This window comes from Oncorhynchus mykiss, chromosome 13, assembly GCF_013265735.2.
Source record: "Oncorhynchus mykiss isolate Arlee chromosome 13, USDA_OmykA_1.1, whole genome shotgun sequence".
NCBI classification, from domain to species: domain Eukaryota; kingdom Metazoa; phylum Chordata; class Actinopteri; order Salmoniformes; family Salmonidae; genus Oncorhynchus; species Oncorhynchus mykiss.
Window position 1 is genome coordinate 33,748,962 of NC_048577.1, and position 144,179 is coordinate 33,893,140.

The 144,179-nt window shown below is 43.9% G+C and overlaps 3 protein-coding genes across 19 annotated transcripts; 1 reads left to right on the forward strand and 2 right to left on the reverse strand.

The window, feature by feature from the left end:
- Positions 1-7,896: 7,896 nt before the first annotated feature.
- LOC110486162 (coatomer subunit zeta-1) lies at positions 7,897-21,119 on the reverse strand. Of its 15 annotated transcripts, none has more exons than XR_005035522.1 (11): positions 20,965-21,119; positions 19,325-19,393; positions 19,090-19,174; positions 18,221-18,315; positions 13,160-13,215; positions 12,070-12,147; positions 11,754-11,805; positions 11,324-11,448; positions 10,769-10,807; positions 9,869-9,901; positions 7,897-8,747 (listed from the first exon to the last, which is right to left on the reverse strand). XR_005035522.1 is itself a non-coding variant. In XM_036940813.1 (11 exons), coding segments are annotated over exons 1-11 (630 nt in total). In that variant the 5' UTR covers positions 21,025-21,119; the 3' UTR covers positions 7,897-8,746. The 15 variants fall into 15 exon arrangements, 12 of the variants coding, with proteins under 12 accessions (XP_036796708.1, XP_036796709.1, XP_021413240.1 ...); XM_036940813.1 differs by lacking the exon at positions 11,324-11,448 and adding an exon at positions 9,337-9,398; XR_005035523.1 differs by lacking the exon at positions 9,869-9,901 and having other exon boundaries at positions 18,221-18,312.
- Positions 21,120-21,477: 358 nt separating this feature from the next.
- Positions 21,478-34,048, forward strand: LOC110486161 (endoplasmic reticulum membrane sensor NFE2L1). Of its 2 annotated transcripts, XM_021557563.2 has the most exons (7): positions 21,478-21,817; positions 22,461-22,516; positions 23,179-23,946; positions 28,135-28,302; positions 30,672-30,761; positions 30,861-31,016; positions 31,149-34,048. In XM_021557563.2, the coding sequence occupies exons 3-7, from the start codon at positions 23,422-23,424 to the stop codon at positions 32,487-32,489; spliced, it is 2,280 nt and encodes a 759-aa protein (XP_021413238.2). In that variant the 5' UTR covers positions 21,478-21,817; positions 22,461-22,516; positions 23,179-23,421; the 3' UTR covers positions 32,490-34,048. The 2 variants fall into 2 exon arrangements, with proteins under 2 accessions (XP_021413238.2, XP_021413237.2); XM_021557562.2 differs by lacking the exon at positions 22,461-22,516.
- A 5,725-nt stretch (positions 34,049-39,773) lies between these two features.
- On the reverse strand, positions 39,774-60,324 carry LOC110486164 (chromobox protein homolog 1). Of its 2 annotated transcripts, none has more exons than XM_021557575.2 (6): positions 60,095-60,324; positions 57,966-58,118; positions 53,884-54,058; positions 41,659-41,842; positions 41,459-41,553; positions 39,774-41,311 (listed from the first exon to the last, which is right to left on the reverse strand). In XM_021557575.2, the coding sequence occupies exons 2-6, from the start codon at positions 58,066-58,068 to the stop codon at positions 41,167-41,169; spliced, it is 702 nt and encodes a 233-aa protein (XP_021413250.1). In that variant the 5' UTR covers positions 58,069-58,118; positions 60,095-60,324; the 3' UTR covers positions 39,774-41,166. The 2 variants fall into 2 exon arrangements, with proteins under 2 accessions (XP_021413250.1, XP_021413252.1); XM_021557577.2 differs by lacking the exon at positions 60,095-60,324 and adding an exon at positions 59,768-59,996.
- Between the last annotated feature and the right edge of the window lie 83,855 nt (positions 60,325-144,179).

Below are 144,179 nucleotides of genomic sequence, written 5' to 3' on the forward strand. Positions count from 1 at the left end.
CACCCCAGTATCTCTACTTGCACATAATCATCTGCACATCTGTCATTCCAGTGGTAATGCTAAATTGTAATTTTTTCACCTCCATGGCCTATTTATCACCTTACCTCCTTACTGTTCTACATTTGCACACACTGTACACAGATTATTCTATTGTGTTATTGACTATACATTTGTTAATGTGTAACTCGGTGTTGTTGTTTTTGTCGCACTGCTTTGTTTTGTCTCAGTGTCGCAGTTGTAAATGAGAACTTGTTCTCAACTGGCCTACTTGATGAAATATATATATATTTTTAAAGACTGAGGAACGATTTTATTGTGCTTGGCTTTACTAAAGACCATTGTACTCTACTGCCATCTACTTGCCAAAAGGAAGTACCACTTGCATGCCCATCATGTTTATGTAGCATGTCTATACACTGAGTATACAAATATCAGGAACATCTCAATATTGAGTGGCCTGTCATGGAAGATCAGGTGTTCTTAATGTTTGGTATACTCGGTGTATAGGGAAAACAACTCTTGTGTTCTATGAGATACTACAAATAATTTATTGTTCCCCAAAATCAAATAATTATGAATAAGCCTTTAAATATGTAAGTGTAATACATTTTACTAATTGATTAGGGGTTACTTAGTTATAAACAAACAAATGATAGCGTACCAAACACTTATTTCATCGTTGTCAAACATGTGTGTTAGAGTGTATGCATTGAAGGAATAAAAACTCCGTAATTGGCCCTCAATATTTTGCATGAAATGGACCTTGATGTGAACTATTGTAAACATAAACCGTTGGTAGGCAAAACAATTGCAATGTCCAGATTTGGGGAAATATAGGCCTTTTTTAAATTTCAATAGACTATCAAATGTAAACTGATGCCTACATGTTTATTTTCCAGATAGCTTACCATATACATTACATAATTTGAATTAATTTGAAACGGAATTCAAAGTTTAAGTGTAAAGTGTAGCCCTAAAGCAAGGCTATAGGCTATGTTTCATGTTTTATTTAAATATATATATATATATATATATATATATATATATATATATATATATATATATATATATATATAATGAAGCACATCAAATTATGGTGACATAGCCTAAATATAGAGGCCTATTGGACGCTCTGGGCCTTTTAGTGACAGCGTGTGGTGTTTTGGAGACCCGAGTGTCCAGGTCCAATATTGGGAAAATAGCCTACAAACTTCGGCCTAATATGGCATTTGGAATCCCATTTTCAAAACAAGGTAGTCTAGGTTAGCCTACTTCAGCCTTTATTTTCCAACATAAGGCTCGAATTTACTTTCGCTTGATTGACTTCCTGTTAATTATGTTTTTTTTTTGGTGAAACCTCTCAGCCCCGCCGGTCACCTCATATTTTCAGAAACCTGTCGCTTGTTTACCTTTCCAGACGATAAATCGTTTTATTTTTTTCTAATTTGGCTCCATTTTACGAAGACTGTGCGTCCGCGGTCTGAGATTGTGTGCAGGTTTATTTGTTTAAGAATGGGCCATCATTTATATCCCGCGCGCTCTGTTTGGGCAGATGGTGGGCTTTGGTACGCCAAACGGGGCTACGTGTTTATTTGAAATGGAGCATGTGGCACGCTAGGGTGCAAAACGGCCCCAAGGAGCATGTGGTCCTCCGTCGCTGATTGAGAGACGAGAGTTTGGCAGCCTGGCTCGGTTTTTGACAAGATGCAGGAGACAGGACTGGTGTTCTGTTGAAACAGACTCGCCTGTTTCCACGGGGCCGGGCGCCGGGCACAGAGACTGACTGGCCTCGAGTGCGGGCTGTTGGCTGTCCGTATTCTTTATGGCGTCGTTCGCAACCCCGTGTGGATGTGACAATGAATTTTATATGTCCAGCTGGAACTTCATAGAAATATAATTACATTTCAAGATGACATTAAATATGACATTTCACAGGCTTAAAGCGTTGGATAGTGGAAAAAATATTGGAGAGTTTAAAATGTGCTAATTGCAGGACATCTTGTGCTTCCATAGCGCAGGTGAAAATATGAAATTAAACTTTCGTGTTGAACCAATTCAATCTTTGCAAGATAATTCGATTGGGAAGGGGGTTATTGATTGTTCAATAAAAACAAATGCAGTCCTTAAAACATAATAGACACAGGGCGTACTACCAGTCAAATTATAGTTCCAAAATGATGATGGTCTATACTCCACAGCCAGTCATCAATAGACCTACAGGGTAGAAGGGCTCACATTAAAGTTCACAGCACTAAGGCAGAGGCATTTGACAGCTATAGCCGAGAAAATAAAATGGAGTTCATGAAAATGTTACAATCTTATATAAATTGTAAATGGCCAACCGGACTACCTGAGGTTTAAGTTCTCATAGGCCAGTTAATCAGTAAAGCACTTTCCATTTGTATTCTTGATTTATGCTGTTATAGACAACACATAACATGATGTTAGACTGCAAAACACGATACAACCTATAAGTCATCCCACAGTCTTATTTAAAGAGAAACAACAAAAAAAATAGCACGTCTTCCTTTGATCACAGTTGATGATTGACAGTGTACCCCCCTATTCCACCCCACCCTTCCCTGTCTCCATCCAGCTCAGCCCACTTTTACATCATCACTGGAATATCCAATCAGCTGGAGACCAATTTGTCAATGTCAGGTCACACACCAATCGGCGAAAGATATGGTAATACATTCGAGCCAATAAGAATCAGCCTTTGTTCTCCATGGCTATAAATAAATATATATATATATATATATATATTGGACCTGGGCTGCATCTGTCACATAGACAGTTGGGAGCCAGCTGGATCATTGTATGGAACTAAATGAAACTGAGCAGAACAAACCTAAAGGCTGATGTTATAGGCGTATTGATGGAGACCAGGAGTTGATCAAGCTCGATTACTTTTGTATTGGGATGTAGGCCTATCTTTGGGGAACAGAAAGGCCGAAAGAAAGGATATACACACCTATGTGTGTGGGTGTCCTTTCTGAATGAGATTTCCGTCAATACCAACTACTTAAGTATCCTACGTTAAGAACATCAAAAACATGAATAACACATTAGTAACATTACACAACAGCCTGAAAATACATTGATAGAGTGGACAAGGGCAGGATTTACGGAATGACATAACCACATTCTAGGTCTGTCAGTAACACTGTCCAGTGTTGTCTTAGCTAAGTGCACCCTTTCTAATCCTATGACCCCGTTTTTGGGGAGAATCTGACCCAACGGCCCGACCGCAGTCCATGTGTCTCAGCAATCTCAGCCCCAAATACTCATTCTACTCCTGGACACTCCTCCTGATCCCCTCCCATTACCCAGAGCACCATGGCCCCATCATGGCCAATGCAATGCCTCTGCCTGGCTTGTAGAAATCACCCCCTGTCACTCTGTCAGAGCTGTGCAACATAATTCACCCTGTTTGACTTGGCTCTCTCACAAAGGGGGGCTGAATGTGTGTAAGTGTGCGCTTCCCACTTGTGCTCAGAGCCTCGGACCTCTGCGTCACACCTGCTTTGGTGGAGGCCAGACCATGGGGCTGCAGAGCCAGTGTGTGTGTGTGTGTGCGCGTGTGTCTATTGTTCATAGTCCCTCTCTCTCTCTCTCTCTCTCTCTCCTATCACTGCTCTCCTCCCTCGCTCCCTCTCAATTTCCCACCCTGTGTATTTTCTCTCTCATTCCATTTCTCTCTATTTTTCTTTCGAACTCACCTGCTCATATTTGTAGGCTATCCCTGTGTGAAAGCCCCTTGTCAAACTCCCACTCCCACTTAGGCTTTGTCGGTGGGCGTCACAGGCATGGGGGCTAGGGGCTAGGGAGGTTGTTGCCAGAGAGCCCTCCTCATTCATCCTCTCACCAGTCACTGGCAGCTGTTTGAGGGCACATTTTGACTGATGATATGGCCACTTCTCTGAACTCAAGCTGCTAAAAGATCATACAACCTAAATAAGATGTATTTTTTGTAGGTATTTATGGGAAAGGGTGGTGTGAAAGGCACTTTTTAAATTTTCTCTCTCTCTCTCTCTCTCTCTCTCTATATATATATATACGTATATATATTTTCATATTTTACTTTTCTCTGATTAGCTCTGTGGCTGAAACCAATATGAATTCATCATTTTACTTGGTAAGCCTATTTGCTAGGCCAAGGCCTATAGGTCTATCAAGCTATAAAAATAAAAACTGTTTCATATCTGACGTGTGTTAAAGTGTCTGTTTTAATTGAATTATGGGGCATTTGCGTCTCCTCGTGAATTTGAACTACGGCTGACCTTTCAGCATTCTCTTCTGCCTCCGTCCGATATGAGATGATGGAACCACGTGTTTGTGTGCGTTCCATTTTCCCCATACAGTTCAGACAGAGCGCATTTGAGAAAACGTCTGGAAAACAGATGTTCGTAGGCAACAGAAAAAAACATGCTCATAAAAAGGCCAGCTGGGTTGCTTTTGAGTTTGCCGTGACAGATGGAGATGTATCTGATATCTATTAGCACTCATGCCTCGCTTCTAAAAGGCCATAATGGATGTTGCGAGTTTCCTGAGGATGTGGCACACATGCGTCGCTCGCTCACAGTCAACTGGTGCGTTGATGACGATAGCTGGTGCTGAGTGCAGCTAAGGAGAAGAGAGGATGTTGTGACATGACCCTTTCGCTCAGGAAATGTATCATCCCACGTAATTAACCGATTAATGCCATGTAAATGCCACAGACTGGAATATATTCTGGGATTCATCTGATAGCATCGAGGAGTTTACCACACCAGTCACCGGCTCCATTAATAAGTGCATATACGCCGTCATCCCCACAGTGACCTTACGAAAATACCCCAACCAGAAGCTATGGATTACAGGCAACATCCACACTGAGCGAAAGGATAGAGCTGCCGCTTTCAAGGAGAGGGATACTCTTCCAGACGCTTATAAGAAATCCAGCTATGACCTCCTGGGCGAGCCATCAAACAGGCAAAGCATCAAGACAGGACTAAGATCGAATCCCGCTATGCCGACCTCTGACGCTCAACGAATGTGGTAGGGCTTGCAAACTATCACGGATTACAAAGGGAAACGCAGCGGCAAGATTCCCAGCAAGGCTGCAGGGCTAGACAGAATACCAGGACGCATACTCAGAGCATGCGCTGACCAGCTGGCAAAGTGTCTTCATTGACATTTTTGGTACGGCTACTGCAAAGCACCCGACCGCAAGGCTCTGCAAAGACTGGCGAGTACGGCTTAGTACATCACTGTGGCCGAGCTCCCTGCCATCCAGGACCTCTATACCAGGCGGTCAAAGACTCCAGCCATCCAAGCCATAGACTGTTAGCCATAGACTGCTACCGCACAGCAAGCAAAATACCAATGCACCGAGTCTGGAACCAACAGGACCCTGAACAGCTTCTACCTCCAAGACATAAGACTACTAAACAAAATGCTAAATAGCTCATCAAATGGCCAACCGGACTACCTGCATTGTCCCTTTTGTTGCACCAACTCTCTTGGACACATACTTGAACTGACACCCCAACACACACACGGGATTCTACCCACACATACTTGAACTGACACCCCAACACACACACGGGACTCTACCCACACATTCTTAAACTGACACCCCAACACACACACGGGACTCTACCCACACATACTTAAACTGACACCCCAACACACACACGGGATTCTACCCACACATGCTTAAACTGACACCCCAACACACACACGGGATTCTACCCACACATACTTAAACTGACACCCCAACACACACGGGACTCTACCCACACATACTTAAACTGACACCCCAACACACACACGGGACTCTACCCACACATACTTAAACTGACACCCCAACACATACACGGGACTCTACCCACACATACTTAAACTGACACCCCAACACACACACGGGATTCTACCCACACATACTTAAACTGACACCCCAACACACACACAACATACGCACACATGCATACTGACGACACACACACGCTGCTGGTGCTGTCTATTATCTGTCCTGTTGCCGAGTCACTTCACTCCTACCTATATGTACATAGTTACCTCAATTACCTGGTACCCCCACACATCGGTTCTGTACTGGTACTCCCTGTATATAGCCATGTGATTTGGACTCTTTAAAATGATTTGTTACTCACTGTGTATTTATTCCCTGTGTCAATATTTGTGTTTTATTTTCTATTTTCTTATCTTTATCTTAAATTGTTCTGGAAAAGGGACCTGTAGGTAAGCACTTCACTGTTAGTCTACACCTGTTGTTTACGAAGCATGTGACAAATAACATTTGATTTGATTCGAAATAAAAGCTTTGGCTAAGGCACAGAGGGAAAGTGAACTACGCTATAAAAATGAAGTTTCAATCGTTGTAGATAAATACAGATTACAATAAACTTACTATTGGATTATAGAAGGTTCTGAAATAACCTAGGCCTATATGGTTTTTCAATTATTATTAGCCTATGATTATGGAAATTGTAATAAGCCTAATGCTAATGAACAAAACGTGATAGGCTATTTAAGTATAGGCCAACATTACTACAAGGCACTAGTACTAGGCGATCCATGATGAGATTGAGATATTCTGGTAATATTCCCAACTATTTGATTGGGCTGGGTGATGAGATTGAATGTCATGGTAGTTTGTCAATCTCAATATTATGTGAATGATATCCCTATCAGTGACTTTTCGGTGGGGAGAGAGGGAATGACTCCACATGAAATGCTGCAAGGCGGTGATACGCCACTAGATGGCAGCAATGCCAAGGTTGGGGAAACTAATCCTTGGTGGGCAGTGTACGCAGACAGGTTTTATCATCAGGCCGATTATAATTATGAGCTGGCAATTTCGTGCGTTCGATAAAGATTCATTCGTTTTTGGTGTCGTTAAAACTAATGAATGGACCACTGTAGCCTAACACAATTTATAGCTTACAGACCCTGTGAATTGAATATGTTGCATTTGTCTTCACTATTACACATTTATATTCACAGATACATTTTAAAACGCCAGACTGACAAGCGTTTTGAAGCGTATGTAGCCTATAATACAATTTTTATTTATTTATAATGCAATTGTGCATATTATTTTCAAACGAAAATAGGCTAAACACGAATGGCAGTAAAATTGCATATAACATCGTAAACTAAAGATTTAGAGAGTTAATTCGATTTTTAGATGTGTAGGCTAAATAAATATAATGTAATCCGTTTCCTTTTCCTCCATCCTTATATGAAAGTAGCAGGTGCGCCTTGTACATTTGGACCAGTGTTCATTTTAAGAGACCTATATGCCCTCTTGCCATGAAATTCGTTAAACATTATAATTTCAGAATCGAAATAATTCTTAAAACCTATAATAAATGTTTTCCAATTATATAATAGCGAACCAGTTCTACAAATTCTTAAATCTAAAGCATCGCAATGTAATCTAAAATAGGCCTACAAACAACTTTGCTTGCTATTCAATGTCTTTACATGTACTATAATATTCACCACAGACACATCTTCATTGTCTGTACTAAATTTGCCTAATTACAGCCTACATTGAACAATTAAAACGATATTTAGCACAGAATGATATGGAACACAGAAAACTCCACCCTGCACCAGACACATCCAATCACAATTTTATATTTAACATCTGAAACGCTTCATTGGCTCTTGATATGAAGGCGGGGATTTTGACGTCAGACCCTGACGTCCAATCAAAACAGACACATCCCATGTCTCATGAATATTAACAAGTAAGATTTCATTTCAAAAGACACTGGGCTACAGCTTTCACTACTCACAGGAAGCCTTTTCGAGGAAACAAGATTTTTTTGTTTGTTGTCAAATTAGATATAAATATGGAACAAGATACATTTTGACAACACAAAATACAAAAAAATAGTTTAATTAGCTTGACAACAGGCAGACTCAAATTAGAAAACAGACGGCAATATAAATCAACAAAACTAACAATTATTAGCCTATCTTCCTATTTGGCGTTAAAATGAGGAAATATTCAAATAGTTTATTTGTCCATCACAGGCTAGTAACAAAATATATTTTATTATTGTCTTAAAGGTGTTCTCAGTGCTTTAGAAAAAAACATACGCCTACCTACCTATGCCAACTTCGTTTTATTATGAACACACAATCATTCTATAATGAACATGGGGGTAACCTGACTTTCAACCAGAAACTGAACTACTGTAACAACACACAGGCTATTGCCCTTTTTCTGTTAAACTTACAAAGCTTTAAAATGTAGTATATCAAAATGTCATGTTTAAAGTTCTCTGTAACATAACTTCATAATCATTGAAGCCTAAGCAACAGTTCCCCTTGTTGTGTAGGCCTGAGCAAATTAAAACAAAATTCAGTTCTCTTGGTTTGTTTAAAACGTTCTTTACAGAGCATTTTGTGTGGGTTAAGGGAAATTAACAAAATCATATGCTATAATCTAGCATAATTCTTCAGATTTTTATTGCAAATCAAATAAATTAAAACAGATTATTTCCAAAATAATAATTACAAATATCATCTTGCCTTCATAGGAAAACCGCTGTATTTGCCACTAATTACTATAAATATAGCCTATTTAAGCATAAATCGCTAAATACACCCCTTAATATTTACACATAAATTCGTACTGTCCATTACTGTAAAACATTTGACCTTTGGACAGGCAGTGTAGATCATTTGAGTATTGACCACTTTATTTGTTCTTTGGCAGACTGCATTATCTGGAGAGAAAAAAAAAACAGAAAACACCTTTTCAGATTGAGTGTGGAGAAACGACACTATCGCAGATCAATAATAGTAGCCTATTATAGTATACTGTAGTAGTGTTAAATGTATTGTTAATTGTGACACAAGTCAACCAGTAGGTGTCACTATTGTATGCATGTGAATTTGAATGGAACTCCTCAAACGTTCATATTTTACATGAAACATGAGCCCCATAAGCTTCGTAAGTGTAAGAAACTTTGTAAGTGTATTTTGTGTAGTAGACACAAAACAAAGTGAGTCGGCTTCTCTGAGCAGACTTAAAATGAATTTTCATCTAGCTTAAAAACACAATTCAATTCTATTCAATATTGGTAACGACCTGATGCAAGTGTGCCTCTGATATATAATCGTCACTCTCCCTGCTAAAATGAAATTCCACAAGAAAAACAGAGACGCAGAGCGTAAAACTATACACCAGGGGGCGCAAGGAACCCAGGTAAAAGGATAAACTTGTGTCTAGTGTCTACGTCTAGTAGTTTCAGTTCAGTGTTTTGGGTTTATTGTCTAGGTCTAGTTTTAAAAAAATAATAATAATATAGGCACCATGACAATTCCATGTCTCTTAGAGGCTTTTCAAGGTATTGTCGTTTGAAGTTTGGTTCCAACTTGGGAGAGAAAATACCACAAGGCAAATAGTTAATTAATAGCTTTGGATATGAACCCTTCCTTGCAAGCAGGGTCTGATTCAGGAGTACAGGGCAGTCTGAAAGTCACACAGAGATGACCAGTATAGAACAGTCATGTCCATTCTATATACTTCATATCTATCTATCTATCAGGGGCGGCAGGTAGCCGTGGTTAGAGCGTTGGGCCAGTAACTAAAAGGTTGCTAGATCGAATCCCCGAGCTGACAAGGTAAAAATCTGTCATTCTGCCCCTAAACAAGGCAGTTAACCCACTGTTCCTAGGCCGTCATTGTAAATAAGAATTTGTTCTTACCTGACTTGCCTAGTCAAATAAAGGTTACATTTAAAAAATATATATATTATTATATCTGCAACATTCTGGTCTTCTGAACAAGCCCCAGGAGACTCAAAATGTCCCACGTCGGAGGGTGAGGAGTGAGAGGACTTACATTGGAGGTCATAGCCAATTTGTCCGTAATGTGCTGTGAGGGTTAAACCAAAGTGTTAGGAGAAGAAGGAAAGAGGAAGTAACAGGCAAAGCATTGCATGATGGTAAGAGCAGTTAATCAGCCATGCTGATCATGCAATGTGAGCCATTCCATCATTGACTATGCAGGTGTGAGCATGGCATCAAATTCAGATGCAGGTTAGTACATGCTGGAAATTCTCCTAAATGATATCGAAAGCATTGTGTGAATGCAGTGTGTTTGGCGCACATAAAGAATACACGAGTCAAATGGATGAACCTATGACTGAATGCAGTGACTTCAGTCAAATGGATGAACCTATGACTGAATACAGTGACTTCAGTCAAATGGAAATCCTATTGTAGTATTGACAGCATGTCATAACACTGGACCCGATCAATTAAATCAACCAGGTATTATGAGTAGTAATATTTGATCATTTTAAAAATTGAACAACACTGGGAGACAATTATCCATATATTGTGTACTGTGGCTTTATTCTACAGAGAACGTAGTGTACAAATGATGAAAATGGGTAACTGGGAAGATAATAATCAGGGTTGGGCGCAATTCCATTGAAATTCCAGTCAATTCAGAAAGTAAACCAAATTCCATTTCAAAGCATTGAAGATAATTGGAATGACAATGTGTGTACCTCCTGAATTGACTAGAATTCAAAAACGGAACTGACCCCAACCCTGATAAGAATCATGTTATAGTTTATACGCAATTCATATACTGTATATGACAGTAGAACAGAAGGTTATGTCATCAGGTGTGAGCGGAAATTAAATGGCTAAAGTCCTATCAATAGAAAAGATAGTCGTACTATACATGCAGGGTGCCATTGCTTGGCGTGTGGGTGCGTGTGTATGACCTCACCTGAGCCACGCTCTGCTCTGACAGTGGGTTCTCATCCGCCTGGAATAGATACCGTAAAAGAAAGAGGGGACATGACGTCATAGCAAATCAAGCGCACACACCATTAGGGGCTGTGTGCGTAAAGAGTCAAACACATAGGGCAAGCAAGATAACATAATGCCCTAAAAAAAGGAAATTGATGCCTTGCATTGCGAATGTAAATTCACTCCGACATTGGTAAATATGTCAGTGACCACCACAATCTAATTAAAATGGCTGCCTCACACAAGGCATGCATTGTGCAAGGGAGTACAACAAAGGGCCCTGCTGCTCTTAGCGTACCAACACCTGTGGCATTTCCTAGAACCCCATATGGACTCCCTTGAAACACGCCGGGCAACCGGAGGCTAACCACTGACAAACCACAGCAAGACACAGACTTAGAGGACAGTTGTTCCAACGTTGTGAGGTGGTTATCTGGAGGTTATCAGAACCTAAAGTGATATGCTCTCTCACCATGCAGTTACCTGCGCTGGATCTCCCTCACCCGCTTATCCCTCACCCGCTATCCCTCACCCGTCATCTCTGGTGGTAGGGGCAGTCTGTTGCTATGCACACTGGCTTCTGTCCGTCTGTTCATCAATGTTACCAACGATGTAATCAAAGAGGCCTAAGCCGTAGGCTTGCTCTGAACCATCCAGCTGACAATGTGAGGGTGGGGTCAGGGGAGAGAGGACACATGAGAGGAAGATGGACCTGGTGTTGAGGGGGGGGCCTGAAGACTGGCATTTGGTGTCGTGACATCAAATAAGTTAATTAATTTTCCTCAAACATACAGGTTGTCAGATTCAACAACAATCCACGAGACACAATCCCCACGTCTGTTGGTCTGAAAATAAAAATCACCATTTCCTATAGTCATCTGTGTCTTCAAGTATTGTCCCCATATCAGAATCCATGTATTCATCCATACAGTAGACACAGTCAGTGACTGTAGCTGTCTTACCCTGTAATTGACCTTCTGGATGACCTGTTGGGGGTCGCTTTCCAAGATCACCCTGGTAACACAACGGTAAGGTCAGTCATTAAGAGAACACAGGATAGCATACCAGTAACTCCCAACTCCATCCCTTGAATGATACCTCAAATCAAAGTGTATTGGTCGCATACACAGTATAGCAGATGTTATAGCGGGGTGCAGTGTTACTAGCTCCTAACAATGCAGTAATATGTCAAACAAGGACACAAATAAAAATCTGATTTGTTTTGCCAAAACAAGAAATCAAGAACGAATCCAATTATCAACCCAATCTATACGTTACCCCCCGTCAATAATTTCGTCCACTACTAAGAAGACGCCGTCCATGTTGTCCAATAGGCACCTTCTCTCCACATTTTTCCTGTGAGTAAGAAAACTTCATTGACTGACTTGAATTGTGGTTAGTATGTCTGAGCCAATAGGGCTGAAACCTGTGATAGGATCTCATATTATTGCCTTGTGGGCCAGAAATGCAGGGCTCACAACACCTTAGGCTATTCTGTACATTTCAAAACACTGACTTAAATTAACTTCCTGTAGCACCAGTTGTCAAGGTTTGAAATGATACCGAACAGTTGGCATTTGAAAAAAAATATATAGGAGAAAACTGCATGAAAAGGAGTGGAGAGAGGAAACAAATAGATTCATTCACTCCCTCCCTCCCTCTCCCTCCCTGCATTGCTACTGCATTGGTTTCTATGGTAACGGCACCAGCCCCTGTCAAGCTGTTCCCCTTCACTGAGAGGCCAAGGGTGTGTCACTGTCGTCCCATTATATATATATATATATATATATATATATATATATATATATATATATATATATATATATATATATATATATATATATATATATATATATCCCAAAATAAACAATCACTAACTTAGTGCAGCCTTCAACTGACACGGTTCCCCATATTTGGAACGCACGAAGGAAACAATTACACCAGAGCTAGTCAAAATCTGAAATTAACTTTTCTAATTTTGTTGACCTGTCCCTATATTTGGGGCGGGAGGTAGCCTAGTGGCTAGAGCAGTAACCCGAAAGGTTGCTAGATCGAATCCCCGAGCTGACAAGGTAAGAATCTGTCATTCTGCCCCTGAACAAGGCAGTTAACCCACTGTTCCTAGGTCGTCATTGTAAATAAGAATTTGTTCTTAACTGACTTGCCTAGTTAAATAAAGGTTAAATATATATATATATTTAAATATTTACGAGATGTTCTCTAATAATTAACCAAACTATTTTGAATAATCGTTTCATGCATTGCTGTTGACTGTTACATTTTTCTCCTGCAATCGTTAGCCCCCTAAAGGAGACCGACTTCCTCACATTTTAAAAAGGGAGGTTACTTCAACATAGACAACACTTACCTTAGGATTTGACCGAGGGACTCAAACAGACAGTTCAGTACAGCCATGAGCATGAGCTATAGGAAGAGAGAGCAGGGCAGTGGGTGAGGGGAGGATGAAAGGAAAACAAGAGAATTGAGAAGTATAGATGGAAGCCAGGCGAAGTAAACAGAGAAAAGGTTGTGGGAAAGGGACAGAGAGAACGAAAAGTCAGGTGTGGTTTAATCACAATGCCTGTAGAATATAAATGCCAATTTGCCATAAAAGGACTGGTCCTTCGCTAGCAACGTACATAGCAACAAGAAGTGCTGAAGAAAATCTAATTATAAGTCATTTATTCTCATGGGCATTTGCAATATATAGGGTCTCCAATTATGACGTCATGCCAACAAATGACCAGTGGCGTGTATTCATGGATGCAAAAGGAAGCCAGCGCCCCCCCCCCCCATAAAAAATTACATATACACACTGTGTATATGTAAAAAAAATATATACAGTGCCTTGCGAAAGTATTCGGCCCCCTTGAACTTTGCGACCTTTTGCCACATTTCAGGCTTCAAACATAAAGATATAAAACTGTATTTTTTTGTGAAGAATAAACAACAAGTGGGACACAATCATGAAGTGGAACGACATTTATTGGATATTTCAAACTTTTTTAACAAATCAAAAACTGAAAAATTGGGCGTGCAAAATTATTCAGCCCCTTTACTTTCAGTGCAGCAAACTCTCTCCAGAAGTTCAGTGAGGATCTCTGAATGATCCAATGTTGACCTAAATGACTAATGATGATAAATACAATCCACCTGTGTGTAATCAAGTCTCCGTATAAATGCACCTGCACTGTGATAGTCTCAGAGGTCCGTTAAAAGCGCAGAGAGCATCATGAAGAACAAGGAACACACCAGGCAGGTCCGAGATACTGTTGTGAAGAAGTTTAAAGCCGGATTTGGATGCAAAAAGATTTCCCAAGCTTTAAACATCCCAAGGATCACTGTGCAAGCGATAATATTGAAATGGAAGGAGTATCAGACCACTGCAAATCTACCAAGACCTGGCCGTCCCTCTAAACTTTCAGCTTATACAAGGAGAAGACTGATCAGAGATGCAGCCAAGAGGCCCATGATCAGTCTGGATGAACTGCAGAGATCTACAGCTGAGGTGGGAGACTCTGTCCATAGGACAACAATCAGTCGTATATTGCACAAATCTGGCCTTTATGGAAGAGTGGCAAGAAGAAAGCCATTTCTTAAAGATATCCATAAAAAGTGTCGTTTAGAGTTTGCCACAAGCCACCTGGGAGACACACCAAACATGTGGAAGAAGGTGCTCTGGTCAGATGAAACCAAAATTGAACTTTTTGGCAACAATGCAAAACGTTATGTTTGGCGTAAAAGCAACACAGCTCATGACACTGAACACACCATCCCCATTGTCAAACATGGTGGTGGCAGCATCATGGTTAGGGCCTGCTTTTCTTCAGCAGGGACAGGGAAGATGGTTAAAATTGATGGGAAGATGGATGGAGCCAAATACAGGACCATTCTGGAAGAAAACCTGATGGAGTCTGCAAAAGACCTGAGACTGGGACGGAGATTTGTCTTCCAACAAGACAATGATCCAAAACATAAAGCAAAATCTACAATGGAATGGTTCAAAAATAAACATATCCAGGTGTTAGAATGGCCAAGTCAAAGTCCAGACCTGAATCCAATCGAGAATCTGTGGAAATAACTGAAAACTGCTGTTCACAAATGCTCTCCATCCAACCTCACTGAGCTCGAGCTGTTTTGCAAGGAGGAATGGGAAAAAATTTCAGTCTCTCGATGTGCAAAACTGATAGAGACATACCCCAAGCGACTTACAGCTGTAATCGCAGCAAAAGGTGGCGCTACAAAGTATTAACTTAAGGGGGCTGAATAATTTTGCTCGCCCAATTTTTCAGTTTTTGATTTGTTAAAAAAGTTTGAAATATCCAATAAATGTCGTTCCACTTCATGATTGTGTCCCACTTGTTGTTGATTCTTCACAAAAAATACAGTTTTATATCTTTATGTTTGAAGCCTGAAATGTGGCAAAAGGTCACAAAGTTCAAGGGGGCCGAATACTTTCGCAAGGCACTGTATATATTACATGCAATAATAATAATCTTTCATCTCTCTGTGTTTCATCATTTTCCTACATTCAGCCTCTTTTGCAAATTGATCTCACAGGAGAAAGCACCCGAGCGAGCGAAACAGCGCCCCCTCTGTCTCTCTACGTGTAGGCCATCTGTCTGATACTGTCTGGTCCAAACGAGTACGACATTGTTGCCGCCCGTAGCATTGAACGCAAGGGAAGCCAACGAGCATTTGGCATCCCTCGATTAAAAAGAAGTATACAAAATTTGCCAATCAGCGTTGGGCTAAAACTGAGCGAGCTCAACTATGAGTGATCCTGGCGCACCAAAAAAAAGTGTCAAGGTGAAGCCAGTTTGAATTTTTTTTATCACTCCTCTCAAATTGCAATAAAAGCATATGTCATTGACAGAAACATCTCATTGTTTTGTTGTCTTCCGGTGGTGAGCTGGCTAGCTCAAATTTGCACATTCCTAAATTAGCCGTGGATGGAAATAGGGATTTGGACTTGTGGTTGTAATTGATTTTCTGTACTGGCCATGGAGATTCTGATCCAACCATTAATTTATATATGGTTGTGCCCTTAGCCTGAGAGGATGGAAGTTCAAAATACGCTACAGGTCAAAAGTTGTAGAACACCTACTCATTCAAAGTTTTTTCTTTATTTTTTACTATTTTCTACATTGTAGAAAAATAGTGAAGACATCAAAACTATGAAATAACACATGGAATCATGTAGTAACCCAAAATGTTATATTTGAGATTCTTAAAATAGCCCCCCTTTGCCTTGATGACAGCTTTGCACACACTTGGCATTCTCTCAACCAGCTTCATGAGGTTGTCACCTGGAATGCATTTCAATTAACAGGTGTGCCTTCTTAAAACTTAATTTGTGGAATTTATTTCCTTAATGCCTTTGAGCCAATCAGTTTTGTTGTGACAGGGTAGGGGGATATACAGAATATGGTATTTTACCAAATAGGACTAAGTCCATATTATGACAAGAACAGCTCAAATAAGCAAAGAGAAACAGTCCATAATTACTTTAAAACATGAAGGTCAGTCAATAAGGACAATTTCAAGAACTTTGAAAGTTTCTTCAAGTGCAGTTGCAAAAACTATCAAGCGCTATGATGAAACAGGCTCTTATGAGGACCGCCACAGGAATGGAAGACCCAGAGTTACCTCTGCTGCATTCGATAAGTTCATCAGAGCTACCAGCCTCAGAAATTGCATCCCAAATAAATGCTTCACAGAATTCAAGTAACAGACACGTCTCAAAATCAACTGTTCAGAGGAGACTGTGTAAATCTGGCCTTCGTGGTAAAATTTCTGCAAAGAAACCACTACTAAAGGACACCAATAATAAGAAGAGACTTGCTTGGGCCAAGAATCACAAGCAATGGACATTAGAACAGTGGAAATATGTCCTTTGGTCTGGAGTACAAATTGGAGATTTTTGGTTCCAACCGCCCTTTCTTTGTGAGACGCGGTGTGGCTGAACAGATGACCTCAGCATGTGCATTTCCCACCGTAAAGCATGGAGGATGAGGTGTAATGGTGTGGGGGTGCTTTGCTGGTGACACTGTCTGTGATTTATTTAGAATTCAAGGTGCACTTAACCAGCATGGCTACCACAGCATTCTGCAGCAATAAGCCATCCCATCTGGTTTGGTCTTAGTAGGACTATCTGTTTTTCAACAGGACAATGACCCCAAAACACCTCCAGGCTGTGTAAAGGCGATTTTACCAAGAAGGAGAGCGATGGAGTGCTGCATCAGATGACCTGGCCTCCACAATCCCCCGACCTCAACCAAATTGAGATGGTTTGGGATGAGGTGGACCCCGCAGAGTGTAGGAAAAGCAGCCAACAACTGCTTAGAATATGTGGGGACTCCTTCAAGACTGTCGGAAAAGCATTCCAGGTGAAGCTGGTTGAGTGAATGGCAAGAGTGGGCAAAGCTGTCATCAAGGCAAAGGGTGGCTATTTGAAAAATATCAAATATATTTGGATTAGTTTAACACTTTTTTGGTTACTACACGATTCCATATGTGTTGTTTCATAGTTTTGATATCTTCACTATTAAATAGTCAAAATAAAGAAAAACCCTTGAATGAGTAGGTGTTCTAAAAACTTTTGACCGGTAGTGTATATAGATGTACATATAGATGTAGAAAGCTCATGTTACAACTTGCTAACGTTGCCTATGAAAGGAAGTTAGGCTAGCTAGCAATCATTTTAGCCAGGTAGTCTGGGACAACAAAAAATTAAATTGTGTACTGTATGACAGAGCGATTGACCATTTCGTCAACGTGAGAGAGGAGGATGGTGGTGGCGTTTCACTACAAGTAGGGTGAGTCAACATGATTTCCTACTTGCACTAATGCGTGTGCATGCACACACAGAAATCAGAACCATGGACAGGCACATCATATTTAGCTTACGTTGACTGGATGAAATTGTTTTTGGTATCTTTTTAGTTGTCACTATACTAGACTAATCAGAGGAGATTTGATGATGATGAAATGTTGAAGTTGAAATGGTGCTGGACTAGTGAAAGCAGCGCTTTGTGGACTTCACGGGACAGAGGTTGCTCTCCGGTTGTGTGATAAAACAAAAAGGTGTGGTTGAATTTATTCTGCCACTGTGTCTTCTTATATCATGGTCACAAGGCATATTAATTAACAGGTTAAAGACGAAACAATGCAATTTTCACAACACATAGGCTGTAATTCGGGGGGGGGGGCTTGGCTTCCCAGTGATTTCACCCATGCACCGCTACTACAAATTACATGTTGCTTTCTGAGATCCGAATTCTAAATTCATATGTGAGCGCTTAACTCAGACTGTGTGAATTATGCATTGATGCCAATGGAAGATTTGTGCAAAAAGGATCCGGGCCATAATGTATAGTCTTTGAAGCACCAGTCTAGCCTTGTACTCCCTCTGCATCAGATTACCTACCTCATTCTCCTGTGCACTGCCCACCACGTAGAAGAATAGGTCGATGCTGCACTTATACACGATCGTCATCCCCTCCACGAAGGCAATCTCATCTGCTTGGGGGGGGAAGAGAGAGAGAGAGATCAAGCCACCAAGTAAACATTAAAGCACATTCACACTTACCGAGAATACCCAAGTGAGAGGTTTTATGGTTGTCTTCCAATTTAAAATGTGAGTTTTGTCATATAAAATGCTCAACTCCTATGTGTGTGGGGAAGAAGGGATGGAGAGGAAGGAGGGATATAGAGATAGAGATTGGGCATCCTCCTTAGGGGCAGGTGGACCCGGGGTGTCGGATGACTGCTGTGAATTTCATTGGAACAAAAGAGTGCGAGAGCTGTCTGTCGCTGAACTGGTTCCCTCCCCTTTTGTTCGATGTAACGTGAGCTTGGGAGGACTGAAGAACCCAGAGGAACCAATACCGTTTCTCGTGTTTAGATAAACTGACCCATGAGGGTTGAGCCGCAGGCTAATGCTATACAGCTAACACGGTCTCTTGTTTTTCTATGGTGGAGGACACACAAAAGGGTGTGTGAACAACGGGTCCTAAGTAAATCATTATTTACACAGTCGTCTACTAACGTGAAGCCAAAGACGACTGGTACACATATGCATTGATTTACATTATGATCCTGTTGATACTGATTTCCCTGATGGTGCACATCTTCTCAACATCTTCTCAACTCTCTCGCCACATTGTTAGAATGTTTTTTATTTTTTATCTTACAGGTTCATTAAAACTATAACATGGAATAGACTATCAGGACTCAAGCTCAATCATCTACTCCTATAGTCTCCTGGGTCATTTTTTTTTATGGGGCAAAACTTACTGTCAGCTTTGTGTGTCTTGTTGAAAACGTTCTTTTCAAAGTTCTTCTGCTCCTTCATGGAGGGGTAGAGCTCTGTGTCGTAGTACTAAAAACACATCGGAAGTCAGACATTAGCCGCATTAGTTATGATGAATACACCTCATTTGGGGTAGATAGTTGGGGAAGTTCTCACAATGTCTTGACGCCACAACAATAGCCAACGTGGGCCGCCATGGGACAACTGTCATTAGCATACCTTTGATAGAAGTCTATTGCCATCGTTGTCCAGAATGAAGACCGCTTTCACGGTGTACAGCGAGGGTTCCTGAAAGACAGTGTGACCACACGTTGACTAGAATAAAAAGGACAATTTGCATTTCCCATAGGGACCCGAGGCGTTACTGAACACATTCCTAAACGGTTATTGATAGAGCACTGATGATGAAGACAACATTTTGGTGATGATAATAAAATCTAGTCGTGTTCTTCAACAACATGAGGGATATGACAATGTCAGAAAGAGACGTGAGCGTAGATGTCGATGGTCCTTCAGATCCTTCAGTTCTTTTCCATCCCACGGTGGCTTGGTTGAACCCGGGCCAAAGTTCTGTTATGCACTGACTACCACAGACTCAGAGCCTAAGTGTATCACAGAACTTGGGCCAGGAACATCACATTCGGGACTTTAGACCTCGAATTGAGATGAACTGGAGGAAAGTGCAAACCAGTCATCCAGATGTCTGTGTCAAATTAGAAACAGTCCACAGTGGAACTCATTCGTTGAAAAGTTCAATGAGGTGCAGGTGTCAGGTCAACAGTCCCAAGGTCCTTTGTGCAACATTATCTTGTGAATTAAGCACAGTGAATATCAATATCAAGAGTGCATAACTTATGAAGTCCACATCCAGACACTGTACTGTGCAGCCATAATGACTGCCTACTAACAGAAAACACTGGGCAATACATCAGATACAATTATATCAGTAAAAAAAAGTGTATATATAGATATATCTATATATATATATATATATATAGAGAGAGAGAGATATTTTGAGGCCGAGGGTCAAGTACAGCAGGTTGGATAATCAACGAAAAGTAATTGCGGCCTTGTCCAGCGCTGCTTGTTTTATTCTAAATTTAAATTACAGTAGAAAATACTAACACAAAAACAATTTATGCAACGATCATCTGTCTAGAGTTTAGTTCAAAAGTGGAAAATTATTCTATGCATATTTAGTTGAACAACCCACCTGTGGAATCAAGTTTTTGGTAAACGTAAAATGCTGCGAAACGCAGCTCCTCCGGTTGAAACCAAATATCGTAGACGTGGCACACAATATATCCAGTGTTCACCCTTCAATGCTTGGGCAGGCTGATGTCAGTTATAATAAAAGTATAACGGATAGCCGACAACTCATGTCATTCATTTAAGTGTAAATCATAAATTATGTTATAATCTCAGATATGCGACATGGGGTAGCTTTTTAGACAGTATGCCCCTCTCTCTGGGCTAATTTGTCAACTGTTCGAGTTTGTACAACAGCAATTGCCCATTGACGAGGAAAAGTGCAACACATGTTGCTGTTGGTTGTGGAATCTCACTACACTACACTCAAATAGCGCATAGACTACATTCAGATTACAACGATAGTTGTGCAGAATACAGTACCTCCTAATGTCTGCTATCGTACCTGAAAATATTAGATCCAGCCAGTCAGAGACCTAAAAAAAATCACTTCTTAGGCTGGGCATGATGCAAAAATACTGAATACAACATTTTACGCAGCAAAGGGCTATAATGAATGCTATTCAAGCAACTGGCCTAATCATGCATTTGCAAGGTAATACTCGTTTAGAAAATATATAAAAAGCTCCATATCCCTACCGATTGCTTACCAAAGACGCGATCTCCATAGTGGTTCTCTGGTGTTGACGTGGACAGGTTTGAGCTGTCATTCTAGTAGACCTCACAAAATCCTCTGACTCATGGGTGGGCGGATCCTCCGCTGGCCTAGAGGAGGCTCCGCGAAACCAAGCCCCTCATTCGGCCATGTTGGCTCCCTCAAATCCGTGAATGATGTTAGGTCCTTGTTCTCTAGGAACCACAATGGCGTCAGTTTTTTACAGTGGTGTTTTTACGCGTTACTCCAAAATGAACACCGATAAGGTTTTGATGGCCAAGTAGTGAATTATGGGATATTATGCACATACATCCTATCAGTAGTATCTTTAATCTCATGTGTATAGAATATGTCAAAAATCAACTACTCTTGTTACAAGTGATAGCCTACTTTATTTAAAAAAATATATGTGATTCAAACCATGTTGCGAGGCTCGTCTGGATTATCCAGCGTGGATGTCTTTCTGTTCTAGTTCATTCTAGCACGGCAGATGGCAGCAATGCACATAGGGATGGACTGACAGCCAGACAGTAGGATATTCTACTTTGGAGCCTGCGTACGGTGTGGCTGTGTGTGTGTTCAATTGATTTGGCAGGGTTGATATAGATGGGCGGTATAGCCTATAGGGGGGTATGGTTTTTTGACGCCGCGTAGTTATAGAAAAGAGAAATGGTAGGCTTCACGTCATGTAGGGAGGGGACAGCGAGCTGCTCGGTGAACTGAGCAGGGTTTAAAATTCTCCACTCTCTGATTTAGAGTCAGAATACAAAATCTTCCAAAAGGATTGGGCTTGCTGCGTTTCCACTGATGTGCCCATTCGTTTTGACAACTCCTGTCTCCATAGTCCGGTAAGAGAGTCAAACCAGGAAACTAACATTACCTACACTTGTTTGTGTTATTTTACAGTTATGTAGGCCTAATATGGGTGTTATTACTGTACGCAAATGTGTAAACAGGCTGTACACATTGTATACCTTAAATTGAGATGAAGTGGAGTTTACGGGACAGTTAAAAACAGTTCTACATTCAGTTGCTCGACCCATTTCTATTTGCCAATAAAAGTGGAACATTTCTGAATGGGGGTGGACAATTAATATCAACGGTTTTTAGATCCTTGACGTCCATACATAATTCCAGATATTTTCAAATGAACTTCTAATGATTTCGCGGGTTCCTTCAGTGCCATTTGATGAAAAAGCCCACAGGTTAAATTCTCAACGTTCTCCCTGTCAGACAGGTTCAAATTCAGTAATTTAATCCATTTTTGGTTGAACGGGCTCCTCACATGACATGATGTTTCATGCAGGAACAACTGCAATAGACATGCCTATTGAAAACATTACGTAATACAATACAAACAGTAGCCTACAGTTACCGAAGTAATTGCGTTGTCAAGTTATTCATTGACCCATTGATTGGCAGAATATGCTTGTTATTTCCCGGGTAACAGTGTGATTACATAATGTGTAACCTTCACCACTGTCTGTCTAGTACCCGCCCTGACGCTAACTACTGTACCAAACAACTTCTAGAACGAACAGAAGGAAGTAAGTGGAAGTGAAGTCACTGGTATTTGTTGGTAATAAGAACACTCCCCTGTTTGTTATCTTTAGGAATATTTTTTTTACATTCGCTTTGGGTCATACTCTTTAAGTATACAATAATCGTATATAGGGCACACTTAAGCCTTTTGGGGCCCCGAAGCAAGATTTGGTTGGGTGCCTCCCCCACCTCTTGACGGTGGAGAGACATTTATTTGTTTTTAAATTAATCTCCCGCAACTCTACACATTTTGCCATGGGGCATAGAAAAAAAATCTGTTTTATAGCAAATTTCCTGCAATTCTACACATTTTGCCATGTGGTGGAGAGAAATGTCTGCAGTTTTAAAGCACATTCATGCAATTCTACACATTTTGTAACGACAGGCATATTAATATAATATCTGAGTGAGAATGACTAACAAAATCATTGGGGGCCCCATGGAGGTCAGGGCCCACGTGCTCAGTCAGTATTCGGCCATGATTACTACAAGTTTATAGCATGGTGTTGAATTCAGCAGCCTTTTCCTCTGCTGTTTCATCAATTACATTGGATTCACTACTTTTTATTTTATGAATGGTCTTTTCAATGTGATATTCTTTTGAAATAACTAACCAATTAATTGTATTATCTAACTTTATTCTTTCATGTTGTGTTTGTCCGTATAGGATTTAATGATATTTGGAAGAGTGAAGAGGACACTTTTTTTATCTCACCATAGTGTCCATTTTGGTGTATCCAAAATAGCTTTATTTTGCCTCTTTATTACATTGACTTGAAGCTATAGATAACCCATCAACAGACAATAAGTCTTCTGAGGCTTGCACTTGGCATTTTGCCACCCACCACGTCTCCATTCTCTTTCCCTCGTGTCTTGCACTCGCCCTGTAAAACTCTGAAGACAAGACATAATGTGCCTGAAGAAATATTTCACAGAGGGCTTGATCCAAGTCGCCATCCTGCTCAGCCTGGTTGGCGTCAGATTAGATGTGGGCCCTTACTTGCCCGCCTCGCACGAGATGATCCTGGGCCCCACCTCTACCCTCACCCAGACCCAGTTCCACAACCAGCTGGACGGCCAGGACCTCCACCCCAAGAGTGTAGACCTGGACGGCTTCTTCACAGCCCGGAGGCTTCTGGGCTGGGTCCGCTCCCTGGACCGCCTCCGGGTGCCCAGCTCGGAGCTAGAAACCTGGCCGGTGCGGCCCGAACCTGATGCCCTGGTGGTGGGGGCTCCTGGCCAGCCAGCCACCCTGGAGGGAGGTGCAGGTGGGTTGGAGGTTCATGCGGGTGACCAGGTGGGGTCGGTCTCGAGGTCAAGCGTGGTGGCGGGGTCGGATTACGGGCCAATCGGAGAGGACAATCTGGACACCATGGTGGCCCTTCTAAGAAGAAGCCTTGAGGAGGAGGATAAGGATGAGGATCTCTATGAAGAGGTAAACTATGGTGAACTCTTATACACTCTATGTCAGTAATACCAGTGGCAGCATAGAGTGGTGTTCAAGAGAATTGGCTGTGTCAGAGCTTATTCCATGTTCAAATACAATGCAGTGCCTTAAACAAATGAATGCACAATAGTGAACTACATTACTGCAAATCAGTCCAAGACTCTGCCACTGGAGAAGTGGGTTCAAATAGGCAACAATCAAACTGTTGATTTACAGTAGGCAAGTGATACACCGGTCATATATCATTAGGGATCAAGGGCAGGATTTACCGGCGGCTGAGATCACTATAAAAGGAGGCTTAACTGGGAGAGAAGAACACCCTTGTATGAAAACAGCCTTTCAGTAAACACAGTGGGGATTCCCACCCTCCTCGGATTCAAGCAAGCGAAAGCTTCCTGGTTGTATTTGCTGTATCATGCTGTTCATTTCAAACCTGCATAACTAAGAGATTGCGATGCACACAAGGCAAGATATTTACTATTTATAACTCCCTTAATTTACAGTATCTAAGATTGCAAGTCAAGAATGAAGTGTAGGTTACTTTTCAGAATAAGTGACTGATAACTAATCCTCAAGGCTTGCAGACTGTGCGATTTTAGCCGTCTTACGCCACAATTTTGCCGTCTCAGACAAGATGTCCACGTCGTGCGCAAATCCTTAGGTCGTCAACGATTGCCAGACGTCTTGGCTTATTCAGTGTGACTAACATACCTTAGCAGGCGTAAAAGAGATGCCTGAAATTAGATCCCCTACATACTGGTCTTAACGAGAAGGGGGGGGGGGGGGGGGGGGGGGGGGGGGGGTGTTGGGGGAGGTTCCCTTCTGCACTATTATAATCAAATCTTATAATAATCGATTATAACTATGTAATAATCGTAAAAGACTGAATCCGACGTACAGGGTCGGGAGGCCTTAAAATGAAACATTTTTCCTGTTATAACGTTTGTTTTATTATAGTAAAAGGGTTCCCGGGGATTGTATATTTGGCATGGTGTCTGGTGGGCTGGCCTCTTCAGATTTCAATAGCAGAAGTATCATGACCAATATGACGAGGCAAACCACTTAGGTCATTAGTAGTCAATATTTACTCTCTGAGGACTTGCTGAACTTGAAAACACGACATAAATCACATTAAAAGACGAACAATTATCAACAGTCTTGTTTTATCCAGTCTATTTTTTGTTAAGTGTGGATATCCAACTGTTTTGCAACAGTTACATTTGAGTAATGGTAAGAAATTACAATTAACCCATGTCACAACCCCGTCATTATGTTTTAGCATGTGCTCACTTTTGTTCGAGCCTGTGTTTTGGCACCCGAAACACTCATTGAGCAACAGTGTTGGGCATTGAATGACAGAATCACGGGGAGTTAGTGCAGCAGCATGCCAAAAGCTTGGCTGGACATCCCCTTGTTTTTCCAACAGCTGAGGGAGAGCTGCTTGTTGATATGTTCCACTGTGAGGGGCGCGCTGGCCGGGCCCAGGCGACTCTGTGTCAGGGGGAAAGTAGGCCAGAGAGGGGTGTGTGACTGGAAATGTGTCCCACTTTAGCCACTGGCTGTTCAGTCTTGCCCCATACATACAGCTTTCCATACCCATCGAAGCCCAGCAGATGTGGTGTAGGGATAAACTGTCAAAGTACACACATTCCGTGCAGGATAATTGTATTTGTACACCAATCATATTTAGAAGTGAAATCACAATAATCCTTGATTTTACTGAGGAAATAAATATATCTGAAGATACCTGAAATATTACAGTTAAAACATGTATTTATTTATTTACTCTTCACAGAGAGACAGCTTTTACACAGGGGACAGCTTTTACACAGGGGACAGCAGGGGACAGCTTTTAAACAGGGGACAGCATTTACACAGGGGACAGCTTTTACACAGGGGACAGCTTTTACTGCTAAAACCTAGACCTTGAAGGGAAATTCCAAAATCACTTTCATTTAGCACTGAGGTACAATATTAGACACTTTGGGAGTGTAGGGAGTTTTCAGTCACTTTAGGGTGTAAATATATATCTGCTTGGCAACATGCCCGAGTACGCACCCTACACCGGACTTGTTTTGGACTGGGGAAAGTATGGGGGTTGTTTTGTTTTAGTCCTCTGCGTGTCATTGCCATCTCCTGGATTCTGGTCTTTTGGGTTATTTGACTGTGTACCCAGTCTCAACCACGATGACTACCCCCCCCCCCATGGATAGTCCTGTTGACAAATATTTTGTAACATAGTTAAAAATATATATTCTTGAGGCTCTTCCTACCATAGATGGTTATGCTTTCTGGGTCATCCAAGATTCCAGTAAGGGATATTGAACTGAGCATCTGAGACCAAGTTAGGTGCTGCAATCGTGATGCAACGATTCAGACATACTGATACTCTTAGTTCCTTCCAAGGATCCAAGTGTCCCTGATAACGATCTTCACCCAGACGAACTCATCAGTGAGGCAGCAACCGCACCGAGAGAGCTGGGCTGTATTTTTTAACCCCAGCAGGTTCATATTGTGGCAGCAATGTGTGGTACTGTCTGGGTCTGGGGCATGTCACCACATCTCCCCCTCTTATAGGTGTTGCTATTTTTACAGGGCTAGGCTGGACATGTCTAGCGTGCCAGACATCACCAGTCCTACAGTATTAAGTGAGAGGAGAAAAGTCAACAAAGCTTCCTCTGGGATAGTGCTCTGTGAACCCTTTGCCCTCTCCCCTCGCTCTGTACATTCGTACAGAGGGGCCAAGGACCTCTCCTAAGTCCATGTGCGATAATTTGTCTTAACTTCCCAGACTTGTTCTATTACAACTAATCTCTGCTCTATTACCTTGACTTGCTCAATGAAACACAAATGCTGCCTAGTTAATTTGTCTGAGCATCTCAGGGCAGTAATATTGTGACGCGTCAATATTGTGGAAGGTGGCAAACTGACAACATTAGTCTGGACTCGCCAGCTCTGCTGTAAACCACAGATGTTTGTCTTGGAAACTTGGACTCGGAGCTCAGAGAGCTTTGTAGTTATGCTACAATCAGAACATTGCCCCCGTGACCACTGCTCGTTTGTTTTGTAACACGAGGTGGCATCATTCTAGCACACAGTTAAACCTTTGATTTCACAACGCTTGTTTACCAACTTAGGCTAGTAGTATATTACCTCTTCAGAGAGGCACATGTATATGTATAGCCCTATACCACATAGCCCCATGGACCCCATCCACTGCCCAAATCTGTCCAGAGCTGCTGCCTTTGGCCTCACACCCCCCCCTTACCTAACATTTCTCATGTTGTGCTTTATGCTTGAGGAAAACATGCTGTGCAATCCCTTCCAGTCACATTCAGGTACACATTGACCCAAACCCATAAGAGTGATGCCAGAGTAGCAGGACCACGGGCCTCAGGGAATGGTCAGAGGCAGGGATTGGAACCGGTTCAGGGAACAGAACAGAAAACCAGAGGAAAACATTTTGAGGAAGGGAAACAGAACCTGGAACCAAAGTGATCTCTATTCTTCCAGAACAGAACCGTTATTTTCTAACCTTGAGAACCGGTTATAAATGTTATTTTCTGTTACCAAAATATTCCTAATGTGTAGTGTATAATTTCGTTTCCAACCCCTGGTCAGACGTCAAACATGTTGTCAAATACGGTTCAAGGGGTCACAATATCAGAATGTTCCAAACAGTCAAAGTGTCAAAGCCAAGGAGAGGCCAAAGACGGTTAGTTAGTCAGTTTCAACCAGGTCGCTGTACTGTAAGGTAGAATCGGGGCATCACCCCGAACTCCAGTAGTCCCTTTTCAGTGGAGGGCGAGAGGATCAGCTACAAATTTAGAACTGGTTTAGGGACATGACTGGAGCAGTTGGTATCACTAAGCTCCAACTTAAGGAAAAGGTTAAGTCTATTCATAGGCATCTCACTGTTTGTATGCAATGTCTACTAATGTATTGGCCTTCATGGAAAAAATAAACAATAGTAGATAAAACGCAAAGTGGCTCCGATCCCCTCTTTTTGTCCCCGGCATGTGTCCCATCTAAAAATGGTACAGCGATAACTTTAATCAAACATACAAGGGTACATAGGGCATTGTGTGGATGATTGAATGTCATAGTTATGCTTAATATGGAGGTGCAGATAACATTGCTACGCCTAACATTTCAATTATTATTGTGTGTTCACAGGATACAGATACACTTTGGCAGGATCAGTCTGATCGTGGACGCCATCAGTGGCCTGAGGGGGGAGAGGAGGAGCTGCTGGTGGGGGACACCTGGAGAGAAATCTGGAGGGATGGTGGACCCTCTTACGACCGTGCGAATAGAGAACTTGCACAGGATTTATCTGATCAGGTGGGACTCAGGTGGGACTGGTATTACCTGGATTTCTGCATAAATTGGTCATCAAATTTGATCTGATCACAACAATAGACAAACAGTGTACTTAAACGAATAACACACAAATTATTATATTTTTCTTGTCTATATTGAATACATCATTTAAACATTCACAGGTTGGAAAAAGTATGTGAACCCCTAGGCTAATGACTTCTCCAAAAGCTAATTGGAGTCAGGAGTCAGCTAACCTAGTCCAATCAATGAGACAAGATTGGAGAGGTTGGTTAGAGCTGCCTTTCCCTACAAAAAAACTTTAAAAAATTGAGTTTGCTATTCACAAGAAGCATTGCCTGATGTGAACCATGACTCGAACAAAAGAGATCTCAGAAGACCTAAGATTAAGAATTGTTGACCTGCATAAAGCTGGAAAGGGTTACAAAAAGTATCTCTAAAAGCCTTGATGTTCATCAGTCCATGGTAAGACAAATTGTCTATAGATGGAGAAAGTTCAGCACTGTTGCTACTCTCCCTAGGAGTGGCCATCCTGCAAAGATGACAGCAAGAGCACAGCACAGAATGCTCAATGAGGTTAAGAAGAATCCTAGTGTCAGCTAAAGACTTACAGAAATCTCTGGAACATGCTAACATCCCTGTTGACAAGTATACGATACGTAAAACACTAAACCAGAATGGTGTTCATGGGAGGAAACCACGGAAGAAGCCACTGCTGTCCAAAAAAACATTGCTGCACGTCTGAAGTTTGCAAAAGTCCACCTGGATGTTCCACAGCGATACTGGCAAAATATTCTGTGGACAGATGAAACTGCAGTTGAGTTGTTTTGAAGGAACACACAACACTATGTGTGGAGAAAAAAAGGCACAGTACACCAACATCAAAACCTCATCCCAACTGTAAAGTATGGTGGAGGGAGCATCATGGTTAGGGGCTGCTTTGCTGCCTCAGGGCCTGGACAGCTTGCTATCATCGACGGAAAAATGAATTCCCAAGTTCATCAAGATATTTTGCAGGAGAATGTTAGGCTATTTGTCCACCAATTGAAGCTCAGAAGTTTGGTGATGCAACAGGACAACGCCCCAAAACACATAAGTAAATCAACTACAGAATGGCTTCAACAGAAGAAAATACGCCTTCTGGAGTGGCCCAGTCAGAGTTCTGACCTCAACCCGATTGAGATGCTGTGGCATGACCTCAAGAGAGCAGTTCACACCAGACATCCCAAGAATATTGCTGAACTGAAACAATTTTGTAAAGAGGAATGGTCCAAAATTCCTCCTGACCGTTGTGCAGGTCTGATCCGCAACTACAGAAAACATTTGGTTGAGGTTATTGCTGCCAAAGGAGGGTCAACCAGTTAAATCCAAAAGTTCACATACTTTTTTCCACCCTGCACTGTGAATGTTTCCACAGTGTGTTAAATAAAGACATGAAAACCTATAATTGTGTTGTTGTTATTAGTTTAAGCAGACTGTGTTTGTCTATTGTTGTGACCTAGATGAAGATCAGATCCAATTTTATGACCAATTTATGCAGAAAGGTATTTCCAAAGGGTTCACAAACTTTGTCTTGCCACTATAAATGTCCATATGCCATATATACCTGTACACTTGGACATCCTGGTTCAATTATGTTATAAACGCACATGCTGAAATGTTAAGACATGGCAAGACTGGCATTCAAGATGGAATAGGAGCCGCTTTCCCCAAACACTGGAAACTTTCTGCCTCAGCTCACAGACCGATTGAGAGGCCCTGACAGGTGCACTTTGGGAAAGCGTAACACTCCGGTTGCTTGAAACAAAATATGGGTTTTCTATCCTGGCTGTGCGTCATGAAGCAGGATAGGGTGTTTGGGGTAAATGAGGTGTAGATAGGAAACAGTCTTCCCAAGTGTGTAAAATAAGAACATAACCCAGAAACCTTCCCTTTTATAGGGCAGTTTCTAACCCCAATCTCTTGCACTCCTACGGGTTAGAAGAGACCTGAAACCCTTCCTAATCCGCTATACCTAAATATGGGAACCGGGGCAGCCACATATCGGAAATGTCATGCTTATAGGGTTTGCTGTAACGCGACTTTGGAAGCTTTTGCATGCCTCAGTGGTGTATAGCTGGAGCATGAGATTACTGTGTTCCTCCTTAGGTCAAGCAGAGTGAAATGAAATTGACATTCGATACCACACTACAAAATGATTCAGATAAAGCCACACTGTTCTGTTTAGTTTACCCTCTTGCCATAACATGTTCTATAAAAGCCTAAATCATCTCCACCATCTATGTCAGTTCAGCCCGGAAGAAAAGGAACCATTGTCACCATCCAGAACATCCAGGTAGCTCTCTGCTCACTCCCCTTCTCTTCTCCATCAGTTTGCCAGCTTGGAAGCTCAGTCCTCAATGTCCTTCCAGGAATGTCTACGGCTCTTGGAAGACACCTTCCCCTTTGGAGAGGAGACGGAGGTACAGTACAGTTGTTTTATTTGATGGTACTAGGGCAAGAGATGACCATTGATAGGTTTGTTGACCATTGGATGACCATTGGGATGTTTCTGTTTTTAGCCGTCAGACCCAGTTGGCGTAGATCTGAGGGAAGCCAGCGGAGAGGACCCAACCCCTGTCCGAGAGCTTCTTCTGTCCCCCCTGTCGTCCCACGGGGATCCCTCCCTGGACTTGGAGCAGCAGTGGCATGATATTCTTGCCATCATGGAGCCAGAAGTAAGTCCTAAGTGGTTTCTGATTTTATCCCCCTCATAATTTATTTAAAATGTTGAAAAGTGTATAAACTCTGAAATACTCTGGCCCTGAAAGTAAGAACATCTAATCTAACTTCTTGTACTATTTTGGAAGGATATGGACCTTGGCACAGATGTAATGCAATCTGGATCTATTCAGAGTTCCAGCTTGATGGACCCCGTTCACCAGGATGTCAGCCTTCAGCAGGCAATCCTGCCCAGAAGCAGCCAGGATAGTCACCCCTTCAACTCCAGCTTCGGGGGCAGTGTTCCCCTGGAGGCCCCACTCCAGCTAGCCCTGCTCAGTCCGTCCTCCAGCGTACCTGACTTTGACCTTAACTTGACCTTTGGCCCATCTGACCTGACAGATAGCGCCCTTTCTTTGGAACTCAATGGCACAGTTGGCAACCCCATGCCTTCCATTCAGTCAAGTCTCTTTCTGGAGGAACCAGTCCTGCCTAGTCCACTCGGCTCCCTCTTGGATGATGCCTTGCTGGATGAGCTTAGCTTCCAGGACCTGGCTCTGGAGGAAGGCTTCAACCCAACACAGGCCTCCCAACTTGAGGAGGAGCTAGACTCTGACTCTGGACTTTCTCTGACCTTCAGCCACAGCCCTGCATCCCCTAGCGGCTCAGAGGCATCCTATTCCTCTTCTTCGTCCTCTACATCGTCTGACTCTTCTGTGTTTTCTGAAGAAGGGGCTGTGGGCTACAGCTCTGACATGGAGGTTATTGTGGAGCGAGAGGAGGGTGCTGTGGGAGGGTACTCCCCAGAAGTCAGCAAGATGTACAGCACAAGCTACCAGAAGCCTGGGCGTTTCAACAACCTCCCTTGGCTGGAACAAGTGGGCCACGACCATACCTACAACCAGCCTAGGGCCACCTCTCCCAGGCAGGGAAAATCCCTCAAGCTTCCAAAGTCGCGTTACAGCAAACCCTATAAGCATGACATTTCCGATAAGCTTTGGGGCCGTGATGAGCGCCGGGCTCGCACCATGAAGATCCCCTTCTCCAACGATCTCATTGTCAACCTGCCCGTGGAGGAGTTCAACGAACTTCTGACCAAGCATCGCCTCAGTGAGACCCAGCTCAAACTGATCCGAGACATTCGCAGGCGGGGCAAAAACAAGATGGCCGCCCAGAACTGCCGCCGGCGCAAGCTTGATGTCCTGTTTGGGCTCGAAGAGGGGGTAGAAGGATTATGCCGCCACAAGGCCCGCCAGTTGAAGGAAAAGGCAGAGAACCTTCGCTCCGTCCGGGAAATGAAGCAGCGGCTCAGTGGTCTTTACCAGGAGGTTTTTTCCCGTCTGCGGGATGAGCAAGGAAGACCCTTGCCTGCCACTGACTACAGCCTCCAATTTGGCAATGATGGACAGGTCCTGCTTGCTACACGGAACGGTTCAGCCAGTGAGCAAAACTGCAAGCCCCACAAGAAACAGAAGGATGGAAAAAAGTGAAAAAATTATTTGGGTGTGTAGTTTGGAGTCGATTGACAAGGGGATGGCTGTAAAGTTTCAAGAATTTCTCACAATAAGAGGGACCTGAAAAGGCAAGATGCAAGAGGGTGCTCTTCCTAAATCGGTTTAATCTGCACTGATACATTTATTTTCTGGAAAGGACATGTAGCACAAATATGATCATGCAAGAATCTTGTGATGGTCATGGAAAAACAAAGGGAAAACCTGTCTCAGGAGCAGAATAACTGTTGGGAGGACCCTGTCAGCTTTCCAAAGAAATACAGCACATAAAACACTAAAAGGTGACAAGAAGGAAGGGCTAGCCTAAGGCCTTCAGCCAAAAGACAAGACCGGGCCCTTAGACCAATGCGGGCACATTGCTGTTCCGGTTTTCCAGTGCCTATATGTTGAGAGGTTGGGCCTAGGTTCCTTGAAGTCATCACTCACAGGGCAGTTTATTAGGTATACATCTAGTACCGGCTCAGACCCCCCTTTGCCTCCAGAACAACACAAACTCTTCTGGGCATGGATTCTACAAGATGTCGGAAACTTTTGTTGCTCAATTGGTATCAAGGGGACCTAACGTGTGCCATGAAAAACATTCCCCACACCAGTACACCACCTTCACCAGCCTGTACCAGGCAGGATGGGTCCATGGACTCATGCTACTTATGCCAAGATCTGACTCTGACATGAGCATGACACAACAGGAACTGGGATTCAGCAGACAGTGGTGGTGATTGTGATAACATGCCCACTGGAGTCACTTGTTTTTAGCTAATAGGAGTGGAACCCGGTATTGCGTCTGCTGAAAAAGCCCATCCGTGACAAGGATCAACGAGTTGTGCGTTCCGAGATGCCGTTCTGCACACCACTGTTGTACTACGGCGTGATTTGGGTTTGTGGCCCAACTGTTAGCTTGCACGATTCTTGCAATTCTCCTTTGACCTCTCTCATGAACAAGCTGTTTTTGCCCACAGGACTGCCGCTGACTGGATGTTTTTTATTTATTTGTCGCACCCTTCTCGGTAAACCCTAGACACCGTTGTGTGTGAAAAGCTCAGGAGGGTGGACGTTTGAGATACTGGATCCGGCGAGCCTAGCACCGACGGTCATACCGCGCTCAAAGTCACTTAGGGCACTCATTGCCCATTCTAATGTTCAATCAAACAGTAACTGAATGCCTCAATGCTTTATATAGCAAGCTTCGGCCACAAGACTCACTGTCTGTAGGAGTGATCCATTTTAATGAACGGGGTTGTGTACGTAAACAAATTGACCGGTGAGTGTATACCCTATTAAAAAGGGTAAGACAGGGGAGCCTGGTTGAGAACAAAAGGGAACCAAAAAGGTTTGCTCCTGTCTAAAGCCTACCGAACACAAGTTGCCATTAACTAGTAGTGAAGGAGTTGGATAGTGCCTTTAGTAAAGCCTTAGTTACCCACACAGCTATCTGTGGTTCTCAGGGGATGTGACTGCATGATATGGTACAATGATATTCAGGAAATAGACTAGTTTAAAAGTACCTGGAAATAGTATCTACTCAGGCCCAGGGCCAACAATATTGTGTTAATGATATGGTTGTGGACTTTTATTTGTAGCAAGTTGAAATTGGAATATAACTGTTAAAGCTGCATAAAATATCACAGCATTTTTGTAAACGTTAAAAAAAAGTTTGAAATGTATTAAATGCCACTACAAGTACTGTGATTGTGTCCTCACACTACTGTTTAAAAGCTTTGTCAAGCACTTTCCAAGTGTCCAATATCAGCAAAAAGAAAAGTATTGAACAAAAACACTGATTTGGAGGTGCTTTCAAGAACACGATTTTGTTTTAGGAGGTGTTCTCACCCCATTTCTGTTTCATACTTTTGAATACTTGCTGGCAACCAAGGGATGTTACTTTTGGGTGGATAAAACATTTTCAACCTTACATCTCTTTTTGATCCCTTATTCCTTGACGATTTAGTGATATTACAAAGAATTCTAATACGTAGTAAAAAAATTACAAGTTAACTTGCTTCCACAAATTATATGAAACACCATTGTTAACAAAAAAAAAGATTTATTTTCCAAAAACGTTTAAACAAGTGAAAGTAACCACTGCAAAATGGTGACTGATTGGAAAGCAAGAAACATGCAACAAGAGATGTATCTTCAGTAGACACAAGAAAGAGCCAGAGACAAAATAACAAAAAGCTTACATATGAGCCACTTGACTAGGAGATATATATATATATATATATATATATATATATATATATATATATATATATATATATATATATATATATATATATATATATATATATATATATATATATATATATATACATACATACATACATACATACATACATACATACATACACACACACATACATATATATATATATATATATATATATATATATATATATATATATATATAGAAATCTTCCGGTCTGGTATATTAGAAAAGATATGCAGCCTTCTTAGACGTGTCATGTTAAAATGAGCAGTAAAATACCAATGAAAAATCAATCCAAGGCAACAGGCTCTATACCAGGACTGTAAAACCCCTGGTAACGGTGGTTGTCTTCAGTACCTAAACATTTAAATGTTAGTCACCATTAATTAAATCGGTTAAATCGATTAACAATTTTTCATACAAGCTATTGTTAGCCGTGATGAATCAATTCAATTCATTACTTTAACAATGTAGGATTTAAAAGATGCCAGAAGAGGGATATTCAGACGCAATAGAGCAGAGAACAATTCTTCAATTAATTGAGAGGTAGCAAAACCCCACAAACCAAACTTGAATATAACCCAACCCACCTCTGTGAGGGTGTCAGATCTTTAATTGGCAGCTCATTTTAATATAACAGATCCAGACACGCCGAGAATTAACATCAGCGCTCAAAGGTAAAGTCTGAAAGTAGAATTAGCTTGGAGAGGTCGTCTTCATCTGGTCTTGCGATTTCAGTTTGTCAGTTGTGTGAGATGAATACATTGCTAGATTGATCTATATCCCATGGCTGCCAACACCTTGGATAGATTTACTTTACAGACCACCATAAAACCGTTGTATTTACTTTGAATCACAATATAGACTACCTAAGGACCCGTCGTCTGCATTTAAAACAGGGATTTAGTAAAACAGAAGTCCACGTGCATAGACCAGGGCATTCTCCTGTTCCTGGAGAGCTACTGCCATGTACAGTTGAAGTCGGAAGTTTACATACACCTTAGCCAAATACATTTAAACTCTGTTTTTCGCAATTCCTGACATGTAATCCCAGTAAATATTTCCTGTCTTAGTTTGGTTAGGATCACCACCTTATTTTAAGAATGTGAAATGTCATAATAATAGCAGAAATAATTTTTATTTCAGCTTTTATTAATTTCATCGCATTCCCAGTGGGTCAGAAGTTTACATACACTCAATTAGTATTTGGTAGCATTGCCTTTAAATGGTTTAACTTGGGTCAAACATTTCAGGCAGGCTTCCCACAATAAGTTAGCTGAATTTTGCCCCATTCCTCCTGACAGCTGGTGTAACTGAGTCAGGTTTGTAGGCCTCCTTGCTCGCACACACTTTTTCAGTTCTGCCCACAAATTTTCTATAGGATTGAGGTCAGGGCTTTGTGATGGCCACTCCAATACCTTGACTTGTTGTCCTTAAGCCATTTTGCCACAACTTTGGAAATATGCTTGGGGTCATTGTCCATTTGGAAGACCAAGCTTTAACTTCCTGAGATGTTGCTTCAATATATCCACATAATTTTCTTTCCTCATGATGCCATCTATTTTGTGAAGTGCACCAGTCCCTCCTGCAGCAAAGCACCCCCACAACATGATGCTGCCACCACTGTGCTTCACGGTTGGGATGGTGTTCTTTGGCTTGCAAGCCTCCCTCTTATTCCTCCAAACATAACGATGGTCATTATGGCCAAACAGTTCTATTTATGTTTCATCAGACCAGAGGACATTTCTCCAAAAAGTACGATCTTTGTCCCCATGTGCAGTTGCAAACCGTAGTCTGGCTTTTTTATGGCAGTTTTGGAGCAGTGGCTTCTTCCTTGCTGAGCGGCCTTTCATGTTATGTCGAAATAAGACTTGTTTTACTGTGGATATAGATACTTTTGTACCCGTTTCCTCCAGCATCTTCACAAGGTCCTTTGCTGTTGTTTTGGGATTGTTTTTCACGCACCAAAGTATGTTAATCTCTAGGAGACAGAACACATCTCCTTCCTGGTATGACAGCTGCGTGGTCCCATGGTGTTTATACTTGCATACTATTGTTTGTACAGATGAACGTGGTACCTTCAGGCATTTGGAAATTGTTCCCAAGGATGAACCAGACTTGTGGAGGTCTACAATTTTTTTCTGAGGTCTTGGCTGATTTCTTTTGATTTTCCCATGACGTTAAGCAAGGAGTCACTGAGTTTGAAGGTAGGCCTTGAACTACATCCACAGGTACACCTCCAATTGACTCAAATTATGTCAATTAGCCTATCAGAAGCTTCTAAAGTCACTACATAATCTTCTGGAATTGTCCAACCTGTTTAAAGGCACAGTCAATTTAGTATATGTAAACTTCTGACCCACTGGAATTGTGATACAGTGAATTATAAGTGAAATAAATAAACAATTGTTGGAAAAATTACTTGTGTCATGCACAAAGTATGTGTCCTAACCGACTTGCCAAAACTATAGTTTGTTAACAAGAAATTTGTGGAGTGGTTGAAAAAAATTGTTTTAATGACTCCAACATAAGTGTATGTAAACTTCCGACTTCAACTGTAGGTTTTCATCAACCCCCGTTTTAATTGACCTGATTCAACTTATCAACCAGCTAATTATTAGAATCAGGTGCGCTAGATTAGGGTTCGAGCAAAAACCTAAAGGATCGTAGTTCTCCAGGAACAGGGTTGGAGAGCCCAGGCATAGACACTACATTTTCCTCTGTGTATACCTCTTGGGATAGATTTGGTTGCATTGCAATGAAAATAAAAATGCCATTTGTTTTGTCCATCCCTCATCTTCGCAACCACATTAAAACCATGGGTCTTGACTGAGCCGAACCCTTCCCACCACCTTAATCCAAATCCACGTATTTCCAGTGCAGTTTGACAATAATACCAAACCTCATAAAAGCACCAATCACCTCAAGGAAGCCTGTGAATGGTGAGCATGTACTGCACGTGGGAATAGCTCAACAAGAAATAAGGACAGAATATGTGGGTGTTATAGTAAATAAAGCTTTCCACCAAAGATTCATCTGTGTGAAAGCCGATCTTTCGCATCTTCATCTCTAGCTTCTTACTTGGTGCCTCTTTTCTGAGGGTGTGTTATCTGGCAGGAAAGTAGATCACACCAATCAATTATTTTTAACCATGGGTACGAAACCACAAACAACTCAGGTTACATAGGTCATACTGGTGCTCCACAACAAAGTTAGTAGCTCCAAACCAGGGTTTCTGTTAGCCGGTAATAAGACTTTTTTTGTCCGATTAAAAAAAGTGAAAAGCCGATAAATAAAATTGCCGCTAGCCAATTGTCTGTGAGGAAGAAGGAAAAACATCCCATTGCAAAATAATGCTCTTTAGCTCATTCATTGATGCAAATACATTTGACTGGTCAAGCGTATCTGTCTATAGGTTAATTTGCATAATTAAATTGCTGCATGGGTATTTCTGTTAGTCTTTATGCATCTTATTTACCACAAGCACACAGATGCAGAGGCTAATTTGAGTGGGGGAAAAAAATTGGTCAGACAACGGAGGAGCTGCTGGTAAAGCGTCTCAAACCGCCTGTTTGTTGCTGCTGGAGTGAAACGTGCTTTTATAAATAGTTTTTTTGGGGGGTTGTATCATTTACAGAACATGCTTACCACTTCAAAGTTTGCAAAATATTTTTTTGTGAAAAAAACAAGAAATAAGACCAAAAACTGAAAACTTGAGTGTGCATAACTATTCAAAGTCAATACCTTTTGAAGCAATTACAGCTGCAAGTCTCTTGGGGTATTAGCTGGCCACTGAGCTTTTTGCCCATTCTTCAAGGCAAAACTGCTCTAGCTCCTTCAAGTTGGATGGGTTCCACTGGTGTACAGCAAACTTTAAGTCATACCACAGATTCTTAATTGGATTGAGGTCTGGGCTTTGACTAGGCCATTCAGATGTTTCTCCTTAATCCACTTGAGTGTTGCTTTAGCAGTATGCTTAGGGTCATTGTCCTGCTGGAAGGTGAACCTCCGTCCCAGTCTCAAATCTCTGGAAGACAGGTTTCCCTCAAGAATGTCCCTGTATTAAGCGCCATCCATCATTCCTTCAATTCTGAACAGTTTCCGAGTCCCTGCCGTTGAAAATCATCCCCCCAGCATGTTGCTGCCACCACCATGCTTCACTGTGGAGATGGTATTCTCAGGGTGATGGGAGGTGTTGGGTTTGCGCCAGACATAGCATTTTTCCTTGATGGCCAAAAAGCTCAATTTTAGTCTCATCTGACCAGAGTACCTTCTTCCGTATGTTTGGAGACTCTCCCACATGCCTCTTGGCGAACAACAACTGTGTTTGCTTATTTTTCTCTTTAAGCAATGGATTTTTTTCTGGCCACTCTTCCATAAAGCCCAGCTCTGTGGAGTGCACGGCTTAAAGTGGTCCTATGGACAGATACTCCAATCTCCGCTGTGGAGCTTGGCAGCTTTGGTCTCTTTGTTGCCTCGAATTAATGCCCTCCTTGCCTGGTCCGTGAGTTTTGGTAGGTGGCCCTCTCTTGGCAGGTTTGTTGTGGTGCCATATTCTTTCCATTTTTTTAATAATGGATTTAATGGTGCTCTGTGGGATGTGTTTTATAACCGGACCCTGATCTGTACTACTCCACAAATTTGTCCCTGACCTGTTTGGAGAGCTTGCTTGGTGGTGCCCCTTGCTTAGTGGTGTTGCAGACTCTGGGGCCTTTCAGAACAGGTGTATATATACAGACACAGATCATGTGACACTTAAATAAAGTCCACCTGTGTGCAATCTAACTAATTATGTGACTTCTGAAGGTAATTGGTTGCACCAGATCTTATTTAGGGGCTTCATAGCAAAGGGGGTGAATACATATGCACACACAACCTTTCAGCTTTTTGTTGTTTGATTTTTTTTTTTTTAAACATGTCATTTTTTTCATTTCACTTTGCAAATTTGAACTATTTTGTGTATGTCCATTACATGAAATCAAAATAAAAATACATTTTAATTACAGATTGTAATGCAACAAAATAGGGGGAAAAAAAACGACAAGGGGGATTAGTACTTTTGCAAGGCACTGTATGTGAAGAAATAATAGTTTAATCAACATTTTAAGCTAAATGTTCTGATCGGTTGCATCAACTTCATTGCTTGAAGGTTATTCTTATAAAAAAAATTATGTAGCCTAAGCCTACTGGTTGTATGCATTTGGGATCTGTTGTCCCAGAGTCTGTCTGGAGTAGGCCATTTCTTTCTCGCACAGAACGACAAGCTGACCAATAAATAGGTCAAATGTTCTACTATGGGGGAATAGTATATTGACATAGGCTAGGGATTTTTGCTGTTCGTTACTCATCTTGTTGGCTGAGGAAAAGTAAATGTGGACAGTTATTCTAACCTCTTCAAAGTGCGCATCGGAATTCGGTAAGGACGCACACTGTTGCGTCCTCGATTTGCACGTTCTTTTAAAACGAATTACCATCATCTAAAATGTGAGCTGTCATTCTGAGCGCCGTGGCTGTACGCCCTAATCAGGTCACGCACACAATGCATATGGGTCGGGAAAATGTCTCAAATGTCTGGTAAATTAAAATGCTGCCAGTCAAATGTTCAGCACCACGTTTTTCTAATGGAAACCCTGCTCCATACCATTGTTCACAACTCTATACACCCCCTATGCGTAACACTTAGAGAACAGGATCTAGGTTAACTCTAGTCTGAACATCCCAAAAAATCTCAAATAAAATCCTTCTTAGATTGCTCTCATAACCAATTAAAACTAACCAAATATAACCACGACTATTTACACATTATATGATAATGATATGGCAAGGGAAGGCAGGTGCCAACACTTAAAACAGGTTTCTTAAAAAGTAGAAAGACAAACAAAAAGCACTGTGAGTTGCTCAATGAGGGATGTGTAGGTACAAGGTAATGTTCTGACAAGAAATCAACTTCAACATTTCACGCAAGAAAACTGGAAATTAAGATTGGCTATTTCAATTGAATTAGCTGAGAACTTTAGCTGGGTCGTGTTTTGGAATCTGACCATTCCATTTTGTAAACTCAGCTGCTGTAGTGATACCTCGCTAACTCAAAAGTGTATCTTGACAAAAGCTTTTCAGAGGTGAAACTACAGTATGAGGAGCTGGTGATTTTGAAGCAATTCAGTGCTCAAGGACTGAAAACTACTTATCCCATGATTCTAGCTGATGAGACCAAAAGTGAGGCCTGATAAAGTGATCTTGAGACTTAGGGGTTGTATTTACCCATGCCACCCCCCAACCCACCTCCTTGCCAAGTCTTATCATCCCTACCCATCTGTCAACCTCTGTTTTAGTTGTAACAGTCCGGGTTTGCAGAAAGGTTTTGAAATAAATCAGCTTCTCTATCCCACACCCTCCACTCTAAACCCCACCCTCTGTACCCCCTTCCCGTTCATCCTGGACCTGTGGCTAGTTCTTATCATCCTTCTTCTCTTCCTCCTCGGTGGGGTAGGAGTGCCATGTCAGACGCTCCTCATAGAAGGAGATGACCACCTGTGGACATTTAATGTTGGCCTCCTTGGCCGGCACCAGGTCAGCCTCATCACTGTTCTTCCTGTGGAGACAGAATTTAAGGGTGAAGCCACTTCAATCAGTTATGTCCCACTTCTTTGGAGGGGACAACTAGTATTTGACCAATCTTCCACTCTCGCAGTACCGTATAGCGAAAAGTGTCAAAATCCCAATGCAGCCCAGAACTCACCATTTCATGAGGAACATCAGCTCTCCACTGGAGTCCGTGGCTCCAATGATCCGTTCGGGGTCAAGACCACGAGCAAAGCCTCTGGGCTTCTCTACCTGAAAGAGTGATGGATAAGGAGAGAAGGTTCAGTACAGGGCCACATTCACGGTCTACAGTATCAGGCATGTTCTTTAATATTGACACCAAGTACAGGCTCTCACCTCATCTTTCCTCTTCTTGGGCCTGCCTTCTTCACCCCCTGCCTCTGTGTCGGACTCACCAGCTTTCCTCTTGCCACCAGACTCTTTCTTGCAACTTTCTTTTTTGTTATGATGATTCTGCATGTACTCCGCAATCAGGTCAGGGCAATCCAGGTTGTCCTGCGGTTCCCATGTATTGTCCTCACTGTGGTAAACAAATACAGGTTAAAAAGGCTACAACAGCTTGAATTTCCAAACTAAGACACTACCTGTAAAAGGACCATTTATACCTGGGCTCCAACCATCAGATGATTCGGTTCCAAACCCCCCAGAACCAACTGATCGAAGGTTCCCCAGCCCAGGGACCACCTAACAATTGAGATCATTCCAACGTGGTCGTAATAGCACATGGGGGGGGGGGGGGGGGGGGGGGGAGGTGCAGGGCCCGATGTGGCAGGACTACCACCGCAACACTGGAAGATGAAGTAGCAAAACAGACAGATGCCAAATATACAGCAGCCGAAGACCAAGCAAGTCCCATCTCTGTGTCACCATGGACCAGAAAAAGATGGAAATGTTTACAATGGCTACTGACTCTTTGTAGAAAGATGAGAGCAACCAATGAGAGCAACAACATACAAACAAAGGAAAGAATAAGAAGAAAGAACTTAAAAACTAATTCAGCAAGCTTTGACACACTGACAGTCTTTATTTTTATTTAACTAGGCAAGTCAGTTAAGAATGAATTATTATTTGACGGCCTAACCGGACAACGCTGGGACAATTGTGCGCAGCCCTATGGGACTCCCAATCACGGCTGGTTGTGATACCACCTGGAATCGAACCAGGGTCTGTAGTGATGCCTTTAGCACTGAGATGCAGTGTCTTAGACCACTGCGCCACTCGGGAGACCACGGATGCAGTGCCAAGCCCAAAGAGTAGGGCCCTATAAAATCTGCGATATGGAGAACCCGGACAGAATCCAGACATTAAAATGGAATATTCAAACATGTATTGAACTTAGGACATCAACTAAATGTAATCTATCATTTAGAAAATGTATTTTCCCAAGGTTATAATAAGACATAAACTAAAAGCATAAGGGATTCATATTTTCCTTTAACTTTGAAGGAGCCCCTATGTGTGCACGAGTTTGTCTGCCACATAGCCACTAGCGATGATGATAACTACAAGGCTTTCCCAAAAACCTTCTCAATTAAATGTTTACTACAAAGTAGTCTATGTCTACCTGGCAGAATTATTATTTGCATCAATCCAGTGGTGATTTGTTTAACTAATCTAAAATCATGTGTGCTACAGGTCTCTTGCTGGTGCCAGGCTGCACACTTGAATATAAAAAAGGGTATCTACACCCAAAAATGTATATTTTTCCCAGACCTCAAGAGGTCTGCTGGTGTGGTTTAAGCACTGCTGTGGACTTACAACATCCAATTTTGTTCTATAATAAAAATGGGGGGGGGGGGGGGGGGGGGGGAACAAACGGAATTAGGCAACAAAAAAAATATGATTTTATAGGGCCCAAAAGGAGCATACGCAAACTTGTGTAGGGAGCTGGAATTGGGTGATGTACCCCAGTTCCATAATCTTTCCTGGTTGTATCTTAAGCAATTCCGTACACTAGTGGAGTTGGTGGTCCCTCTAAATCAGGAACCAAGACACCAATTTCAAGGACAGCATTTCTGCGATTCCTGACAACTGGTGAGCAATAGCTAACCTAATTTTTCAATGTTTGATGTTGGTATTAGATGGTCATCATGACAATGAGACAACCATGAAGACAAGTAAGGGGAGACCCCCATGAAATGGACAAAAATGAATGGCAGCTTACTGGCATTGGGCGAACAATATACACAATCGCAAATACCACAAATAAACGGCAGATCATCAAAAACATTGCAAGCGGAACATGCCAAGTGTGATACTCCAAAACTCCCAAAGGTGGCGAGTGAGCGCTACTGTAGATTTTCCATATGAGAAATGGTCACAAAGTCAGATCTCAAAGGTGACATTTTCAAAATCACAAAATAAATTCACACTTTTAAAACATCATATATTATACATATGTAGTAACTTTCTGGATATACATTTGTCTTATTTTATTGGGTTGTTCCATAAGGCCCATGTTTTGTCCATTTGCCATATATGATCATAGGAAGTCGGATTCCGAACCCAAAAGTAAGTGAACCATGTCCAAATGACATAAGAAATGTCCAAATGGCATACATACTGAACAAATTATAGATCACTATGTTAAGCCCTGAATCAACCTAGAAGATCTATTTGTCATGTTTGATCATAGGAAGTAAGAATTTCTCGTTGATGTTAATTCAGCATGTCCATTTCAAAACGGGAAGTCCTTATGGATACGCAATGGACACTGTCAACTTGCAGAAGAGCATGTTCACACTGACAATATAGCATATGTGTAATGGACACTGTCCAATCGCTCGTTGGTGTTGATTTCAGCTGTCCATTTGGTGATATTAAATCCCTTATTTGTACATTTCCAATTGTACCATCACGAATTGGACATGCTGCAGAAATGCCCAATTGACTGGCTTGTTGAATTAGGCATGGCCGAGCAGTGATAGTGGTTCCTCTCCATCGCTCGTTGGTGTTGATTTCTGCCTCTTCATTTGGTGATGGTAAACCCCTCAGTAAATCCCTCATTAAGATGGCTTAGCAGTCGGAAGTGTGTTTTGTCTTGTACCATCATATCCCGTTGTAAATATAGTTTTCCTTGTATTATTTCATTTATATTTTAATCTCACTTTCCATCAACAGACTGAGTATACTCTCCTGCAACCCACCTCACCCAATGTAGTATGGATCTGCTATTTTTATACTTTAGAACCAGAACCCCCATCAGAGGCTAGCCAGCTAACTAGCTACAAGCTACTGGTCAGTTAGCCACAGCTAGCGGTCTTCACCTTCAACGTCTCTGTCCCGAAGAAAGCATGTTAGCCTTGAGCTAGCCTCTAGCTAGGCCCAGCTTGCCTCTAGCTAGGCCCATGGGGCGGGAAGTAGCCTAGTGGTTAGAGCGCTGGACTAGTAACCGAAAGGTTGCAAGATCGAATCCCCAGGCTGACAAGGTAAAAATCTGTCGTTCTGCCCCTGAACAAGGCAGTTAACCCCTAGGCAGTTAACCCCTAGGCCGTCATTGAAAATAAGATTTTTTTTTTTTGCATTTTTTACCCCTTTTTCTCCCCAATTTCGTAGTATCCAATTGTTGTAGTAGCTACTATCTTGTCTCATCGCTACAACTCCCGTACGGGCTCGGGAGAGACGAAGGTTGAAAGTCATGCGTCCTCCGATACACAACCAACCAAGCCGCTGCTTCTTTAACACAGCGCACATCCAACCCGGAAGCCAGCCGCACCAATGCGCCGGAGGAAACACCGTGCACCTGGCCACCTTGGCTAGCGTACACTGCGCCCAGCCCGCCACAGGAGTCGCTGGTGCGCGATGAGACAAGGACACCCCTACCGACCAAGCCCTCCCTAACCCGGGCGACGCTAGGCCAATTGTGCGTCGCCCCACGGACCTCCCGGTCGCAGCCGGTTACGACAGAGCCTGGGCGCGAACCCAGGACTCTGATGGCACAGCTGGCGCTGCAGTACAGCGCCCTTAACCACTGCGCCACCCGGGAGGCCCGAAAATAAGAATTTGTTTTTAATTTAAAAAAGAAAAATCTCCCTGCTTGCCGAAGAGGTCCACCAGCTAATTCATAGACTACAATACCTCTTTTGCCAATTGGCCTGGACCCTTTACTGCCGACACGGAGCTCCGCCGACCCATCACGACTGGTCTGCTGACGTAATCGTCCGAGGTGGTTTCAACAGGCTCTACCGTTGTGACATTGCCAAAGGCCCATCTGCTAGCCTCGGCCCGCTAGCTGTCTGAATCGCCGTGTCTCAGGCTCGCCTAGCGTAGTAGCGACTAATTGAATCACCTATTGCTTCTCATTGGACCCTATGATCACTCTGTGACACATGCCTTGCCCTAATGTCAATATGTCTTGTCTATTCCTGTTTTGGTTAGTGATTGTCTTATTTTACTGTAGAGCCCCCAGCCCTGCCCAATGCCTTAGATAGCCTTTTTGTCCCACCCCCCACACATGCAGTGACCTCACCTGGCTTATCTGGTGCCTAGGTTTACTCAATGCCTAGGTTTAACTCCACTGTACTTACATCCTACCATACCCTTGTCTGTACATTAAATCTATTATTCCGCACCCAGAAATCTGCTCATTTTACTCCCTGTTCCGAACGCACTAAACGACCAGTTCATATAGCCTTTAGCCGTACCCTTATCCTACTCCTCCTCTGGTAGTAGAGGTAGAGGTTAACCCAGGCCCTGCAGCCCCCAGCACCAGTCCCATTCCCCAGGTGCTCTCATTTGTTGACTTCTGTAATCGCAAAAGCCTTGGTTTCATGCATGTTAACATCAGAAGCATCCTCCCTATGTTTGTTTTATTCACTGCTTTAGCACACTCCACCAACTCGGATGTCCTAGCTGTGTCTGAATCCTGGCTTAGGAAGGCCATAAAAAATCCAGAAATTTCCACCCCCAACTACAATTTTTTCCAACAAGATAGAACTGCCAAAGGGGGCGGAGTTGCAATCTACTGCAGAGATAGCCTGCAGAGTTCTGTCATACTATCCAGGTCTGTGCCCAAAGAATTCAAGCTTCTACTTTTAAAAATCCACCATTCCAGAAAGTAGTCTCCCACCGTTGCCGCTTGTTATAGACTCCCCTCAGCCCCAAGCTGTGCCCTGGACAGCATATGTGAATTGATTGCCCCCCATCTATCTTCAGAGTTTGTACCGTTAGATGACCTAAACTGGGATATGCTTAACACCCCGGCCGTCCAAAACCTAAGCTAGATGCCCTCAATCTCACACAAATGATCACGGAACCTACCAGGTACAACCCTAAATCCGTAACCATGGGCACCCACATAGATATCATCCTGCCCAACTTGCCCTCTAAATACATCTCTGCCGTCTTCAAGCAGGATCTCAGCAATCACTGCCTGCATCCGTAATGGGTCTGCAGTCAAACGACCAACCCTCAGCACTGTCAAACACTCCCTAAATCACTTCAGCGAGAAGGCATTTCCAAATCGACCTGGCCTGGGTATCCTGGAAGGATATTGACCTCATCCCATCAGTAGAGGATGCCTGGTTGCTCTTCAAAAGTGCTTAAATAAGCATGTAGAACAAAGAACAGATATAGCCCTTGGTTTACCCGACTTGACAGCACGTGACCAGTACAGAAACATCCTGTTGCATTCTGCATTAGCATCGAATAGCCCCCGCGGTATGCAACTTTTCAGGGAAGTCACAAACCAATATACACAGTCAGTTAGGAACGCTAAGGCTAGCCTTTTCAAACAGCAATTTGCATCCTGTTGCACTAATTCCAGAAAGTTTTGGAACACTGAAGTCCATGGAGAATAAGAGCGCCTCCTCCCAGCTGCCCACTGCACTGAGGACAGGAGACACTGTCACCACCGATAAAGCTACGATAATCGATCATTTCAATAAGCATTTTTCTGGGGCTGGCCATGCATTCAGCCTGGCTACCCATATCCCGGGCAACAGCTCTAAACCCCCCTGCAGCAACTTGTCCAAGCACCCCCTCCCCCCCCCCCCCCCCCCCCCCCCCCCCCCCCCCCCCCCCCCCCCCCCCTCTCCACCTAAATCCAGATAGCTGATGTTCTGAAAGAGCTGCAGAATCTGGATTCATACAAATCAGCTGGGCTAGACAATCTGGTCCTCTCTTTCTAAAATAATGTGCCGAAATTTTTGCAACCCCTATTACTAGCCTATTCAACCTCTTTCGTATCGTCTGAGATCCCCATAGATTAGAAATCTGCTGCGGTCATCCCCCTCTTCAAAGGGCGAGACACTAGACGCAAACTGTTATATACCTATATCCATCCTGCTCTGCCTTTCTAAAATCTTCGAAAGCCAAGTTAACAAAACTTCCCACTGTACCTTCTCCACTATGCAATCTGGCTTCCGAGCTGGTCATGGGTGCACCTCAGACACGCTCAAGGTCCTAAACGATATCATAACCACCATCAATAAAAGACAGTACTGTACAGCCGTCTTCATCGACCTGGCCAAGGCTTTCGACTCTGTCAATCACTGCATTCTTATCGACAAACTCAATTGCCTTAGCTTCTAAAATGACTGCCTCGCCTGGTTCACCAACTACTTCTCAGATAGAGTTCAGTGTGTCAAATCGGAGGGCCTGTTGTCCAGACTTCTGGCAGTCTCTATGGGGGTGGCACAAGGTTAAATTCTCGGGCCGAATCTGTTCTCTGTATAGATCAATGACGTCTCTTGCTGCGGGCGATTCTCTGATCCACCTCTACGCAGACGACACCATTCTGTATACATCTGGCCCTTCTTTGGACACTGTGCAAACAAACCTCCAAACAAGTTTCAATGCCATACAACACTCCTTCCGTGGCCTCCAACTGTTTTTAAATGCTAGTAAAACTAAATGCATATACATACTACACACCACTGAGACCTGTATGCTCTCGTTGGCTGGCCCTCACTACATATTTGTCGCCAAACCCACTCCAGGCTCCAGGTCACCTATTAGTCTCTGCTAGGTAAAGCCTCGCCTTATCTCAGCTCATGGGTCACCATAGCAACACCCACCCGTAACACACGCTCCAGCAGGTATATTTCACTGGTCATCCAAAGCCAACACTTGCTATTGCCGCCTTTCCTTCCAGTTCTCTGCTGCCAATGACTGGAACGAATTGCAAAAATATCTCCCTCTAACTTTAAGCATCAGCTGTCAGAGCAGCTTACTGTACAGCGATCACTGTACCTGTACACAGCCAATCTGTAAATAGCACACCAAACTACCTCATCCCCATAATGTTATTTATCTTCTTGCTCTTTTGCACCCCAGTATCTCTGCTTGCACATCATCATCATCATCATCTGCACATATATCACTCCAGTGTTAATGCTAAATTGTAATTATTTCACCTCTATGGCCTATTTGCCTTACCTTCCTAATCTTCTACATTTCAACACACTGTACATAGATTTTTCTATTGTGTTAATGACTGTATGCTTGTTTGTGTAACTCTGTAGTTTTTTTGTTGCACTGCTTTGCTTTATATTGGCCGGGTTGCAGTTGTAAATGAGAACTTGTTCTCAACTGACCTACCTGGTTAAAAAAAAAAAAAATGGAAATGTACACTGTCCATTTGCAATATAAAATGTACAATATATTATACTGCCATCAGGTCAGCCATCAGTCAATAAGATATCATACCGACACCAAACTCACTTTGTCCAACTCTTTTAAAAGCCAACTATCACATATTTCAGAGTCGGCCCACAATTCACAGCGCCTCCTGTTAAAATATATTTTTTAAACGTCAAAAACAGTTACATTCAAGCTGCAGGTGCAGTTCTGACATTATGTGCCTAGGCCTAGCTGAGGCGACCCCGAATCCCGGGTTTCGGCTCGATAGGTCATTCGGAGACTGAGCAGCGACCTTAATTAGTTCTGAAAATTCACTTTTTTCCCGAGCATTGCTACGGGGTCCCTGAGAACTATCGGACAGAAACTTTAGGGTCCGTCTCTATGGGCCGAGGCAGTTTCAATGCGCCTAGTCTTGTGATTCTGGGACTTTTCTAAATGTCGTCACTTTCGCAACGTTAAAAATGAATTGAAGTTAAGTTATTGCAAATGGAGGAGGCTGTTTCTCGGCTTGAGAACCTTCTAGAGCCACATAACTCACTGTGCTGGATTTTCTTGGCACACAGCCAAGACAACGCAAGCATAGCTTCGGGGCAAGTCTCTGAATGTCCTTGAGTGGCCCAGCAAGAACTTGGACTTGAACTCAATTGAACATGAAAATGGTGCATGAGGAGATGGCTCTCTCCTAAGGAATGGTGCTATTGTGTGTTCTCACATTATTTGTAACTGATTTTGTACGTAATGTTTCTGCAACTCTCTCTTATGACCAGAAAGAGCTTCTGGATATCAGGACAGCGATTACTCACCTCGTACTGGAAGAAGATTTTCTCTTTAACGAGTCGACACAAAGGACTTACTTCACACACCCGACAAGGCCCTCATCCTAATCATTCGCAGGAGAAAGACTGAGATATCAGTGAAGTAGGTCGGGGTGCCTTGTAAGGATCCGACGGTGAGTGGGTAATCTGCCTTTACCATCAGTCCTATTAGCCAACATTCAGTCATTGGATAATAAAATAGATGAACTACGATCACGTATACCCTACGAAGGAGACATTAAAAACTGCAACGTCCTAAGTTTTACCGAGTCGTGGCTGAACGACGACATAACTTACAGCTGGCGGGTTTTACGCTGCATCAGCAAGATAGAACAGCCGCCTCTGGTAAGGCAAGGGGTGGCAGTCTATGTATATTTTAAACAACAGCTGGTGCACGAAATCTAATAGTAAGGAAGTCCCGAGGTTTTGCTCGCCTGAGGTAGAGTATCTCATGAAAAGCTGTAGACCACACTATCTACCAAGAGAGTTCTCATCTATATTCTTTGTAGTTGTCTATTCACCACCACAAAGCAATGCTGTGACTAAGACCACACAATGAGCTGTATAAGGCCATAAGCAAACAGGAAAACTCTCACCGAGAAGGCGGCGCTCCTATTGGCCGGGGACTTTAACGCAGGGAAACTTAAATCTGATTTACCTAATTTCTACCAGCATGTAAAATGTGCAACCAGAGGGAAACACATCTAGACCACCTTTACTCTAAACACAGACGCATATAAAGCTCTCACTCGCCCTCCATTTGTCAAATCTGACCACCATTCTACCCTCCTGATTCCTGCTTTCAAAAACGAAAGCAGGTAGCTCCAGTCACTCAGTAAATTAAAAAAAACAGGTCAGATCAAGCAGATGCTAAGCTACAGGACCGTTTTGCTTGCACAGACTGGAATATGTTTCCCGGGATTCTTCCTATGCCATTAAGGACATCAGTCGCCACATCAGTCACTGGCTTCATCAATAAGCCCATCGATGACGTCGTCCCCACAGTGACTGTACGTACATACCCCAACCAGAAGCCATGGATTACAGGCAACTGTTGTGGCAGAATCAGAATTCTTTAGGTAACATTGATAAATAAGATGTTTTATCAATGTTCATATGTATGCTTATGTGGAAAAAGTTACTTTTGGCCCAGAGAGGGGAGAGGTCAGGTTTGTCTTATATGTGAATGTGTCTAACTATTCCTAAACCATGTGAAGGGATGGTGTGATTAATGGGGAACCAGTTAGTTGGCTCCACAATGTCTGTGTGCCAGTCACTCCTCTCATTAGATTTTGTCCAAGAGGGGTTGTATTTTTGATGGGAGTATCTAGATTTGACAATTGATATATGCCATTGGATGAGGTAATGTTTTGGTCCTAAGTGGTACCAAGAACAAGATAAGAACTTCGTTTAGGAGACCAAACTGAACAATAATTTATAGCTAATGCTATCTAGCTATGGGATCGTCCTTTTTCAAGTAAAAGGTTATTTGTGTAATGTTCCTAATATCTGTTATTTGTCATGTGAGTTGAGATGGGTGTGTCTTGGCTATAAATGATACTAAGAACTGTTTTGTAAGCACTCTCAGTGAATTCATTTATAGACACTGAATTGATCTGAGTCAAACAGGGCTATGGTGAAGCTCAAATAATTAAATATGGACTTTATAATATACTTGTGTGGTTTGCTCTCTCATGATTTGGTAATACAGGAAATTTCCACAACACAACATCCACACTAAGCTAAAGGGTAGAGCTGCCGCTTTCAAGGAGTGGGACTCGAACCTGGAAGCTTATAAGAAATCCCGCTATGCCCTCCTACAAAACCATAAAACAGGCAAAAGCATCAATACAGAACTAAGATTGAATGGTACCACACCGGCTCCGACATTTTCCGGATGTGGCAGGGCACGCAAACTATTACAGACTAAAAAAGGGAAGTACAGCCGCAAGCTGCTCAGTGACACCAGCCGAGCTAAATTACTTCTATGCTCGCTTCGAGGCAAGCAACACTGAAACATGCATGAGAGCATCAGCTGTTCTGGACAACTGTGTGATAACGCTCTCTGTAGCCGATGTGAGTAAGACCTATAAACAGGTCAACATTCACAAGGCCGCAGGGCCAGACGGGTTACGGATATGTGTACGCCGAGCATGCACTGACCAACTTGCAAGTGTCTTCACTGACATTTTCAACCTGTCCCTGACCAAGTCTGTAAGATCAACATGTTTCAAAACATGTTCCACCATAACACCTGTGCCCAATAACACTAAGGGAACCTGCCTATATTACTACCGACCCGTAGCACTCACGTCTGTAGCCACGGTGTGCTTGAAAGGCTGGTCATGGCTCACAACACCATTATCCCAGAAACCCTAGACCCACCCCAATTTGCATACCGCCACAACAGATCCACAGATGATGCAATCTCTATTGCTCTCCATACTGCCCTTACGCACCTGGACAAAAGGCATTCAACACCATAGTGCCCTCAAAGCTCATCACAAAGCTAAGGACCCTGGGACTAAACACCTCTCTCTGCAACTGGATCCTGGACTTCCTGACAGGCTGCCTCCAGGTGGTAAGGGTAGGTAACAACACAACTGCCACGCTGATCCTCAACACAGGGGCCCCTCAGTGGTGCGTGCTTAGTCACCTCCTGTACTCCCTCTTCACTCATGACTGCACGGCCAGGCACGAATCCAACACCATCATTAAGTTTTCCGATGACACAACAGCTAACGATGAGACAGCCTATAGGGAAGTCAGGGACCTGGCCATGTGGTGCCAGGACAACATCCTCTCCCTCAATGTGATCAAGACAAAGGAGATGATTGTGTACTACTGGAAAAAGGAGGACCGAGAATGTCCCCATTCTTATCGACGGGGCTGAAGTGGAGCAGGTTGAGAGCTTCAAGTTCCTTGGTGTCAAACACACCAAGACAGTCATGAAGAGGGTACAACAAAGCCTATTCCCACTCAGGAGACTGAAGAGACTTCAAAAGGTTATACAGCTTCACCATCGAGAATGGTATGACAACTTCTCAGCCTCGACCGCAAGGCACTACAGAGGGTAGTGCAAACGGCCCAGTATACAAGCGGGGCCAATATTCCTGCCATCCAGAACCTCTATACCAGGCGATGTCAGAGGAAGACCCTACAAATTGTCAAAGACTCCAGCCACCCTAGTCATAGACTTCTCTCTGCTACCACACAGCAAGCGGTACCGGAGCACCAAGTCTAGGTCCAAAAGGCTTAACAGCTTCTACCCCCCAAGCCATAAGACTCCTGAACAGCTAATCAAATGGCTTCCCAGACTATTTGCATTGCCACCCGCCTCATCTTTTACACTGCTGCTACTCTGTTAATTATCTATTCATAGTCATTTTAACTCTACCTACATGTACATACTACCTTAATTACCTCGACTAACCGGTACCCCCTATATATAGCCTCGACACTGTTATTTTACCGCTGCTCTTTGATTATTTGTTATTTTTTACTTAACACTTATTTTTCTGAAAACTGCATTGTTGGTTAAGGGCTTGTATGTAAGCATTTCACTGCGTTGTATTCGGCGCATTTGACAAATAAATATTTGGTTTGAAATAGCTGTGCAGCAACGCTCCCCATCTAACCTGACAGAGCTTGAGAGGATCTGCAGAGAGGAGTTTTTTTTATCAAATGTGCAAAATAAAAAAGCTATTTGTCATTATGAGGTATTATGTGCAGATTGATGTGGGACATTTTTTATTTATATCCATTTTAGAGTAAGGCTGAAACGTAACAAAATGTGGAAAAAGTCAAAGGGTCTGAATACTTTCCAAATGCACTGTACTTGCCAACCACTGGCAAGTGTTCCACACCACCACTTGTCACAAGCCAGAGACATTGGAGACCATTGTAGACCTTGCACAACATGCTCTGTGAGGAAAATGGCGACCAATACGTCCGACCTGTTGCAGATCAGGAGGGCCCAGGTTTTTTTTTTTACAACTCCTGTTGCATGGCAACAAGACCCCCAGCTTCCCCAAGCGGCACTACCCCATAGGTACCAATAAAGAGATGCAAAATTATTATAAAAAAATGTATACAGGATTGTATGTAATGTATGATCATTTCATTTCTGTGACTGTAGCATTACAAGCATCAAGTCTCAACTCACTCGGAGAAGCCTTTCCATTTGAGCAGAAACTCCACGCGTCCCTTTACCACCCGTCGGTCCAGCACCTTCTCCACCACATATTCCTCCTCCTCTTCCTCTACCACCTCCTCCACCTTCTTCTTGGTCTGTTTCTTCCCTGTTGTTGCTGCCAACTTGACCTCTTCCTTCGGGGGCTCTGGTGAAGGGAAGGAGTGCAGAACAGTTTGGTTAGACTCCAAAGACTTTGTTCACAGCTATAAAGCCCCAATGATTATGGGCACACTTCACTATGATCAGATTTCACAGAAGTGATTCGTGACAAAACATTGGATTCAAGTCCAAATCGAGTCTGTTGGACTTGATTTGCCAATCAAAATGCAAAATTGTGGTCTTTTTCACAATTAAGCAGCAGTGGCAGAATGGCAACCTTTGTACCTTTTTATCATCAACCCTGTTTGCCAACCCTTTTTTCATTACAGTTCATGGAATTGTAGAGGACTATGTTGAGACGGGCTCTCTGATGTAGGCTTCAGTGTGCCTCAAGATTTCTGGCTCTGAATAACTAGCATCTGGTTGATCCACTTTCAAATTGGGTTTTTGTAAGTCTGTAAGTATAACCAAACCATGGCAATGGGTTTCTGTATTCAAATAGAGATCCTCATGGATTTGTTTTTAGAGGGAGTTAGATGAGCTTGGTATGCTCCTGGGGTAGTTTTAAGGTGTCCGGTATGGGGAATGGACACAAGGATTTAACATTTCAAGGACATACACTACCGTTCAAAAGTTTGAGGTCACTTAGAGATGTTCTTATTTTCCATGAAAACATACATGAAATGAGTTGCAAAATGAATAGGAAATATAGTCAAGACGTTGACAAGGTAATAAATAATGATTTTTAATTGAAACAGTGTCCTTCAAACTTTGCGTTCGTCAAAGAATCCTCAATTTGCAGCAATTACAGCCTTGCAGACCTTTGGCATTCTAGTTGTCAATTAGTTGAGGTAATCTGAAGAGAATTCACCCCATGCTTCCTGAAGCACCTTCCACAAGTTGGATCGGCTTGATGGGCACTTCTTACGTACCATACGGTCAAGCTGCTCCCACAACAGCTCAACAGGGTTGAGATCCGGTGACTATGCTGGCCACTCCATTATAGACAGAATACCAGCTGACTGCATCTTCCCTAAATAGTTTTTGCATAGTTTGGAGCTGTGCTTTGGGTCATTGTCCAGTTGTAGGAGGAAATTGGCTCCAATTAAGCGCCGTCCACAGGGTATGGAATGGCAAAATGCAGTGATAGCCCTCCTTCTTCAAGATCCCTTTAACCCTGAACAATTCTCCCACTTTACAACCACCAAAGCAGCCCCAGACCATCACATTTACTCCAACATGCTTGACAGATAGCATCAAGCAGTCCTCCAGCCTCTTTTCATTTTTTCCACGTCTCACAAATGTTCTTCTTTGTGATCCGAACACCTCAAACTTAGATTTGTCTCTCCACAACACTTTTTTCCAATCTTCCTCTGTCGAGTGTCTGTGTTCTTTTGCCCATCTTAAACTTTTATTTTTATTGGCAAGTCTGAGATATAGCTTTTTCTTTGCAACTATGCCTAGAAGGCCATTATCCCGGAGTCGCCTCTTCACTGTTGACATTGAGACTGGTGTTTTGCGGGTACTATTTAATGAAGCTGCCAGTTGAGGACCTGTGAAGCGTCTGTTTTTCAAACTAGACACTAATGTACTTATCCTCTAGCTCAGTTGTGCACCGGGGCCTCCCATTCCTCTTTCTATTCTGGTTAGAATTTGCGCTGTTCTGTGAAGGGAGTCGTAAACAACGTTGTACGAGATCTTCCGTGTCTTGGAAATTTCTCGCACGGAATAGCCTAGACTGACGAGTTTCAGAATAAAACTATTTGTTTCTGATGTGATGGTTGCTGATAATGGGCCTCTGTACGCCTATGTAGATATTCCATTAATTTAAAAAAGCTGTTTCCAGCTACAATAGTCATTTACAACATTAACCATGTCTACAATGTATTTCTGATCAATTTGATGTTATTTTAAAATGGACAAAATGTCTTGCTTTTCTTTCAAAAACAAGGAAATTTCTAAGTGACCCCATACTTTTGAACGGTAGTGTACATACACTGTCATGGAGAAGGATGCACTATCATTGCTGATTTGAAGCCCAAATAGACATACAGGTTGGGCAAAGGATAAGTGGTGCCACATACAGCCAACGAAAGGTTTCGGTCACACTTTATTTGGATATTATCTATAGAGCATCTACAGACGAACTATCAACAAACTATCTGTTGATAAGCAACTGCTTGGTGAGGTTAAGGTTGAGAATAAGGGTTAGGGTAAAGGTTAGGGCTACGTTTAGAGTTAGGATAAAGGTTGGGCAGATAATTAGTTGAAATGTTACTGATAGTCTGTAGAGCATCTATAGTTCGACTAGCCAACAAAAAAAAGTGTTACCAATTGTTTTTGAAACTATGGTCCACCTCTAGCGTGGACCATAACATCAAAGGGAGGGTCTGCAGCCTTGAACAAGTCAAGGTCACGACCTATAAGATTCTTGGATATCTGAAAGAGGTTGGACAAGATGGTGTTAAGGATGACGATCAAATCAAACAGTCACATGAGTGCATAGTTGACGAATGCGTGTGTGTGTGTGTGTGTGTGTGTAGAGGGTGGACACAGTGCATTACATATTAGGCTTGGGCACTATACCGTATACCGGGGTATTTGGAAAAAACCCATGGGATGGTTTTTCCAATACCGTCAATACTGTTTAAACTATTTATTTGAAATTTTGTAATAAATTGGAATATTTGTAGCTACTTAAGTAAATACCTGTAATATGTTAGATTTCAGCTGTCACATTATTATGAAGCTTACGTTAGCCCACAGTCAGGTGATTTGTTTACAAGCACAAAGACGAAAGAGCGGAGCCTTGAGTCACTCACTGTTGTGCAGCATGCGCCAGGTAATCTAATTACAGCATGGAATTCACAGTTAAATGTTTGCCAGCTAGATATCTTATTACTATTAAGTTAACTGTTTAAATGTGCTAAATGCTCTGCAGTTGTGCATATAGTTTGCTAATTTAGAAGCTAGTTAGCTAAGTGGTTAGTTTCTTCCAAAATCAAGCATTTGCTTGGTAACAGCAGAGAACCCCCTCCGGGATCAAGAGCCTTGCTGGCTAATATTTGTTATTCGAGTGAAGCAAACTGAGTATCATTTTTGAGTTACAAAATGTTTGCAATGGGCTTGTTAGCATTTAGTTAGCATTCTCTATGGAATTTTAGATGTACTTTTTACATTGCTAACCTTCAGATTACTGAGTATCAGTGGTGTTTGAAACCATGGCCCCTTGTGTTCAGTGCCAGTATTATCTCCCGGTATGGCACAAGGTCTGTATGAAGGTATGACAATCTGGATACCGCCCAAGCCTAGTACATATCCCCCTAATCTTGTCAAGGTGGGCAGCCAAGTAAGAGAGAATCCTTTGGAGGCCCCATAAAAAAATATTTGGCGGTAAATCCTCTTTCAGAGCAGAAAAGCTTGCTTAGGTTCCACCTCTGAAGAATGATGCAAGCAACATTACATATTCACGAATTGTAAGTGAGAAGGAACGTAGAGGGAATGATCTCAATTGCAGAACCCTCACGTCCTCATCTTCTCAAAACCCATTGGATGAGAAAGCCAGAGGTCCTTCCCCTCTGACCTTGTCCTCCAATGGGTTTTGAGAAGGAGACGAGAGAGGACGCGAGGATTGTGCAATTTTGAGATCTTCCAGAGGTGATTTCCACGTGGAGTGGAAAAACTTGAGACTGAAAAGTATTAGCACGTAATCACATAGGGGAAACACATTGACACGGAAAATATCTGAAGTTATCACTTCAAGCCCAAATATATCATACTTTGACTAAAGTAACTGACTTAAATCCTTGTGCAACATCATGGGTAAGCTACACGGCATTGTCTTTTACCCCCCAAAAAAACGAATTTCCGCTTGCGGGCGTTTAAGTTCTGCCGAAGCTGGCCAGTCCACCACCCACCCCCATTGCATTCACAAGACAGAAACAATGGATTACCGTTTGCATTAGTAGAAGGTTGATCTACACCTTCAGTGGTAACACCAGTAGTAACAATGGGGGTCACATCGCTAGGGGGTTCTGTAGCAGTAGGCTCACTCATTTTCAGGCTGGGAGAAGGCAGTGGAACCAGCGGGTTCCTTGTCAACAGAGCTAAACAGGGTGAGAGGGGAGGGGTGTTACTTAGGCATAGTTGATGGGAGAACCGGGAGGGGGGGGGTCATGGATCAGAGGCATCAGGGAGATATCACAGAAGGCAGGAGAGAATGACAACGGTAAGATAACCACATGGTATCATCTCTCACAGTCAAATAAATTACTAACGTGTAATGCATGCATACCACGACAGCTCAGATGGAACATCTGTCTCATTATTCTATCGGCTGTGTACATGTGAAGTATCCAGTTTGGCATTTCCGCTCACCACCAAATATGGTGACCAGAGGAAGACCAGTGGTTGGCAGTGGGAGAAGATGGAGCGAGATGGATTTTGGCCGACATTCTGCTTATTTTCTCATCTATAAAACATTTGATCTCAATACAGTTCTGTGACCAAAACTCCATTCTGTTACAAACAGAAAAAGTCATATGCGCCTCTTGGAAACGTCTATCTTGGGTTAGTTCTAAAATAATCTTTGGTCAGTACTACATGGTCAGTACTAAAACGCATGGAGCGGCGATATATTATGTTTCTATTAAAAAAACTGCCATGCATTGTACTGCAAGTCTGCAACTAATACAAACAAATACACAGAAAAGCAAATATTTGACTAGAAGCCCTCTTAGGTTTGTCATCACTACTTCCAGAAATATTTATGACTAGAGATTCTAAGGGATGGTACACTGTTGGCGTGATTCCCAGAGGAGAGCCCTAGGGGTTGGTACCCATCTTGAATACATGATCTCGGCAGGGGGTAGGGACTATAGGAGTTCTTGAACATTCCATTGGGCTGTAGCCTTGATGTGGTGCAGACCAACGCACACCTACTAATATGTTTGGAAAGTTTAAAATGTCAGAAGCACAATCATATCAATCAGACCAGCAATCACGCAGTCAAGCACATCAAATGACATGAGATTCAGCATGAAGGGGTCAAGCTTCAAATGAACTTAGGCACACAATCACTACAAACCACTGGTAGAAAACAAACATGGTGAGAACAAGGGAATGTCTGGGGGGCACACAGACACCCTGATTCTTACCCTATGGAACACACGACACCAAGAAAACGCTTACCCCCACCCCTTCCTAACTCAACATTGGGGTAAGCATCACTATCATACAAACACAAATGTATTCAAAGCATAATTAAATAAGACAACGTTTTTCAGTATCATCAAAATGTTGTGTAGGCTAAACAACGCATTTGAGTGCCAGCTTTGACGTGCAATTCAACAGTTCGTTTCAAAATGTAAGTCATTTCAACAAGGTGATGATTTCTGATTCCATTGCCCTATTGGGGTAGCATTGATTTTAGGTGAACGCTGCAGTTCGCTGGTGGCTACACTGTTCGTATTAACGGGCAATGTCAATCAATGATGTGAATTTAGCCACTTGTAAATCGATGCAAATATATTTGTCTAATAAGCAGTCCTTTCTTTGCTACAGCACGTTTCCTCTCTTTTAGGAGTAACCAATTCGACGAGCCACATTCCTGCCCGAACGGGGGTAATGAAATGTTGCAACCTAAATCGTTTTCCTACTTCAATAATAACGGGCAATCGCGCAGTGCAACCAAGTAAAAGGGTCGAATACAGGGGAAATGTAAAGGGCTACACACAATTCCAATGTATTAACCAACCCGTTCACTATGCCATCAGCCGATCCCGTTTCATATGATGGTGCTAGGGGGTTTCTTCCCCCCCCCCAGAGCTGTCGAGATGGAATGACTAGTCGTCCATGTTGACCTGAATCATAGCACGAGAGCAATCTACACGAACTCGCGCGAAAACAATACCATTGAACACTCAAAACAGAATCCGCATGCAACAATGTAGCAAGATGCACATTGCCGTGTCAATATATTGGCCTATCGAGATATGTTTATCACCCACTGTGCATAATACAAGGTTAACGCTGGGGGGACCACTAAAGAGCAAAGGCGATGGTGAAGTAACTAGCCACTTACCTTTACAGAGATTTGACTCTAATGAATGAATTGTCGTAAATTTAGTTATTTTTATCAAATGAAAACCAGTATTACACCAACGGTTTGTCTAAAAAATATATATAGATGTTGTGCTTATCTTATGTAAAGATCAGCTTGTAATATATTTTAAAAGGACACTTCTCGTTTTTGCGTAAAGCTACAGACAATAGCCATCCAGTGCCTCCCTCGTACCCGCCAACTCCGGCGAAGCGTGGCTACGCAACGTGTTATTGTATGGCACCATGGGAGATGAAGTCTTTAAACATGTTATTGTTCTTTCTTTCTTTTCTCTATTATAAACAAATTATTCAGAGATGTTTGATGATCTTTATTTTCAATGTTTAGTTATTGGTCAAGCTTGCCAATGGGTAGAGCAATAACTTTACTTAATGTCTTGTACTTAGTTCTATACTCTAGAGTCTCAGGATTGATTCATGAATTTTACCATTAAAAAATATATAATATTAGAAAGACAGCAGTAATTCAAAAACCTATGATCAGTTGTGGAAGCCTGAACTCCCCCCACCTTGCTCTCCATGTTTCTCTCGCTATCCCCTTTTGGCTGGTTAGCCTTCACTGACTTCAGCCAGTGAAAAGCAAATGACAGTCTTTCCCTTCTTCTTCTCCACTGCCAGATGTATTTTTTAACTGACTGCACTGACACTTACATCATGCATATTCTGAAGGTATAGCATCTTTGATGTCCCGACTGACAAACTGCTGTATGTGAAAACCCTCAGAACACTGATGAAGATGTCACCCATGAGAGGTGCCATCTTCACCCTCTCTGTGTCCTCTGGGATATCATTAGAAGCCACCCTGTTCATTTTCTTTATATTAATCATAATCGTTTACAGTCAATATGTGCAATCACTATGTTGTCATGTAAATCGAAAGGAACACACACACAAAAAAACACAAAAGTAATGTGTTAAGGATTTAGAGCATGGCAGTGATGTGTACTAACAAAATACCAGTAAAAAGCTTGCATTACCTGCACATGCACCAGTCACAGTTTTGTTAAAAACAAGACTAGGCTGCTGCGGAGCTTGGCCTTGCGGCTGACACTGTATCCAACATGTTTGTGTGTGTGTGTATGTGCTTGTGATGATGAGTGTGTGTGATATTATGATTTGTATCTGGAATGCACGAACCAAAGCCATTAAACAGGATCTTCCGCTCTCCCACATCTACAGTATGTAATCTTGTCAAAGCACATAGGGCCATATCCTCTTTGTTCCTTTGACACTAAAAACAAAGAGGTGTCCAACCCTACCTGTACTTTTGGAATGGAAATGCCTCTCCATTTCCCATCAAAACCACAAATCCAATCAATTGGATTCGATTGAATTAGAGAAGGAATGAACTCATAGGTCTATAAGGGCAGGTGGACAGTATAATGTATATTTGTTTATGTAGATCCCTAATTGATTTGACTGTGTGGCGAAGCGTTAAGGGTTAGGCAGGATGACAAGTGGTGTGATCGTGTCCCCTGTCTCCTGAGGCTGGGTAACATATGTGTTGTTCAAATACATGAATACACACAACACGCACATGCATGCAAACACACCTATTCCCCCTCCAAACACACATCTGCACCCCTACCCCCTTTTGTATGTACACAAACACATGCACACATGTGGTGTCTGCATTAGAAGTATGAGTAAGTGGGAAGAGGAAGGAGATGCAGAGGGGGAGAGGAGGGAGATGGGTAGGGGGAGGAGGACAGGGCAAACAACACGTTCAGCTTCATTAGCCAATAGCAACCCCTTTTAACAGGAAGCCCATTATTCACCCAGGATCCCAAGTCAATTACAAGTAGGAAGGAGGTGACTTTCGTGGGAACTTTCAACAAACCCTAACTCTCATGGTATATGAAGAAAAATGATATAGTGGCCAAAGAACTTCTCCAATTGTCTGGTCCATATCCTTAATTTAGTATTGCCAATTTTATATTCAAATGTAAGTTGCAGACACAAATCAGCATGTTGCTGCCACTTGCCACAATGTTCTGTTGAAAATCAGAAAAGAAAGAACATTCTCTATCTATCTTCAACCAGCAATCTCAGTTCCCAATAGAGGAAAGAGGTGAGCAAAAATTGAAACAGGTTGTGAACGAACTGGGAGGAAACGGGGACAAGGAAAAGTTTGAGATCTTACTGAAAGAGGGGAGGATAACCGAGGTTGAGAGGGGTGAAGTCTACCCCAGTAGGATGAAAGAGGGTATAGAGAGAGAAGGGGTGAAGGGAGAGGTGGGGAAGGAGGGAGGGGGATAAGGGGTGAGAGGGTCTCTCTCAGGTAATGTTGAGGAAAGAAACCTGATTGGGTTTTAGCGGAGAACAAAAGAGGAGAGCACACAGAATTCATCTTGTGTCTCTGCAGCATGATTGGTCTAATTACCCCATTACTCACTAGGACCAGGGGCCCTGTGGTATGAGAGAGAGAGAGGGGGGGAGACAGAGACAAAGAAGGGTAGATATAGAGAAACAGAGTAATAGGAAAAGAGAGGGTCAGATGAAGAGAGAAAAATAAAGACAGAAAGTGATGTGTTGTAGAAAAGTGTCTACAATCTACATACAGTGATGAGCCTGAGATCAACCTTCCAAGAGATGTGCTACCATTGTAATGACTATTATAATTAAGCAATAAGGACTGAGGGGGTGTGGTATATGGCCAATATACCACAGCTAAATTCTTATGCGAGAAGTGGAGTGCCTGTATACAGCCCTTTGTCGTAAATAGAACAGTAAACAAGTATTTTTGAATAGCGGTGGATTATTGTCCGATATACACACGGCTGAAATGCTGTTTCAGCCAATCAGCATCAAGGACCCATCTGGCACATGCTTCATAAACAATAGGCGTAGACTAATAGTGAAATGCATACTTTCCAACAATGCATAGTTAAAGATATATTTATATAGAAATAGTAACATGAGGAATAAATACACAGTGAATAATGATTAACAATAACAAGTAAAAATAGCATGGCTAATACAGGGAGTACCGAGTCGATGTACAGGGGTATACGTTAATTGAGGTAGCTACACTATACAGTGGGGAGAACAAGTATTTGATAACCTGCAAAATCATCAGTGTTTCCTACTTACAAAGCATGTAGAGGTCTGTAATTTTTATCAGAGATACACTTCAACTGTGAGAGACGGAATCTAAAACAAAAATCCAGAAAATCACATTGTATGATTTTTAAGTAATTCATTTGAATTTTTTGCATGACATAAGTATTTGATACATCAGAAAAGCAGAACTTAATATTTGGTACAGAAACCTGTGTTTGCAATTACAGAGATCATATGTTTTCTGTAGTTCTTGACCAGGTTTGCACACACTGCAGCAGGGATTTTGGCCCACGCCTCCATACAGACCTTCTCCAGATCCTTCAGGTTTCAGGGCTGTCGCTGGGCAATACGGACTTTCAGCTCCCTCCAAAGATTTTGTATTGGGTTCAGGTCTGGAGACTGGCTAGGCCACTCCAGGACTTTGAGATGCTTCTTACGGAGCCACTCCTTAGTTGCCCTGGCTGTGTGTTTCGGGTCGTTGTCATGCTGGAAGACCCAGCCACAACCCATCTTCAATGCTCTTACTCAGGGAAGGAGGTTGTTGGCCAAGATCTTGCGATACATGGCCCCATCCATCCTCCCCTCAATACGGTGCAGTCGTCCTGTCCCCTTTGCAGAAAAGCATCCCCAAAGAATGTTTCCACCTCCATGCTTCACGGTTGGGATGGTGTTCTTCCATCCTTCTTCTTCCTCCAAACACAGCGAGTGGAGTTTAGACCAAAAAGCTCTATTTTTGTCTCATCAGACCACATGACCTTCTCCCATTCCTCCTCTGGTCATTGGCAAACTTCAGACGGGACATGCGCTGGCTTGAGCAGGGGGACCTTGCGTGCGCTGCAGAATTTTAATCCATGTGTGTTACCAATGGTTTTCTTTGAGACTGTGGTCCAAGCTCTCTTCAGGTCATTGACCAGGTCCTGCCGTGTAGTTCTGGGCTGATCCCTCACCTTCCTCATGATCATTGATGCCCCAATGATTAAGCTGCTTGCCTATTGTCCCGTAGCCCATCCCAGCCTTGTGCAGGTCTACAATTTTACCCCTGATGTCCTTACACAGCTCTCTGGTCTTGGCCATTGTGGAGAGGTCGGCGTCTGTTTGATTGAGTGTGTGGACAGGTGTCTTTTATACAGGTAATGAGTTCAAACAGGTGCAGTTAATACAGGTAATGAGTGGAGAACAGGGGGGCTTCTTAAAGAAAAACAAACAGGTCTGTGAGAGCCGGAAGTCTTACTGGTTGGTAGGTGATCAAATACTTATGTCATGCAATAAAATGCAAATTAATTACTTAAAAATCATACAATGTGATTTTCTGGATTTTTGTTTTAGATTCCATCTCTCACAGTTGAAGTGTACTTATGATAAAAATACATGATACAGACCTCTACATGCATTGTAAGTAGGTATACCTGCAAAATCAGCAGTGTATCAAATACTTGTTCCCCCCACTGTATATACAAAAGTATGTGGACACCCCTTCAAATGAGTGGATTTGGCTATTTCAGCCACATCCGTTGCTGAAAAGTGTATAAAATCAAGCACACAGAAATGCAATCTCCATAGACAAAAATTGGCAGTAGCATGGCCATACTGAAGAGCTCTGTGACTTTCAACTTGGCATCGTCATAGGATGCCACCTTTCCAACAAATCAGTTTGTAAAATTTCTGCCCTGCTAGAGCTTCCCCGGGTCAACTGTAAGTGCTGTTATTGTGAATTGAAAACATCTAGGAGCAACCATGGCTCAGCCATGAAGTGGTAGGCCACACAAGCTCACAGAAAGAAACTTCCAAGAGATGAAACCAGTAGTGCGTAAAAATCGTCTGTCCTCGGTTGCAACATTCACTACCGAGTTCCAAACTGCCTCTGGAAGTAACGTCAGCACGAGCTGTTTGTCGGGAGTTTCATGAAATGGGTTTCCATGGCCGAGCAGCTGCACACAAGCCTAAGATCAACATGCGGAATGCCAAGCGTTGGCTGGAGTGGTGTAAAGCTCACCGCCATTGGACTCTGGGGCAGTGGAAAAGCGTTTTCTGGAGTGATGAATCATGCTTCACCATCTGGCAGTCTGACGGGCGACTGGGTTTGGCGAATGCCAGGTGAACGCTACCTGCCCCAATGCATAGTGCCAACTGTAAAGTTTGGTGGATGAGGAATAATGGTTTGGGGCTGTCATGTTTCGGGCTAGGCTCCTTAGTTCAAGTGAATGGAAATCTTAAGGCCATTCTAGACAATTCTGTGCTTCCAACTTTGTGGCAACAGTTTGGGGCCCTTTCCTGTTTCAGCATTACAACACTCCTGTGCACAAAGCGAGGTCCATATGGAAATGGCTTGTCGAGATCAGTGTGGAAGAACTTGCCTGGCATGCACAGTGCCCTGACCTCAACTTCATTGAACACTGTTTGGATGAATTGGAACGTCGACTGGGAGCCAGGCATAATCGCCCAACCTCACTTATGCTCGTGGCTGAATGGAAGCAAGTCCCTGCAGCAATGTTCCAGCATCGAGTGGAAAGCCTTCCCAGAAGAGTGGATGCTGTTAATGCAGCAAAGGGGGGGACCAACTCCATTTTAATGCCCATGATTTTGGATTGAGAGAGTAGTTGGTCATGTGGTGCATGTATTGTGCCAAATTCAATTCAAAAGTCGAATGGGGTGGGATGGTGCTCACACGAAAGATGAAACATCATTGGGCTACTGAGTGGCACAGCGGTCAGTAGCAACTAAGTGCTAGAGGCATCACTACAGACACCATGGTTCGAATCCAGGCTGTTTCACAACCGGCCGTGATTGGGAGTCCCATAGTGCGGTGCACAATTGTCTCAGCGTCGTCCGGGTTTGATAGGTGTAGGCCGTAATTGTAAATAAGAATTTGTTCTTAACTGACTTGCCTAGTTAAATAAATACAATTGCGCGAACCAACACTTGAGTTGCGAGAATAGAAATGTTGTCGAGCGAGCAGGGGACGGGTCTGGCGAACGCAGGCCAGCGTGGTGCGCAAATTAAACTAGAGTTTGGGAGTACCACTGCATTTATGCATGCAGAAAATTAATAACAGGGCAGATCTTTTTTGTTCGCCTGAAGAAATCCCTACATGTCCTATACGGATGTCTTTTCTCCCTCTCACACCAATTTTCCAGTTTTCTTTCGCTACTGCTTAATATAATTTTATAACAGGTGAAAATTCTAGCCAATGAACAGGGTGGGTATAAATTGTGGAACATTCCAACAGGAATCCAACAAACAACGCATTCAAAGTTGTATCGCGGGCGAATAAAATACCGAGTAGGGAGTGGACTATTTACATGAAGTATTTCACTCACCACGTTTATTCCGAAAAATGTCTGTCCTCACTCTGGTAGCCTATGGCCAAACATTCAGAATAAACTACGTGGTGAGTTGATGCCTATTCTGCAGCTAGTTAGCTAGGTTAATTGATCGTGCTACTTTGTATGCGTTGTTTGTTGGAAATCTTGTACTTTACGAAGTTTTTGGAACAGATTCCTGTTGGAACGTTCCACAAATTATACCCACCAAATGAACACAGCCGGTGCTGTAGCAGTCTGCTGAAATCCACTTGGTCAGATTGTTGGACCAATCACGGATTGACTGTTCTCTAACCAGATTTTTAACCATAGAGGTCAAAGGGGCACATTGAAAGATGAACGATGGCTGACAAGAATAAAGAGGCAAGTTCAATAGTTTTTCAATAGAGGTACTAGCTAATCAACTATGATTTCAATATTGACATTGAAGTGGTTATTTGGTCTTCTGTTATTAAAGCAGGTAACGTTAGCTAACTGTTAGCTAGCGTTTAACCATGTGGTTTAGTTTAATATACCGTCTCTGGTTTAACTAAGAGCACTGTACCTAAATTGAGTATGGGTTTAGTAAAGGAGGACTTGGAAGACCAGCATGACGGGGTGGCAGAAGAGGGGTGAGAACCGACAGGGGAAGAGGTCAGTGATTGAGGATGGGTAGCCAAGAGAGATCAGGCTCTTAATCAAATAATAGCCATTGTTGTAAACTGCTAACTGCATAATTTGAGATATACAATCTGATTGAAATAAAGATTTGTAAATGTCACTTTTTTTGTGCAGTTACAATAAATGAGATTGACCTTAAACTCTTTCTTTCTCTCCATCCCTCTTTCCATGTAGGTCCACTATCACCAACATGTAGGGGTGAAGTTGTTCTCAGCTCAGCTGACAAGAGACGGGAGGTACAGGAGCCCATTCTGTTCCAAGTAGGTTACCTTGGCCCTCCTGTATGCACAGCACTCTGGAGACTTCCTGCAGGGAACCATGACATCCACCAATCACCCATTTTAACCTAATCATTAGTGGTACTGAAAGTTCCTCCAATTCCTTTGATGCTGTATGAAGGCATTGTGCATAGGACATTTGTCACGTAGAGAGGATGATGACCAGCTGCTGTCTATTGGTTAGAAAGATGGTTCTATACTGAATGTGTGTGATAGTCATTGCTAAACAATAGCTCTCCACGAGGTGGGTTGGGCATGAAATGACAGCAGGCTGTTCAGTACTGTACAGGACAATTCCACAGTTTCAGAGTATTTATATTTATTATGGATCCCCATTAGCTGCTACCAACGCAGCAACTCTTCCCGGGGCCCAGCAAAAGTAAGACAGTTTATACATTTAAAAAAAAAAACATTATGATACATTCACAGATTTCACAACACACTGTTGTGCTCTCAGGCCCCTACTCCACCACTACCGCATTTTATATTATATATATTTTTTATTTAACCTTTCATTTAACTAGGCCAGTCAGTTTACAATGACGGCCTACCGGGGAACAGTGGGTTAACTGCCTTGTTCAGGGGCAGAACGGCAGGTTTTGACCACATATCTACAGTACAAAATCCATGTGTATGTGTGTGCATAATGTTATCGTGTGTGTGTGTTGCTTCACAGTCCCCGCTGTACCATAAAGTGCATTTTTATCAGTTTTTTTAAAAATCGAATTTTACTGCTTGCATAAGTTACTAGATGTGGAATAGAGTTCCATGTAGTCATGGCTCTATGTCGTACTGTGCTCCTCCCATACTCTGTTCTGGACTTGGGGACTGTGAAGAGATCTCTTGTGGCATGTCTTGTGAGGTGTACATGGCTGTGCGCCATTAGTTCAAACTGACAGCTCGGTGCATTCAACATGTCAATACCTCTCATAAATACAAATAGTGACAAAGTCAATCTCTCCTCCACTTTGAGCCAGGAGAGATTGACATGTACTTCCAAGGGCCAGCTGTGCTGCCCTGTTCTGAGCCAATTGCAATTTTCTTAAATCCCTTTTTGTGGAACCTGACCACACGAGTGAACAGTAGCTCAGGTGCGACAAAACTAGGGCCTGTAGGACCTGCCTCGTTGATAGTGTTGTTAAGAAGGTAGAGTAGCACTTTATTATGAACATACTTCACCCCATCTTAGTTACCGTTGTATCAATATGTTTTTACCATGACAGTTCATAATCCGGGGTTAATTCAAGCAGTTTAGTCACGTTAAACTAGCTCAATTTCCACATTATTTCTTCCAATATTTAGTTGAGGTTTAGTGAATGATTTGTCCCAAATACAATGCTTTTAGTTTTAGAAATGTTTAGGACTAACTTATTCCTTGCCACCCACTCTGAAACTAACTGCAGCTCTTTGTTAAGTGTTGCAGTGATTTCACTCACTGTAGTAGCTGACATGTATTGTGTTGACTCAAAGTCACCAACCATCCACCTGGTTCACGATTAACCTCTCATCTGTGGACTTTGCACTATTCGTCCACAGACTATGCACCTTGGACTATTATCCCAGAACTGCACGTTGCTCTTTGCACTCTCCTCACATCTTGTACATGTGTAGCACATGGGGATGTGGGAAACGTAATCCTCAGCCTTAAGTGTCCCGTTTGTGTCTCCCTATTACAGGGATGACACTAGTCACCTTTTGGCCAAATTTGCCGTTTTGAATCCAAAATAGGTGACCTATGTGATCCGTGTAGATCCGATGGGCTTTGGATGACTACTGGCTGTAAGCGAACGAGTTATGCGCGTTTGGAGCAATACTGGCTGCAGGAAGTGCAACCCCAAAAAAAGAGTCACCTTTTTGGGCCCATTCCTCCTGTTATTAGCTAGCTTTTGAGGTGGTGCGATTGGCTAAGACGCTTGAGAGATGTGTGTTTGTGAGGCAAAGGTCCTGAGTTTCAGCCAGGTATGGGCTGACTCTAGAGGAAGTGGCACTCGCTAAGCAAGCAGCGTGACATCCTTTACACATGCATCATTTATAATGTAGCTTATTGTGCTCATAGTGTACATACTGTATGTGGATTTGCATCTATGTGTATTGTGTTTGTGGTAGCACCATTTCACATAGTCAAATTCCTGTACATGCTAATTTATTTGGTGAATTAAAGCTGATTGACATGTTTTAACTTGAGTAGCTGGTTTATCATGTCAGTTTACATTGTATTATTGTTGGACTGGTTATGTACTGTATGAACTGCAGCAGGTAGCAGCTTCTCCCCTTTGTGTCTTCCCCTATGTGTCTTCATGTATGTTGCAGGGTCTACAGACAATCACGGATTACAAAGGGAAAACCAGCCACGTCGTGGACACCGACGTTTTGCTCCCGGACAAGCTAAACACCTTCTTCGCCCGATTTGAGGATAACACAGTGCCACTGACGCGGCCCGCTCCCAAGGACTGTGGGCTCTCGTTCTCCGTGGCCGACGCGAGGAAGACATTTAAGCTGCTGGCCCAGACGTCATCCCTAGCCGCATCCTCAGAGCATGCGCAGACCAACTGGCTGGAGTGTTTACGGACATATTCAATCTCTCCCTATCCCAGTCTGCTGTCCCCACTTGCTTCAAGATGTCCACCATTGTTCCTCTACCCAAGAAAGCAAAGGTAACTGAACTAAATGGCTATCGGCCTGTAGCACTCCTGCCATCAAAAAGTGCTTTGAGAGGGTAGTTAAGGATCATATCACCTCTACATTACCTGGCACCCTAGACCCACTTCAATTTGCATACTGCCCCAATAGATCCACAGACGATGCAATCGACATCGCACTGCACACTTCCCTATCCCATCTGGACAAGAGGAATACCTATGTAAGAATGCTGTTTATTGACTACAGCTCAGCATTTAACACCATAGTACTCTCCAAGCTCATCATTAAGTTTGGGGCCCTGGGTCAGAACCCCACCCTGTGCCACTTGATCCTGGACTTCCTGATGGGCCGCCACCAGATGTTGAAGGTAGGGAACAACAACTCAACTTTGCTGATCCTCAACACAGGGGTCCCATAAGGGTTCGTGCTCAGCCCCCTCCTGTACTCCCTGTTCACCCATTACTTTGTGGCCACACACGCCTCCAACTCAATCATCAAGTTTCCAGACGACTCAACAGTGGTAGGCCTGATTACCAACAATGACGAGACCGCCTACAGGGAGGAGGTGAGGGCCCTGGCAGAGTGGTGCCAGGAAAATAACTCCCTCAACGAAACGAAGGAGCTGATCGTGGACTTCAGGAAACAGCAGAGGGAGCATGCCCATAACCACATCAACAGGACCACAGTGGAGAAGGTGGAAAGCTTCAAGTTCCTAGGCATACACATCACTGACGATCTGAAATGGTCCACCCGCACACAGTGTGGTGAAGAAAGAGCAACAGCCCCTAAGACCCTCACAAACCTTTACAGATGCACAATTGAGAGAATTCTGCCAGGCTGTTTCACCGCTTGGTATGGCAACTGCACCGCCCGCAACCGCAGGGCTCTCCAGAGGGTGGTGCAATCTGCCCAACGCATCACCGGTGGCACACTGCCTGCCCTCCAGGACACCTACAGCACCTGATGTCACAGGAAGGCCAAAAAGATTGTCAAGGACATCAACCACCCGAGCCACGGCCTGTTCACCCTGCTATCATCCAGAAGGCGAGGTTGGTACAGTTAACCGGGATTCATCCATAAAGAGCTCACAATGAGCATTTCCCCATTGAAGTCGGTTACGACGCCAAACTGCAGTCAGGTCAAGACCCTGGTGAGGGCGACAAGCATGAAGATGAGCTTCCCTGAGACGGTTTCTGACAGTTTGTGCAGAATATTCTTTGGTTGTGCAAACCTACAGTTTCAACAGCTGTGCGGATGGATGGCTGGTCTCAGACGATCCAACAGGTGAAGAATCCGGACGTGGAGGTCCTGGGCTGGCGTGGTACACGTGGTCTGCAGTTGAGGCCGGTTGGACGTACTGCCAAATTCTCTAAAATGGTTTTGGAGACAGCTTATGGTAGATTAACATTAAATTACCTGGCAACAGCTCGGATGGACATTCCTGCAGTCAGCATGCCAATTGCATGCTCCCTCAACTTGAGACATCTGTGCCATTGTGTTGTGTGACAAAACTGCACATTTTAGTGGCCTTTTATTGTACCCAGCACAAGGTGCACCTGTGTAATGATCATGCTGTTTAACCAGCTTCTTGACATGCCACACCTGTCAGGTGGATGGATTATATTGGCAAATTATAAATGCTCACTAACAGGGATGTAAATACATTTGTGCACAACATTTGAGAGAAATAATATTTTTGTGCATATCGAACATTTCTGGGATCTTCTATTTCAGTTAGGTGTAAAGTGAACTAGGCAAAAGGATAGATAGTAGACTGAGCTGTAGCAGAAGTGTTTGTGCTTGACGTCCGTATGCATGTGTGCACGTTTTGTGTGGGTGTCTGTTGCGGTGTCAGCATGAGTATGTGGGTAGAGACCCGTGTGTGTGCACAGAGTTTGTGCAAGAGATTTTTGTAGTTTTTTTTTTTTAAAGGGTCGATGCAGGTGGCTGGGGTAGCCATTTGATTTGCTATTTAGCAGCCTTGTTTAGCAGTCTCATGGCTTGGGGTAGAAGCTGTTCAGGGTCCTATTGGTTCCAGACATGGTGCACTGGTACCCCTTGCTGTGCGGTAGCAGAGAGAACCGCATTTACCCCACTACTTTTCCATCTGGTGTGGTGACAGAGCAGCAGCACCTACCAGGCCAGTTCTCAGTGCATTTTTGCGTTCCAGTTTAACATTTACCTGCTCTGTCGCAGTCCTACCATTTGAGACTACATGCAGAAAAGTCGTGCTATTTGTAATTTAGCAATATGTTTGGCCGTTCATTCAAGCACCACGAAACTCCCACGAGTCACTCACAACTTCTCGAGCAGTACAGAAGTTGATAGCTACGCGCAGAAGCACCCGTCAATCTAGTCGCTGAGTTTATTTATTTGAGGGAATGTAATTTACAAAAGTAAACCTTACAAACGTCTTGGGGCTAGGCCCCTTTTTTTTTTCTCAATTTTTGCCTGAATGACATACCCAAAGTAAACTGCCTGTTGCTCAGGCCCTGAAGCCAGGATTTGCATATAATTGGTACCATTGGAAGGAAAACACTTTGAAGTTTGTAGAATTGTTAAAATAATGTAGGAGAATATAACACAATAGATATGGTAGGAGAAAATCCAAAGAAAAACCAAACAGAATTCATTTTGAGACCATTCTTACAATGGCAAGTATAAAGGAAATGTTCAATTCTAACTCCCAGGATGCAATTCCTATAGCTTCCACAGGGTGTTGGCAGTCTGTTAAAGGTTTCAGGCTTGTAACTTCCAAAACGAATAAGAAGTTTAGTACAGGGACACGGTCTTGGAATTCGTGTTTGCGTGCGCCATTAAGAAAGGACGCACCTGCTTAAATCAGTTTCCTATTGAACATTCTTCATTCTGTAAGAAATATTATATTTTGATTACATTTTAGGGTATCTGAGGAGTAAATAGTAACATTTTGACTTGTTGAAACAAAGTTCAGGGGTATATTTTCAGATTACTTTCTATGCATGTTGAACAAGTAGATTACTCAAATCGATGGTGCCATCTAAACAGACTTTTTGGGCTATAAAGAAGGATTTTTTTACATGTTATAGCTGGGACAAATCAGAGGAAGATTTTCAAAAAGTAAGTGAATATTTAATATCTCTTTTGGAACGCAGATCTCTTAAACGAGTAGGGTGCTATTTTGAGATGTAAAAAAATATATATATATTCTCAAAATGACATACTTTAACAAAAATTCATGCAATTTAAAACAATGCAATTCTAAAGAATATAGTAATGACTTCCATTGCTAAAGTATCTTAAACAGCTTTTTAATTCATATCACAATAACCAAATATAGCCTTTTAATGGCTGCTTATAGAGAGAGAACATGCCAACCTACAGGCCTGCATGAGCCCAATGCATTTAAAAACTACACCATGTCTGGGCCAGTAGAAATTCTGTTCGGGCCAGTAAGAAAAAACATTAGTGTTGGATCCTGTCATAGCCTACAAATAGGACCCAGAGTTTTACCTGACCAGGTCATGAGATCAGGAAACTCCAGGCCCTAGAAAAGACACGTACTAATTTTGCCAAACCCCTTTTGATTGTGGTGCCACCTCTGCCAAGTGGTGATGCAGCCAGTCAATATGCTCTCAATGGCGCAGCTGTAGAACTTGTTTATTTTCCGAGGACCCATCCCAAATCTTTACAGCCTCCTGAGGGGGAAGAGGCACTGTCATGCCCTTTTCACAACTGTGTGTGAGGAACTTGAAGATCTCGACCCACTCCACTACAGCCCCCTCGATGTGGATGGGGGAGTGCCCATCCATTTGTTTCCTGTAGTCCACGATCAGCTCCTTTGTCTTGCTGATGTAGTGGGAGAGGTTGTTGTCCTGGCACCACACTGCCAGGTCTCTGACCTCCTCCCTATAGGCTGTCTCATTTGTCATCAGTGATCAGTCCTACCACTACCGTGTCATCAGCAAACTTGATAATGGTGTTGGCGTCATGCACGGCCACGCAGTCGTGGGTGAACAGGAAGTACGGTAGAGGACTATGCACACACCCGTGAGGGGCCCTGGTGTTGATGGTCAGCGTGGCGTATGTGTAGTTGCCTACCCTCACCGCCTGGGGGCGGCCCATCAGGAAGTCCAGGATCCAGTTACAGAGGGAGGGAGGTATTCAATCCCAGGGTCCTGAGCTTGGTGACGATCTTGGAGGGCACTATGGCATTTAATGCTGAGCTGTAGTCAATGAACAGCATTCTTACAAAGGTATTCCCTTTTTCCAGGTGGGTGAGGGCAGTGTGGAGATTGTCATCTGTGGATCTGTTGAGGGTGCAAATTGAAGAGGGTTCAGGGGGTCTGGGATCATGGTATTGATGTGAGCCATGACCAGCCTTTCAAAGCATTTCATGGCTATACGTGTGAGTGCTACGGGGTGATAGTAATTTAGGAAGGTTACCTTGAAGTTCTTAGGCACGGGGACTATGGTGGTCTGCTTGAAACAAGTTGGTATTACAGACCGGGTCAGGGATAGGTTGAAAATGTTAGTGAAGACACTTGCCAGCTGGTCAGCGCTTGCTCTGAGTACACGTCTTGGTATTTCGTCTGGCCCCGCGACATTGCAAATGTTAACCTGTTTAAAGGTCTTACTCACATTGGCTACGGAGAGCGAGCTCACACAGATGTCCAGAACAGCTGGTGCTCTCATGCATGGTTCAGTGTTGCTTGCCTCGAAGCAAGTATAGAAGGTATTTAGCTAATCTAGTAGGCTGGTGTGGGCAGTTCATGACTGGGTCCCCCTTTTTAATCCGTTATGGTTTGCAAGCCCTGAAACATCCGTTGAGCATCAGAGCCAGCTTAGTAGGACTTGTTCTTAGCCCTGTATTGACGCTTTGTCTGTTTGATGGCTCATTGGCGGTCATAGCAGGATTTTGTATAACCGTCCAGATAAGCAGTGGCATGTATTTGGAGATGCCAACGAACGCTAGGCTTCCCCCCCCCAAAAAATCAAAGAAAAATATTGCATTATTTTGTATGTTTTGTCTTTCTTCTGTGTTTCATAAATCTCCTTACATTCGCAAGAAGCTGACTGTATCTCACTGGAGAAAGCATCAAATTGAACGAAATGGCATGTGTCGTGTGTGTAGCCCATCTATCTGATGCCATCTGGTCAAAAAGATTATGACATTGTTGCCACCGTAGCATTGAATGCAAGGAAAGCCAGCGAGCATTTGGCCTCCCTTGATAAAAAATAAAAGCCGCCAAGCATTGAGCTAAACTGAATATGCTCAGCTGTGAATGGTCCTGGATCACCCCAAAAGGGAAGCCAGTTGGGATTTGGCTTCGCACCAATCACATCACAACAGAAGCCAAATGTCATTGACAGAAAAAACACTTGAATTGTTGTCGTTATCCCCCGGTGGCTAGCTAGCTAAAATTGTCCCTTTCCTAAATTAGCATAGATAGGGATTTGGACTTGTGGTTTTACTTAATTCTCCATACTGGCAAATGATTATAATGGCGATTCTAATCCAACCATAAATTCATACTGTGCCCCTGGCGAATAGTGGAGGCAGCATATGTTTTCTTTGCGACTTGCAGTAACTCTCCGTGGTTCTAAATCAATAGTTGTTTAGTAGTCCAAAAATGTCTGAAACATTAACATGTTTGAACATGCTGTAGGTCATGTAACTGTTTGTTACATGCATTATGTTTTGTGGACTTTACTGGACAGATGTTGCTCTCCTCCGGTTTTGTGATGAAACAAAGGTGTGGTTGAATTTATTCTGCCACTGTGTCTTCTTATTGTCTCGGCCTTAGGCCTATATATCACAGTGTCAAGTCATAGGAACAAATGGGTTATACAGCAAACAACGCAATTATCACAACACGTAGGTGTAAACTGGCTTTCCTTTCTGACTTGGCTTCTCCAGTGAATTTTTATTTTATTTTTTACCCACGCTCCACTACTGCGGATTAGTGTCCCACTCCATGAAAGCAGCAGCTTTAGCCTTTAGCCTCAGTGCAGATGTTGCCTGTAATCCATGGTTTCTGGTTGGGATATGTACAGTCACTGTGGGGACGATGTCGTCGATGCGCTTTTTAATGAGGCCGGTGACTGATGTCGTAAACTCTTCAACATCCTAGTTGCACAGGTAAAAAGGAGGTAAAATGGCCAAGAGAAACCTTTCAATGTGCATTTTCTTGTTTGATCGCCAATGTTACCGACTGGCCTGCCTCTTTTTCGCCGCCGCTTCCTCTTTCGAGTCCTGGGGATTAGGGCCTGTTCCGGAGTAAACGGAACGTCCGGAGCAGCCGACTCGTTGAAGTAGGCATTTAAAAATAAAAAGGTTAGGATCAGGGTACAAAAAAACACACAAAATAGCAGAATTGGACAGGGGCCGTAAGAAGGCTGCTATCCACTGCAGCGCCATCTAGCACCCAAACTACGCAGTTTATAATACTGTTTAATATACATTTCTACAAATAAAATGTATCTGAATATCATCATTCTGAATGTTAGTGCTAGTAAATGAAAGGCACAAAACAGTTGTTACTGTAAAAAGAACAATTCTGTTTTATTCAGTATATATGTTTTAGTTAAATATAGAGCTCTCGTGGAGTGTGGTTGTGGGACAGTGAGCAAAGGTCTCCATAGTGCTGGTCAGTGGGAAGTATTGCCCTGTCACTGAAGCAGTGGAGGCTGAGAGAGAGGCTCATCTCCCTAAGGCCTTTTACAGGCCTGCTGAAAGCCAGGGGCGAGGGCCTTTTGATGGCACGCTCAACCTGGTCAAACACTGAGGTCATTGGCTCCTTTGGCCAATCAGTGGTGTTGACAGGATGGAGGTCCCAGACCGATGAGTTGTCTACTGAAGGCTCCTCCAGGGCCAAGCTCCACCACATTTCACACAGGGACTTCTCAAAGGCAGAGAGAGGACCCCAAAGCTGATAGGATGTATATGAACCCATCCTTTGACACTCAGCGGCACACCCAACATTACCTGTCCGCTATGGTAGTTTAGAGACTGGAGCTAGAGTTATGGATTAATGGCAAACCTGTTGAAGCTCTAATTTATGATAAAAATAGACTTACTTATCCACAAAATTGCAGTGAATGTTTTCTCTTTGGTAGCAATGTAGAGCTGTTGGATTTGGTGTAGAATGTCGTTTTTGGTCCACTCTTAGAATGTAGAGTGTTTAGTGTTGCCATGTGCGGTTGGGATACGTTGTATGTGTTATAACGTTCTAGGATGATTTCAGTTCGAATTCAAATGCTATGTTTTTTCTTTTGATTACTGCATGTTGTCGCGATGTTGAGACCTTTATGGCATCACCCACTTCTATCTCTGTTTTGTGCTCGAAAACCCTACTTTGTACGCATCATGGGGCAAGAGGCACTGCAGGAGATGAGGAAAGTAAACACATGACTTAGTATTGGAATACAGTGCGCATCTTCTGAACATGCCGTTGCATTGTCCACACCGGTTAATGTGGAAGGATACGTTCCTAAGGTTATTCAATGCTGCCACCTTGTGGATAAAAGTGTGGTGCTCCCTTTTAGCAAATACTGAGAGTGGTCACTGACGCAATAAAATGTAGAACAATTGCAATTAAAATTGTGAAGATTATTTTTTTTTTTCAGCCCAAAGGAAGCCGTGGCACCTTTGTCACAGGCAAAGCAGACTATAGAGTGTTCTGTCATTGGTATACTCGGTGTACACTACTATGCAAAACATTAGGACCACTTTCCTAATATTGTGTTTAACCCTACCCCAGGAATGCTGGCTCATGTCAACTCCAATGCTTCCCACAGTTGTGCCAAGTTGGCTGGATGTCCTTTGGTTGGTGGGCCATTCTTGATACACACAGGAAACTGTTAGCGTGAACCCCAGCAGCGTTGCAGTTCTAGACACAAACCAGCGCCCCTGGCAGCTACTACCGTACCCCATTCAAAGGCAATTAAATATTTTGCCTTCGCCCTCTGAATGTCACACATACACAATCATGTCTCAATTGTCTCAAGGCTTAAAAGTCCTTCTTTAACCCTGTCTCCTCCCCTTCATCTACACTGATTTTGAAGTGGATTTAACAAGTGACATCAATAAGGGATCAGCTTTAACCTGTGTTCATCTGGGCCAGCCTGTCATGGAAAGAGCAGGTGTCATTAATGTTTTGGAAACTCAGTGCGTGTAATCATGTATATCAATTGATACAAAGGGGTATTTTAATTGAATGTCATGACTGCTTGTGGGAACTGTTATGCTGTGTTTAACAAGGAAGCTTGATGAGATTGGGTTGATGTAAAATGTTGCTGTAGCAATAGGTAGTACTGGGGGATTCACGTGTCTTTAGTGGCAGTTTAAAGTACAAGTTGAATCCGATATAAACCGTCCTTTGTGTGAGATGTTAAAACGAGGCCCTGACTCTCTCAGTACAGATCCCTCGGAGAGGAAATTGTCGCATATAACCCGACCCCTCTGAATCAGGCAGTGGTCACTAAGAGCAGTAATGGTGAATGAGAATGTGTCCAAACACAATCCATCTACTGAATGTTTCTGCCCTCTTTTTGGGTGTAGTTACAGCAATATTACATAAGCATTTCCCAAACATAACGATATTTACAAGCAGAGCACTACCAGAGCAGAGTGCATACTCAGCCTATGTGCCCTTGGGAGTGTATATCACTTTGGACCTCACTCCACCCTATCCTGTAGTATACTATCTAGTCTAGTGTGTAGAGGGCTTGCACTGTCACTACAGTGAACAAGAGAAATCAATACATTATTATCTCCGTTGGCTTGTCTAAGCCATAAACCGAGCCACTACTAATAGCAGGCTTTGATACGAATATCCCACCCCAGGCGTTAACGGGATCGTAATATACCTCCTCTGTCCGATACTGAATGCTTTACAGCTATATGCTTTTCTGCTTTTGGCCACGAGGTGGTGCTTCAGAGCAAGGTTTATTTAAAGCTGTATTGATACTGTAAGGAAGGGATTGTCAACTATATGTAGATTCAGCCGAGGGACGATTTTGTCTTGAGCATATGCTCGGCGGCAGAACATAATTACAAATAATTTTATAGACTGGAAATTGACCGCAAGAAGCCCCCCCAATTTCAATCCATGCTTACGTTTGTATACTATTCTGCGTGTGAATACTTGGAACAGATTGACAAAAATGTCACTTGGAGGTGATAACATTTTGGAGGTGATTTACTGGTGTTTTTTTTACAGTATTTTATGTACAACAATTAAAAACGAATTTCTCATAACTTAGGGGGGCCAAATAAAATAACCGAACTTGCAGACAAACAGTAGAAGATCTAATTAAAATATGCTTCCTCGCTGTGTTTTACGAGTGGCGACCATTCTGGTGGAGGGAGGGAGACAAGAGAAGACACCCTCTGTCTAATGTTACCATGGTCACAGAGTTTGTTTGTTTTTTGTCAGCTGCTAGGAGCCATGTCATCTACCCTTGAACCATTTCAGACAGTGCTGATCATTACAGTGTTTTGCGATTGCTTACACACTTGTTGCGGAATTTGCCTCGCTGTGTCAAAACGCTACACACAAGCCAACTAAGACACAACACTTGGAGATAGAAGTGAGATGTTTATGTCAAAATGAAACTCTGCAATCAAAATCTAATAATCCTTTTTCAAAATGGCATTTTTGCTACAAAATGATACACACATGCACCATTTGATTGATTATGTCAATGCAGCAACACACTGATGTACTTTATACAAAACACTGCTATCTTTAGTACTTTGTATACCTTTTTAATTTGTCTCATACAGGCTTCTGTGAAAGATTGTTCCAGTACAGTACATCTACTCACATTTCAATCAACACAAAAAATAGAAAGACATCAGGAAAAAAAATATATATATACAGCTGATTCTTTTGCCATCGCAGGTTTTTACAACAAACAAAAAAACACAAAAGTAGAATTACAGTACAGTAATCAATACAAGATGTTACTGTAAACTCAAACTAAAATAATTACAGTAAAATTACAGTGCAATAGTCAACAAAAAGTATTGTAAGGGACTGTAAGGGATGGGGTTGATGGTTTATTGATCCCTGCCTTCTGTCAGGGTCTGGCCACATCACCTCATCCACATGAAGCAATGTCACCCCTGGCTAGGTATCCGACCCTGGACTGACCCCACCTCAATGTCTTCGCATGCCTCTTCCATTACTTGCAGAAGAGGCAGGCGGTCATGTGGTTGGCGGTCCTACACTTTCCAACGCCAAGCCGAAAGTAATTCCTCAATCGGATTGAGAAATGGGGAGTAACGGGAGCAAGTATACAACTGAAGTTATTGTGGTTGGTGAGCCAGTCCCTGACCAGAGCAGCCCGGTGGAAACTAACAGTATCCCAGATGACAACAAACCTGGGCTGCTCTGGTCCGTCCTGTACAACTGTATTATGTAGTGCCTCCAGAAATATGATTGTGTTGCAGTATTGTAGGGACCGAGGGTGGCATGGTGATGGAGTACTCCTTGCAGACTAATGGCGGTGATATTTCCCCCTGCGCTGCCCAGGGACATTCACAACGGCTCTTTGTCCTGTAACAGTTCGGCCCCAACGGCAGTTTTTTTTAGCTAGATTGAATCCAGCTTCATCAATGGAAATGAACTCGAGGTTGTGCAGCTGCATCAACGTCCAGGACTCTCTGTAACAGAAAATGCAAACACACTGTACTGTGAATATGGTGTAACTCAAAACACAGGACTACAACGTCTACATTCTCACACAAGGATGGGTTGGGGCGGGGTTGGGTTGGGTTGGGTTGGGTCAGACACATTCAGTCAAAATTACAAGCTGCAGGTGCCCCCACAGACAACTGCCTAGGTGACATACATTCAGACAAAGCAGTATCTATGCAGTGCCAATAGGACACAATCTACTGCCATTACTGTATTACAGTATAGTACAGTGAAACTTACTTGCACATCGTCATAGCGAAGGTCTTTGACTCCAACGCTGTTCCTCTCAAATGGAACCCTGGACAGCGGCTTCATCGTACGTTGGTGTTGACGCAAGATGCGGCAGAGGGTCGACATTCTGACACGGTTGATATTATGGAATGTGGTGTGATCTGCGAGGATTTGCTCTCGTAGTTGATGTAGGTGGATGGTGTTGTTTGCCAACACTCGATTGACAACGGTCAGTTCCTGTTCATGGGTGAACAGACTTTGCCGTCCACCCTCAGGAGGTCGTCTGGCAGTTCTGTGGAAAATTCAAGAATATGATGTCATTGGTTAGGTCATTTTTTACATACTGTACTGTCATACTGTACACAGTAACATCAACTATGTCAAAAAAAAAATTGTTAATTGAGGAGCATAGACCTAATACTGTAGGACTACATTGTATTGTACTATGATGCAGAATGATGTGCAACAATTACATAGGTACAGTCTAGTGTAGAACGTTGAAAACATACCTGTTCTCCAGTCTAAATGTCGGTATTATAGATGCTACCGTGTAGCGACTCAGGTTGGGCTGGACTCTCTGCCTCCCTCATCGTCAGGCCATGGTTTATGACATGGGTCCACCAAAGTAGCCCTTAATGTCGTCCGAAATATGTCTCTTGTCTATTGCCTGGTCCCCTTCTTTGTTCTTGTCCTCCCTCTCGATCTCCTCTCTCTCTCTCCCTGTCTGTTTTGCATTTTTAATAGAACTGTTTTCCCAATTATTGCAAGAGATTTCATTCTTGAACAAATGGTCCAATATTGTTTTGCAAGTGTGTTGCAGAATTGCAAACAAAGTGCAAAGGAGAACATGTGTTTGTACTTTTGAGGCATGGTTACACAAGTTAAGGTTTTGATGCTTTTGTCAAAGCATTCACTTTCAGTGTGTAAGCATTCTGCAAAAACTGTAAGGTGTGTGTGTGTGTGTGTGTGTGTGTGTGTAGCTAGAGCACATAGTCACAAAAATAGAACGTCTTCCCCCCATGACACTGATCTAAGGTCATTTTTGGACTTCACCACCCGTATGGGATAAAGTTTAAGACTTAGAGAAAAGGGAAATTCTATTTCTGCACACATAAATGTCTTCTATTTCTGCACACGTAGCTACAAACCCCAGCACCCCAATGCAGCAAACAGAAACACAGACTTTGGCTGTAATGACAGAGACACACACCAGAGAACGCCCCAACTCTCACATCCCAAACCATTGATCCTGCCCTTCTCTTCTGATGGAGGGAACGAGGAGAAGAGAGAGCAGGAGGATGGCTAATTAAACAAGTGTAGCCAAGAGAGGGACTGGTAGAGCAGAAAAGATGAGACACACACACACGGTCTTGTATAACACACACACTCGCATTCAAAATCCTGTTTTCCCTAACCCATAACCCTAAACTTTAACACTAACCTTAACCCTAAACCTAGCCCTAACATTAATTCTAACCTTAGCCCTGAACCCCCTAGAAATAGCATTTGACCTTGTGGGGACCAACATAATGTTTTTTCTCTTCCCACAAGTAAAGTTACACACACGCAGTCCCTTTTTTTCCCCCTAATCCATTCCTTCCATTCCCTTCTTTCCTGCTCACAACTTTTATTTTACTCCTTCTCAAATCCCCCCTCCTCCTCTGCTCTCTCACTCCCTCTCTCCTCTCTCTACACCAAGAGAAAAGGTCTTTCTGATGATCAACACTGCCTTTTTTTAATATGCTTCTACATCACCAGATGCACCGAGCCAACGCACCCAGGCACTGGTGTATATGCCCTTTCTCTATCCCTCTCGCCTCTCTCTCCTTTTCTCGCTCCCTCTTGTTCCCATTCTCCCTTTCACCCTCTCCTGCCTTTTTTCACTGAGACTGAGCGAGTTCACGCAGGGTACATACATTGACAACGTTAGTTTGGGTGCATACGGTTTGCACTTTGTGACTACTAGTCATCCCCTCCCAACCCCCACACCCACTCTCTCCCCTGCTGCACTTAAAACTACTCCATCTAGCCCCTATGGTCCCTCACATCCTCTTCTCTTCACTCCCCTCTTTCCCTATCCACCATGTTAACCCCCCCCCCCCAACTGTGTGCTAGCCCAAGCCAGCCTATCCCATTCCAGGGGAAGGACCTTGGCGCCATGCCTCATCCTAACCCATTACCCATCATCCCCGCTCAATTGAACTTATTTTGACTCTGCCGCTATGCTCAATACTTCTGATCGGCGTGACGCTTAAACTACCATCTATAAGCCACTCTGTGACGGGCCTGACGATGGAAAACAGGTTGATTTGGTTAAGGGGGCAACGGGGGGGGGGGTTATAGGAATGTCAAGGGAGAGGTGGGGATGGTGTTAGGAAACATTACACAAGAGGAGAAGGCAATTGACGTGTAGAGAAGGATATACACTACCGTTCAAAAGTTTGGGGTCACTTAGAGATGTCCTTGTTTTGGAAAGAAAAGCTATTTTTTTTTTCCATTAAAATAACATCAAATTGATCAGAAATACAGTGTAGACACAAGTCTCAATGTCAACAGTGAAGAGGCGACTACGGGATGCTGACCTTCTAGGCAGAGTTCCTCTGTCCACTGTCTGTGTTCTTTTGCCAATCTTAATCTGTTATTTTTATTGGCCAGTCTGAGATATGGCTTTTTCTCTGCAACTCTGCCTAGAAGGCCAGCATCCCAGAGTCACCTCTTCACTGTTGACGTTGAGACTGATGTTTTGTGGGTACTATTTAATGAAGCTGCCAGTTGAGGACTTGTGAGGTGTCTGTTTCTCAAACTAGACACTCTAATGTACTTGTCCTCTTGCTCAGTTGTGCACCGGGGCCTCCCACTCCGCTTTCTATTCTGGTTAGAGCCAGTTTGCGCTGTTCTGTGAAGGGAGTAGTACACAGCGTTGTCAACGAGATCTTCAGTTTCTTGGCAATTTCTCACATGGAATAGACTTCATTTCTCAGAAAAATAATAGACTGATGAGTTTCAGAAGAAAGTTTGGAGCCTGTAATCGAAACCACAAATGCTGATGCTCCAGATACTCAACTAGTCTAAAGAAGGCCAGTTTTTTATTGCTTCTTTAAACAGCACAGCAGTTTTCAAAAGGGTTTTCTAATGATCAATTAGCCTTTTAAAATGATAAACTTGGATTAGCTAACACAACGTGCCATTGGAACACTGGAGCGATGGTTGCTGATAATGAGCCTCTGTACGCCTGTGTAGATATTCCATTAAACACCTGCCGTTTCCAGCTACAATAGTCATTTACAACACGAACAACGTCTACACTATATTCCTGATCAATTTGATGTTATTTTAATGGACCAAAAAAATGTGCTTTTCTTTCAAAAACAAGGACATTTCTAAGTCAGCCCACACTTTTGAACGGTAGTGTGTGTCGTATGTTAGAGGGGTAATCGTAGGGTTAATGTTCTGTGGTGATGAATACTGCTGCAGTTCGATGCTGGGAGCAGTCAGAGGGAGTGAACCACTGTAAATGAATGTAAATGGATGCATCATCTGAAGAGCGAGAAAACGTACACCTCCCTTAGAAATCCGTAGCTTCTCTTCCCTTAAAGGGCAATAGGCGAGGTGAAGCCAAAGTCCGTTTTTGGAGACACTTTTGGATTCATCTTCTTCCTTCAAGCTTTGTGTTGATGATGTAGCTGAATTCTGACCTTGAACTCTTGACCTATGTATGAGGGATCAGTGAGGCTTTGGGCTGAATGGGATTCTGGCTTTACGTACGTTTCCACTCTCTCTGGTGTTTCTCAAACTGAGCCGTACGGCTTAGCGCAGCGTAGCATGACTTGGAGAGAGTCGAGTGGTTTTCAACTCAAACAGACTGACACACCCTTGAGAACTCTCAAATGCAATTGCAGTGCCTTTCCGAAAAGTATTCAGACCTCTTCAGTTTTTCCAGCCTTATTTACATTTACAGCCTTGTTCTAAAATTGATTAAATAAAACATTTTCCTCAGAAATCTACACACAATACCCCATCATGACAAAGCGAAAACAGGTTTTTAGATTTTTTTTTCAAATGTGTTACAAATGAAAAAACATACCTTATGTACATAACTATTCAGAACCTTTGCTATGAGACTTGAAATTGAGCTCAGGTGCATCCTGTTTCCATTGATCATCCTTGAGATGTTTCAACAACTTGACTGGAATCCACCTGTGGTAAAATCAATTGATTGGACATTATTTGGAAAGGCACACACCTGTCTATATAAGATCCCACAGTGCATGTCAGAGCAAAACCAAGCCATTAGGTTGAAGGAATTGTCTGTAGAGCTCCGAGACAGGATTGTGTCAAGGCACAGATCTGGTAAAGGGTACCAAAAACATTTATGCAGCACTGACAGTCCTCAAGAACACAGTGGGCTTCATCATTCTTAAATTTGGAAGTTTGGAACCACCAAGACTCTTCTAAGAGCAATTGAGGGAGAAGAACTCGATGGTCACTCTGACAGAGCTCTAGAGTTCCTCTGTGGAAATGGGAGAACCTTCCAGAAGGACAACCATCTCTGCAGCACTCCACCAATCAGGCCTTTATGATGGAAGCAACTCCTCAGTAAAACATGAAGCAACTCTCCCCGTCCAATCTGCTTTAGAGGATCTGCAGAGGGGAATGAGAGAAACTCCCCAAATACAGGTGTGCCAAGCTTGTAGCATCATACCCAAGAAGACTCGAGTCTGTAATCTCTGCCAAAGGTGCGTCAACAAAGTACTGAGTAAAGGGTCTGAATACTTATCTAAATGTGATATTTCAGTTTTTTATTGTTTATATATTTGCAATAATGTCTAAACCTATTTTTGCTTTATCATTATGGGGTATTGTGTGTAGATAAGGGGAAAAATCATTTCAATCCATTTTAGAATAACGTAACGTAACAAAATGTGGAAAAAGTCAAGGGGTCTGAATACTTTCCGAATGCACTGTATGTACAGTGTACAATATATACGCACATCATCATTACATACAAACAAACACACCCTTTATTACACACAGTCACACAATGTACTCATAAGCAACCAAATTCAAATCAATCTTAACATTCACTCTGCTCTTCTACTGAAGAAGCCCAGACTACAAAGGTCTTATTTCTGATGTGATCGAGACAGATCCATCTCTTCCACCAGCCCTCACATCTCCCAGCACCATACATCAAGGTGATACCCCCTGGCATGGCATGTCAGACCGTGGTAAATCACCTCTCTCTCAGTGTAAATCAGGGTAAATATGTGGGAATCACAAGATTTAACTCTTTGGCCTGAATGCCAAGCGTCACGTCTGGAGGAAACCTATCCCCCCCCCCCCCCCCCCCCCCCGCCGCTATGGCAGAACACTCTCTCTTAGAACAGTGAGGGGCTCTTCATCTCCCAGACACCACGGGAACCAACCCGCATCACTAGCGTGACTCCATTTTGGGGTGGATGGAGGGAGACAGGGAGGGTAAGGAGGATGAGGAATGTGGAAGGGGGAAGAATGTACAGAGGAGATAAGAGGAGAATGAGAACAAATGGAGTGAGGGGAGAGAGAGCGAGGGAGGGAGGGAGGGCTTTCGTTTCATCGGCGGAGGGAGCAGAGAGCAGTGCAGCGCAGCACCACAAGGGAGCCTAATTCTTTCTGCCGACCTCGCAGCGACCCCACCGCTGATGGGGTGAAAGGCAGGTGGAAAGAGAGAGAGAGACATGGAATGGGATGTAGAAAGAGGGAGGGATCCATACATGTATTGAAGAAATCAAGGGATGGGTGTGGGGGCAGAGGGAGGGGAGAGGGTTAGGGTGCTGGTCGCCTAGACAACGCCTATAATGGGGGACCCGTGATGTCATGTATTTACCGCCGAGGGGGTGCGCTGGCACTGGAAGTGTAACGGCGTGGGTGAGGGTAGGGAGGTGGATGATGGTGAGGGATGATGTCACTTATCACAGGGCGACTTGTCATCCTCCATCATTTCTCTCTAATGTCACCCATCTCTCTCCTCTTTCTTTCTTCTGCCCTCATTCGCTCTCATTTCCTTTCCTCTTTGGTCCTCTTCTCTTGCCATTCGCTACATTCAGCCTCTGCCCTCTCTCCTGTCCTCCATCTTGTTCTCTCTCGATCATTCCGGCTGTTGTACAATATGGGGCTCGTTTGGTACCTCTGAATACTTAAAAACACAGACACACACACACATGGAGCAGTTGGTTGCTAACAGTAGCGCTACTCTGCTTTGCGTTGCCTGCCCCCAGGGCTGGGTTGTGATGGAGAATGGGAAGTCTGTCATTGCCCTGCCGTTGAACCCACAGCCTGCATCTCTCCCTCCTCCTTCTCTCTCTCTCTCTCTCTCCCCCCTTTTCACTCTCTTTCTCTCACACACACACACACACACACACACACCCACTAGCTTGCTACCGGCCCTTATTTGCACAACATAATGAAATTCATCCCTTTTTCATGCAAACTCAGGAAGACCTCTAAACATGATCCACGGCCACAATATCATAACATCTAGGTTTTACAGTGTCTGTTTCCTTGGCTAACAGGGACATTGTGTGCTGTCCATGTGATGCTTTGACAACATTTGACAACACACGTCAAATAGCTTTCTGGAGGGCTAATTTGATTTGGCACCCTCGACATTGGTAAGCACACCAACTTTAATTATAAAGGTAAATAAATTCCCAAGAAAACGATGGAGGCCATTTTGAAGCCTCTGTGCGACCGTCTGGTGACCTCCTCCGACCCCCCCCCCCCCCCGACCCCCGATGCCCCCTGAATGGAGGGGAAGGGTGAAGGCCGGGTCACGGCGCCTTGCCCAGTTCTCTGAGGTGATAGCGCCCTCCTCTGGAGGAGCTTGACCATAATGAGGAACACTCAGGTCAACAGGTTAGACTGAGACTGAGCCTAAAGGCGATCATGAATACAATGACAAAACATCACGGGAGAGGACACAGTAACGCCTCAACAAAGGACTCCCTTTCCCAGTCTCATTCTTCCTCCTCCCTCTGGACACACCCTCCCTCTCTCCTGCTTACTGAGCAGACATTACGGATGGCCCCTTAGCCATAATGGCCGTTTAAAGTGGACGTGAGTGCGCTGCAGAGTGTCTGTAATGATGGCTGTTTACGCTGCTCCCCCCTCCATTTGTAATGATTAGGCCGTGGATGGATGGGACCGCATGCCTTCGGGACTGACCAACGCTCCAGGAGGGGGGGGGGGGGGGGGGGGTTCGGACAGTGACACGCTGTAGTTGACCTGCAGGTGACCCCGGGCTGACCCAGCCGGTAGAGGAGCTGGCTGTTAGATGATCGTTGTCCCCACGATGACAGCGCGACCCCAGACTCAACCCCGTCGCCATGGCCGATGGTTGACCCCTCAAAGTGTACGTTTGGAGTTGTGGTCGTCTACTAGGGGACACAAAGGCCACAGGGTGGGTCTCCACTGGACACAGAGATGGAGTAAGAGAAAGGCACAGAAAGAGAGAGTGAAGTTTGAGAGAAAGGAGTCAAGCCTGAGGCGAAAGGTCAGGGCATGGTTTTTTGCTCTGTCCATTTGAGTCAGTGTGAGGGAGGGAGAGATGGCCTGACCTCCTGCTGGGCCATAAGTTGGGGTTGACCTCTGACCACAGGACTTCCCCTGACCGAGGGCGTCTCATTGGACCACATTGGCACAATATGGTACACTCTTTCCTGTCAAGGCTATGGTATAAGGGTCTGTGTTTCGGAGGGCTTTTTGGAAGAGTGGGCACAAAGACTGAGACCAGGAGTTTGAACCTCCTGAACCTAATCATGACACTGAAACAAATGTGTGTGTGTGTGTGTGTGTCACACTTGGTGTCACGGTATGCTGATTTATGCCAATGTAATGCACACCATAACAATATCACCGTGGAGAGAAGCCCCATATACAATCAGCATACCATTACAGTGAAATGGTCAGCGAGCAGCGCTGCATGCTAAGTACACTGAGAGCCCCGCGTCACATACCACTGCTGCTGAAACAGAACCGGCGTGATGCGCCATCGGGGAACGCGTGGCCACTGACGAACGGTCACTGGCTGACATAGGCTACAGCGGTGTTGTGTGATGACAGGAACAAAGACCAGCTACATAGCAACAAGGACATACCAGAGTGAAAGAGACACAAGTCAAGGTGAGGTCACAAGGGGTCAGACTGAGTAGACTTACCAGAGAAAATAATGACTGGCGAACCCGAAGCAGTCACAGTACAGATGAACCCACTTCTGTCTTCCAATGGACCTACAGTATAAGTAGCAATGGAAGGCAGTGCCTGGGTTTGGCCCCTAGGTGTCAGCAGTGACCGTTAGAGACCGTGGCGTTGGAGTGTTGTTCCAAACGGTCCCCTTTCTCAGTACCACATAATATGACTCGCATAAAAAGCCCACTTTCATTCACTCTCATTCTGATTTAGTCCAACAATGATCCTCTCATGCGCTTCCACAGGAACCCTTCTCATTCTGAGTCACAGGCCAAACAAGAGTCACACACTCTACGTTGCAAGTTTAGCCTCTTTTGCCATTCGTAGTCATTTCTCTACATTAATAAGAATGCACCTCCATTTTGACTACACCCTGCTGCAACCAACCAATGAGGAGTGGCCGGGGTCTTGGGCTCTGCCTGTGGCAACGTTACCTGGGCAACCTGTCGCTGAGCGACCCAAGGGGCAGTTGGCCAGCCATCTAATGAGCGGAGCAACGTCCTGCCAGGAGAGCGCCAGAGAGATTTACTGCCTGTTACACACCAGCTAGCACACAGCTAATATCTGCTGTTACACTCCCTGCTCACGTGTGGCAGCCATTTTTTTTAAAAATCTGAATGTACACCACACATCAGATGTCGTGACTGAACAAGGCACTTCAATGTGAGGAGGACAACAGAAAAGTCTAACCTTTCTTCTTGAATAACGTCACGTGTGTCTATTCTGAAGATCACACTGACGATAGGCGGGGATCTTCAGAGGGTGTGTAATGCTGTAGTATGCTGGTCTAGCCTCAGCCAGTACTCCAGCCAATAAACACAGCTAAAAGACGGGGGTCTTCCCTACGGTAAATGCAGAGCAGCGTGAAATACACTGTGAATGATGTGTGCATGTGGGGAATTCCAGTAACTGAGTTAAAGCCTGAGGGATCCAACATGGCAGCTTTATCTGGATCGATGGGCCTGATGGATCGACTCACAGGACAGCCACTGAAGGGACACCGAATTCTGCTGGATGAGAGGGAGAAGAGAGAGGGCAAAGAGGGGGGAGATAGGAAGACAAGGGGGAGAAGAGTTTTTAATAGCAACACAGCTTCTGCCATGTCCCTTGAATGCGTATTTATCTGAAACTGGCGTATTCATCCAGCGTTGGGAGCTTTCAAAATGGTGGTGGGGAGGGAGGGTGGGTAGAGAGAATAGAGGGGGCAATCAGGGAGCTGTTTCAGGGGGAAAGAAAGACAGTCTTATGGGGACCTCTGTAAAATCTGCACCTGGGAAGGCCAAGATCCCTCCGCTCGTAAATCTGGCCCGTGGGAACACTGGAATGCAGACTGTCGGTTGGCCTGCCCCCTCTGAGGAGGAACCTTTCAGTCCCACATGCATAAATTGGAACCCTGACACCTCGGAGGGGCCTATGGCGTGGCAGGGTGAACTTGTGTATGAAAGAAGAGTTCTTCAGCTCCGCCTTCTTCATAGAGGTGACCTGCCAAATCAAATGTGGAGCTACTGTAGATGCTGATTGGTGGAAAGAGAGGCTTGGCTTTTCTCACAGAACTCTGATTAGCTGGTGTGTTGTAGATCTGTGTCTCTGGTGAATGTAATGCACTTTTAAAAGTTGTTACATTTGAATCGCATTGAGAACCGACAACCTTTTTTGTCAAATGTAACTTGAATTTGTGACAGGGAGTCTACGCACGTAAGACAACTTTCCCCTTCTCTCCCATGGAGCAAGAGGAGATGAGAAGCTTGTCTACTTCACCACCTGAGAACTCGCTCCTTACTTCTAATTAGAAATGGAAATCATAAAATCCCTCCTCCCCCTGCCCCTCTCTCCAAATGTCAGAGGGAGGGCGAGGCAGGGGTGGCAGGGTTGCGGGGCGGGCGTAAAGATGCCAGATGGATGGTGGCATTAGACACTATTTCTTGTTTCACTGTGCTGGGTGCCGGAGGAGAGGGGGAAGAGGGTGGTGGGTGTGTGTGGTAGCGTGTGTGTGAGAGAGAGAGAAAGAGAGAGCATTGTGTGTGTGTGTGTGTGTGTGTGTGTGCTGTAGCAGCGGAGTCTGCACGCAGCGTGAGATTAATTCAGCCAAATTAATTGGGCCGAGATTGAAAATGAGAACGAGTCGCAGCTGAGCCCCAGCATCCCTGCCTTCATCCCTCCTTCCCCTCGTTTTTACACTTATTTCTTCTGTTATTTATTTAGCTGTAAGGGAAAAACTCATATGCCCCCAAAAAACAATTATAGACATACAAAACATACTTCGCGCATGCTTATGTACAGAGGAATGCACCCACCCCACCACAACTCACTGCTGGAGCTGAATTATTTTATAAATGTGGTTCTGGAGGATTCTGTGCTGTTGCTGAGAGGGGAAGAGAACATACCATCTGGAGAGGGGGAGAGGAAGTGAGAGGGGGAGAGGAAGTGAGAGGGGGAGAGGAAGAGGAAGAGAGAGGGGGAGAGGAAGAGAGGGAGACGGGGAGAGAGAGAGGGAGAGAGAGGGAGGTGGGAAGAAGAAGAAAGAAAGAAAGAACGCGACAGAAGTGGGGAGAGAGGGCAGAAAGAGATGGAGAGGAACAGGAAATAGGAGGTAGGAGTCGGGGACAGTCACTCCCAAACACATCTCTGTGAGACCTGACATGACAGGTCTTCAGCCACCTGCCAGCGGTGTGGCGACACAACTTTACCGTTGACACTGTCAGTGACCCAGCCGTCAGACAGTGTTTCAGTGGGAACACAATACTTTCACGACACCACAGTAATGCTTAGTGACAGGACACTATTTCAGGGGCAGGTGGTAGGGTAGTATGCCTACTTATGTCAGGGCAGTATTTCAGTGATACAGGAGTGGCTTAGACCTACTAAATGTCTGGGGAGGAATGAGGGGGGGGGGGTAGTAATGGCAGTAAAGTATGTTGACAAGCACTCGGTTTGAGTGACGGTTCAGTGTTTACAGTGATTGAGCAGGTCATGTGTTAGTGAGAAGACAGTGTGTGTGTGCCATGTTTTAGTGAAAAGACAGAGCTTTAGAACCAAGACAGAGAGAGAGTGACAGGGTGAGGTTACAGAGCCATTCCTGGACAATGGATATGTGACAGTAAATAATGTTAACAGTATATTACCCGAAACAATATCTGGGACAGAATTTGACTCGTGTTTGAGTGACATGGTTAAGGTCTGCAGTAAAGTGACCAGACAAAGTTTTGACTATGCTCGGTCACAAGGTCACTTCAGAGGAATGAGTAGGCAAATTGCAGAATTGTGCACTTCACAATATCTGTGTGTGTGTGTGCGTGTGTGTGAGTGAGAGAGGGAGAGAGAGAGAGAAGGGGTGTGTGTGTGTGTGTGTGTGTGTGTGTGTGTGTGTGTGTGTGTGTGTGTGTGTGTTCATTGGAGGGTGCTTTCTGAGAGAGGGGGACGGGGGAGATGAGTGGAGTTACGAGCTCTCTTTCTTTCATTCTGTGGTTCTGTACCTTTAGTACAAAGCGACACAGAGTCTCGGTCTCGCCCGAGTGAGCAACTCAATTATCTCCTTTAATACAGCCTTAGCCTCGTACACCGATACCATTATGCCACATCACATCCCCGCCGGTGACCACACCGCGCCGTCTCTTAGCGACAAGCCACCAGACTCTCTCTCTCTCTCTTTTTCTTGTGTAGTTTCTCTTCAGAAGCACCGGGCGCATTCTGCTCACTTTAATGTGGAAAACGAACGGGCCTCACAGGCGTGCTGTACATGTACATACCATCTCAACAGGGGGAGAAAAATGCTACATTCCATTTTCCCTTTGTTGGATGGAAAATCTCTGGTCGGTGGTTTCCCAGATTAGATCTACGATTTTTTTAAGTGCATAAATTAAAACAATAACACTTCAGATACATGTTCAATGACCAAGCCAACGTCAAAACAAAGGATATACATTGCAGTGATAATGCACTCCAAGCCGGTGTTTGGAGGATATGTTGGCACTGGTGCTGCTTCGAGGGCATTATCACATTATACAACAGGTTACCAACATATTCAAATAATGATTTACATGTTTTCTTTAAAAACGTTATTTTGATGAATGTGTTATACTATTTCATCCTTCCACAAGATATAGTCCTGACGCAAATCTAGGGTTGCTACCCAAGCCGGCTGGTCGTCTGTTCTATCGGTTCGGTTGCTAGAGACGCGACCCAGTCGTTCAGTCTTTTTGTTCTGTATCTATTGGCGCGACCCAGTTGTTCGTTCTAAATGTTCCATTGCCGTACTGGCTGGCAACGTTCTGATCCCTTCTTTGCTAGCTAGCCAACTACGGCTAATTTACAGTCACGTCAAAAAGTGCAGCCAGAATAACAGAATAGCTCCATTTGCATTTGTTTAAGCTGTTTTCTAGTGACATTTATTTGGATACATCCATAACAATAAGCAAATGAGGCGTGATTTCGCCTGGCATAGAAAATGTGCTCTCTCGTCAGGACACTGTTGTTCAGAGGAGCTAGCCAACAACACAGCTAACACAATCACTTCAAACTGAAGCTGGAAAGACTGCAAACTAGCTGCACTTTGTTTCATTGTACCTTTTTTCAATTGACATTTCTTTGTATAAATCCATGAAAACTATGCCAGTTGATTCATGATTTCGGCTGACCTGAGAAATGCTGCCTGCCTGTCTGTCTCGTCTCAACTCCCGACACGTTCATTACTATGGGACAGCTGGAGATCAAATTTGAATATTGAAACAATGTCGCAAATGTCGGAGAGACAGACGGCAAGGTTTATACAACTATCCTCTGTTGAAAACTCAATTTTAGTCTAAAAAAAATGTGCGATTAATGTGTTTTTATAACGGAGATCAAGTTTATAAATTGCCTGGCTGGGCTAATGAACCAATCAGCAGTCAGGATTAGACCCACCCATTGTATAATTTTGTATTATTTCATTAATATTATTATTTCTTAGGGTCAACAATGACTTCTACCATAGTACCAATTACAGTGTCTTATGAAATGGGGGGGTGGTGGGGTGAGGTAAACGCATATGTCATTTGTTGTGAGCTAAATACATTTGAAAAATATTGAAGGTTTAAAAGCTTTTTAGGTTTAATGAAAAACAGAGTTTTTCTTTTCTATAACACAAATCAAAAAACTAACACATGGTGGTAGTCTACCTCTACCTTGTGGGTGTGCAGTTTGAGATGCTGGGATGTGTGGAACAGCCTGCATAGGTTGATCAGCTTCTGAGAGCCAACTGGTAAATCACTACAGGTTCACAGTCTCACCCTTACCAGCCAATATACACAGTGTGAAGAACATTTGGAGATTTCCTTCTGATATTTTTCCATGGCTGCAGCAGACGTTTGCAGCCCCCCCCCCCCCCCCCCCCCCTTCTCTCCCTTTCTCTCTTTCTGCTTATCAGAGGGCATATCACAATTTTTTTCTACCTGTGCCTGGTTGTCAGAGGACAGTTATCTCTCTCTCGTAACCCCCCTACCTCTCTTTCGGTCAAGCATCCATCACTCACTCACTCTATTTATCTGTTTATCAAAGTACATACCACTCCCCCTTTCAGGGCACTCATCTTTCACTCAATCTCCTTCAGTCCTTCTCTCTCTCTCTCTATCGCGCTCTCTCCATCGACCTCGCTTTCACTTTCCATCATGTTTTGCCTCCACCTCACCTCATATCTCTGTCTCTCTCACCCCCGTTCTCTTTGTCTTTCTCTACCTCCTCTCTACCTCTTTTACCTCTCTCTCTCTCTGTGTACCGGTACACGGCACTGTCACACAGAAAACAAATCAAATGTAAAGTCTGTCAGTGTGGACAGATTGATGTGTCTCTCATCCCTGAGCCGACTGCACATAGCTCATCATTACTGTCTGCACTGCAGCTGAAGAGGAGAGGAGATATGGAGAGGAAGGGAGAGCCAATAAGCTGGGATGAAGGTGTGAGAGCAGGATAGGTGGTGAGAGCAGCGGGAAGAAGGAGAGGGAAAAGAAGACGGGAGAGGGAGGAGGAAAGGAAATACGGAGAAAACAAGGAAAGGGGGAAAAGGGAGCATATGGGGAGAGACAGTCGAAAAGAGGAAGGGTCTGTGCTCTTCAACCAAACCATAAGGAGCGGTATCCCAGCATGACTTCTCATGCATGTGTTTGCTTGAATAACTGCCATGTGTGCAAATGCCAGCCTACCAGCGGAGTGCGCATAAATCAAATTAGGCTGAACATGTGTGCATATCTCTGTGACTGTGTGTGTGCGTACGTGTGTTTCTGGGTACGCACATGTGAGCTGATGTGTGTCTATTCAAGAGTCCTTGCTTCATACTTTATAAGGGCCCCACCGTTTGCCATGTGCCCGACAACATCGACATGGTTTTATCTTATTGGAGGGCCAGACTGCCAGCTTCATCTGATAGGCTGTCCAATCATGTCAAATGGCAACCTCTGCTTGTATAAAACCTGCCCTCTCAAAACGAAATGAAAACTAGACAATAACATTTCCGTAACGTTAATATTTCATGTTAGCAAGGTAGCTAGTTTCCAACTAGTGTGTGTGTGTGTGTGTCTGTCTGTGTGGGGGACGCTCCAAATTGGCCAATTCTCATCATGTCATGAAGAGGTTTTTATTTGATTTCATTTTCATTGGCAGGTGGGTGAGCCAAACTCTGCGGTCCGAGAAACAAATGACAATTACAGGAGCAGGACAGGAGAGTCTCCGGGTTGATTTATGCAGACAATAACTGCAAATGAAAGCGGTAGAATAGAGGAGAAATGAGAAATGTAGAGGGGGAGGAAAAGAGAGTATAAAAGATGATAGAGGATGCATACTGAGCTGGTTATCCTCTAAGGTTGTGTGCTTGATGGATAGGGCAGCGTACTGTGTTGGTTATTTATGAAAGTGCATAACCGTTGGTTGATCTTTGGATGTCAGACTTTTGTGGTTAAGTTTGCCATGTAGGTTACATTTGCACAAGTCAATTCGATGCCTACTCCGAACTCTATGGCACAAAGTCTATCCCGCTTTCTCTCTCATTCACTTACCGGTGGCTCGCTCCAGTTGCTCAGTCTGTCTGTCTGCGCCAGTGGCAAACGATGCGACTGGGCCCCATGCCAGACAGTGTCGGAGCCAGAGCTGGGAGCCACAGTTCCCCGGTACCTCGCCATCTTCCATCCCTGCACTTCAGTAAATGAGCCCACAGCTAGACAGGAAACGACATGCTGAGCAATCGGCATTGATCCCTCTGCCTCTACTACAGCCAATCAAGGGAAGGGTTAAGGAGACAGTGGTGGAGATGACGTAGGTGGTGTGTTGGTTTGTATGTGTGTGTGTGGAAGGGAGGGGTGGGTGGGGGTGGCTAGCCTACATTGAGGAGGCATGCTTCCTAAGTGGCTTGGAGTCAGCCTGTCTTAGTAAAGAAAGAAGGAGTCTGTAAGGCCAGTGTACCATTGTGTTTTTCTATACCACCAACCGCCCAACATATCAGACTGATAAGTCTGCAGACAGCTGGGATTTCAGTGAACTGGCATTATTGACCTTTCTGGTATAACGAAGCAGTAATGTATCAGGACTTTTAAAAAAGTTCACGAGTTTCAAAATCTGTCTCCTGTTGGGGTCATGTTCTGGGGTCGTTCCTTTAAGACTTGAAGTAGAAATACTTTGTAGCGCCACCTTTTGCTGCGATTACAGCTGTAAGTCACTTGGGGTATGTCTCTGTCAGTTTCGCACATCGAGAGACTGACATTTTTTCCCATTCCTCCTTGCAAAACAGCTCGAGCTCAGTGAGGTTGGATGGAGAGCATTTGTGAACAGCAGTTTTCAGTTCTTTCCACAGATTCTCAATTGGATTCAGGTCTGGACTTTGACTTGGCCATTCTAACACCTGGATATGTTTATTTTTGAACCATTCCATTGTAGATTTTGCTTTATGTTTTGGATCATTGTCTTGTTGGAAGACAAATCTCCGTCCCAGTCTCAGGTCTTTTGCAGACTCCATCAGGTTTTCTTCCAGAATGGTCCTGTATTTGGCTCCATCCATCTTCCCATCAATTTTAACCATCTTCCCTGTCCCTGCTGAAGAAAAGCAGGCCCAAACCATGATGCTGCCACCACCATGTTTGACAGTGGGGATGGTGTGTTCAGCTGTGTTGCTTTTACGCCAAACATAACGTTTTGCATTGTTGCCAAAAAGTTCAATTTTTGTTTCATCTGACCAGAGCACCTTCTTCCACATGTTTGGTGTGTCTCCCAGGTGGCTTGTGGCAAACTTTAAACGACACTTTTTTTATGGATATCTTTAAGAAATGGCTTTCTTCTTGCCACTCTTCCATAAAGGCCAGATTTGTGCAATATACGACTGAATGTTGTCCTATGGACAGAGTCTCCCACCTCAGCTGTAGATCTCTGCAGTTCATCCAGAGTGATCATGGGCCTCTTGGCTGCATCTCTGATCAGTCTTATCCTTGTATGAGCTGAAAGTTTAGAGGGACGGCCAGGTCTTGGTAGATTTGCAGTGGTCTGATACTCCTTCCATTTCAATATTATCGCTTGCACAGTGCTCCTTGGGATGTTTAAAGCTTGGGAAATCTTTTTGTATCCAAATCTGGCTTTAAACTTCTTCACAACAGTGTCTCGGACCTGCCTGGTGTGTTCCTTGTTTTTCATGATGCTCTCTGCGCTTTTAACGGACCTCTGAGACTATCACAGTGCAGGTGCATTTATACGGAGACTTGATTACACACAGGTGGATTGTATTTATCATCATTAGTCATTTAGGTCAACATTGGATCATTCAGAGATCCTCACTGAACTTCTGGAGAGAGTTTGCTGCACTGAAAGTAAAGGGGCTGAATAATTTTGCACGCCCAATTTTTCAGTTTGTGATTTGTTAAAAAAGTTTGAAATATCCAATAAATGTCGTTCCACTTCATGATTGTGTCCCACTTGTTGTTGATTCTTCACAAAAAAATACAGTTTTATATCTTTATGTTTGAAGCCTGAAATGTGGCAAAAGGTCGCAAAGTTCAAGGGGGCCGAATACTTTCGCAAGGCACTGTAATAAAGACCCCATGGATAATTCAATACATCTGATTTAAATATATGAATAAAGAGTTGCTAAGGTACTCTGACATGCACGTCTGTGCAACCTCTGTGACTTCTAGGAAGATTTGACTGACTTAACCCCAAAATGTGTCCCAGGTTTTCAACGTCATTGTAAAGCCCTCGTTGTATTGTTGCTCTGACAGTCATTTCTGAAGATGATTATTTATTGTGTGTGATTAGTGATGCATTATCGTCTGTCTCTCGTTTCATGTGAACTGAAACTATTCCTGTTCATCTTTTTTCTTTCAAAAAAGAAACATCTAAAGGTCAAATCATGGTGTAAAAGCAGGTGAGTTGGTTCTACTCTTTTTTTTTTTTGTCATTTTCTGATGTTTTGTGGTGTAAAACTGAAATCAACAAATCAATCCTGTTACCCATAGATAGACAGGCTAGAGCTGTTTTTAATATTATATCATTTTGGTGAAACTTCAATTGTCCCCCCCTGTTACACACAACAAGCTTCCATTCCCGCTGTCCCAGGGGATTCATGGCTGATTTAAGATTAAATCGTCAAACCTATTACGGTGAACACTGTTACTTTATTTGGCACTTGCTATAGTCATTAAAATATATTTTTTTTTACCTTGAGATGGGAACATGTGCTCTTTATGACAGAATGTTAAAATGGGTGATCATCATTATTATTATTATTATTATTATTATTATTATATTTTTTTTTTTGACCAAGTTATACTTCTCAAAAGGCAACGAAATGCTGCTGTCTGAAATGTTCCCCAACTTGGGCTAAATACTACACACACTCTCCTAGATGTCAGTGAACATTTTGGTTACAGGCACGTAGCCCATAGCCCCTAGCTCAGAGTCTATGGATGTGTCCCAAATGGCACCCTATTTCCTATAGTCCACTACTTTAAAAGAAATGCATACAGGGTGCATTCCTGGGCAGAGTGTGGCCAAGCTGGGCCCTTTGTCAGGACAGGCAGGAGCTCTACTTGGGGCTCTGGCCAGGGGGCCTGCAGGGAGTGGCCTGACTGGGCATTGTGCCAGTGTGGCACTGTGAAGAGACAGTAGGGTAATGGGGTGTGGTACCAAGCCCTGCAGGCCCAAAAAAGGGGGAGAGAAGGGGTAGAGGGAGAAAGAGGGAGAGAAATGGAAAGAGAGAAAGTTAAAGGAAGAGATAATGAGGAAGAAAGAGAGAGTGGGAGAGGGGTGCGGGGGGAGTGAAGAAGAAGGAAAGTTGTATCCCCAGTGAGACAGAGGGGCAGAGAATAGAGGAATGAAGAATGGTGAACAATGTATTGGTTTTAAAAGAGAGGGAGAATAAAAAAGAGAGAAGGCAGGGATAGATGGCTGAACTGTAGCGTACAGGGAAGCCCAGGATAGAACTTACATCATTGTCACATCAAACCAGCAACATTCCTGCTGTGTCCTTCAGCTCTCTGTCTGGTGTTGTGTTGGGTTTAAAATAAAGGAGACACACCCACTCTGAGAGAGAGGATGCTTGGGTCTGCTGCCTAAATGGGAGGCTCACACGCTACGGATGGGAGGCGGGGGGAACGAGGGGGGCAAAGGGAGGCGATCTGTTCAGAAAAAAACTACATCCGCAGAGTAATGCTCCTCTCCTGGGTAGAATTATTATCCAGGAAGCGAACCCCTCTGACGTGGCAAGGCAACCCCGCCATTGACCCCAGTGCTCCTCTCATCCAATAAAAGCAGGAGGTGCTTGTAAGGAAGGTCACCGGGAGACTTCCCCTTGGCCTGGGCCCGACTGTCCATCTGCCAGGCTCTCCCTGAGAGCCCATTACCACTACGGGGAGCAGGAACGGAGCGGAAGAGAAGGGATACGCCAGGGCATTCCAGACATTCCTCCCAGTCCCTCCGACTCCTCCAGCGTCTCCGTGAACACTGGGAACGTCTCTGCGCACACAAATAATAATACCTGAAGATTCAGGGGGGGGGGGTCCAAACGAGAGGAGGAGAGGAGCTGGTCCAGAACGGCTCTCCCCTAAATTACCCTCATTAATTGTCATCAGCTCCTCAGGATGTTGGAGTGGATTATCTTAATAGCAGCAACTAGAGCTTCTTCTTTAAGAACGGAAAGAATAACAAAAAGTCATTAAAGGACAGAGGCTTTGGTTTTGTGGGGAAACTTTACATGATTCCATCAGTCCGGTCTAACTGAGTTTTATGTCACTATTTAAAAGTTGTGGGGGTAAACAACGAGGAAACAAAATACAGGACAGTGTTGATGTAGCACATTCTGCTAAGATGTTTTTCCACAGGTGGGTGATTCTCATGAAACCAGATTTAAACATGTCAGTAGCAAATTGAGTTGCAAAACCATGATGCATCTGCAAAAATCAACTATCTGAAATACTCCAGATTCTCATTACTGAAATGTGTCTGGATTAAATTCTCTGGGAATTTTATGGAATTTTACTTGAGTAAAACCAAATTTATTTCAATAAAACACAAAATATTTAGCTGTAGTTTGTCCATAAATCATAATTGTACACTAGTTAAAGTTTTACATGAATTTATAGTATTTATTATGGAAATGTGTCTTGTGTCTCATTGCCACAAAACATTTTCTAGTTCCTGTAAAAACTCCAGACAGTTTTTAAATAAGGTTTTATTCACCCGTGATGTATCATCTGGAAGAGTTAAATTCATTTATTCACTTATGCCTTCAGAATTAGATTCTCAAACATCCCCTTTATCTCAATTGGCCTTCTCATTACTGAAAAGGCTATAAAGCTCAAATTGGGAAAAAGTCAGAGACCCACTATCTTCCCAACACAGAGACATGAATGGGCTTTAGAGATAGGGTCAATTGTTTGCTGACTCATAATGTCTCCTATTATTTGCATAGTGAGCTAAGGTCATCTCATTACGAAACACAAATGTCTCATTACTATGTCATTTTTAGGTCCGTTTCGGTAATGAGAACCATAATGATAATAAGATAATTCTAATGGCTGTGCTCTGCTGTTAACTTTATTTATTTACTATGACCTATTGTATAGATGAGTTTTTTTTTTTTTTAAATGTATTTTATTTCACCTTTATTTAACCAGGTAGGCCAGTTGAGAACAAGGCCAAGATAGAGCAAAGCAGTGCGGCAAAAACAACACAGAGTTACACATAAACAAACGTACAGTCAATAACACAATAGAAAAATATATCTACAGTGTCCAAATGTAGAAGAGTAGGGAGGTAAGGCAATAAATAGGCCATAGAGGCGAAATAATTACAATTTAGCATTAACACTGGAGTGATATATGTGCAGAGGATGATGTGCAAGCAGAGATACTGGGGTGCAAAAGAGCAAGAGGGTAAGTAATAATATGGGGATGAGGAAGTTGGGTGTGCTATTTACAGATTGGCTGTGTACAGGTAAAGTGATCGGAGCTGCTCTGACAGCTGATGCTTAAAGTTAGAGAGGGAATTTTTTTGGCAATTTGTTCCAGTCATTGGCAGCAGAGAACTGGAAGTGTTGGCTTTGGGGATGACCAGTGAAAAATACCTGCTGGAGAGCGTGCTACGGGTGGGTGTTGCTGTGGTGACCAGTGAGCTGAGATAAGGCGGGGCTTTACCTAGCAGAGACTTATAGATGACCTGGAGCCAGTGGGTCTGTCAACTAATATGTAGTGAGGGCCAGCCAATGCGTTGTACAGGTCGCAGTGTATGAGGCTTTGGTGACAAAACGGATGGCACTGTGATAGACTACATGTTGGAGGCATGTTGGAGGTAAATGACATCGCTGATGTCGAGGATCAAATCAAATCAAATTTTATTTGTCACATACACATGGTTAGCAGATGTTAATGCGAGTGTAGCGAAATGCTTGTGCTTCTAGTTCCGACAATGCAGTAATAACCAACAAGTAATCTAGCTAACAATTCCAAAACTACTACCTTATAGACACAAGTGTAAGGGGATAAAGAATATGTACATAAAGATATATGAATGAGTGATGGTACAGAGCGGCATAGGCAAGATACAGTAGATGGTATTGAGTGCAGTATATACATGAGATGAGTATGTAAACAAAGTGGCACAGTTAAAGTGGCTAGTGATACATGTATTACATAAAGATGCAGTAGATTATATAGAGTACAGTATATACGTATACATATGAGATGAATAATGTAGGGTATGTAAACATTATATTAGGTAGCATTGTTTAAAGTGGCTAGTGATATATTTTACATTTCCCATCAATTCCTATTATTAAAGTGGCTGGAGTTGAGTCAGTGTGTTGGCAGCAGCCACTCAATGTTAGTGGTGGCTGTTTAACAGTCTGATGGCCTTGAGATAGAAGCTGTTTTTCAGTCTCTCGGTCCCAGCTTTGATGCACCTGTACTGACCTCGCCTTCTGGATGATAGCGGGGTGAACAGGCAGTGGCTCGGGTGGTTGTTGTCCTTGATGATCTTTATGGCCTTCCTGTGACATCGGGTGGTGTAGGTGTCCTGGAGGGCAGGTAGTTTGCCCCCGGTGATGCGTTGTGCAGACCTCACTACCCTCTGGAGAGCCTTACGGTTGTGGGCGGAGCAGTTGCCGTACCAGGTGGTGATACAGCCCGACAGGATGCTCTCAATTGTGCATCTGCAGAAGTTTGTGAGTGCTTTTGGTGACAAGCTGAATTTCTTCAGCCTCCTGAGGCCTTCTTCACGATGCTGTCTGTGTGGGTGGACCAATTCAGTTTGTCTGTGATGTGTACGCCGAGGAACTTAAAACTTACTACCCTCTCCACTACTGTTCCATCGATGTGGATAGGGGGGTGTTCCCTCTGCTGTTTCCTGAAGTCCACAATCATCTCCTTAGTTTTGTTGACGTTGAGTGTGAGGTTATTTTCCTGACACCACACTCCGAGGGCCCTCACCTCCTCCCTGTAGGCCGTCTCGTCGTTGTTCGAAATCAAGCCTACCACTGTTGTGTCGTCCGCAAACTTGATGATTGCGTTGGAGGCGTGTGTGGCCACGCAGTCGTGGGTGAACAGGGAGTACAGGAGAGGGCTCAGAACGCACCCTTGTGGGGTCCCAGTGTTGAGGATCAGCGGGGTGGAGATGTTGTTGCCTACCCTCACCACCTGGGGGCGGCCCGTCAGGAAGTCCAGTACCCAGTTGCACAGGGCGGGGTCGAGACCCAGGGTCTCGAGCTTGATGACGAGCTTGGAGGGCACTATGGTGTTAAATGCCGAGCTGTAGTCGATGAACAGCATTCTCACATAGGTATTCCTCTTGTCCAGATGGGTTAGGGCAGTGTGGTTGAGATTGCATCGTCTGTGGACCTATTTGGGCGGTAAGCAAATTGGAGTGGGTCTAGGGTGTCAGGTAGGGTGGAGGTGATATGGTCCTTGACTAGTCTCTCAAAGCACTTCATGATGACGGAAGTGAGTGTTACGGGGCGGTAGTCGTTTAGCTCAGTTACCTTAGCTTTCTTGGGAACAGGAACAATGGTGGCCCTCTTGAAGCATGTGGGAACAACAGACTGGGATAGGGATTGATTGAATATGTTCGTAAACACACCAGCCAGCTGGTCTGCGCATGCTCTGAGGGCGCGGCTGGGGATGCCGTCTGGGCCTGCAGCCTTGCGACGGTTGACACGTTTAAATGTTTTCCTCACGTCGGCTGCAGTGAAGGAGAGTCAGCATGTTTTGGTTGCGGGCCATGTCAGTGGCACTGTATTGTCCTCAAAGCGGGCAAAAAAGTTATTTAGTCTGCCTGGGAGCAAGACATCCCGGTCCGTGACGGGGCTGGTTTTCTTTTTGTAATCCCTGATTGACTGTAGACCCTGCCACATACCTCTTGTGTCTGAGCCGTTGAATTGAGATTCTACTTTGTCTCTATACTGACGCTTAGCTTGTTTGATTGCCTTGCGGAGGGAATAGTTACACTGTTTGTATTCGGTCATGTTTCCGGGTACCTTGCCCTGATTAAAAGCAGTGGTTTGCGCTTTCAGTTTCACGCGAATGCTGCCATCAATCCACGGTTTCTGGTTTGGGAATGTTTTAATCATTGCTATGGGAACGACATCTTCAACGCACGTTCTAATGAACTCGCTCACCGAATCAGCGTATTCGTCAATGTTGTTGTCTGACGCAATACGAAACATATCCCAGTCCACGTGATGGAAGCAGTCTTGGAGTGTGGAATCAGATTGGTCGGACCAGCGTTGAACAGACCTCACGGCAGGAGCTTCTTGTTTTAGTTTCTGTCTGTAGGCAGGGATCAACAAAATGGAGTCATGGTCAGCTTTTCCGAAAGGAGAGCGGGGCAGGGCCTTATATGCGTTGCGGAAGTTAGAATAGCAATGATCCAAGGTTTTTCCAGCCCTGGTTGCGCAATCGATATGCTGATACAATTTAGGGAGTCTTGTTTTCAGATTAGCCTTGTTAAAATCCCCAGCTACAATGAATGCAGCCTCCGGATATATGGATTCCAGTTTGCAAAGAGTCAAATAAAGTTTGTTCAGAGCCATCGATGTGTCTGCTTGGGGGGGAATATATACGGCTGTGATTCCCTTGGTAGAAGAGAATTCCCTTGGTAGATAATGCGGTCAACATTTGAGTGTGAGGAATTCTAAATCAGGTGAACAGAAGGACTTGAGTTCCTGTATGTTGTTGTGGCCACACCACGTCTCGTTAACCATTAAGCATACGCCCCCGCCCCTCTTCTTACCAGAAAGATGTTTGTTTCTGTCGGCGCGATGCGTGGAGAAACCAGCTGGCTGCACCGACTCCGATAGCGTCTCTCCAGTGAGCCATGTTTCCGTGAAGCAAAGAACGTTAGTCTCTGATGTCCCTCTGGAATGCTACCCTTGCTCGGATTTCATCAACCTTGTTGTCAAGAGACTGGACATTGGCGAGAAGAATGCTAGGGAGTGGTGCACGATGTGCCCGTCTCCGGAGTCTGACCAGAAAACCGCTTCATTTCCCCCTTTTACAAAGTCGTTTTTTTGGGTCACCGGCTGGGATCCATTCCGTTGTCCTGGGTGAAAGGCAGAACACAGGATCCGCTTCGCGAAAGTCATATTCCTGGTCGTACTGATGGTGAGTTGACGCTGCTCTTATATTCAGTAGTTCTTCTCGACTGTATGTAATGAAACCTAAGATGACCTGGGGTACCAATGTAAGAAATAACACGTAAAAAAAACAAAAAACTGCATAGTTTCCTAGGAACACGAAGCGAGGCGGCCATCTCTGTCGGCGCCGGACCCGGATGGGTAGGATAGTCAGTTTTACGAGGGTATGTTTGGCAGCATGAGTGAAGGAGGCCTTGTTGTGAAATAGGAAGCCGATTCTAGATTTCATTTTGGATTGGAGATGCTTGATTTGAGTCTGGAAGGAGAGTTTACAGTCTAGCCAGACACCTAGGTATTTGTAGTTGTCCACATATTCTAGGTCAGAACCGTCCAGAGTCGTGATGCTAGTCGGGCGGGAGGGTGCGGGCAGCAATCGGTTGAAGAGCATGCACTTAGTTTTACTTGCATTTAAAAGCAGTTGGAGGCCACGGAAGGAGTGTTGTGTGGTGTGGAAGCTTGTTTGTAGGTTTGTTAGCACAGTGTCCAATGAATGGCCAGATGTCTACAGAATGGTGTCGTCTGCGTAGAGGTGGATCAGTTCTATCTTGTCGGAAAATGTTTTAGTTAGGGATGGAAATTTCAGAATTTTTGGTGGCCTTCCTAAGCCAGGATTCAGACACGGCTAGGACATCTAGGTTGGCGGAGTGTGCTAATGCAGTGAACAAAACAAATTTAGGGAGGAGGCTTCTAAAAGTTACAGAAGTCAACAAATGAGAGCGCCTGGGGAATGGGAGTGATGCTGGGGGCCTGGGTTAACCTCTACATCACCAGAGGAACAGAGGATGAGTAGGATAAGGGTACAGCTAAAAGCTATAAGAACTGATCTTCTAGTGCGTTCAGAACAGAGAGTAAAAGGAGCAGATTTCTCGGAGGAATAGGAGGAAGAATAGATTCAAGGCATAATGTACAGACAAGGTATGGTAGGATGTGAGTACAGTGGAGGTAAACCTAGGCATTGAGTGACGATGAGAGAGAGGTTTTGTCTCTAGAGGCACCATTTAAGCCAGGTGAAGTCACCTTATGAGTGGGGGGTGGAACAAAAGGCCTAGCTAAGGCATATTGAGCAGGGGTGGAGGCTCTACAGTGAAATAACACAATCTCTAACCAAAACAGCAATAGACGAGGCATATTGACATTAGGGAGAGGCATGTGTTGCCGAGTGATCATAGGGTCCATTGAGTAGCTCGGCGAGCTGGAGACACGGCGAGTCAGACAGCTAGCAGGCCGGGGATAGCAGCAGGCTAGCAGATGGGCCTCAGGGTGAAGTCGTAATGGGAGAGCCTGTTTAAACCCCCTCGAACAGCTATGTCGGCAGACCAATGGTGATGGATCGGCAGGGCTCCGTGTCGGCAGCAAGGGTCCAGGCCAATTGGCAAAAGAGGTATTGAAGCCCAGGAATTGTCTGATGGATCTCTTCGGCTAGCCGGGAGATGGGCCTAGCTCCAGGCTAACTGGTGCTTACTGCGGGACAGAGACGTATCCACCACTTAAAGGAGGATAACCCCCATTTGGACATGTGTACCTGTTTTCACACTTACCTATTCTCTTGTTTGATATCCAAACCCAGTTTTTTGTCCATAGCTCACGTATTTTGATACTTTATTAGGCATATTGTGTTATACCGTTTTCCCAATCAATCCAGAAATGCATCTAAAATACCTTACAACCACAAATATCCACACCCTAATACACCAATATTACCTGTAAAGACCTGCAAAGACAAAAAAGCCAATTTGTTATGTTTATGTCCACTTTGACTTTTCAAAATACTTACTTATAATGAAATAAGGTGTAACGTTCGTCCTCTTCTTCTGACGAGGAGTAAGAGTAGCAAGGATCGGACCAATACGCAGCATGGTAAGTGTTCATCTTTGTTTTTAATAAGAATAATGAACACTGAACAAAACAATAAATGACAACGTGAAAAAAACCAAAACCGAAACAGTTCCTTGTGGAACAAAACACTGACACAGAAAATAATCACCCACAACTCAAAAGGGAAACCAGGCTACCTGCCTCTGATTGAGAACCATACCAGGCCAAACACAGAAATCTCAAATCCTAGAAAAAGGAACATAGACAACTCACCCAACTCACGCCCTGACCATGCTAAACAAAGACAGACATAACAAAAGAACTAAGGTCAGAACGTGACATAAGGGGTGTTTTGGTAGAGTCCGTCAATTAAGATCAGCGATTTTAGTATTATGCAAGTCATTTGTGATTAACAAATGACACACTTTGATGATTTGTTGGGTTCTTGAATCTTTGATAAAGATCAGTACAGTTTGTCAATGGCAAACTATGCAACACTCATTACCGAAATATGCAGTTTTATCTCCAAAACCTGCTCATCATTACTTTTATGCACCAATATTTAGGAAACATTACGAAAAATCTAACAAATACTTTAGCAATTTTGGATTAATCTGATAGTGTAAACTTTGCACTTTATCCACATCTGTGTACATAAATAAAATACATAAACAAGTGATTATGACAGAAAAAATATTGAAAAGGGGTTATTTGTTACTGTAATTAGATAAATTACTAAATATATTTTAATAATATATATATATATTTTTTTTTTCAGTGTTTGGTCTTTTCATCAGGGGAGCAATGTAAAAAAAAATGATAACTTGCTTGGATTTTGCTGATAACTTTTTGGGACTTTGAAAACTGTTGTGGTAATGACAAGTACAGATCCTGATCTCACAAAATGTTGTGTAAAATGACAGAATGTTTTGGCAAATGTCCGTTTTGTAAGAATTACCTAAGTAGGGTTGCAAAATTATTTCCCAAAATTCCCATGTTTTCCAGAAATCCTGATTTGGAGGATTCCGGGTTCCCCTGCTTATTCCCTTCTGATTCTGAGAATCTTCCAACCAGGATTTCCAGAAAAAACTGGAAAGTTTGGGGAAAATGTTTCAACCCTATCCACAGGTAAGCAGTGTAAAGAGAAGAGGGATGATGATGAAAAGCACCAGTCAAAAGTTCTACACCCAATTTAGCGTTAGCTAGACTCTCCATTCAATCATTCAACACAGCTCCAGTAGGTCTCACAGCACGTGCTTGTAGTACAGTACATAAATGTCAACAACAGTTCAAACAGTACAATAAGCACTGAGACTTTGGTTAAATCATGAGTGATGGGATGTCAGTCTGTCCAAAGGTGGTGGTGGAAGGGACTAAGACCCCTGCCTGCCTGTCTGTCGCTAGCATTGGTTTACGGGCTTAGGGAATTCAGGCAATTTGCTGTATCGATCGCTAGCTAATTGGCCTCAGATTAAGAGGCGCAAACGAATTTGTGCCAAACAAACATGAGTGGCGAGCTCTATAGCATTGATTTCCTGTAATGTCCTAATGATCGGCTCAGTCAGCAGGGCCATTACTTCCCACGCACGACCCAGGGACACGTGGCGCTAGCGTAAATCTAAGGTGTGTCAATTCAGCTAAGAGCTTGAGCTTTACTCACTCTCTGAGTCATTTGGGGTTGTTCAAAGAAACATTGTGCCCCACCAAATAGTCTGCCTTGGTTTGTGGCCATTTTAAGTCATCACTCAAGGTTTTCATCAGCTGTTTGTTGATGCTATTGAGTGCTCTATGGGACTGATAGGCTAAGGGTCTCAGGCAGATACTCAGGGTCTCAGGCAGATACTCTGACAGCAGAGCCTTTCGATGACCCCAGAGCTGACACAGATACCACACTGCCTGTTCCCACCATCCATCTAGAAGAACATCATCGCAATCCAATACTCTCCATAATGCACCCTTTCATACTACTTCCTGGAATGGACGATATAATAATACAAAATAAAAAACAGAACCGCAGCTGTGGCACTTCTTCCTCTACCTCCATCTTTCTCCTCCTTTTCTCCCTCTCCCTTTCTTTCTCCCCCTTTCGTCTTCTCCCTCTCTCTTCCTCCCTCTCTCTACCACTACCTTTCCCTCCCGTAAAGTTTCAATGTCACCATAAAAGGCGCCAGCGTCTTTTAATGGAGATTCATCACACTGTCACCCCTGTTTTCTCCCCGTAGCGAGAGCAAAGTGTTTGCATGAGCGTGTGAGCGGCCGTTTGTTTCGGCTCCTCGTTTAGCCCAGCGCAGGATGAGAAGCCCCGTCATTATCTCAGGAGATGGACCAGAGAGAGGTAGCACCGTCTCTCTCTCTCTCTACCTCTCTCTGTCCCTCTACCACGCTCTCCCTCTCTCGCTCTCCATCTTCCGGAGGTACGGTGCCAGGTAGTCTCATTGGGGTGCCATAGATCTGCCGTATATTGGTTTTGGAAACCTTCCAACTCTGTTAGGAAGTGTAGAGGTGTAGGCTTTTCCAAAATCACTGATGGGGAATACCATAGATAGTTGCAGTGTAGTAGGTTATATCATGGCAGTAACTGGATGGTTGGTGGGGCCAGATGTCAGACAAAGCAGAAGATAAAATCATCATGCACAATATTTTGAAAGGCCCACTACAGTCACTACATTCTTTGGGGAATGGGAACGTTGCTCAATTGGTACCAAGGGACCTAATGTGTGCCAGGAAAACATTCCCCACACCATTACACCACTGCCAACAGCCTATACCGTTGAAACCAGACAGGATGGGGCCATGGACTCATGCTGTTTACACCAAATCCTGACTCTGCCATCAGCATGACGCAACAACAACCGGGATTCGTCGGAGCAGGCAATGTTTTTCCACTCCTCAATTGTCCAGTGTTGGTGATCGCGCGTCCACTGGAGCTGCTTCTTCTTGATTTTAGCTGACAGTTGCGGTCGTCTGCTGCAATAGCCCATCCGTGACAAGGACCGACGAGTTGTGCGTTCTGAGATGCCGATCTGCACACTACCGTTGTGCTGTGCCATTATTTGGGGCCCGCCTGTTAACTTGCACAATTCTTGCCATTCTCCTTCAACCTCTCATCAACGAACTGTTTTCGCCCACAGGACAACCGCCGAAGGGATGTTTTTTGTTTGTCGCACCATTCTCTGTAAATCCTAGACAATGTCGTACGTGAAAAGCCCAGGAGGCCGGCCATTTGAGGTATTAGAATTGGCGTACCTGGCACCGACGATCATACCAAGCTCAATGTTGCTTAGGTCACATGTTTTGCCCATTCTAACATTCAATCAAACAGTAGCTGAATGTTTCAATGCCTGTCTGCCTACTTTATATAGCAAGCCACGGCCACGTGGCGTACCTAATATAGCAAGCCACGGCCACGTGGTGTACCTAATAAACTTGTACACTGTGTGTACAAAACCATTAAGGACACCTGCTCTTTCCATGACATATACTGACCAGGTGAATCCAGGTGAAAGCTATGATCCCTTATTGATGTCACTTATTAAATCAGTGTAGGTGAAGGGGAGGAGACAAGTTAAAGAAGGACTTTTAAGCCTCGAGAAAATTGAGACATGGATTGTGTATGTATGCCATTCAGAGGCAGATTGGGCAAGACAAAAGATTTAAGTGCCTTAGATCGGGTTATGGTAGTAGGTGCCAGGTGCACCGGTTTGTGTTAAGAACTGCAACACTGCTTTGTTTTTCACGATCAAGAGTTTCCCCTGTGTATCAAGAATGGTCCACCACCCAAAGGACATCCAGCCAACTTCACAAAACAGTGGGAAGCATTGGAGTCAACAAGGGCCAGCATCCCTGTGGAACGCTTTCGACACCTTCTAGAGTCCATGCCCCGATGAGGCTGTTCTGAGGACAAAAGGGGGGGATCACCAGGCAGTAAATGAGTTAATAGACCAATAAGAAAGAGTTCCAAACCTCTCTGCCAATATAACTTCAGTTTCCCCCTACGCACTCAGACAACTCCCTGAAGGGTCGGTTCCAGGCATAAGCGACATAAGCGGTCGCTTAGGGCCGCAACCACAAAAATAAATAAATAAAACTTGAAAAAATAAATAATTGGGTACTCAGTCGGGGTCTCAGCTTACTATTCAGAGTAAGAATAGTAGAATACACCAAGTGCCGTTTCTAAATGTGGTTTTGCATCAGCAGTTTTTCTCTTGTTATGTCAGTCACTGATAGTCACTCAATTAGTTAGTCTAGCCAGCTAACTAAACTTAGTAATCGTGGCCGAATTCTGACCGGGCACAAGGACCCTGACCTTCAGGGGGCCCCCATTGATTTTGTTAGTCATTTCCACTATCGTATTAGCATGGCATAATCATTACAAAATGTGTAGAATTGCAGAAAACCTGCTTTAAAGGTCCAATGTGGCATTTGTTTTTTCTTAGCAAAGAGCAATTTCTCAAGCAATCATTTTGCTAAGACTGTCTTGGAGTGGTCTGAGTGGGGAGGGGAAAACGGACAATTTGCCGTTATTGGCAGAGGTTTGGAACTGTCTTTCTTATTGGTTTATTAGCTAATTTACCGCATGGTGAAGTCACCATGGAAGAGCAAAACTCCCTCCCACCAAAACAGGCTGAAATTTCTGCCAACATTTTCTTCAAACGAAAATGTTCTCTCCACCGTCAAGAGGGAGCTACAATGTTTTTCTGCGAGGTGGGTGAGGGGGCAACCAAATCTTGCTTAGAGCCCCCAAAAGGCTAGAGCCCTAACTCCCAGACAGCCCTAGCTACAGATGGATTTGTGCAGTAAGGAACCAACACTGGTGTCCTAATGTGAGCCTGTTGCTGGGGTCATGAACCCATTTCTATAATTCGCTGTGTGTGGCTAGGTGTTGAACAAAACAATGTTCTACTTCACTTGGTGCGGAGCGGAGTGAACATCGCAATTGAAAATACATTTCAATGCCCTGAAACAAATGTTGTGACAACAGGACGTTCATAAGTTGACCACATGTGCAAGATGACGTCTCATCATGAGATAAACAGAGCATGACGTTTTACACGGAGCAGACACTGTCTCAGATATTCTCTATCCCCAACCCTAGATCCTCAGCAAAGTACAATCTAAGTAAGCTCAGTAGGACCCCATGTGTTACCCACGGTGCTATGCAAACAAACAGATAAATGAACGTGTGACTCAGGGCGACAGGGTGACAAGCGTAGTGTGACAGCGGTATTAGAGTTATATCATGACAAGATGGGTGGGACCCAGACAACAAGCCAGGACGGCAGACCTCAGGGATAGGAGAATGGGGGAAGTAGCGGCGGTGGTGAGGATGTGGAGAGCTGTGGGGTGTACAGGTTGATTGTTTCAATGAAGCAGTTTGATTCAATTTTCCACTCAATAAAATTACCCATCAGTGCTGCCGCCGTTTGGCTGTCCAGACTCGCTCATTTTCAGATCCCCCTCTTAATTGAACGAGTTTATGTACTTGTCTCACTGAAATTGGAAAAATTTATCACCTGGAAAATGTTACATATTTCTCCCTCCAGGCTGTGCATGCCATGTTTTTCCCCCTGCTAACTTCATCAGAATGATGAGCCCCTATGAAATTCATTTGTTTGCATTTGCGTACGGGAGGAAATGTCCTTATTTGCACAGGCAGGTGGGAAGGAGAGAGGGCTGGAGTGGGTAGGTGAAGGAAATACAAATGATTTTAATTTGAGAGGAAGTTTTCTGTCTCTGTCCTCAATAAAGTAAGTCCTCTGGCTTCCTGAGGAGTTATAATAATAGAGATGAGCTGAATACCAGAATGTGTTTTTTCTTAATCGTACTCTGAATGGACTCAAAACTGCTACCAGAAAAAAAAAAAAAAACATTTGAATCCCAAATGCATTTTGTGCAAAACATATGAGGTTTACTATATTACAAACCAACTGCATGTAAGCTCCTTTTCTCTCTCTGAGTAACTCTGAATATACAGTAGAGTCGGCTGAACGCTCGGTTAAACTCCATAGCGTTGCCGTTCTGGGTAGTGCGGTGTAGCTCAATGGAGCAGGGATGGGCATGCTGGAAGCTCATTAATCTACCCATCTCACCACGCACCATATGCTCAACCCACAGAAGGCCCAGCTGAGCTATGGTCTTTTCTGCTGTTTGGAAAATCCACTGAATTGACTCGGGTTCACTATAAGACCCCATTGAATTTCACTCCATCAAATGTAAAGAGAAATACTGTTGAGTAAGTGTGGAGTATCTGTATGGCATGTCAATCTGAGAGAGCGGCACAAGAGGGACAGAGAGCGAGAGAAAACGGGACACCTAACGACATGCCGGCTGCACTTGCTAGTTCTAATAAGGCAAATGGCTATTGATCAATCCTCCAATATAGGCATTGACATGACTGAGTGGATTTGAATGAGTGAGTGACTGTGTGAGAGAGAGAGATAGATGATTGAGAAAATGGCCTCTGATTTGCCATCTGTGGTCAGGGTCTTTTTCCTGTGCCCCATTTGGCACAATGTGGAGCGCTAGCCAATCAGGCTGCGACACTCCTCTACCTCTTGACAAGAGGGACTGTAAACCCATAATGTTCCGCATAGTGTCCTCACATTGCGAATACATAACACTACTGTTATCACTGTGACATCATTTCTGAGCAAGACCATTAGGCCAGTCATACACAAATTCATACCAATGATATACTGTGGAACTCAACAAACATTGTGTGTGTGTTTTGTGACACCTGTCAGTGATGTATTGAGAGGGATGGGAAAGGTGCTGCTGGAGTTGAGTTGGACAGATCCCACTGTTTGTCCTGTCCAATGCCACCGTGACAAGCTGTAGAACAGGACAGGGAGGGTAACAGACAGGCACCTCCAGGGCTGCCAAAATAAAATGAGCAGCAATCACCGGGGGTGACGGTGCCCATGCTACATTAAGCCGGCCAATTGAGCAATAATCCCAATGAATATGGCTGTCACTGTCGGAGAACATAGGTTCAACTTGAAGAAACAACTCAAATGGCTACCTGAGCATGATGCAGCCTATCGGCACGAAAAGGATGACTCCTTAAAAGTGTATCTATTCCCGTGGTATCTAACTATAAAACGGAGCTGAGTAAAATATTCATTTACGTGTCTGATTCTTTTCAAATATGTGTTCACTTCTTGAGGCATCTGATAAACATGTCTAAAAATCAGTCTTACAGGTCTGAAATCTAGACAAAGCGAATAGCATTTAGATCATGTGACTGAGCCATTCGGTCATCTAAATCTATTTAACTATGACTCATCTCAGTCTACTATGGCCATGCCGATCGGATGCAGAATGAGAGGCTTTTATACCATGCTTTCTGATTTCGCCCCCCCCCCCCCCCCCCCCCCCCCCCCCACGTCTGCATGGTACTGGGACAACATGGCGTCGATGGAGCGTGGCATTGATTGTGGGAGACTGGAGTGCAGAGACAAAAAGGTATCGGGTCACCAGCCACACCGCCACCACTGTTACAGCTGGATCGATAGAGTCGAGGAAAGAAAGAGGGAGAGTGACGTTTCCCTATGCATTTCCAGTAAGGGATGGGGGAGGGATGGAGGGATGGTGTGGGTGGCTAAACAGGGGGAATTTATATAACAATGGATTGCATTAACATGGACCTCACATCGGATATACCGTAGCTATAGTATTAGCTACACATTGTGTTAGGTAGCATGCCCTTTGGCAGCGTAGGCAAAACACTCACCTTGGTGATGATCAATATCAGATCAAACAATTGCTCTAATTTGGAACAGTTACAACGAGTAGTCTACATTGATATAGAATGTCTAAAGAACTACAATGACAACTCTAAACTAGAAGCTATTTTACCTCAACAGAAAGGACAGCTTTGAAATAGCCCATTAGAATCAAGTGACTCTGTTAACCACTTGTTTGACGACCCTCACAGCTACCATTATCTCTACATCTATGATCTCCAAATATCTCTGATCCTGCTCCTGTAGCGTAATAGGAGAAAATGATAGCAATTACCAGAACATTATAGGAACACCTTTAATCCGCAGGTTTAAGAACAATAGGCATATTGGGTCACCAAATTACCCTGATTAAGTGAAGACACCTCGAGCAATCTAACCCTGTATGCTGAAAATAAAGGAGCCTGTTGGGCTTAATTTAGGGCTAATGACTGGTCTGATTGTGTCATTATCGTAATTTGAGAGATGGCTAATGTGCCATCGCCACGACAACACCAATTGCGGGATAAGCGATGGGCTCCCGCCGTGCCAGTCCGTAACCCGATGCCAGCCTCGAAGGGGCATCAACAAACATCATCAATACCCATGGTGCACTGTGATCCCTGTCAAACCCCAATCCCTTGGGTTGATGTGAGTCCAAGCCACACCACCAGACGTTTACCGTTTGCAAAAATAGGTTGGTGAATACAGGGTCCCAATGGCGTCTGAAAGAATTAGAACGATTCATAGGATTCATAGGAAATACTATTGTATTGTACATTATGTAAACGTGTTAACAGCTTTATTATGGGTGCTCTGTAAAATTTGCAAAGAAAGGATACAAAATGGCAATAAGCATAGTCCAATTGTTGATCGGTTGGAAAATATTTGCTGTGCAGGTTGTGTGTACATGCAAAATATCTGAGCCCTTTGTTGGTTCTGTCAGTTCTGTTCGACAACTCTAGGACGAGGGTTTGCGAACGTCAAACAAAGGTCATTGAAACCATTCATTGCCAACTGTCATCTCCGAAGAAGGAAGTGGTTCTTAAACAGTAAGGTAAGGCCAGCCTTTAAAGCATGTCCACCAAAGTGATAATGTGTTCGAATATATCCTTCAATACTACCCTATTGTAGCTTTGTAATGACTCATGGTTTAGCTGGACCTTTATCTATTTGACTTTGAAGCCTGTTGGCGGCAGGCCTTTCCACTACATTCCCCACGTAATACTGTCAGATACTACAATGGTCATGTTTAATCAGGTTGCAGTTCACACTGGTGTCCAACTCAGATTACCACTGAGCAAACACACACTCTCTAACCGGAAAAGCCTCTGTTGTGTTGGACATGATGACCTCAATGGGCAGCCATTGCCACAATTGATAGGCATTTGTTGACGAAACAAGAATTTTCTTGTGTCATGTGTAAACAAAACACCAGTTCCAAGAGGAGAATGGGAGATTTTGGCAAAAGGAAGGACTGTAAAATGAGAAAAAATGAGTTCCAACTAGACAACGCTACATTCATTTGAGTCTAATGATTCGGACATCCTCGTTGGACACTTTTCAACTATCTCACCTTAGACCTTCAGGAATTCAAAGCAGTCTGAGCAGACGATCAAGAACACTGCGCAAGCCTGGCAGCTTCTACTAGGAAGTGCAGGACGACCTAATGGTTAATTATTAATGGGCGTGTTTTTCCTCTTAGGCAATATAGAATGGTCTCACGCAATGAATAATAGACCAGTTTGGGCTTGATTCAGCAGTGGCGGGGGGTCAACCGCCACATATCCTTTTGGTAAGCCATTAACGTTTTAGCGCTGGAGGAAGCTAGGAAGTTAGCCGCTTGTAAAGCCATTAGCCATTTGACGGAAGGGGGAAGGAGCCAGTGGACCGGACAGTCACTCGAGGGGCTTTGCTAGCTTTGTAGGCTAACTCTAACACCACAGGGGGCACACATGCGTGGCTGGACTGGAACAGCAAGGTTAGCGCAAGTCCTTGGATTTGCTAATAGTTAATGGCTAAAGTTACATGACAAGGCGTGAGGTCTCTCTGTTGAGATTCAAGCTTTTGTCCTGAAGGGCTGAAGGGTCTACTGGGCCTCAGCGAATTTGAGTGGTCGGTCATTTACAGTCGGGATGAAAGACCTCACTTCACTTGGTTTCCCCTTACCTTGATGAAATGTTGATTGCAAGGTTGCCACGCAGCAGTAGGCCCTGTAGACACCCAGGATGAGGTCTGTGGAAACATAAATCATACATGTAAATGTGCGCTTGTTCACACACAGATGTTGGATCTGAATTTGATCACCCTGTTGCAGGAGAACTGTTCTGCAATGCTAGAAAGGTCAAACGTGTAGTGTATGAGGTTTAAAAAGTCTTCTGAAGTTTGTAATTTCCACTTTGAAATATCAAATAAGATCGTCCCTTACGGAAAATGTATCAACCCCTACAAAAATGTTCATTATTTTAATTCACATAATAATTCACATTTCCTGTTGTTGCAAGATTATTTTTACTGCTGTAGCAAACTGGCTCAGATTAAGATTCTACATCTGTACACACACGCACACACACACACATGCACGCACGTGCACACACACACACGCGCGCGCGCGCGCAGAAACACAGACAGATCATCTGGGATTTCACAGGGAGTTTCACACCTGACTGCGTCTACTCCTCATCTCAATGTTTGCGTGTCACTTTATCTTCTATGAGAGCCCATCACTCAGTCAGAGAGCACGCAGACTCACCATGTGGCTTAGATGGGTCAGTAAAACAACGCAATACCTTAGCACAGACCTCCTAGCAGAAAGATAAATGTTAGAGTGTGTATGCATTGGAAAGAGAAAGAGAGCGGGAGAGAGAGAGGGGGGGGAGAGAAAGATTGTGTGTGAGTGTGACGTGTGAGCCGCGCAGCTTTGCATTTGCATGAGAGAGGGTATGTACGCATGTGTGACTGTGTATGCATGGTATCTGCATGTTCCACACTGGCACCGATCTGACTTAACCTATATCTGTGTGTATAAGTGTAGTCATACCCACCCACACATGTATGCAAGCACACGTTCACATTGTACACATTTTTCAGAAATCACACGGATCGGAAAACCATGTCCACCACAAACCTTGTCCCTTTCCCTTTCTTCCCTGCATAATACATTAGGAGCCTGCTGTTGGAGAACACCTGAATGTTCCACATGGAGTTTTATTTAGATGCTGCAGTGTTCTGCGGGCCCCGCTGGGGCCACTGGAGCAATTGGGACCACGTGCCTTCATCAGTATGCATGCTGGAGTGGAATTAGCCCGCAGGGGGGACGGGTGGGCGAAGGCGACACACATCGCTACCCCGCTTTAATTTCTTTCCATTTGAGAACATTAGTTGAGCTGGGGAGGGGCTGCGGGGAAGCCGTATCCCTGAGCAAACTGAGAAGGAGGGAGGGAAGAGAATGAGGTGGTGGAAAGGAGATGAGAGAGAAGAGAATCAGAGGGATAGAAAGAGAGAGTAGGGAGAGAGGCATAGAGAGGGATGAAATGGGGTTTAAGAGTGAGAGAGAGAGAAAGAGAGAGCGAGAGAGATGTAAGTTAGGAGAGAAAGCAATCATCTCACCATACTATATGGCAGGTTGACGTTTATTGTCATGAGTCTCGTGTAGGAAGCAGAACTGAGCAATTTCCCCTCAGATAGGCCAGCTGAAAAGTGCTTTTTGGTCTTAATATAAGGTTAGGGTCAGGCATTAGGGTTAGCAGTTGTGGTTAAGGTTAGGTTTAAAATCTGATTTTATTACCTTGTGGCTGTACCAGCTCGTGACCACTCTGCGGAGCTGCCTCCAGAACAAAAGTCACGATGAAAAAACACTAACCTGCTACTGTATGTATGCAAATCACTATAAAATGTAACACAAACTTGCCAAACACCTTCAACATATCCCATGTATCCCATATCTCAATGTGTGCATATGTAGCTCGATTCACATACAATCGCATCTGTAAAAAGCAACAATAAAACAGACCCACCAATGACAATGTCCAACATTTTTGTTTGGATCTTGTCCAGAGATGAACCTCCCCAGGGTTAGGGGGGGTGGGGGGGGGTAGAACCTCTCCATGGCTATTTTTTGAAGGCACGGGCATTTAAGTATTTTAAGTAAGAGCTCATTGCCAATGACGTGCTGACACAAACGACAACGAGTGGACCCCCGTTGAATAGAAATCTTTCCTCAGACAACACAGGGTCTGGTAATGGAGGTCAAAGTCATACTGGAAGACAGCCACTCATCCGGCACCATCAAACACATGGAAACAAGCATTGCAACTCAAGCCCAACCCAAGACAGACATCCTTCCTCCTCCACCTATAGACACACAGGCAGGCAAACAAAACAGGTGTTAACCTGTATGTCACCCGAGCGGACCGGTGACACAGCCTCCCTTACGGTCTGGAGAATGCTCTAGAAATGAAGGCCACCCTAATGGGGGGATATGGGGATGGTTTGAGACAGGTTTGTTTTGGGGAAGGAACCATCCTCCACTCCTCACCCTGCTGTCTGGGACTTTGTGTTTTACGGGGACTGTGTGTCAACACCTGTTGTCCAGGGGAAGCATTGAGTGCTCTGTGAGGTAGGTAGGGTCTCCAGTGGCCTGTTGGAAGAGGCAAGGCACAGAGTCGGTGGCTGAGATGTCATTGAGCTGCAGCTCAAGCATAGCCAGGTGGTGTTTGCTAAGCCTCAGGAATCTGTCTCTCACAGAATGGTATTTTCTTTGTCATCCCTTTTAACGTTATTTAGCAGACACTGTTATACAGAGCAACTAGGGTTAAGTGCCTTGTTCAAGAGCACATCAGCAGATTTCTCACCAAGTTGCCTAGGATATTTGAACCAGCAACCTTTCAATTACTGGGCCAACGCTCTTAACCGCTAGGCTACCTGCCACCTCTTGTCTCATATGTCTCTTTTCTGTTATACAGTATCTCCTGTCCCCTTCGTTCTCTCACTTTTCTCCTCCAACACACATCTGAATGTCCTCATTTCAACTACCACAATACTATGACTTCTTCATCAATGATTTGCTTTTCCCTTGTTGTCAGGCTTGGGGTCCATTCTATCTAAATTCCAGTCCATTCAGAAAGGTCAATTCATATTGAGAAATTCCATGTCCAATGAAACTGACAGGTAGGTAAGTAGATATTTCTGGAAGATGACAGTGGGGCGGTCTTCGCGTAAAGATACAGTACTGTAGATGCTGAGTCATGATGACATCATCAAGTGGGACCCTTGGGGTTTGTGGGGAAATAGTTATTTAAAAAAAAAAAAAGAAGTTAATATACAAATATTAAGCAGAGAGCTAATGAGGTCAAATGACCTTGGTTATGTCATTGTCCCTACCTCAAAATGCATGGGCACACACACGCGCAAGCACGCACGCACAAGCACGCAAACTGTTGATGCTATCATTACCAGGCCCTAGGCCAGGGGTAGTCAACTCTTACCCTACCAAGTCCAGAGCCAGCTGTTTTTTTGTTCTACCTGATAATTAATCCCACCCACCCGGTGTCCCACATATAAATCAGTCCCTTAGTTAGAGGGGAACAATGAAAAAAAATCGGTGGAACTGGCTTCGAGGTCCAGAGCTGAGTTTGAGTGCCCTAGGCTCTACCTGACCATCGAATTCCCCTCTCCCCACTGGACATGACTTCTGCCCTCTGCTCTCTCATCTTTTCTCTGATCTCAGCTCTGCCCTTTGACCTCCAGCTAAAAGCCCCTAGGGCCGACACAAACTCCATCGTCACTACCACTGATAATACTTTGTAGTAAACCAGTGGCTAGAGTCACAGTGATCTAGGTAAACTTCACCTCACTTCACTTTAGCCCAACTCACCTCATGGCACGGTGAATAATGTTAGCCCTGAATTAGTGCTTCGGTTCAAAGGTTTGATTGAATCCGAGCCAAGGTTGAGGAGCAGGTGCACTAAAGAACCTTTAACAAAAATAAACAAGTGGTAAGATAGCATTGAATTAATGACGTAGAGGGATCTATTAGTTTAAATACTGAGTAAATATAGCTTAAGGACAGGTGCATAGGCTAACGGGGTAAAACTTAAAAGGCGAGGTGGATGAAAAGATAAATATCCTTGGTAAATAGGGGTACTGGGTCAGCAGGTAAATCATTCAGTGCAAGGGCATGTGAAGTGCTTAGACACTTTAGATGGAGAAAAAGGGTGAAGGGAGATAAATTGTGTGCAAGTGGGGATGGTCTAGCCACATGTAGATGGATGTTTGTGAATGAGGTAAGGAGAGTTCAAGGTACCACCACACATTGACTTTACAGTTGAGTGACACGTGTAAACCTCAACTATACTTTGTCCTACCTAGCTAACCCTCACGCACGCATGCATGCACACACACACATGCACGCACTCAATCACACATACCACTCCCCCATACCACTCCTACAGTCCTCATTTCTCATCGGGGCTACAGTCTTTGAGGTTGGGGAAACCAGGTGGGCCCCTTCACTGGGGAGACGAGTGCGGATGTACCCCAATCCACTAACACTTCGAACCTCGTCACACACACTCCCCTTCTCGCCCCTCACTCTCAGATCACAGAGAGAGCGGCATGCAAATGTCTCCCTCTACAAAGGCTTCCATTACCGTGCTGACAGCACCGCTGACAAAGAGAGACACCTCTGTACTCCTGGCCATGCACCCAATCGCTCCTGGGGGCAGCCAGGGCCGGCTCCAGGCTCCTGATCCGCATAAGGCATAAACGACATAAGCGGTCGCTTAGGGCCCCAGGCTGCTAGGGGGCCCCCATCCCGACTGAGTTTATTAGGAACTCAATTTACTGTTGAGAGTTACAAAAGTAGAATACACAAGGTGGAAGTTCGAAACCAAATCTTGCTTAGGACCCCAAAAGTGTAGAGCCAGCCCTGGGGGCAATGGAGGCAATGGAGTAGGAGGGAGATGGAGAGTGACCGTAAATACAGAGATAAGGGGAGGAGGTGTCGGGGCCGAAGGGCTGGCAGTCACCTTTGTCCAGGTGATAAGCTGGCTACACAGTGCTTCACATGTTACCGTACAAAGATACATTCGAAATAACACTTTGTAACTTAGCAGATGACGATTTCCAACGAATGGCTTAAAACTTCACTATTTGAGGAGATAGTCTACAAAGTCTTAGGCTCTTAGATCAAGTTAAAGATACTGAAAAGTGCTGGACTATATAGGACCAATGGAAAATTCCTCCACACACATGCCTTCAGCTGTAGCTAGCGGAGTGCGGTCACATACTCCGAGACCCTGTCCAGGATTAATGAGAGGGGTTGTGAGGTGTGCGTAGGGGTGCTATGGAGACTGATGAATGTATGAAAGGGGGAAGTGGGAGGGAACGAGAGGGGGGGAGCTGTGTCAGCTCACGGGCAGGCCCTGGTTTACTTGAACTCCATCTAGAGGTCAAGCAAAGGTTAAAGTTCAAGGTTTAATGTGGCAGATTACATATGCTTGGAGGGAAGGCATGAAAGGCAGGTGAGAGAGGGCGAGAACAGGATCAGAGTGAAATAAACACTGCAGATAGCTAGGTAGATAAAAGAGAGAACTCTAGAGGAAAGTTTTTTTGGTGGGAAACACAGTTAACAAATCACTTTCTGTGAAGAATTAATACATTTTTCCACACACAAGAGCTCTAAGGGGGTTAAAAATCTAATTTCGTCCATGCCAAGAGAACATTTTAATTGTTTCGCTCATCTTGAGATCATTAAACAAATCAATAGAAATTACTTGCACAGAGTCTCATTCTTTGGTCAGACATTTCCTACCTATATTTGTTCACTCAACCAAGAAAATAGATGGCTCAACAAGATAAGTGATTGGCTGGACATTCAAGGTATTTTAGTGTCATTGTCAGGTCTGTATAATTGGCCTGGGTTAAAATGTTGAACTTGCAATTCTCTCCCGACTCAAATGCTTGCAGAGGCCAAATCTAAACTACAAATCATGACAGAATTCCACCCCCACACAGTGGGTTAAACTTATCATTCCAAGCATATAATTCAAATCTATTCCAATTACACTGTATATCTCATACATTGGCAGCATTGAATTTGTTTTGCCACCATGCCATATTGACCACCAATAAAATAATATGAATTCCTCCATCATGGCTATTATAACGTACCTTTCGGATCAGGAGTCAAGAAGGAGAGGAGACCTGGGCAAGGAGCTAACTATGACTATCGTGACAGCAGAACATATCAAATGTCATTTGTCACACGCTTCGTAAAACAACAGGTGTTGACTGACGGTGAAGTGCTGCCTTATGGATCCTTTTCCAACAATGCAGAGTTAAAGATACAATTATAATAACTGTGACACGAGGAATAAATACTCAGTGAATGGCGGATAACGATAACGAGTAAAAAAAATAAAAACAGGGCTAATACAGGGAGTACCGGTACCGAGCCGATGTGCAGCTTACGGGCCCCTACAGTGTCTTATCGATGAGCTTTGCTCCTCTTCCTCATCTACAGTATCTCTGGATTTCTCCCAGTTCTCTGCCTGCTGGCACAATGCATCCTGGCAGCATGAAATTGATGCTCACTCACACAGCCTTTCACAGCCCTGCTGCGTATCCATTATGGCTCCTATTGAGTTTGTTGAAACTATGTGATGAAAAGACGTGACTGTAAGTCTGTAAAGCCCTGTGGATATTGTCACCAAGCAGAAATGATACGACGTCACGATGGACCTGACAGATGCGGGAGATTAGTTTATTTTCCCATACCGTGGATACAACCTTGATATGGCAAATGTAAATATATTGCATTATGTATGAGCAAAAAATGTATTGCATGTACCGTATATACTGTATGTTTACTCTGCCACAGAAGGCTGCCTTCTGCGTTGTGTAGCGGGTTGACATCCTTCATAACTCGAGTTGTATGGTCACAGCAGCATTTAAGCGTTTATGTGTGTACTTATTTTTAACTAGAGCTAGGTTTCCATCCAATTGGCGACAGATTCCCATCTGATTATTCAAAAATACACATGAAGAAAATATGCACATTTCCCCCACCGGTGTTGTGTATCCAACAAATGGGCTCAGTTCATGATGACGCACTGCACACATTTACTTTTTTGGTAAAATGTTTCAATATACCAAATAAAAATCTAAAGTTCAATGTGTTTCCATCGCATTTTCAACTCTACGGATGGTTTTGCCACAAAAACTGTTAAATAGCAAATGTGCCTATTCTGCTCTTGCGCTGTAGCCAACAGCTCGCAGATACAGGTAGTCTACAAAATGAGATTGTTATGGATAAGAGCGATCATTTTCACATTTGTCAAACGGCAATCAAGGATCGACCATCTTGTCACCAGAATAAGACCCTCAATATTTATTGGAAAAGGAGCATCAAGATCACCTTGCACTTTCACCACCCTGAAGCTCATCACAAGTCATTTCATCTGGAGCCTGCGTGGTTTCCCGAGCCGTAGTGGGAGGACCCCACAACATATCAACACGTGACTCCAAGTTTACTTCAATACCATGGTTATTATATCGATATTTGCTCATGAAGGTGTTTCCGCCGCCATTTTTCACATAATTACATTTACAGATACAAAAAGATCCCACCATGTCAAAGGAAGGAATTATCTGTCTGCATTTATAGAATTGTACCGATCCTTTCCATTACAGCTGTCAGGATTTGTTTTATATGGTATGACTTTACTCGCATAAAAACTGTGGATAGAAACGTGGTTACTGTCTCCATTTGCTCTCTTTCCACTCAAATCAATTTTTATGGCGTCTGAGTTTTATGGCACTCATCAGGTCATTTGGAGGGAGACATAGCCGGTTTGATGCTGGGGGAAAGAGCTCTGAAATGAGAGATATAAATATGAATGTTTTCCTGTAGCCTCCAGGTTGCTACATCTGCCATGCCAGGATGCCTGATGCCTGTGTGTGTGTGTGTGTGTGTGTGTGTGTGTGTGTGTGTGTGTGAGGAAGAAAGAGACAGAAGGAGATGGATGGTTTTAAGAAGCATATACAGGGGTCCTGATACTTACACTGACACCATGGCCTCACCACAACCACAATCGCACCCAACCTCTAGCAGGTCATCCCTGGCCATGACAAAATGGGATGGGGAATCCGCCACCCCAGATCCACTCCCTACAGACACTTCCCCTCTCCACCAGCACTCATGATTGCATTTTTAAAACCTTTACCCACTAGGTCTCAACGTGCTTTCGATTGTAATGGGGAAACTCATACAAGCCCGATGCCACATCACTCGTCACTGCCACGTCACTGCGCTTCCCAATTCCAACTTCCATCGTCCTTATTTCTCTTCAGTGATGCCAACACTGCCATAATCTGTTCAGTAACATTATGGTAGTGGACAAGAACCATCTCTCTGAAAGCACTGGGCCCCTACATTATCCTTATCCCCCTCGACATAGACAGACCATAAAGCAAGGTCCTCTCTTAGCAGCAGCAATAAGAGTGGCCTAAAGTTAAGCCTGATGAATGGTTGGATTTGTCCACTGTAAACACTTGATCTCACCATCAAAGCTTTCGTGTGAGTGGACCACAAAGAGCTTTCTCTGAGGGCCACGGGCGGCCTGTTTGAGGTGGAGGGTTGAAGGAGTTCCCGTTTGTAAATATTAACACCTGGGCGAACCCAAAAATGGGTTCATTTGGAGGGCATGTCTCACTTCAGGGTTAACCTTAGTGGTTTGTGCTACTGTGATCAGGCTGTGGACCAAAAGAACAATCCAAAGAATTTGGGATTGTCTTGGTAATCTATCGAGATAGATTTGCGATTCATTCTGAGTGCACCTGTGACCTCATCTTGAAGGCAGATCAGGGCACAAAATATGCTTTTTATTTCACTATCAATTAGTTTCACAAATCAGATCGTCTGGGACAGATGTGATTCTTATGAGAGAACTGCACTATTACACCCAGACTGAGCATATCTATTCTCAGGCGGCCTGGGGCAGAAGGTTCAGGTAAAGAAGGGGTTAATGACTGTCCAGCTGCCCTAACATCTGTTAACCTCACCTCAACTCTGCCGGCCTCCAGGTAAACATATGTTAGGACCATCGCAGGGATTCACCTTTCAAAGGCAGGACAGAGGATATATATCAGTATGATAAATAGACAAGACAACTCTCCCTCCCTCTGTCACCTTCCCTCCTCTTGTTGAAGCTCCATGACTCATGTCTATTTAGGTGTGTTGGTAGATGTGAGCATATATTATGCACCTACTTAATCATTATACTGGACAGGAAGGGAGGGGAACCACAGATAGCATGGCATTGTCTCATCTTTGAGATCATCTTTTCCAAGATGGCTACTTGCTTCACATAATCAAATATCTTGAAGGGTAATAAAGCAAAATGTAGTGTCTCACTGTGTATATCTGTTCATAATCTAATGTCGGTTGATAACAAACCTCCACACACACTCAAACTATATAATATTCTTATCCACTGACTTACTGCAGAGGTGTAGTATCAGATGAAGAGACTGGACTAAACGGTGCCCTCCGCCGACCCAAAATGTCATAGCATCCCCTGCTGTTCACTGGCGAAACTACAACATGCGTCACATCTGCATACTCATTCCACTTGTCTGCTAGCAGTTTAGGTTACCATGGAGATACTTTCACAGCTCATGATTTCCTTCTGTCCCTGTCTTTACTTCAATCATTTGATACACTACTGTCCATGTTAAAATACTGGACAGACATACTATTCTGTGAGATTGTCATCTCTTGAGAAAGGTACAGCAGGAGTCTCACAGGATTACATCACAGGAAGTTGGTGGCACCTTAATTGGGGTGGAAGGGCTCGCGGTAACGGCCGGAGTGGAATGAGTCAAATAGAATAAAATACGTCAAACACATGGTTTCCATTTGGTGCCGTTCCATCTTCTCCGATCCGTTCTCAGCAGCCTCCTGTGGATTACATGCATCACTTGCATTTCAATTCAAGCAGCTCTTACTACTAAGTCAATTAGACTCTGACCGGCAAACAAGCCAGGAAACCCCGATTCAAACAGAAACATCAAACACAGAGGGGCCTGACTCAGTTTCAGTGAGAAATGTGAGGGACCTGTCTGCATCTCCAAAAAAGGAGTTGAAAAGATAACCTGGGGGAGCCAACTTTGCAATTACACACGGGCTGCGATTCACATAAATTGAAGAGGAGACAGCAGCTGGAAAAGCCAATCTCAAGCTACCGACATAATGATGATTGATAGAGCCATTAATTACCAGAGAGTTTTGTCCCAAAACCTTACTCATCTTTTTTTGTAATAATAGATAATTACAATGTATGGATATCCTCAAAGACGGCTTGGACATAAAATCTACCAGGCGGAAATTGAAAGTGCAAAGTGAAGACTCCTCATGCTAGGCTACATGATTCTCATTGTGTAGAGTGGTACACAAGGAGAATGTATAATGTAAATGATATAAATATTGAAAATATGACTTATATTCTCAAATCAGTTGTTTTCTAACCTGCTATTGAATTGTTGAATTGTGTTGAAGGCTACAAAGGGAATGGCATCGAAATGTACCAGCGTAACAGAAGAAAACCTCTTGTGAGATTTCAAAGGAAAATAGTTGCTGGGCCTTCAGACAAAACTATAGATACCAGTGTGAAAGGATGATGTGTCAAATTCTTGGCAGCACGTACATTAGGGACCTTTTCAGCCAAAATCTTTGTTTAAAAAAAGAAACCACTACTGCAGTTTTAGATCTTCCACCGGGTGGCAGTGTAACCTCACATTTCGCTCTCAAACTCAAGCTCCTCTCTTCTTCCGTCTACCTCTCCCCCCACTCCCTCCTGTCTTCTTCTTCCTCAAAGCCCATCCCCCCCTACCTCCCTCCTCCTCATCCCTCAATATGCATATTCAGGTTTTGGCCACACCCTCACTGAGCACTATGCCAATTTCCTCCCTGCAGGTAATCATTTCCCAGTCAGCCACAGGGTCGTCATGGAGATCACACTGATGATCAGTTGTGCTGCCTTTCATAACCCCACTGAAAGGGGGCTGCAAAAATACCGTGATAACTGATGGTGGTTTATGCTCATCCAGCAGAGTTCATAGGTGCAGGACGTCTAAGATGAAATGGGGGGGGATGTTCCCCCTCTAGGATGTGTCCCTGATGTATTTACTTGGTAGTTACCACACAGTCTGTAAAAGCTACATTTAAAACAACTGTTCAATTAGGATGGGTTGGCAGGCTTAGGCTACAGCAAATGTGTGTATTTTTATATTATTTACATGAAATACGATCATTGGGACAGCTGTCAATCAAAAGCTAGTTGTCTGGTCCATGGTTCATCAGAGGCAGTATGGTGTTGGTTCCACGAGGGAGACCATCTCCCAGATGAAGTGCTGACAATGGGAGAACGCAGTAAGAACGTTTGGGTGACATTGAGCTTATGGTGCAGTATCTACCAGCAGGCTCTCGCACCATAAATCAATTCATCAATCAATCGGTTTGTCCGTCTGTCTAGCCGTCTGTTCGTTTGTCTCTCTGACTTCAGCAATGCTCAATTCCAGACTTTGCACCACACTTATCTCCCTATAACAACAGCAATTATGGTCAATCAAAATGACAAAACGCCTGCAAAAGCAATCAAGTCAATCAATGAACCAATCCCAACCAATCAATTAATCTATACTTTTCATTGCATTTCATGAAACATGTGCATCCCTCAATGTAGGAACAGCAGCAATATCCAGGGTAATACATTCATTTCAGTAATAATTATTTTACAGTACGACACCTCGAGTCACCATTTTCCTACGGGAAAGTTCAGCCAAACCCTAAAACAGCCAACGGTAGTTTTCCGTACCATTGCAACAGTTCAGCCTCAGTACAAGAGACAGGGAGACTGACTGACTACTGGACGTAGATATTCTATCTATACCCCCATCAACATGCTGCATATGTCGGCGGACACGATCTGAAGTTCTGGCCTCTACGTCGATCCATCAGGCTGTCCCTACACCGTGAGAAGGGCTGCTATTATTTACAGTGTGCACGATACAGCACCTTAACAGAGGATTGCTTTCCCATTAGCTCGTCAACAGGCCCTAAACTTAATTTGGGGTGATTTGTGCTTGAGAGCATCGCTCAGCCATTGATTACCGTGTCAGTAAGGGGAAAAGGGATATGTGCTAACACCACAATGGTATCCTGACTGTGTGTGTGTGAGTTGGAAGGCTGCTGTTCAGAGATAATGTCGGCTCCTCTCCCGGCAGACCTTCAAATGTCACGCAACCTCCTTTTTTGGGGGTGTGAAATATCTCATGGCAACTGTCCACTCATTCTCCAAAATGGCGGCCGTGTCCTTTGAGTTTCCATAGTGAGCTCACGGAGCCGTGTTAGGGCAGATATCGGCAAGGACTTCGGTTTCCAGTTACTGCTACAAAAATCCTAATCAGTGTATTCGAAGACAGCAGCAGGTTTAGACCTTATATTAACCATTGGGAGGGGACTCCATGGCAATGAACCCAAGTGAGAAAAACAACAACAACAGCATAAGAGGCTGTAATGAGAAGGGAGAGGAACAGAGAGAAACAGATGGGCAAAATTCACATACAGGATGATTTTATGTAGCCATTTTCTCTTTGGAAAAAATCAGGTAGGACCTTCTCTGTTTCAAAACATTTGCCCCGTTTACATGCTTACTGAACTCAATCCATGAGAAGAACTAAGAAGAACAAAATGGTGCCAGACAAACTGATCAAAGCTACCTGCAGAGGGCAGGAGAGAGTGGCTGTTCCACCTGCATAGGTTCAGGAGAGAGGAGCTGTTTCTCTCTCTGACTGATTGAGATGATGAGGAGAGTGAGACAATGTCAGCATGGCCTCTCTTATCTCCCCATGGCAGTCAGAGGGAGGAAATATAGAGGAAAGAGGAGAGATGGACTGAATAGAGGACAGCATGGGAGTGATAGGGAGTAGAAGGTAGATGTTAGAGGGAATGTAGAAAACAAGAAACAACAAGAAAGGTTAGAGAAAGACGAGAGAGAGCATGAGAGTGAACAAGGATTTTAGGAGAGAAGGAGAAAAAGAGAGGAGTGTTGAGGAATATTATTGAAGATTAAAATAAATTGAGAGAACATGAGAAAGAGGAGAGTCAAGAATGAATTAGAGAGTGAAAGAGAGAGATAAAGAAAGAAAGACAAAATGAGAGAGACAGGAGACAGGAGAGAGAGAGAAAGAGAGAGAGAGAGTAGGAGGCTGGTATCAGTGGCTGTGTGCTGATGCATGTCCGAGCCCCTGTGGGGTGGCATAGGGATGGAAGAGGGCTGTGATTGGTTAATGGGGGCTGCTGGGTATGAGCCTGGGGAGAAATGAACTCTGGGAGATTCCTGACTGTGGCGGCACAGAGCGGAGGGGGAGGGGCCTGGCAGAGCATACGGGACAGCTGCCGAGAGAGAGAGAAAGAGAAAGAGAGGACGTACGACACACACACACACACACACACACACACACACACACTGAGTGCCAACCAGACACCCAGATCTAGTCCACACCTCTGCGTGAGCTGGCATTGACATGGCTAGGGCTAGCTGTTACTAAATGTTCCTAGTCGGTGGCCAGTGCTGACTCCATAATTTTCCAGCGACAGCTGACACAAAAACATCTCAGAGAGGTGGCCTCAGTTGACACAAAACCTTCCTGCAATGTTTCATCCTCTGGCACAAAACATTGCCTCAACATTGCTGAATGTGGTACAAAACTATCAGTGTCAAGTATCCTCAGTTCCATTTCAGTGCGTGTGTTTCTGTCTGTGTGCGTGTGTGTCACTTCATTGAGAGGCCCATCTCCAGTATGGTAAAGAGCCTTATTTGTCTCAGCACCCAGTCAGTGGGCTGATTTCCCAAGGTGGTCTAACACCCAACCTCCCCCCGCTGTTGAAATTTCCTCAGCCCTAGTTGCTTCAAAGGCCTCACTGGAGCTCAGGGTGACAGATTCATGAGGTGTGTGTTTGTGGTGTGTGTGTTTCTACGTGTGTTTGACGGTTTAGAGGGTTAGAGTGGTTAGTCTCTCTCTCTGTGTGTGTGTGTGTGTGTGTGTGTGTGTGTGTGTGTGTGTGTGTGTGTGTGTGTGTGTGTGTGTGTGTGTGTGTGTGTGTGTGTGTGTGTGTGTGTGTGTGTGTGTGTGTGTGTGGAGGCCCTAATCAGGTCCACAGAGACTGGTGGGAGGGTTGGAGTCTCAGAGGATGGAAGGTTGGGGGTGGTGGGACACCTTGTCAGTAAAAGAAAGTGCTCTTATTGGGTTACTGTCAAATCTGGGAGGGGAGATATTAGATTTAAAATGTCTGGAGTCTTACATTGTTGGCCTTTTGATTTTCTCCATGTTTAGCCCTTGACATATTGCAACTTTGCAGAGGCACACTATATAAACAAAAGTATGTGGACACCCCTTTGAATTAGGTGTATAAAATTGAGAACAAAGCCATGCAATCTCCATAGCCATTGGCAGTGGAAATCAAATCAAATCAAATGCGATTGGTCACATACACATGGTTAGCAGATGTTATTGTGAGTGTAGCGAAATGCTTGTGCTTCTAGTTCCGACAGTGCAGTAATATCTAACAAGTAAACTAACAATTCCACAACAACCACCTAATACTCACAAATCTAGGTAAGGGATGGAATAAGAATATATACATACAGTATAAATATATGGATGAGCGATGATCGAGCAGCATAGGCAAGATGCAATAGATGGTATGAAATACAGTATATACATATGAGGTGATTAATGCAAGATATGTAAACATTATTAAAGTGGCATTTTTTAAGTGACTAGCGATCCATTTATTAAAGTGGCCAGTGATTTAAAGTCTGTCTGTAGGTAGCAGCCTCTCTGTGTTAGTGATGGCTGTTTAACAGTCTGATGGCCTTGAGATAGAAGCTGTTTTTCAGTCTCTCGGTCCCAGCTTTGATGCACCTGTACTGACCTTGCCTGTCTTTGATAACCTTTCTGGCCTTTCTGTGACTTCGGGTGTTGTAGGTGTCCTGGAGGGCAGGTAGTTTGCCCCTGGTGATGCGTTATGCAGACCACACCACCCTCTGGAGAGCCATGCTTCTGTGGGCGGTGCAATTGCCATACCAGGCGGTGATACAACCTGACAGGATGCTCTCAATTGTGCATCTGTAAAAGTGTGTGAGGGTTTTAGGTGACAAGCCACATTTCTTCAATCTCCTGAGGTTGAAGAGGTGCTGTCACGCCTTCTTCACCACACACAGGCTGTCTCGTCGTTGTTGGTAGTCAAGCCCACTTGTGTCATCTGCAAACTTGATGATTGAGTTGGAGGCGAGCATGGCCACACAGTAATGGGTGAACAGTGAGTAAAGGAGGGGGCTGAGCACACACCCTTGTGGTGCCCCAGTGTTGAGGATCATCGAAGTGGAGATGTTGTTTCCTACCTTCACCACCTGGGGGCGGTCGGTCAGGAAGTCCAGGACCCAATTGCTCAGGGCGGGGTTAAAACCCATGGCTTCAAGCTTAATAATGAGCTTGGAGGGTACTATGGTGTTGAATGCTGAGCTGTAGTCAATGAACAGCCTTCTTACATAGGTATTCCTCTTGTCCAGATGGGATAGGGCAGTGTGCAGTGTGATGGCGACCTATTGGGTGGCATGCAAATTGCAGTGGGCCTAGGGTGACAGGTAAGGTGGAGGTTATATGATCCTTGACTAGTCTCTCAAAGCACTTCATGATGACAGAAGTGAATGTTAAATGACTTACTCACGTCGGCCACGGAGAAGAAGTAGCGGGCCGCGTCGGTGTCACTGTATTATCCTCAAAGCGGGCAAAGAAGATGTTTAGTTTGTCTGGAAGCAAGACTTCGGTGTCAGTGATGTGGCTGGTTTTCTTTTTGTAGTCCGTGATTGCCTGTCGACCCTGCCACATAAGTCTCATGTGTGAGCCGTTTAATTGCGACTCTACTTTGTCCTTATACCGACATTTAGCTTGTTTGATTGGCTTGAGGAGGTAATAACTACACTGTTTGTATTCGGCCATATTCCTAGTCTTCTTTCCATGGTTAAATGCGGTGGTTCACGCTTTCAGTTTTGCTGCACGAATGCCGCCATCTATCCACGGGTTCTGGATAGAATAGTTTTTAACCTCTAGGATCGAGCAAACCCGTGTCCGGGAGCGTAATCTTAGCCTCAAGCTCATTACCATAACGCAACGTTAACTATTCATGAAAATCGCAAATGAAATGAAATAAATATACAGTGCCTTGCGAAAGTATTCGGCCCCCTTGAACTTTGCGACCTTTTGCCACATTTCAGGCTTCAAACATAAAGATATAAAACTGTATTTTTTTGTGAAGAATCAACAACAAGTGGGACACAATCATGAAGAAGTAGAACGACATTTATTGGATATTTCAAAAATTTTTAACAAATCAAAAACTTTGGGCGTGCAAAATTATTCAGCCCCCTTAAGTTAATACTTTGTAGCGCCACCTTTTGCTGCGATTACAGCTGTAAGTCGCTTGGGGTATGTCTCTATCAGTTTTGCACATCGAGAAACTGACTTTTTTTCCCATTCCTCCTTGCAAAACAGCTCGAGCTCAGTGAGGTTGGATGGAGAGCATTTGTGAACAGCAGTTTTCAGTTCTTTCCACAGATTCTCGATTGGATTCAGGTCTGGACTTTGACTTGGCCATTCTAACACCTGGATATGTTTATTTTTGAACCATTCCATTGTAGATTTTGCTTTATGTTTTGGATCATTGTCTTGTTGGAAGACAAATCTCCGTCCCAGTCTCAGGTCTTTTGCAGACTCCATCAGGTTTTCTTCCAGAATGGTCCTATATTTGGCTCCATCCATCTTCCCATCAATTTTAACCATCTTCCCTGACCCTGCTGAAGAAAAGCAGGCCCAAACCATGATACTGCCACCACCATATTTGACAGTGGGGATGGTGTGTTCAGGGTGATGAGCTGTGTTGCTTTTACGCCAAACATAACGTTTTGCATTGTTGCCAAAAAGTTCAATTTTGGTTTCATCTGACCAGAGCACCTTCTTCCACATGTTTGGTGTGTCTCCCAGGTGGCTTGTGGCAAACTTTAAACAACACTTTTTATGGATATCTTTAAGAAATGGCTTTCTTCTTGCCACTCTTCCATAAAGGCCAGATTTGTGCAATATACGACTGATTGTTGTCCTATGGACAGAGTCTCCCACCTCAGCTGTAGATCTCTGCAGTTCATCCAGAGTGATCATGGGCCTCTTGGCTGCATCTCTGATCAGTCTTCTCCTTGTATGAGCTGAAAGTTTAGAGGGACGGCCAGGTCTTGGTAGATTTGCAGTGGTCTGATACTCCTTCCATTTCAATATTATCGCTTGCACAGTGCTCCTTGGGATGTTTAAAGCTTGGGAAATATTTTTGTATCCAAATCCGGCTTTAAACTTCTTCACAACAGTATCTCGGACCTGCCTGGTGTGTTCCTTGTTCTTCATGATGCTCTCTGCGCTTTTAACGGACCTCTGAGACTTTCACAGTGCAGGTGCATTTATACGGAGACTTGATTACACACAGGTGGATTGTATTTATCATCATTAGTCATTTAGGTCAACATTGGATCATTCAGAGATCCTCACTGAACTTCTGGAGAGAGTTTGCTGCACTGAAAGTAAAGGGGCTGAATAATTTTGCACGCCCAATTTTTTAGTTTTTGATTTGTTAAAAAAGTTTGAAATATCCAATAAATGTCGTTCCACTTCATGATTGTGTCCCACTTGTTGTTGATTCTTCACAAAAAAAATATAGTTTTATATCTTTATGTTTGAAGCCTGAAATGTGGCAAAAGGTCACAAAGTTCAAGGGGGCCGAATACTTTCGCAAGGCACTGTATGCTGATAGAATTTGGGTAGCCTTGTTATCAAATTTGCTTTGTTAAAATCCCCAGCTACAATAAATGCAGTCTCAGGATATATGGTTTCCAGTTTGCATAGAGACCAGTGAAGTTCCTTGAGGGCCGTCGTGGTATCGGCTTGAGGAGGGTTATACATGGTTGTGACAACAACTGACGAGAATTCTCTTGGGAGATAATATGGACGGCATTTGATTGTGAGGAATTCTAGGTCAGGTGAACAAAAGTACTTGATGACCTGTATGTTGTTACGATTACACCCTGAGTTGTTAATTATGAGGCATACACCCCCTCCCTTCTTAATCCCAGAGACATTTTCATTTCTGTCGGCGTGATGCATTACGAATGGCTGTACCGACCCCGACAACATATCCCGAGTGAGCCATGTTCACGTGAACCTGAGAATGTTACAATCCCTGATGTCTCTCTGGAAAGTAATCCTGGCCCTAATTTTGTCTGTTTTGTTATCTAGAGACTGGACATTGGCGAGTAATATACTGGGGAGCAGTCGATGGTGTGCACACCTCCGAAGTCTGACCAGGAGGCCGCTCCGTCTACCTCTCCTGCGGTGACGTTGTTTTGGGTCGGCCTCTGGAATCAGATCCAAAGCCTTGGGTGGTGGTGTGAACAAAGAACAAAACATCTTGCATCAAAAACGGCACGCATTGAAGAAATCTGGGACTTTCAACGTGGCACCGTTATAGGATGCCATCTTTCCAACAAGTCAGTTTGTCAATGTTCTGCCCTGCTACAGCTGCCACGGTCAACTGTAAATGCTGTTATTTTGAAGTGGAAACGTCTAGGAACAACAACAGCTCAGCCGCAAAGTGGTAGGCCACACACGGGACCGCTGAGTGCAGAAGCGCATAGTTCATTAAAATGGTCTGTCCTCGGTTGCAACACTCACTACAGAGTTCCAAACTGCCTCTGGAAGCAACGTCAGCACAATAACTCCTCAACAGGAGCTTCATGAAATGGGTTTCCATGGCCAAGCAGCCGCACACAAGCTTAAGATCACCATATGCAACGCCAAGTTTTGGCTAGAGTGATGTAAAGCTTGCCGCCATTGGACTCTGGAGCAGTGGAAACACATTCTCTGGAGTGATGAATCACGCATCACCATCTGGCAGTCCAAAGGACAAATCTGTGTTTGGCGGATGCCTGGAGAACGCTACATGCCTGAATGCTTAGTGCCAACTGTAAAGTTTGATGGAGGAGGAATAATGGTCTGGGGCTGTTTTTAATGCTTCGGGCTAGGCCCCTTAGTTCCAGTAAATGGGCATCTTAAACCTACAGCATACAATTACATTATAGATGATTCTGTACTTCCAATTTTGTGGTAACAGTTTAGGGATGGCCCTTTCCTGTTTCAACATAATGTCCCTGTGCACAAAGCAAGGTCCATACAGAAATGGTTTGTCGAGATCGGTGTGGAAGAACATGACTTGCCTGCACAGAGCCCTGACCTCAACCCCATCAAACACCTTTGGGACGAATTGGAACAACTGCGAGCCAGGCCTAATTGCCCAAAATCAGTGCCCAACCTCACTGTGGCTCATGTGGCTGAATGGCAGCAAGTCCCAGCAGCAATGTTCCAGCATCCTGGGGTGGCAGCGTAGCCTAGTGGTTAGAGCGTTGGATTAGTAACCGAAAGGTTGCAAGGTCAAATCCTCAAACTGACAAGGTACAAATCTGTCATTCTTCCCCTGAACAAGGCAGTTAACCCGCTGTCATTGAAAATAAGAATTTGTTCTTAACTGACTTGCCTAGCTAAATAAAGGTAAAATCTAGTGGAACAACTTCCCAGAAGAGTGGAGGATGTTATAGCAGCAAAGGGGGATCCAACTCCATGTTAATTAATGTTCAGTATTTTGGAATGAGATGTTCAACCCCCCAGTGTCCAAATACTTTGGTAGTGTGGGAGGTTTTTCCTGAAGAAATGTGTAGTGCAGTGTCTGTGCATGTCCATACTGTCAAACTGTGTATCTGTGTGTCCAGGCTTTTGTGTGGAGAATCCATGTTGGTATGTGCATTTACTGTATGTGTGTGTGGAGTCTGTTTTTTGGTGTGTGTGTGTGTGTGTGATTATTTCTGTGGCTATGTGTGCTGGGGTGGAAGATTTATCCAAGTTGCTCGATGGTACTTCATTATCGTCTGGCTTTGAGAGGGCACCATCTCTAAACAATTTATGAAAGACACCTTTATTGTGCCTTGTAAAAAAAAGAGATTGATCCTCTCTCTCACTCTCTCTCTTCATCACATAGAGTCCTCCACGCTCCATTAAAAGTGCCTGGCTTTACACTTTACTACGTTTTAAATGGGAATATGTCCAGCCACTTCTGGCACGCAGTGCTAAGGCAGAAATTAGCTTTAGGACCCAGCTGTATGAAGTTCTATCTCCTTACCTAAATGAGACTAGACGGTCAGTCTGACTGTAGCTGACTAGGGCTAGACCAGGCTAGGGTGACTGGGGCCAATCTCCCTGCTTAATTGCACCACTAAATAACACTCTCCATGTTTAATTCAATGACTTCTTATTGAGTTGGTTAGGTTTGGAAGGCATGGTGACATAGAGATACTGAGACATACTGAGAGTATCAGGGATAGAATGAGAAGAGGGATTATATGTGGCTAGACCTGTGTGGAGATATGCTCCAGTGCAATCCAATGACACCTCTGGGCATAGGAAGGGATCTAGCTAGTCGGGGGTCCTTGGGCAGAAGGGTGCACCAACACATCCAGACCGTGGGGAGGGAAAACCTAGAACAACACAAGAATACTATTGAGAGTAGATCATACTGAGACAAGAATGCTATAGAAGGTAAATGAGATGAGGGTGATGAGGTGCTTAATGTGGGGTTACTATTACAAAAGAGGTACAAGTAAATGTGTGTATGTGTGTTTCTTCTAAGTGGCCATGGTTGTCATGGTGATTTACATAAGGCCGCCCAGGGGAGTCCCATCACAACCATCTCATCCTAACCCCAATCTAATTGTCCAACGAGTCAATCTGCAGCTGGCGGGCAACTCTGTTCATTTCAGTGAGGGTGACTGGAAACAGTTGACTGGAAACAGTTTACAGTTGAGGTGACTGGAAGTCACAGAGGAAATGGGACTGAATACAGATGGTACCTCGTAGCACAGGAAGAATGTATTGGAGTCCAAAAGGGGTGTCAAAACTGGACTAAAGTCTGAGATAGTAATTGAACTGAGTGAATATAGAATACCTACATCTGAGTCAGGCAGGTTTGGTACATTTTTCAGATGTACGTGGTATATTTTCAAAATTCTACTACAAAACTGTAACCTATTAACACTTGTCATGCCCCCTATCTTATGTTCAGAACCTTTAATTGTGCATTCATTGGAGTTCCACACATCGTTCACCCCTGAGTTATTCAAGCAAAATCAGTTGTCAGTGAAATACCATGAGAACATTTTGTGTAGTTACCATTACATCACATGATCACAATGATGAGCTCACCATTTAGTCATTTTAAATACCATTCAATCCAATAGCAAAAATACAAGGTACACTTTTCAAACCTGTTCGTTCTTCTTGAAGTGCTGGATAGAAAGAATAACAGGGCTCCAGACTGTGCCCATTTCGTCGCCTTTTGCTACACTTTGACTTGGCTGTGCACATTACATTTTGAATTAGTCGCACTGGTGCAAGTTGCACATTCTACCTGGTCACCTCAAATCAAATCATCCTATTTTTTGGGATGATAAAACCATGAATTTATTCAACAGTAAAGTGCATTATCCTCATAGTTTCTGTAAGAAAAATGTCTGTTCTGCTGCTGTGCCTGCCTGTTTCGCCCAGGCCAGTTTCTGTAAATAGCGAGCCTCTCACACTCTCTCTCCCCCCTTGTGTGCCCCTTGTGATTGTATAACATTTCAAAATGCAACTACAGGTAAAAAAACACAACTTTGAAAGCAACTAGTTGTCCATATTAGAGGAGAAATTACACCGGAGGAGATGGCTGCCGTTTTACGGGCTCCTAACCAATTGTGCTATTGTGTGTGTTTTTCCACATTATTTGTAACTTATTTAGTATACAATGTTTCTGCCACTCTCTCTTATGACCGAAAATAGCTTCTGGATATCAGGACAGCGATTACTCAACTAGTACTGGACAAAGATTTTTTCTATAACAAGTCGGACGGGAAGGATTTACTTCAGAGACAAGGCCCAAATCCCCGTCATTCACATGAAGAGGAGACGGAGATATCGGGGATGTAGGTCAGCGTGCCTTGTAAGGATCCGACGGCGAGTGTGTAATCCGCCTCTACCCTCAGTCCTATTAGCCAACGTGCAATCATTGGATAATAAAATGGATGAGCTGTGATCAAGACTATCCTACCAACGGAACATTAAAAACTGTAATACTTCAGTTGGCGCCGACGGACCCTGCGACTAGCTCTTAGGAAACTTTGTGGAATTTTGTTTTTTTGCGTGTTTTTTTTACATTATTATCTCAGGAAATGTTTTGTGTCATTACATACAGCCGGGAAGAACTATTGGATATCAGAGCAGCGGCAACTTACCAGAACTACCAGCATTTACGACCAGGAATTCCCCGAAGCAGATCCTTTGTTCACTCTCCCCATGGCAATTGAACTGATTCAAGAGGCCGACCCAAAACATTGGAGGAGAGGCACTCAGAGCAGCCTGCTGATTCAACTTAGGAGGTGCACACACCCCCCACCGCCTCCGTGTATATTACTTGCTAATGTTCAGTCTTTGGTTAAAAAAGTTGACAAGCTCAGGGCAAGGATTTCTTTCCAGAGAGACATCAGGGCCTGTAACATACTTTGTTTCATGGAAACATGGATTCTCAGTTCATCACGCAGACAGGAATAAATATCTCTCCGGGAAGCAGAATGGCAGATGGGTATGTTTCATGATTAACGACTCATGGTGTAATTGTAGTAACATACAGGAACTAAAGTCCTATTGTTCACCCGACCTAGAATACCTCACAATCAAATGCCGACCATATTATTTCCAAAGAGAATTCTTCTCGGTCATAGCCATGGACGTTTATATCCCCCCTCAAGCCGATACCACGATGGCCCTCAAATAACTCCACTGGACTTTTTGCAAACTGGAAACCACATACCCTGAAGTTGCATTTATAGTAGCTGGGGATTTTAACAAAGCAAATTTGAGGACTAGGCTGCCGATGTTCTATCAACATATTGATTGTTGTTCTCGCGTGGGTAAAACACTCAACCATTGCTATTCAAACTTCCGGGATACTTACAAGGCCCTCCCCCGCCCTCCTTTCGGCAAATCTGACTACGATGTTGCTCCTCCCTTCATATAGTCAGAAACTCAAGCAGGAAGTATCCGTGCTAAGGACTATTCAACGATGGTCTGACCAATCGGAATCCACGCTTCAGGATTGTTTTGATCACGTGGACTGGTATATGCTCCAGGTAGCTTGCGAAAATAATTTAGATGAATACACCGAAACGGTGATTGAGTTTATCAGGAAGTGTATAGGAGATGTCGTGTGACTGTGACTATTAAAACCTACCATAATCAGAAAACATGGATAGATGGCAGCATTCGTGTGAAACTGAAAGCGCGAACCATTGCATTTAACAATGGAAAGATGACTGGGAATATGGCACAATACAAACAGTGTAGTTATTCACTCTGCAAAGCAATCAAACAAGCAAAACAGCGCAATTCACCGGCTCAGTCACGAGACATATGTGGCAGAGTCTACAGACAATCACGGACTACGAAAGGAAAACCAGCCACATTGCCGACACCGACGTCTTGCTTCCGGACAAGCTAAACACCTTCTTCGCCCGCTTTGAGGATAACACAGTACCACTGACGTAGCCCATTACCAAGGACTGTGGCATCTCCTTCTCTGTGGCCGACGTGAGTAAAACATTTAAACATGTTAACTCTCTCAAGGCTGCCGGCCCAGACGGCATCCCTAGCCGTGTCCTCAGAGCATGCGCAGACCAGCTGGCTGGTGTGTTTGCATCCATATTCAAACTCTCCCTATCCCAGTCTGCTGTCCCCACATGCTTCAAGATGGCCACCATTGTTCCTGTACCCAAGAAAGCAAAGGTAACTGAACTAAATGACTATCACCCCATAGCCCTCACTTCTGTCCTCATGAAGTGCTTTGAGAGACTAGTCAAGGATCATATCACCTCTACCTTACTTGCCACCCTAGACCCACTTCAATTTGCTTACCACCCCAATAGATCCACAGACGATGCAATCGCCATCACTCTGCATACTGCCCTAGCCATCTGGACAAGAGGAAAACCTACGTAAGAATGCTGTTTATTGACTATAGCTCAGCATTCAACACCATAGTAACACCAATTCTCATTTCTACCAGCATGTTAAATGTGCAACCAGAGGAAAAAAAACTCTAGACCACCTTTACTCCACACACAGAGATGCGTAAAAAGCTCTCCCTCTCCCTCCATTTGGCAAATCTGACCACAACTCTATCTTCCTGATTCCTGCTTACAAGCAAAAACTAAAGCAGGAAGTACCAGTGACTAGATCAATACAAAAGTTGTCAGATGATGCAAATGCTAAGCTCCAAGACTGTTTTGCTAGCACAGACTGGAATATGTTTCGGGATTCTTCCGATGGCATTGAGGAGTACACCACATCAGTCACTGGCTTCATCAATAAGTGCATCGATGATGTCGTCCCCACAGTGACCGTATGTACATACCCAAACCAGAAGCCATGGATTACAGGCAACTCTAGACTGAGCTAAATGGTAGAGCTGCAGCTTTCAAGGAGCGGGACTCTAACCCAGATGCTTGTAAGAAATCCCGCTATGCCCTCTGCCGAACCATCAAACAGGCAAAGCTTTAATACAGTACAAAGATTGAATCGTACTACACCGGTTCCGACGCTTGTCGAATGTGGCAGGGCTTGCAAACTGTTATGGACTACAAAGGGAAGCACAGTTGCAAGCTCCCCAGTGACACAAGCCTACCAGACGAGGTAAATTACTTCTATGCTCGCTTCGAGGCAAGCAACACTGAAGCACGCATGAGAGCATCAGCTGTTCTGGACGACTGTGTGATCACACTCTCCGTTGCCGATGTGAGTAAGACCTTTAAACAGGTCAACATTCACAAGGCTGCAGGGCCAGATGGGTTACAAATACGTGTACTCCGAGCATGCATGTCTTCACTGACATTTTCAACCTGTCCCTGACCAAGTCTGTAATACCAACATGTTTCAAGCAGACCACCATAGTCCCTGTGCCCAAGAACACCAAGGTAACCTGCCTATATTACTACCGACCAGTAGCACTCATGTCCGTAGCCATGGAGTGCTTCGAAAGGCTGGTCATGGCTCACAACACCATTATCCCAGAAAACCTAGACCCTAGACCCACTCCAATTTGCATACCGCCTCAACAGATCCACAGATGATGCAATCTCTATTCTACTCCACACTGCCCTTTCCCACCTGAACAAAAGGAACACCTAGGTGAGAATGCTATTCATTGACTACAGCTCAGCGTTCAATACCATAGTGCCCTCAAAGCTCATCACAAAGCTAAGGATCCTGGGACTGAACACCTCCCTCCGCAACTGGATCCTGGACATCCTGACGGCCACTCCCAGGTGTTAAGGGTAGGTAGCAACATATCTGCCACGCTGATCCTCAACACGGGGGCCACTCAGGGGTGCATGCTCAGTCCCCTCCTGTACTCCTTGTTCACCTATGACTGCATGGCCAAGCATGACTCCAACACCATCATTACGTTGCTGACGACACAACAGCCTGATCACCGACAACGATGAGACAGCCTATGGGGAGGAGGTCAGAGACCTGGCAGTGTGGTGCCAGGATAACAACCTCTCCCTCACCATGATCAAGACAGAGGAGATGATTGTGGACTACAGGAAAAGGAGGACTGAGCACTCCCCCATTCTCATTGACGGGTCTGTAGTGGAGCAGGTTGAGAGCTTCAAGTCCACATCACCAACGAACTATCATGGTCCAAACACACCAAGACAGTCGTTAAGAGGGCACGACAACGCCTATTCCCCCTCAGGAGACTGAAAAGATTTGGCATGGGTCCTCAGATCCTCAAAAAGTTCTAAAGCTGCACCATCGAGACCATCCTAACTGGTTGCATCACTGCTTGGTATGGCAACTGCTTGGCCTCCGACCGCAAGGCACTACAGAGGGTAGTGCATACGGCCCAGCTTCCTGCCACAGGACCTCTATACCAGGCGGTGTCAGAGGAAAGCCCTAAAAATTGCCAAAGACTCCAGCCACCCTAGTCATAGACTGTTCTCTCTGCTACCGCATGGAAAGTGCCAAGTCTAGGTCCAAAAGGCTTCTTAACAGCTTCTACTCCCAAGCCATGAGACTCATGAACAGCTAATCAAATAGCTAACCAGACTATTTGCATTTCACTGTAAGGTTGCAATACCTGTTGTATTTGGTGCATGTGACAAATACAATATGATTTGATATTAAAGAGAGAGGAGGGTCTCAGCTATCTGTAGGTATCCTTCATATTTCTCAAATATCATTATTTGGCTCATATCACACTGTTTTACAATCAAGATATCTGATATTGCTTTGAAATATGGAGAGAGCGAAATTGTGCATCGGCCATCGCAAGTGCACTAGGCCTCATCAGTTTTTTTAGGACATTACATTTTAGAAGTGGGTAGGGACATATATATATATATATATACTCAGCAAAAAAAGAAACGTCCTCTCACTGTCAACTTATTTTATTTTCAGAAAACTTAACATGTGTAAATATGTGTATGAACATAACAAGATTCAACAACTGAGACATAAACTGAACAAGTTCAACAGACATGTGACTAACAGAAATGGAATAATGTGTCCCGTTAAAGTAACGGTGGCCACCAGCTGCATTAAGTACTGCAGTGCATCTCCTTCTCATGGACTGCATCAGCTTTGCCAGTTATTGCAGTGAGATGTTAGCCCACTCTTCCACCAAGGCACCTGCAAGTTCCCGGACATTTCTGGGGTGAATTGCCCTAGCCCTCAACCTCCAATCAAACAGGTCCCAGACATGCTCAATGGGATTGAGATCCGGGCTCTTCGCTGGCCATTGCAGGACACTGACATTCCTGTCTTGCAGGAAATCACACACAGAACGAGTATTATGGCTGGTGGCATTGTCATGCTGGAGGGTCATGTCAGGATGAGCCTGCAGGAAGGGTACCACATGAGGGAGGAGGATGTCTTCCCAGTAACGCACAGTGTTGAGATTGTCTGCAATGATAACAAGCTCAGTCCAATGATGCTGTGACACACCGCCCCAGACCACGACAGACCCTCCGCCT

Coding starts and splice junctions, on each gene's coding strand:
- LOC110486162 (XM_036940810.1), bottom strand. CDS start 21,024: ATGACAGCTCAAACCTGTCCACGTCAACACCAGAGAACCACTATGGAG. Junction 19,394..20,964: donor CTATGGAGATCGCGTCTTTG/GTAAGCAATCGG, acceptor ACTGTCTTTCAG/GAACCCTCGCTGTACACCGT. Junction 13,216..18,220: donor GCAGTGCACAGGAGAATGAG/GTAGGTAATCTG, acceptor CTCTTCCTATAG/CTCATGCTCATGGCTGTACT.
- LOC110486161 (XM_021557563.2), top strand. CDS start 23,422: ATGTGCCTGAAGAAATATTTCACAGAGGGCTTGATCCAAGTCGCCATC. Junction 28,303..30,671: donor CACAGGATTTATCTGATCAG/GTGGGACTCAGG, acceptor CTTCTCCATCAG/TTTGCCAGCTTGGAAGCTCA. Junction 31,017..31,148: donor TTGCCATCATGGAGCCAGAA/GTAAGTCCTAAG, acceptor CTATTTTGGAAG/GATATGGACCTTGGCACAGA.
- LOC110486164 (XM_021557575.2), bottom strand. CDS start 58,068: ATGAGTGAGCCTACTGCTACAGAACCCCCTAGCGATGTGACCCCCATT. Junction 41,843..53,883: donor AAATGGAAAGGCTTCTCCGA/GTGAGTTGAGAC, acceptor TGTTTACCACAG/TGAGGACAATACATGGGAAC. Junction 41,312..41,458: donor CTGATGTTCCTCATGAAATG/GTGAGTTCTGGG, acceptor CTGTCTCCACAG/GAAGAACAGTGATGAGGCTG.